The sequence below is a fragment of the Danaus plexippus genome, chromosome 19, assembly GCF_018135715.1.
Source record: "Danaus plexippus chromosome 19, MEX_DaPlex, whole genome shotgun sequence".
NCBI classification, from domain to species: Eukaryota; Metazoa; Arthropoda; class Insecta; order Lepidoptera; family Nymphalidae; genus Danaus; species Danaus plexippus.
Window position 1 is genome coordinate 1,964,325 of NC_083549.1, and position 137,912 is coordinate 2,102,236.

The 137,912-nt window shown below is 31.6% G+C and overlaps 9 protein-coding genes and 1 non-coding gene across 23 annotated transcripts; 3 read left to right on the forward strand and 7 right to left on the reverse strand.

Annotated features, from left to right (window-relative positions):
• Positions 1-9,003: 9,003 nt before the first annotated feature.
• LOC133319393 (serine protease snake-like) lies at positions 9,004-12,104 on the reverse strand. Its single transcript, XM_061523618.1, has 9 exons — positions 11,631-12,104; positions 11,243-11,295; positions 10,949-11,039; positions 10,712-10,774; positions 10,505-10,593; positions 10,186-10,362; positions 9,775-9,994; positions 9,525-9,685; positions 9,004-9,421 (listed from the first exon to the last, which is right to left on the reverse strand). Exons 1-9 carry the CDS (start codon positions 11,668-11,670, stop codon positions 9,230-9,232), a joined length of 1,086 nt encoding a protein of 361 aa, XP_061379602.1. The 5' UTR covers positions 11,671-12,104; the 3' UTR covers positions 9,004-9,229.
• A 1,294-nt stretch (positions 12,105-13,398) lies between these two features.
• LOC116768187 (serine protease snake-like) lies at positions 13,399-16,347 on the reverse strand. Of its 2 annotated transcripts, none has more exons than XM_061523616.1 (9): positions 15,937-16,347; positions 15,383-15,435; positions 15,093-15,183; positions 14,856-14,918; positions 14,658-14,758; positions 14,339-14,515; positions 13,928-14,147; positions 13,684-13,844; positions 13,399-13,606 (listed from the first exon to the last, which is right to left on the reverse strand). In XM_061523616.1, the coding sequence occupies exons 1-9, from the start codon at positions 15,974-15,976 to the stop codon at positions 13,415-13,417; spliced, it is 1,098 nt and encodes a 365-aa protein (XP_061379600.1). In that variant the 5' UTR covers positions 15,977-16,347; the 3' UTR covers positions 13,399-13,414. The 2 variants fall into 2 exon arrangements, with proteins under 2 accessions (XP_061379600.1, XP_061379601.1); XM_061523617.1 differs by lacking the exon at positions 15,937-16,347 and adding an exon at positions 15,664-15,728.
• Positions 16,348-17,395: 1,048 nt separating this feature from the next.
• On the reverse strand, positions 17,396-21,276 carry LOC116768160 (serine protease snake-like). Of its 3 annotated transcripts, XM_032658822.2 has the most exons (9): positions 21,119-21,276; positions 20,953-21,005; positions 20,800-20,884; positions 18,768-18,830; positions 18,603-18,691; positions 18,295-18,471; positions 18,018-18,225; positions 17,778-17,938; positions 17,396-17,656 (listed from the first exon to the last, which is right to left on the reverse strand). In XM_032658822.2, the coding sequence occupies exons 1-9, from the start codon at positions 21,153-21,155 to the stop codon at positions 17,447-17,449; spliced, it is 1,083 nt and encodes a 360-aa protein (XP_032514713.2). In that variant the 5' UTR covers positions 21,156-21,276; the 3' UTR covers positions 17,396-17,446. The 3 variants fall into 3 exon arrangements, with proteins under 3 accessions (XP_032514713.2, XP_061379524.1, XP_032514711.2); XM_061523540.1 differs by lacking the exon at positions 21,119-21,276 and having other exon boundaries at positions 18,018-18,241; positions 18,323-18,471; positions 20,953-21,110; XM_032658820.2 differs by lacking the exon at positions 21,119-21,276 and having other exon boundaries at positions 20,953-21,109.
• Positions 21,277-25,406: 4,130 nt separating this feature from the next.
• LOC116768175 (trypsin-7-like) lies at positions 25,407-29,768 on the forward strand. Of its 2 annotated transcripts, XM_032658839.2 has the most exons (11): positions 25,411-25,671; positions 26,576-26,794; positions 27,277-27,326; positions 27,526-27,570; positions 27,660-27,768; positions 27,845-27,898; positions 27,995-28,062; positions 28,152-28,328; positions 28,542-28,761; positions 28,871-29,034; positions 29,102-29,768. In XM_032658839.2, exons 2-11 carry the CDS (start codon positions 26,761-26,763, stop codon positions 29,288-29,290), a joined length of 1,110 nt encoding a protein of 369 aa, XP_032514730.2. In that variant the 5' UTR covers positions 25,411-25,671; positions 26,576-26,760; the 3' UTR covers positions 29,291-29,768. The 2 variants fall into 2 exon arrangements, with proteins under 2 accessions (XP_061379523.1, XP_032514730.2); XM_061523539.1 differs by lacking the exon at positions 29,102-29,768 and having other exon boundaries at positions 25,407-25,671; positions 28,900-29,035.
• An 11,360-nt stretch (positions 29,769-41,128) lies between these two features.
• Positions 41,129-44,696, reverse strand: LOC116767856 (serine protease snake-like). Its single transcript, XM_061523599.1, has 8 exons — positions 44,444-44,696; positions 44,259-44,370; positions 43,847-43,909; positions 43,621-43,739; positions 43,354-43,545; positions 42,703-42,922; positions 41,924-42,081; positions 41,129-41,697 (listed from the first exon to the last, which is right to left on the reverse strand). The coding sequence occupies exons 1-8, from the start codon at positions 44,549-44,551 to the stop codon at positions 41,491-41,493; spliced, it is 1,179 nt and encodes a 392-aa protein (XP_061379583.1). The 5' UTR covers positions 44,552-44,696; the 3' UTR covers positions 41,129-41,490.
• A 13,258-nt stretch (positions 44,697-57,954) lies between these two features.
• Positions 57,955-74,188, reverse strand: LOC116767855 (importin-11). 2 transcript variants are annotated; one of them, XM_061523488.1, is made up of 17 exons: positions 73,971-74,188; positions 72,957-73,096; positions 71,251-71,471; positions 69,941-70,100; positions 68,564-68,810; positions 67,618-67,899; positions 67,310-67,491; positions 66,345-66,530; positions 65,553-65,652; positions 64,630-64,838; positions 64,210-64,413; positions 62,577-62,769; positions 61,511-61,763; positions 60,834-61,060; positions 60,425-60,554; positions 59,865-60,060; positions 57,955-58,656 (listed from the first exon to the last, which is right to left on the reverse strand). In XM_061523488.1, exons 2-17 carry the CDS (start codon positions 73,089-73,091, stop codon positions 58,552-58,554), a joined length of 3,030 nt encoding a protein of 1,009 aa, XP_061379472.1. In that variant the 5' UTR covers positions 73,092-73,096; positions 73,971-74,188; the 3' UTR covers positions 57,955-58,551. The 2 variants fall into 2 exon arrangements, with proteins under 2 accessions (XP_061379472.1, XP_061379471.1); XM_061523487.1 differs by having other exon boundaries at positions 72,957-73,118; positions 73,967-74,188.
• Positions 74,189-74,586: 398 nt separating this feature from the next.
• On the reverse strand, positions 74,587-76,372 carry LOC116768075 (arrestin domain-containing protein 5-like). Of its 2 annotated transcripts, none has more exons than XM_061523544.1 (6): positions 76,201-76,372; positions 75,629-75,751; positions 75,346-75,539; positions 75,097-75,264; positions 74,843-75,025; positions 74,587-74,695 (listed from the first exon to the last, which is right to left on the reverse strand). In XM_061523544.1, the coding sequence occupies exons 1-6, from the start codon at positions 76,313-76,315 to the stop codon at positions 74,606-74,608; spliced, it is 873 nt and encodes a 290-aa protein (XP_061379528.1). In that variant the 5' UTR covers positions 76,316-76,372; the 3' UTR covers positions 74,587-74,605. The 2 variants fall into 2 exon arrangements, with proteins under 2 accessions (XP_061379528.1, XP_032514591.2); XM_032658700.2 differs by having other exon boundaries at positions 75,629-75,763.
• Positions 76,373-77,164: 792 nt separating this feature from the next.
• On the forward strand, positions 77,165-94,629 carry LOC116767936 (heterogeneous nuclear ribonucleoprotein 27C). Of its 8 annotated transcripts, XM_032658489.2 has the most exons (12): positions 77,165-77,301; positions 78,871-79,074; positions 81,538-81,728; positions 82,009-82,091; positions 82,344-82,561; positions 82,640-82,839; positions 83,090-83,179; positions 83,513-83,685; positions 87,012-87,084; positions 92,775-92,860; positions 92,963-93,044; positions 93,300-94,629. In XM_032658489.2, the coding sequence occupies exons 1-12, from the start codon at positions 77,264-77,266 to the stop codon at positions 93,419-93,421; spliced, it is 1,560 nt and encodes a 519-aa protein (XP_032514380.1). In that variant the 5' UTR covers positions 77,165-77,263; the 3' UTR covers positions 93,422-94,629. The 8 variants fall into 8 exon arrangements, 7 of the variants coding, with proteins under 7 accessions (XP_032514380.1, XP_061379525.1, XP_061379526.1 ...); XM_061523541.1 differs by lacking the exon at positions 83,090-83,179; XR_009753014.1 differs by lacking the exons at positions 87,012-87,084; positions 93,300-94,629 and having other exon boundaries at positions 92,963-93,034.
• A 261-nt stretch (positions 94,630-94,890) lies between these two features.
• On the reverse strand, positions 94,891-107,516 carry LOC116767937 (ankyrin repeat domain-containing protein 29-like). Its single transcript, XM_061523622.1, has 11 exons — positions 107,391-107,516; positions 106,994-107,092; positions 106,573-106,671; positions 105,661-105,858; positions 102,152-102,349; positions 101,814-101,912; positions 101,364-101,462; positions 98,417-98,545; positions 97,108-97,180; positions 96,641-96,748; positions 94,891-96,248 (listed from the first exon to the last, which is right to left on the reverse strand). The coding sequence occupies exons 1-10, from the start codon at positions 107,514-107,516 to the stop codon at positions 96,720-96,722; spliced, it is 1,149 nt and encodes a 382-aa protein (XP_061379606.1). The 3' UTR covers positions 94,891-96,248; positions 96,641-96,719.
• On the forward strand, positions 100,970-101,041 carry Trnac-gca (transfer RNA cysteine (anticodon GCA)). The gene has a single exon. It is a non-coding gene; the product is annotated as a tRNA-Cys (tRNA).
• Positions 107,517-137,912: the final 30,396 nt, after the last annotated feature.

A 137,912-nucleotide genomic window follows, 5' to 3' on the forward strand; every position in this document is an offset into this window, starting at 1 on the left:
AAATGGTTAAAAAGAATCGAATTTTATTAACAACAGAGTCCACCAGAAAGTGTAAAATATCCTTCCAATATCAATAATTTAGAATAACCATAATCATTCTACAAAGATATATAAAATAAAGAAAAAGGTTCAGTATTCATCGGACAAATATTTCTATCAATTCTGAATTCAAAATATGTTTGTTTGTCTACCGTTATGTTTGTCAAAATTGAAGCCAGTACTTAATTATGAATCTACATCGATTCATAATAAATATGGAATTATTTTAAATAGAATAGACAAATAACTTCGAGGTATAAAATAAAATTGTACGGAATTCTATTACAAAGTAAATTTTAACAAGATCTTAAATCCGCATCTTGCGAATCCAACCACGTACTGCAGATATTACTAATGGACATTACAACTGTTTGATGGTTGGAATATTCTCAAGTATAACGAAATTAACCTAACACTTAACTTTAATATCTTTATCTAAATTGTTTTAAAAGAATAAAGACTACTTATTACTAATATTAACAAATTTCAACTACAGACTATAATAATTATATGCATGTTTAAACACGTAACATAACATAAACAAATAATATCCTTACTTTCCTAATGTATACCTAGTCTTTAAAATGTATTTCTTCAAAGCAAGTTTCGACTTAGTTTTATTGTGGACATATAAATATCTCTAACAAGTTACATAAAGCATTATATGACAACGGCTGTCCTTCATTACACTTAATTGTATTTGACCGTTCAAGTTCAAAATATGTAGTAATTTTGATAATAACAGTTACTTTACAAGTTTGGAAGCATTTAAAACTATGTTGTAATCTGTCTTTTAATAAATAAATATTTATATTTCAATAATAAATAATATATATATATATATATATATATTCTTAGAAACTAGATAAGAACTGACTTTTTTAAAAATAACATTAGATACAATTCCACCGCTAATTTATTAAATTTACACAAAAATAAAAACAATTCTAAATGAATAACTTTCAACTATCTTGATTTAAACTAATCGTTAAATGAGATCTGAATATAATACAATCGAAACATTTAAATCCACTTCGAAAATCTACTAACGACTAAACTATCACACCAACGCGCGTTACGAACGAAAAAGAATCCTGATGTCCTCTGACAACTGCTTATATGTCGTTTGAGTCTCTCCTACCCTCTCATATTCCTATAATATATATATATATATATATATAATGGTATTATAAATAATTAATGGAACAAATGAATTTAGATATGAAAGTGCGAACTACAGTGGAAAAATAGGTAGGGCATATTTTTATTATAATATTGTAACATGCACGAAAACATCATATAATACAAATCTTATATATTTTTTTAATTATTAGAAGAATATAAAAAGCAAAAAGCTTATAATTATTTTTAATGTTTAAATCATATTTCTAAAGAGATAATTTATGACATCTACGATTTAAGCGAGTACACGTTTAAATGAAACTATGTTTTTCTCGTATACTTTTTTAAGTATAGACACTTTCATCTGATATGCCTGTGATCACGGTTGCTGTAAAGTGAGTGACACATCGGGAAAATTTAAAAAGATATAATACGCCCGCATAGTATATCCGAAAAACATTATATCATTTTAAAGAAATAATTGATTTGATTAGCAGAAATACTCAAAGCTTGTCAAAGTATACTAAAATGTATTAGTTTTCGGTGTGTGGTATTAGGACCGATTGGAACTTGACTTATCCGGTTTTAATAATTTGAATAATATTATTTTTCCTCATATAAAACGAGGAAAACGAAACTTTGTTACACGAGACTATATAGTAAAGTTATTTGTGCCATAAATTTGAAACTTCAACGTGGTTTGAACGAGAAGTTAAATAATTTAAAGCCGTTATATACAAAATGTTGTTATTAAGTTGGTTTTTGATTGTGACTTCAAATGTTTGTGGTATATGGAACGCATTTTATATCATTTGTATATCAATTTTATTGTATTCACAATCCTCTCAGGTAAATTCCGAATACATTTCTGATATAAATTTTCATTTTCATAAGATTAAGATCAAACTCATTTCAAGTTTTTTTTTTATCAAATAAAGGTAAATAGAACCATGTATAAAAATAGTTTCAATATTTTTTTTAAATTTTACCTCAAGACCCTTAGCCATTACTAAGCAATTTTTTGTTCAATTTTTTTTTTATAAGGAAGTAATACAAGTTTTAGGAAATAGCAAATCTTTTACATGTGTACAATTTCTGTGACGTATTTTTTTTTGTGTACACAAAAAACTTTTCAAAAATTGCGAACAAAATCGATATTTAGATAGTAAACTTATATTATATGGGGAACTTTTAAACGAATCTCAGTTAATTCTGCGAAATTTCTTAATTCTATAATCCAGTTATTTTTATTAACAGGTAATTATGTTTAATATGACATACTTATAGATGCTTGTAAAACGCAAAAAACAATCACAATTAAGCCTTAACGAAAGCCAAAACTATTAAATACAAACATAAAATGTATGAGATAAGAATGAAAATTCTGCACTTCTATATGTTTTAAATTTATAATTCGTTGAAACAAAACATTATATTTTAAGCTGAAGCCGCTCAAACGAGAACTTTCAAAAACATATTATTTTCAATCTGCATTCACATGGCACGTGTATTAAAGCTTTTGTTAAAGTATCTCACAAATAAACTCAGGTTATAACAAATTTTCATCTACAAGCGAAACCAGTAAGTTAATATTTATATATAAATAATTTTATACATAACACATTTTTCTATTTATTTTTGTCTATTTAATTTATTTTATTTTGTCCAAGTGAAACAGTTTTTCTAAAATGTACTCTTTATTGAATCCACCTACTAGTTTCTACGTCATTTATTCCTAATATTCATAATTGTGTTATAACAATCGTAATAGTAACCCTCAAAAACAATATCAGCATTACTGTATATTATTAAATAAAATAATATTATATTTCATAAAGAATATCGGCACTTACAGAAGCTGCGGTCGAAACTCGAAGGTAAGCTATTCCTTCCATATAACGGTTAGTTAGGACGTAAAGTATTGGGGAATAAACGATAAAGATCTTAGTTTGAATAAACTAAACTTATATATTACAATAAATAGAATTCACCAAGGTTTGTTAAAGTCCAAAGCGAGACCAATTTAAAACATCACAATGTATAGATTAGAGACATTAAAAACTTTGTGTGTCGAAATTGAAAAATAAAAATGCAGGAAATTAAAAAATATGTATTATTTAATTTAAATTAACAATAAAATACAGTAGAAAAGTACGAATGTTTCCAATGAAACTATTTCCTTGTTTTATTCTTTCATCATTGTCTTTAGCTTTTATTATTTTTTTAAATTTTCAAAAGCCCTCACCTTATGTGATAACAATTTTTAATAATGAAAGATAAATATAACGACCAGGTCATGGTATTTAAGAAAAGGTTTATTTAAATGAAACTAGTATTATTCGGATTTACTACGCGGATTTTATTATTTAAAAACTACATAATCCCGACGTTTCGGTTACTTTGCAGCAACCGTGATCACGGGCAGACGAGGTGTGAATGTCTGTCAGTTTGTCCTTGTTATTTATCATCTACCGCCATCGATTTCTTAATTTTCTGGCGTACCGCTCTGGAAGTTTTTAAATAATAAAATCCGCGTAGTAAATCCGAATAATACTAGTTTCATTTAAATGAATACTCGCGAAAATCTAAGATCTCATTAGGTTTATTTAAAATTTGTAATTTTATTAAAAAAAATTGTTCTCTTAAACTAAATAATAAAAGAAATTATAATTAAATTTAAATTGGCGTCTCATTGAAACACTCCAAAAATATGTCGCAGATGAGGATCAAAAGAATTTTTCCTTTACTGATTTATTTTTTATTATTATCTTATTTTATTATTTACAATTGTTGTTGTGAAATAACATTTATAATATTATAATCTAGTACTTCACAAAAACTACCATAAGATAATGTGAAAATATTTAAAATTTAATGCACTTCTCAGCACGAGATTCCAATTTAAAAGTTAATACCAGGTGTACCCGAAACAGTCACTCTTCATATTATGGCCCCGTTACAGAAAATTATATTTATTAGAGTCTTACAAAAATAGCATTTTCCCGTGATAGCGGTTTCAATCATTGCCATATCAACATCGAGAATATATCTCTATTTCAACTTCACAGCTTTGATTGTGTTCTATTCAAAGCAATGACAAACAAACGTCTCAGCAACAGCATCTTAAAATTTTATATTTATCTTAAAAGTTAATTAATGAGTCCACAATAAAGTTTCCAGCTGTAAGTACTTACATGTACAGTCTTTATCTCATTGCAATGCACCCAAGATATTCTTATACGTTTCCTTTTATTTTTTTTTTAAATTAAGTTTATTCAAACATAGAGCATATAATATGTCTGTGGTACATAATCTTTACTAAGTACTACTCATCTATTAGAAAACATTTTTATTGCAATATAAAAATATATATATATTATAAGTACTTCAGCATTGAAACAGCTCAACATAGAAAAATTCCAATTTTATAGTGTAAGGCAAGTTATTATGCCAAGCTTAGCGATTGAGCTTCAAAAATTTATAAGTTTGTCTTATTTTAAATGTTTCAAAAAAATTGCTGCATATTTAAATAAAATTTATAAAAAAAGTATATATTATTATAATCTATATTTTAAAGTCTAATTCCATTTATAACATATATCTATTTTTATAAATCAGTTGTTCGAGCATTTTTATTTCTAGTCGATAATCAAATAAAACAATTACAAGTCAGTGAGGGTTGGATCACCATCCATTACAGATTAAATAAGAGGTTTCAAGACCCACGTGTGTCACTAGACCCACGTCTAGCAACAAATTCAGGAGGTCCGCAGCCGCCGCTTAGCCAGTCTTGTCAATGCGCTTCAGTTACAGACAGTTGATACCGACACAAGGACTTATTATTATTATTTCAATTCATACCTCTGTCAGGGCAGAAGGGAAAACTCCGTCCTTTCACCCATCATGGACAACTATACAAATACGGTCTGAAAAACTCAAGATCCACGAAAATAAAGCAATTAATGCCCCACCTCTAAACCCATGTCCTTCGATCAAAAAGCACGGCTTCACTGGACTAAACATACAATATCACAGATCGTAGACTAACGGTGACCATTCAGGGTCTCCCAGTATATACCAGTAGTCCCCATTAAAGAGGACCTTAAGTCCCAGAATCCCCGTTTGTCGAAGTACACACGACATAGGGCAACGGCGCAACGACCATTTGATATAGTGCTAGTGCAAATAGTTCAGTCTCAGGCAGGGTAAAACGATTTGAGTTTAGTAATAGTTGACTGCTTATCCGGATTAAAAATAAAAACTACAAGAAATCACGGTGCAACCGGACAATTTTACGAAATCAACTAATTGAAACTATGATTTCCATATGTGCTACGTGACTGATTATGTTATTTAACAATTTACACGACGGTTAAGTTACTTAACAGCAACCGTAAGCACGGGCAGCCAATATGAAGGTATCCACCATTAAGTTTTATTATTTATCATCTACCGCAAACGATTTCATTTACAATCAGTACGTTCACACAATGTAAATTTCAGTGCACGTCTAAGTTCTTTACACCTTAAGTTAATAGAGAATGCTCTCACTACCTCCGATTACACTAAAATTGTAAGAGAAATGATAGACAACGAGACGAGAGGGGTGGTAGTAGAATAAGGAAAACCTTGAAGTTCTTCCTAAAATTAGAGATTCATTATGAAACAAAAACTCACTCTGCCATCCTGTACCTATATAAATGAAAACGGCCATAGAGATTCTGAATTTGATCATCATAGTAAAAGAAATTTTCAAAGAAAATCATTAATAAATCAAAACAAATACAAATATTCCTTTTATAAATTTCTCTACTTAATAACCGTTTTAACTGGACATACATCAATTATTAACCAGTGTACACATGTAAAAATGTGTTCAAAGTGCTCAAATTGAATGGCTATTAAATTCCCGACTAGTTTATGATGACATGATAATTTTCATTATTATGTACAAAAACATGTGATGAAATAGTGAAGTCATGAAACAGATTAATTTGGGCGGATGCTGCGTTTGACGCGTAGAATTGAATTTCATTCTAAGTTAAATTACGTCTCGCTTTACGTTGTAGCAGCGAATAATCCGCAATTCCCAACCGCTCGTAAAATACGGACGGCAGTTTTATTAATACACATTCAGGAATCTGTCCGATAATATCTGTTGCAAGGACTACGTTTGAGTTTCTGTTCTGGCAAGTGTCTTAACGTTCTTTATTTTTTCCAGCCATAGAAATATATTTACAGCGTACATTCAAAAGTATGGATCTTTTTATTCATCTCATAGAAATAAAATTGTTCTATATTAAATGTAAGTCAAGATTACTGTCTTTGTTTAGAAGTTTTAAAATTCTTCGGTCCGACTTCGCAAGAAATAGTTCAATTAATGAGCTTCATCTCTAATTATTCCTTGACTTTAAATGAAATGAAGTCTAGCAAGAATGCGGTTCAGAAGCTTTTTAATACAACAAAATGAGAACAATGCTTTTGCCAATGACATTAATATTATATTAAATAAGTGATTAAGAATATGGTTATAACAAGAGAATAGGGTCCGTCTTATATTAACTCTTTGCAAGATATTGTAGTCGTAGAAGTAAAGTTAAGCTAGTGGGACATTGTGGCATATAATACAAAAGGTTTGTTACACATAATATTCTGTTATGAATATAAAGGTTAGAGTTTTCACCGGTACTATACACATTTTTTATGATTTGTATAAGAAAAACCCAGTTCTTGCTTGTGTCGATATATGTCGATGTATCTGTTATATGTCTTTAAATGCTGTTGAATGTCTAGGTTGGTATACACATGTTATTCTGAACCAATCTTCACCCAAACTGAACTGTGCAACGTCCGCTGTATTACTTCAATTAAACATTAACTTTACAATTATTAGATCTCGATAATAATGAAGAATAATAATCAAAAGTATTATTGAAATGCTAGTGAATTGAAATATTATTTATTCTTTAGTTACAAATGATAAAAAATTAATGTTAAAAAAATACTGTTAAAAATGAACACAACAATATAAAGGGGTTTGAAAGTAAATTGGAAAGGATACGGATCGCAGCTAAGCGCTGTATATCTTTACAAAACAAATCACTTCCTTAAATGGAAAGATTACCGTGAAGTTGCAGTATGTTATAAAGGAGGAAAGGAAGGTGTCCTTTATTTATTTGTCAAACAAAACGTTGATATTTATGAAGAATGATATATAATTAAGGTTATTATTGCTTACTAATATATGTTGAGAACTACATAAAACAAGAAGAAAAATCAGTGTGTTTGTTTAACTATATTTTGTACTTAACACACTCTCATTATTCATTTAAAACAAGGTCAATTAAATTTACTCAGATAAATAAATATAAAGCTGTGAGAGTTGTAAATATTTTTTTATAAATTTCTTATAATTTTCTTCTCTTTTCTTTTATTTATACAAAAATAATATTAATATTACGGTAAGCATTTCCAAAACCGAAGGTATCGGCTTGTATGAAGTAGTTTTATCTTTAACGTCATATCTGACTGTTTTTGCAATAAGCGAGTAGGCCTCCAAGCGAATGTTGGGATCAAGCTGCTATCAAGCCTGTCTCATAGACAAATCACACTGTCGAATGGAAAAAATACTCTAAAACCTACAGTATTTTAATATATATTAGATGTTATGTTCTACTATTACACATAAAAATCAAAATTATAGGAATTAAGTACCTTTAAAAATTTGCAACATAAAATCAAAGCTAAACAAATTTTAATAAAATACGAATATATGACATTCGCAGTTTATATTTAAATAATATTTCTGACTAGGAATTCACTATTACTTGTTTTGTGACTAAAGCCTATGATTCTTTAGTCAGTAAAAAATATAATTTACGGTTCCTAAATAGATATTTTGAAACTTCATATTTGTAATTTTCAATAAATTTATTTGTCAAACCAGGACAGCAATGAGGATAAACGTTATCTATTCAACTATTGTAAGATAAACTTGAAATGTAGTTTTCGATAGGCATATAAGGTGATTCATAAAACAGTCCCCACTTTTTTTTAATAAATTTCTTTCAGTAACGCCTTGTTTTTAAATAAATAGTAGTCCTTTCTGATATTTAACTTTTAAGATATTACTAAAAATAATGACCTAATCTTTCCTAAATTAATAATAATTGCATTCATTCATTTGTTCAAACACATTATAAAAAACAAAATTTTATAAGACCTTCACCCAGTGATTTTTATCTAACTATTTCACTGGCACTAAATAAATCGTAGACCAAAAAATGTCGTACATCATTTCGAAAAAGTTGTAATACTCTTACACATCCCTACCGATATTAGCCAAACTTTGTTAAAAACCGCAACGAGGACATTTTGAAATGAAAAAAAACGCATTCGTCGATCAGAGGAGACAAGATTTATGTATTTGTGAATTTTAAAGCCCGTTGTGATAATAGAGCTAACGGTTCCTTGGGAAACCAACATCCTCAAAGACCATGCCATCAAGGTCAATAAATATTACGAGCTCACAAACGAACTCACTCGAAATAGGTCCGTCGTGGATTTGTACGCGGTAGAAGTGGGAGCGAGAGGTATAACGGCGGAATCTCTCTACAACCTACTCAAAAACCTAGGCCTATCCAGAACTAATATCAATGCATTCTTAAAACGTACCACGAAGGCAGCCCTAGTAGGTTCTTTTCAAATTTGGTTAGGTAGAGGGATGGGCTTGGACGGTGGAGGTGAGCGTTTAAGGCTCGTTCGATAGGGACCTCTACCTGCAACGCCATGGACCCGACACCCGCACGATGAATCCATTGAATGCTAAGAGGTTTCGTCTCATGTATTAAAATGTATATTATATAATGTAATTGAAACAAATAATTCGGTCAAACAAAAGTTATATTAGTAAAATTAAAATATAGAAAATGCCAACAAGAAACAAATCTAAATCGATTGCTTATAAACTAATTTGGATGGATTCTTTTCAAGTCACATTAAAACCCTTTGAGCATACAACAGATTCATACAAATGTAATAAATAATAAAACAGTTTAAATCAAGAGTATTACATTATTTCTTCAGGCCACACTATACTTTCAATCCAATCCACGAAGCTGGAAACTTTCGTGTAGACGCCGGGAAGATTTGGTCTAGCGCATCCGATTCCAAATGATGTTACTCCTATAACGTAATGCATTGAACCCTCACCAGATGGCGGTAGAGGTATTTTTACTTGTAAAGGTCCACCGGAATCACCCTAAAAGTAATTTAAAATCATATAAAATATTGTTCTCTATTACGAAACATAAAAGTATTATAATTATGAGATAATTTAGACTCAATATATATAATTTACTGACTTGACAAGCATCTACTCCTCCTTCTAGTTTTTCTGCACAGATCTGATCTCTGACTCCGCACCATCGTCTACTACAGGATCGTTGTAACAATTTGTTACAGAGCTCATCGTCAATTACATCTACGACTGCTGCTTGAAGAATTGGAGACGTCTTTCTTGTAGCTATCCAAAAATAACTTTAATGAGACCCTACCCTATCCTCAATATAATAATCCAGTAGAAATTCATTTTGTATAAAATCTCTTTCAAACCTGTGTCGATAACTCCCCAGCCAGTTAAAGTTGCTGTCGAACTTAGTATACTAGTATCAGAATGGCTCCAAAGGCAAGCTGGTTGTACGTTACTCATAAATGTAATGTCCTTGTATAATTTAACTAGTGCTATATCATTATACATCGAAGGTGACTTATATTGCGGGTGAACAGTTATAGTGACTATGTTAGCATCTATCGGAGGTAATCCATTGGCAAACTGAAAAATTTTTCATATATTGCAACAACTTGCAAAAACTTGTACAATAAGCTAGCTATATGGCTGCACTAATCATAAAATCTCAGATTGATTGGGTGGTCTCATAAGAAATCAAACGTTGCAGGAATTGGTTAGAACAAGAAATTGTTACAAATTGGTTAAAAGTTCTGAATATTCGTAATTGTCCTTACCACATCTATTATGTTTTTATCTCCAAATCTTACAATTTGAGGAATTTGGGAACTTGTTTTGGGGTCTGGAGGTGTCTTAGAGCAGTGAGCTGCCGTAAGCGTGAACTTTGGACTGATGAGAGTACCACCGCATTTGAATATCCAAGTACCCTCTACAGCTTTCCAACCTAATGCACCCTTTTGTAAAAAAAATTGATATTAACTCAAGCATTTTTTTAAATTCCTTCAACGTTCACATTGCTCTTTCATTTTAAAGTTATGTAATAAATATCAATAATGGAGAATTTGAAATACTTAAAAATTCTTTGATTCCTTTTACCATATGTGGGAATTCCCCTGGTAGCGCATCTCGGCCTCCAATCGCTTCAGTCTCCTCGGATCCTTCCTCTTCTCTCCGTTGCGCGAGACCTTTCAGTTAATACTTATATTGTTTAAAAAGAACCATGCAAAAAATCGTGTATTTTTTTCCTGTTAATTAGCAGTATTCGAAACAATATGTCGGGTAAAACTTTACTATAGCACTTACATCGGAACTCTCTGTTGGCTTTTTCCTCTCGATTTATCCTCTGCCAAACGTATTCATCGCATTCTGTAATATATCAATGTTGTTATTATTATCTTATCTTTTAATAAGATAAACTATAACAAAAAATACTCAATAATAGTTACTTTAAGTTATACACAACTGTATTTTAGTTACTTAATTTTATGATGTAATTAATTTTTCTTGGTAAATAAATATTTTAGCAAACGTTTTACTTACTGACTTCACTAATTCTTCGTCCGTATTTCTTGAAGTTTGGCAGAGTGGCATTGTATGGCACGCAAGGATCCGACTCTATTTCATCTGTATTCTGATACAAAGAAATTTTAAAAAAAGCTTATTTAAAAAGCCTCCACTCAAAAATATTTCTGACGAACAGAAAATGAATCCAAGAAGCATTCCTTTCAACAAACTTTTCAAAAAATATACTTTTTTGTGCACTCATAATAATTACTGCATATTGTATGTTTGTTAATGGATTTTAAAAGTAAGTATCCAAATCAATTTACTCACCGGCTTAACATATTTTTTGTTAACATATAAAGCCTCAGTTGAACTGAGCAAACCTGTATGAGATAAATCTATTAATATTGAATTAAAAAATATATTTCATTTTATGTGGAGTAAAAAACAAATAGCATTCAATGTAAGCCTTCTTAAAGGTTTAAAAAAATGAAACCTCTTAAAAAACAACTTGGAACATAAACTACTATTGTGATCTAAAAAAAAATCGTTTAATAATTGGATCTCTCCCCAAGAAATAAAGATTTCATTAACTTGTTTTCCTTCGTAAAAAATCATCAAATATAATGTACCTACTTGACTCATATTTGTCAAACCAGAGATTTGATGACATTGAAATCACTTAACACAGAGTATAAAATTTGCTTGTAATACTTACTTATAAGCAATATCAAATAGATTGAATACACACGAACCATTATTATTTACAATGGTTCTTTAAAATAAAAAGATTGACTAAACACTAATAAGCATTTACACTAATGACTCAACAGTTGAATTCCTCGTTAAAATATAAATTTCTTATGTTTAGTTAATTTTAAACAAATAATATAGAGAGTCTAAAAACAGGTCCAAAGTTAACCTTGAATACAAAAAAAAACTGGTAGTATTTAAACACCGTTATCTCACCTCTGACGAACTAAACAAGTAATATCTGTAAAAATACAACTATTACCATTTATCAATTTTTGTATCTTATTTATGTACTCTTCTTTAGTCTAAGGTTAACGCACACTAACTGGGAAATAGTCGACTACTGGCATTTTAAATGATGTTTTAAGAATACACTCTGGTGAGAAACCGTAAGGGAAGAACCGTCAAGGGGTTATACAAAAATCTTTATCTTGCTTTAATTTATGGCATATTGTACTTCATCAATTGTGAGTGTCATGTGATTTGAATTAATGCTCATGTGAGATGCATGATCAAAGTCAAATATGTACAAACTCACAGAGATTGTGTAACATATTATTTCCTCAAAAAATAAAATAAATCGAGTCAGATTTATTTTATTTTATATGAACATTCATGTTATATCTTATGAAACTAAAATAAAATAAAAAAAATATTTTTTAAATCTTCATACTAATTCATAACAGTGATATGCAATTCCTTTTAAATCTCTCTCTAACAAACGTAGTTTTCGTTGAAATATAAATGACATCAGAATCAATAGTGTTAAATAACTAGTATAAATATTTTGTAGGTAATTTGAGTAACACTATTTATGATGTAGTGTCCATAATATATGATCCATTGTTAGAAATTTTAGCTAAAACTAATCTATTCATCGATATAGTATATCTTATATCCATTTCATTTACATTCATATAAATTGTTTATGTATTTGTATATATGTGACCGTAGCAATATAAGTGTGATGTTATAAAGTACTTTTGTCTCCTTAGGCTACTTAGTTGTTCACTGTTTATGGGTTGTCTTTGAAGCAATGTTTTTAAATAAAAACTTTATTAATTTCATTCTCTGCGCAGGATTACATCTGCATACAAAATAGGTTTATGATAAATAGTTTTGCTGTTTTAATTTAATATGAATTAAAATTTGTTTTAGGTTAAGAAGACAGATGACCTAAGTTTTTGATAACTCCAAATAGACTGCCCTTTCTCCTGAGAATACTTCATTATTAAATTTTATTATATTTATAACGAGAAGAAGGTATTTTAATTATTAAAATAATATGCAACCTTTTATATGGCAACTCACAAAATCAGGATTAAGGTGCAAAATGTTATATATAGTGAACAATATTTGATTTTATTGTAGCAATATTTTGTTTGATATATACTTATTATTATATACTATCGTATATAGTTATTGTGAGAAATCCTTTATAATAATTCTTCAATTGAATGTCACAACGACAAACTCGTCTTTTTGAAAAAATCGCCATTTTCATATTACAAATTTCGGTAAACTGTAGTTACTAATTTAATATATAAAAATGTATATAATTTTACTGTATTTTTTAAATTCGATATTGGTACAATATAAATATAGAGCATGCCAACAATAACAAAGTCTAAATGGATTGCTTATAAATTATTCTAGATGGATACTATTCAAGTCACATTAAAATACTTCAAACATGCAACAAATTAAAACCAATGTTATAAATAATAAAACAGTTTAAATAAAAAAGTATCATATTTTTTCTTCAGGCCACACGATACTTTCAATCCAATCCACAAAGCTGGAAACCTTCGTGTAAACGCCGGGAAGATTTGGTCTAGCACATCCGATTCCAAACGATGTTACTCCTATAACGTAATGCATTGAACCCTCACCAGATGGCGGTAGAGGTATTTTTACTTGTAAAGGTCCACCGGAATCACCCTAAAAGTAATTTCGAGTCGTATAAAATATAATTCTCAAATACTAAGCTTTAGATTCAATACATTTAATTTACTGACTTGACAAGCATCTACTCCTCCTTCTAGTTTTCCTGCACAGATCTGATCTCTGACTCCGCACCATTGTCTACTGCACGATCGTTGTAACAATTTGTTGCAGAGCTCATCATCGATTACATCTACGACTGCTGCTTGAAGAATTGGAGATGTCTTTCTTGTAGCTATCCAAAAATAACTTTCATGAGATCTACCCTCTATATAATAATCCAGTAGAAATTCATTTTGTACAAAATCGCTTTCAAACCTGTTTCGATTACTCCCCAGCCAGTTAAAGTTGCTGTTGAACCAAGCATACTACTATCAGAACTGCTCCAAAGGCAGGCTGGTTGCACGTTACTCATAAATATAATATCTTTGTCTAGTTTAACTAATGCTATATCATTATATCTCGATGGTGACTTATATTGCGGGTGAACAGTTATAGTAACTATGTTAGCATCTATCGGAGGTAATCCATTGGCAAACTGAAAAATTTTTCATATATTGCAACAACTTGTAAAAACTTGTACAATAAGCTAGCTATATGGCTGCACTAATCATAAAATCTCAGATTGATTGGGTGGTCTCATAAGAAATCAAACGTTGCAGGAATTGGTTAGAACAAGGAATTGTTACAAATTGTTTAAAAGTTCTGAATATTCGTAATTGTCCTTACCACATCTATTATGTTTTTATCTCCAAATCTCACAATTTGAGGAATTTGGGAACTCGTTTTGGGGTCTGGAGGTGTCTTAGAGCAGTGAGCTGCCGTAAGAGTGAACTTTGGACTGATGAGAGTACTACCGCATTTGAATATCCAAGTACCCTCTACAGCTTTCCAACCTAATGCACCCTTTTGTAAAAAAAATTGATATTAGCTTAAGAATTTTTAAAAACCGGAAACTTTTCCATTGCACTTTCATTTTATAGTTATGTAATAAATATCAGTAATGTAGAATTTTAAGTACTTAATAATATTCTTTGATTCCTTTTACCATGTGTGGGAATTCCCCTGGCAGCGCATCTCGGCCTCCAATTGCTTCAGTCGAAACGAAAAGCCCGTCAGGTCCTTCCTTTTCTCTCCGTTGCGCGAGACCTTTCAGTTAATACATATATTTGTTAAGAAAGTCCACGCAAAAAAATCACCTACTTTTTTCCGATCAATTAACACTTTTCCAAACTATATCACTTACATCGGAACCATCTGTTGAGTTTTTCCTGTCTATTCATCCTCTGCCACACGTATTCATCGCATTCTGTAGTATATAAATCTTGTAATTATTATTATCTTATAATGAGACAAACGAAAGCAAAGATTACTCAAAAATATATACCATAACTTATACACAACCCTTTTTTATATATAATTAATTTTATAATGTGAACTATTTTTCTTGGTAAACAAATAGTTTATCAAACGTTTTACTTACTGACTTCACTAATTCTTCGTCCATTTTTCTTGAAGTTCGGCAGAGTGGCATTGTATGGCACGCAAGGATCCGACTCTATTTTATCTGTATTCTGATACAAGAAATCTTTAAAAGAGCTTTTTAAAAAGCCTCCACTTAAAAATATTTGTGATGAACAGAAAATTAATCCAAAAGGCATTAATTTAAATAAACATTATTAAAGAAAATTTTTTGTTCACTCATAATAATTAATGCATATTGTATGTTTTTTTATGAATTTTAAAAGTAAATATCCAAATTAATCTACTCACCCTTTTAACATATTTTCTTTTAAGATGTAAAGCCTCAGTTGAACTGAGCAAACCTGTATGAGATAAATCTATTAATATTGAATTAAAAAATATATTTGATTTCATGTGGAGTAAAAAACAAAAAGCATTCTTAAAGGTTTTAAAAACGAAACCTCTAAAAAACAACTTTGAACATTATGATCTAAAAAAAAATCGCTTAATAATTTGATCTCTTCCCAAGAAATGAAAATTTCATTAACATGTTTTCCTTCGTAAAAAATCATCAAATATAATGTACCTACTTGACTTATATTTGTCAAACCAGAGATTTGATATCATTGAAATCACTTAACACAGAGTATAAAAATGAAACTAGTGTTATTCGGATTTACTACGCGGATTTTATTATAGCAACCGTGATCACGGTTGCTGCAAAGTGACCGAAACGTCGGGATTATGTAGTTTTTAAATAATAAAATCCGCGTAGTAAATCCGAATAACACTAGTTTCATTTAAATGAATACTCGCGAAAATCTTAGATCTCACAGAGTATAAAATTTGCTTGTAATACTTACTTATAAGTAATATCAAATAGATTGAATACACACGAACCATTATTAATTAATCAATGTTGCTTTAGAATAAAAAGATTGACTTAACACTAATAATAACCTCTGACGAACTTAACAAACAATATCTATAAAAATATCACTATTAAAATTAATCAATTTTTGTATCTTGTTTATGTACTCTTCTTTAGTCTAGATAAACGCACACTAACCGGGAAATAGTCAACAACTGGCTTTTTAAATGATGTTTTAAGACCACACTGGTGAGAAACCGTAAGGGAAGAACCGGCAAAGGGTTATACAAAGATCCTTGATGCTTTAATTTATGGCATATGTTACTTCAATTGTGAGTCATGTGTCATTTGATTTGAATTAATGCTCATGTGAGATGCATGATCAAAGTCAAATATGTACAAACTCAGAGATTGTGTAACATATTATTTCCTCAAATGAATTAATTTATTTAAATTTTTTTGAATATTCATATTATCCCTTATGAAAATGAAATAAAACAAAAGTACGAAAGTATATAAACGTTTTTAAATTCCTTTAAAATATTTAAAATTTAATTTAATATTCGTTTATTACGTTAATATGCCTTTTTTTAATCTTTCTCTAGTACGCTTAGTTTTCGTTTAAAATAAAATTAAATCAGAATCAAAAGTGTTAAATAACGTGTATAAGTTTTGTAGGTAATTTGAGTAATACTCTTTCCACTATAATTATAAATCTTTACTAATATTTTTATTGACAGCGTACTTAGAATTTCTATTTCATTTATTTGTTTGTATATTATTGACTATAATACATATGTAATGTTAAAAAATAATTTCTGTCTCCTTTAGGCCATTACAATATTCACTGTTTATGTTTTGTTTTTGAAGCCATGTTTTTAAATAAAAACTTTATTAATTTCATTCTCTGCGCAGGATTACATCCGCATACAAAATAGGTTTATGATAAATAGTTTTGCTAATTATAATTTAATATGGATTAAAAAATTGTTTTACGTTAAGAAGACAGATGATCTAAGTGATCTAAGTTGTTAATAAGTCCACAGTGACTGCCCTTTCTCCTGCGGACACGTCATAATTTAATTTTATTAATTTTATAACAACCTGATAAGACGGTATTTTAATTTTTGAGAAAATGCGCCACCTTTTAAATGCCATGTAACAAAATCAAGAGGGAGAACCAAAATATTATAACTGTTGATTTAACCGGACTATATACACAACTTCTTGTAAGGTTTAGAAGATAATTAATAACTACAAAATATACCATCAAAATGATAGATCAGCTAAATTGGATGCAAATATATAACTTTTATCAGAGGTCATCGGTACAAGTATCGCTCAAGTTTATGTATTTTCAAATCTATTAAGAATATGATTAAATCACTATCTTTATTTACAAACATAAAAAAATATTATGTGACACGAAGGAATAAATAAAAATTCTAGAATTAGATTATGAAAATTAAGATTTATATTTTCGGAGCATAACTCACTTATTATCAATAAACATTTTTTTTATATTGATTTTCTTCAGGCCAAACAATATTTTCTATCCAGTCAACAAATGTGGAAACTCTAGTGTATATACCAGGCAGATTTGGTCTAGCGCAACCTATCCCAAATGACGTCACACCTATTACATAGTGCATTGAACCCTCATCAGATGGTGGTAGAGGTATTTTTATTTGTAAAGGTCCACCGGAATCACCCTAAAATGATTTCAAGTCATATAAAATATTTGCCTCAAATACGATACATAAAAATATTAACACGATACATAAAAATATTAATTATGAGATAATTTAGACTCAATATATTTAATTTACAGACTTGACAAGCATCTACTCCTCCTTCTAGTTTTCCTGCACAGATCTGATCTTTGACTCCGCACCATCGTCTACTGCACGATCGTTTCAACAATCTGTTACAGAGCTCATCGTCGATTACATTTACGCCTGCTGCTTGCAGAATTGGAGACGTCTTTCCTGTAGCTGAAATTTATATTCCAATGTAACTTTCCCTTTTATATTGTAATATTTCTTAGGTGTTTATAGCAAATTTTGTTCTCACCTGTGTCAATAACTCCCCACCCTGTTAAAGTAGCGCTTGAACCGAGTACACTAGTGTCAAAGTAGCTCCACAGACAAGCGGGCTGAATGTTTTTAGAGAACTTTAGCTCTGTATCAATTTCAATCAATGCGATATCGTTGTATTTTGAAGGAGATTTATATTGTGGGTGGACAAAAAATCTTACTATGTTCGCATCGACTGGATCTAACTGAAAATAAGTATATCTGATAAAGAACGTGTTTCTAAAAAAAATTGTTGTTATAAATGGCATCCTTACCACGTCAATAATGTTTTTTTCTCCGAACCTTATAATTTGTGGTACTTCAGAAACAGTTCTTGGGTCTGGCGGCGCTCTGGTACAGTGGGCTGCTGTAAGAGTGAACTTCGGGCTGATGAGTGTGCTGCCGCATTTAAATACCCAAGTACCCTGAACAGCTTTCCACCCTATAGCTCCCTTTACCAATATTATTATTTTAATACAAATCACTATTTTTTAATTTATAATTTTGGGTTTCAATATCACAATTAAATTAAAATTATTTTAATAAATATATTTAGCTTAAATCAATTATATATAAAATTTACCATATGTGGATATTCTCCTGACAATGCATCTCTTCCACCAATAGCACCATAAGGTCCGGGGATACCTTGATTTCTATTATATTCCAAACCTAAAAGTTATTTTTCTCGTTACTCAGTTGTTGGTAAAATGTTTAAATGTTTTCAATTTGTTAGCCAATAACGTACATTCCTGAAACCTTTTTGCAGCTTTGTCCCGATTTATTCTCTGCCAAACGTATTCATCACATTCTGTAATTTATAAATAGTATTAGAAATATTAAAATAATTTGAAAAGAAAATAATAACTTCGAAATATGTATTTATTATATGGAAAAAATATTTGCCCTAAACAATTAAAGAAACCGGAAATATAACAACATTATATAAAAAAAATACCTTTAAGTAAACAAACATGTTATATATATAATTTGAGACTTAAGTAAGTATCACAGCAGAGAATTAATTATATGCCAAAGCGTAGCCTAGTATTAAAAACAGAACACACGAGAGAGGTCCCATTTAAAATTAAACAATTTGTTAAGTGACAATAAAAAAAATCTTTTTAAGAGGTCACAAATATCAGTAATATTACGTAGCTGATATATGATGATGTAACAGTCAATAATATTAATCTTCTATGAATTGTAACGCTTCCAAAAGTACGAAAACTACCAAAGTGGCCCCTTCGAAAAATAATGTAGGTATCCTATTTTGTTCATGAAAACTATCGAAAATAATATTATTAATAAATATAAATAAAGGCAGTATCTTGAATATTAAAGCACTTTTCCTTGTGCAATTTTTACAAGAAAGCAGATTCCTTTGTAGATGCGAAGTGAGAAGGTAAGTTTTTTTGCACTTCAAAAACGAAAAGGGAGATGTGATGTAAGGGTTTAAGACATAATCAGTTTCAGCTGATTTAATCGTAGATTTTGACTCATTGACGAAGAATCTTCACATCATACATCAAGGGCTTGTAATTATTAGAAGTATTTGTATGTGTAGCACGGACTCCAATGGTAAAGCTTGTCTTATCAAATTTAATCTCCTTTCTTCTTCTTTTTTTGCATTTTTTTATACGTAGAAATATTTGTGAAAAAAATGACGATCTGAAGGATCACGAAACCCATTATCTATGACGTCGTCGGGTATACCGTGGCTGTAACTTGAAAGATGTTGAAGGACTCACTTAAACAGCCCTGCTTGAAATCAATACTGCAAGGCAAAGCATAAATACTTTCACAGGAATCTTTGTGAACATTTAGAAGTCTGAATGTTAGGCATAGTTTTTTAAGGACTAAAAACCGCTTAACAACAAAATATCATTTCTTACAAACAAAACATTCCAAGTTAACAAGATTTGTGTTCTCTATTTTTCTATTATTATTTTTTTCTCAAGCCCGCGACGAGATATAAGCGAAGTGTCAAATTTTAATAAAACCTCTTGATCCGGTAACCATGAACAGGGTTGACGAACCACAAAATATATTATATAAATGTATGTTTTGTTACTAAAGGTGGTATAAATATGGACCATGTCAACCAAAAGATTGTTTTTATAAATCTCTTATTTGTAAATTTGATATACAAATCTCAAGCTTGTGCTGTTAATAATAAAAGTGTTTGTTTGACGTATTCTGCTTAAGTAGTTTGACAAATAAATTTATAGTTATGGAAAATCCTTTAAATTTATTACCAAATAACTCGTTTCTACTTAAATCTATTCGCGTATACATATTTTATCTGCATAGAGTGACTGTTACGAGTGAACCATTTAATTGTTTTACTTCATCTTAGGGATATTGTTTCTTTTTTTTTCCTTGTGTATAACCATTATAAGAAAAGCTGCACATGTATTTTTTTAATTAATTAAAGCAAAATAAGTTCCGAATCGAATAAGACATACTGAATTATTAATGAAAGAAAATGCTATTATGGATGGAATATAAAAATCTCTCAAACAACTTCCTTTCTTATAAAAATTCAAATCACACGTATTCAACGTACGTATTCAAATATCACGTGGCTTAGTAACTTAATATCTTTTTGGATGATCTAATAAAATATCGTTTTGTGTCTTATAAAAGTTTTTAACTGTCACTTTATCAAAACTTAAGTTTGTCAAAAACACGTCGAAAAGCATACATTATTTTTATAGTAAAAACTCAATTGAAATAATTTTATTTTTAAATTAGTTTTAATATAATATATCACTTACTAACTTCGCAAATCCTTTTCCCAGGATACCTGAAGTCTGGCAGAACAGGATCGACGTAGTCACAGGGATCTTCAAAATATATGTTCTAAAAGGTAATTCCTATTTAATTTTTAAAACATAATATTTACTATAATAATGACTATAGGTACTAACCCTTTTCTTTCTTGTATGGTTAAAATTCAAAGACTCGATTGTTGTCGCTAGTGCTGCAGTAAAACTAATAATATAATTTTTGAAAACTCTCAAACAAAAACCAAACATGTGTACATATTAAATAAAAAAACACTTTTTAATGATTTTGACACATTCAGACACTCACTTACTGATAAAATGAAAAACATTATAAGAGCAGACATGTTTCAATCACGCGTGTAATTTCACCGTCACATTATAATTTTTTACACAATTCTAAATGTTTAGAATTGAATTTTTATCGCGACCTAATCGTCCGAAACTCGACAAGCAACTGATACCAAACAAGGCTATTTAATTTCAACATGTCATATCTTGTTTTGTGTAAAGAAGCTACCATTAAAAACACATTATATATGCATGTGCTTTTCGTTATCCACATTAAATCTTAGATCTAAGCAATCTTTAAAGATCATAAGCAGGCATGCAAGTGTTGATTGTAATCATAATATAAAAATAAGTAGTGTAATTTAAAAAAAAAAATACAAATCCGGTTTCTGTTTTTAGGCATGTTACGTACGCGCTACATATTATAAAATAAATGAACATCGCCGGGTTAACATCGTTGTATAGATAAAATATCATATAACGACTGACGCCGCTGACTCCGCGGAACGAACACCAAGCCGTGTGAACCAGAAGATTCCTGATACCACACGAGCTATGGAATGGCATTGCTATGCTAACATCGGAGCAATCATGTAGTCTTAGGTAAGGTTATAAGTCTTAATATGTAATTTTTATTATAATATACATATAAGTATGTTTCGTAGTTTTCCCGGAACCTCCGGTTGCCACCTTATATAATTGGCATCTTTAAATATTTTGTCATCAACATCAATTGTTAGTTAGGTGCAGTACTATTGAGGTTATTTATGTACATATTATTTTATCGTCAAGTTCACTACAAATACAAAGAGATATTTAAAAAGAGTATTAATGTATTTCACTACTACCATGCTCATAAAATGTTAATTTTGTCTGACTTATTACCCAACTGCGGCAAAACTTAAAATGGGATTATGTTTTTTGAATTACTAGACAAATACCTTTACATAATATACAAATAAAAAACCTTTGAATATTTATTTAATTCAAATATTAATTTATATTTTTTTTTTAACTTAACACATTTTTAATAATTTGATTTGATAATATAAAAAAAAATGCCTTTTTAGGATATTTTATAAAAAATAATTTATATAAGTTAATTTATAGCTTAGATTAGGTTAACAATTCGCAGACCACAGTGAAGAACGCGTTTGTTTCACACGGATATTGTTGCAATATTTAATGCCAAGAGTTTAAATCTAATCTTGACCTTCGACGTTGTGAACACTTCTTAATACGTATAACATAAATAACATAATATTGACTTCATCAATATGACTATAATATAAGTAGTTTGGCTCTTTTTTGTAGACATAAAATGTAATACTTTTTTGACCAACATTTTAAGACTTTTGCGTATTAAAATTTGCTTATGTATGTATATATGCTTCATTGAACAAAATCTCACAATTTAGTGATTGTTTATTCTTAGTGGAAACTTAATATATATGGAAAATATGTGAATTATATTTCAAATTGAATTCAATATATTCAAGCATACCTACAATATATAAGCCCAGGCTCCTTTAACGACATATAGTCATAGTTACTAAATTCAATGAGTCTATTCTCTACGAGTTGAACATCAGGACGAGACTCTCTCTGTGCACCTCTATCTGTGCACAATGGACTCTCACTTTCTTTTGGCATGTGGCCAGAAGTGGATCGGAGAGTCTAGAGAAACTAATACTAACTGGCGGCATGGATGAGAAAAGAAGTAGAGGACATATGCCCATGTAATGGACCGATGTATTGCGGAGTTCACAGGTTAGAAGATGCTGACCAATATCCACCTGGCTCAGAATCAACCAGCCTGGAGAGCTGTGGCAAAAACGACTCACCCTGATCACGTCCCTCAGCCGTGAGGACACGGCGAAAAACAGAGCGAGAAACAAATATATAAGCTTTAACATCTTAATGAATAATATTAAATTTTATTACTTTCGGATTGATTGGTTTTTCGACTTTAAAAGAAACCTCATTCAGTATAGTGACGATTTTTTCTAAGCCCGAATCTATAAATACAATATAGAAAGCATTCTGAAAAACAAATTGTACTTAAAGAACCTGACAGTTAACGACGAGTTGATTTTTAATCGGCTGCTCGAGGCTTAGTTGTTTTTTTAATACTATTGTTTTGAAACAGACTGACCTTTAAAAATAACTAGTACTTAATCGAAAACAAGATATTTATTGTTAATATAGTGAACGAGTTTTTTAGTTTCTGAAATTAAATAAATCGATTTACAATCGGTATGGTTTTAAAGGGATTTGAATTTTTATCGACGTGATTAAGACACTAATCCACAAACTAAAGACTTAGCCTCATATGATTTATGATCGTATTAATTTCTTAGAGTTTACATTATGACTTATATTTACTTATATAATTTTTGGGTCGCAGGAAATTTCTTTTTGGAACTATAAATAAAAACAATAACAGAATCAATTGAAAATATTAATATTTTTTTAAATTTATTCATCACAAATTGATTGTATTATGATATACTCGCACTAAACAAAATATTATATGTTGCGAGGACTTTTTATTAAGAATGTTCTAACACTAATATCTGTTCTTATGTAAAATTTATTTCTGTTTAGGATACAGAATGTCATTGATAATTATTTTACATAGTAGTTACTATAAATCTAATTCAATTTGCTTAATAAACATCTACTTTATAAGTTTAATTAATTCACTAAATTGATTAGTAGTTTGAATTAGCAACCATACATAAATTTTCAATAAATCAAGTTTTATAAAATACTGTAATTGATTTTTTAATTTTAGATTGCATCTTTTTTGGACCACATACAATTCACAACAATATTCTAATAAAGCCTTAGTCGATATAACAATCTTTCACATGTAAGAAAAAAATCCCCGAGGCGGCATTTTTCTGTGCAATAACGTCATATAATAACCATGTATTCCTAGTAAAATACTAGACAATTGAATCATACTGGATACGCAATATTTAGATCACTAACTAAATTTGTAAAGACATTTATAATTCTCATTTAATTATTCCTATATCTATTATCAAAAGACAATTTTACCATAACAATTCCTATACAGGAGTAACAATAGGGAAAAGTGAAAAGAAATAAGTTTAAATTGTGTTACATATGACAAGGAATAAAAACAACTTCATTCTTGAAATACAAAATAGTTTATTCTACAATATTATAGTGAGGCAAGTTAAATGTCAAAAAAATTATTATATAAATTAAAATTTCTTAAATTGTCCATGAAAGCTTGATAATATTTTTGGTTCCACGACTAATGTGACGACAGTTATTTAAAAAAATTTAATAATATCTCGAAGACATATGCGATCACTTTGATCCTTGCTATGGGAATATCAATAATAATACTATTTACTAATGAACGAATAAAATACTATTAATAATGAACATGTTCCTTAATGGATGGTCAAATGTAATTTATCAATTTAAATCTAGTTCAATGTTTAAAATTGAAATCGGTATCTTAAAATGGCATGAAAAAACTCTCTTAGTTAGCAATATACTCCAATAATATGTTTTATTATTATTATAAAAATAAATTACATACAGATATCTTTTATTATTGTTCCTATTTCTTTATAGTTTACTCCAACTCTCAATCAGTCCAACCAATATTTTCGATGCGGTGAACAGAACTGAATGTTTTCGTGTAAATGTTAGGAAGCTTACGTCTTTGGCATCCAATGATAAATGACTATTCACCAAAAACGTGTTGCATTAACTCCCAATTATGAGGCCAAAGAAAATTTTATTTATTGTACGTTAAAACCCTCCAGATATTATTGCATTCTTCAGCTAATATAGAATTAGCATTAGGTATATATTATCTTTTGTGTGAAAATTTATTAACTGCAAATACCATTATATTCAATAATTTTTTGAAAAAGTTTATTTATCAAGATAATTTATAACAATTCTTTTTTATTCTGAGTATTACATTTCATGATTATTTAAATTTTTCTTTTACAAGGGAACTTTTAATATTTTTGATATGAAATGTCATCAATATTTTGACTTTCTTCCTCTTCGAACTTTTAGTCTAATAAGTCATAGGTATTATCCCAGAAAAATCATCGGGACGGACAACATATAAATTATATATATGATTTGGTATTATGACAATACAATGGAGAGAACATAATTACATTGTAATCATACACACTAGACTAGTCAATTGTATTTGTTTATAGATAAGGAAAACGCAGCATTCATGGAGGAAAAGACGAATGAACGTATTTTAAATCATACAGACATTTATTACTTGAACAGCAGTCAAGACCACTTACGCTTTGTCACAAACAAATCAAATAAAAAATAATTTAAAATTCAGATTTAAACAGTTAATATATGAATGTCACTTTAAGCTATTAAATTAAACTTATTGTAATATTTTGAACATTGCCTTTAGATTATGTTATATAAATGAACTAATAATGAAGTTTCCTGACGGAGAAGATTTTTGTGATTTCAGTATTTTGTAAAGTTAAAATGAAAGTGGTGAATTGAAACATAAAATATGAATGTGCTTTGTTACGGGTAACTAACTGACAGCCAAATTATGCAAAAAAAACTCACGTTGTGTTGGTCTTTTTTATTGTTGAATTTACAAAAATCTACGCAGTAGTAACTGCCTAGTCTTTGTTATATTTTAGAGAAGTATGTCTCATAATTATTACAAAACGTCTTTCAAATAGTACGAGTGTATTATGTTGAAATATTTTGTTGGTCGTTCTGGAAAATATAATGAGTTGTTGTGTGAGGTCGCACTTTTTCCATATTAATTGTTACTTATACATAAATACAGAATATTATTAAAACTAGTTGAATATTTGGAAATCTCGTTTTCATCAGTCCCTTGACTGTGTAGCTCACTAAAACATTCTAAGAGATTTCATCCACGCCAATAGTACAAAACCTATATATATCTTTCTAAATTTCTTTGAAAAGATCACCACAGATTTAACTTACAAAATATATTAAATTTTACATTAATTACTAACATTCAAAATAAGATGTTACTTAAAATTAAATTAAGAATATAAAAATAGATAAATCAGATTTATAAAACGCAGTAATCTTCATAAACACTACGTTACAGTGTTAGATGTCCCAGATTACTTTAGACTTTTTTAAACATACCTATAAGATATCTTAAACTTATATAAACAAATCTCTTATAAATAAGAATCACTGTTTCTTATTCTTTATATTTAAAAAATACATTATATATGTATTTATCAACGTTTCTGGGTGTTTATTTCAAAAGATGAAACATCAAATAAGAAGAAGATAGAGAAAAATATACATTTTAATATAAAAAAAAAATTATATATATATATATCGACGTAATGAAAAATATCGTTACAAAAACATCTCTTTTCATTAAATCTCAAAAAATCTTTTTTATTTTTTGTTTTTTTTTTTTTTTTTTTTATTTCAGAGTACTTCTGATATACGACGTAGAAAAATAACTGTCTATAAATAAACAGAGCAAACCTGATATTCCATATTAAACCTTTCTGAGGCAAACTTATATAAAGTGGAGACATCGTCCATGGTTGTCGTGTATAGAGAATTACTGTTTGCAGAACAATACTAACGGTTTTTATTTTCACAAAGTCAAAAATGCATTTATGGGGATTCGCGACAATATTATTAGGTAATTATAAAATTGTTACATTATTTATTAAGCCTTTCAAATTGTAAGCAAAAATTAAAAAATAACTTCTATAAATTTTACATTACGAAGCACAAATGGATATTCAAGTAAATAATAAAAGCAAATTTATATAAATTATAAACACTGCATTAAAAAAAAAAATAGAAAAAAATATTATATGAAAGTAATTTAAAACAAGTTTTATATTGTGAGAAATTCACAGCCGGTTATTCGTCCCGTCTTAAAGAGAAGCCTTCTCAAGTATGACAACAGTAATTGACGTTATTACAGCTCTCGGCAGCTTAATAATAGTAGAACGTAAAATATCAGTGGATTTGATCAATCAAATCAAAACCTTATTACGATCGACATAAGATTTAACACAGTATCTCATTGTATACGAACCAGTTCCCCAACGTTTGAGAATAACGGAGGCAAGAATTTTTACTTTTGATACATCGCTGTGATTTTCCTTGTTTTAGCGACAACATATAAAGGAGAAACTATTGAAAGGAAACCATCTTTAAAAGTGGTATGTTTATTGATATTTTTATTTAAACACTTATAATATATGATTTAGGTCAAAAAGCAAAGTTTTATAAAAAGCAATGAAGGATGCAAAGAGAACGTCAAAATCAATGTTTTTCTAGTATTCACAACACCACTATTTTAAATTAGAAAAGTTTTTAATTTACACATTTGCTTTTAATGTCAATGGATTTTATTTTTAGGACAAACCGTGGATCTGGTCGGAGTATAGCACTCGTCCTGTCAAGGTAATTTCACAAGAAAACGTAGTTATATAAAACATAGTTTCACAAATGTAAATTCTAACTGTTTCAGTGAATCATATGTTTCATTTCAGAAAAACTTCACTCAAAACTATGTACAGCCGCAACAGTCACCATTGATAATTTTACCGGAAATACCGAAACCTAATTTCATAAAAGCCGGTCGAAGGATTAGTGAATCAAGTAATATTAACCCGGTTTTATTATATTACTTTTCTGTACTTCTTATAACAATGTTTTTTCTTTTTTTTTATTACAGAATGCCTAGAATACTTATGGGAACGTAGGAATCGTTTAGCATCTAAAGCTCCTGGTAAAGAAAAATATATATGAAAAAATATATATTTTTAAGTCCTATTCACTGGTAATGTAAAATTTAAAGATGATACACTTGAAATATTTGTTTTAGAACCAGGTTTCTTCCAAATAGCAGAAATTGGGGGAAGAGATGCTGAAGATGGCGAATTCCCCCATATGGTATATACCTTATGAAACTATTTCTTTTGGAAACTAACTTTTGTGGTATAATATACAAACCAGTATAATGTACAAAGTTATATTTATAGGGAGCTCTTGGTTGGAGGGCAGTTTTAGGTACCTGGATATTCAAATGTGGAAGTAGTCTAATAAGCTCGAAATTTACATTGACTGCTGCACACTGTTCCAAAATACCTTCAGATCCCACCATTGTAAATCAAGTTCCGGAGATAGTGAGACTGGGTGAAAAAAATATTATTGACATCGTAAGTATATTTTCTAGTAATAGAATAATTCTATTTCTATCACACGACGTAAAAATAGCGACTAAGTGCTTTAGATGAGGCCATAGAATTGTTAAAAGACAATTAATGCGTAGGAGTTTTTTCTAAGTAAATTTTTGTTATCACATAACGCTTCATTAGTCTCAAAAACAAAAGTATTCGTCTTTCGTGAATTGTAAATCATAATTGTTTCAGTTTGCCAATGGTGTTCAACCTACGGATGCAAAAATTCTAAGAATAATTATTCATCCGTTATATTCTCCACCAAAAAAATACTACGACATAGCTTTGGTAGAGCTTGCATCCGAGTTGGATTTTTCGAGTAACGTGCAACCCGTATGTCTGTGGAATAATTTCGACACCAGCAAACTCGGATCTAAAGTGTCGTCGACAGGTTGGGGTGTTGTTGATACAGGTATAAATGTTTTCACAAATTATACACATAATTTAAATCATTGACTTTTTTACCGCTTTTCATCGATTTCATCCTACTTACATTTTGAGGTTATTTTTATTTCAAACAGCAACTAAAAAGACGTCGCCAATACTTCAGGCTATTGAAATCGAAATGATAGACTCTGGTAGATGTAATCAACTGTTGAGACACGCTTGTAATAGAAGATGGTGTGGACTTCAAGACCATCAGTTCTGTGCAGGAAAACTGGAAGGAGGCGTTGACGCTTGCCAGGTAAAGTAAAGTACTGGTTTGTAGATATTTTTGGCGGAACATTTTCAATAACTTAATTTTTTTATAGGGCGATTCTGGAGGTCCATTGCAAGTAAAAATTAAATTACCTGATGCTGGTGAAGGGACCATGCATTATTTGATAGGCGTTACATCCTTTGGTATTGGATGTGCTCGTCCCAACCTTCCAGGTGTTTATACCAGGGTGTCATCATTTATTGACTGGATTGAAGACAACGTGTGGGGAAAACGTTTATAGTTCTGTGCTATTGTCTATTTCACACAAACATTTTAAAAGTCACATTACGACCTTCATTTATTGCTTTTTATATTTCATTTAAATATGCAATCCTAAAGTGTATAAAATATGTCGATCGATATATAAAATCTTAGTCCATTATAGAAAGCTTGATATACTCCCGAATATTCTTCAACTTGTGAAACTAAACCGACCAAACTGACACGTGCGGATCCAGTTTTTCCATTTCGTCGGCAAATTGCACCACTACGTGACCGTGGCGCGTGACGCCAGGATTAGCGGGTTTATTGTCTTCGACATTGTTTTAGTTTTTCCAAGCGATGAGTGTTCCTCCCAAAATATTTACCTAACCTGAATTTTTTTAGATACATGTCTATTTAATTTGTAATTACATTTAGTCATGATAAAACATAACCACGGAGAGTCTTTATTATAATATTTCTGAGATGTCACTTATTAAATGAACAATTAAAGTGTATTTTGTAAAGAGTTTTCAGTACCAAATAACCACTGCACTACATTCTTATGACAGTAATTAAATGCATTTCAAGATATATAGACATACATAGTAAATATTTAAAATTGTATTGGTATACAATTTTTTGACATATAACTATTTTTTTCTATTAACGATATAAGGTTCAACAAATTGTTATTCACATATGTAGTTAACCATGAGGGAGAACAGTATGAAGTCAGTTATAAAACTGGTCATGAGACCAGAAGCCATCTCTAGAGTTTAAAGTTTTTATGGTGACAATTTAACCTTAAAATTTAACAAAATAAAATGATGCGTCATAAATAAACTTAAAACGATGATATTTACACATATCTTAAAGTACGGTCGTACTTATTTTTATACCTATTGATAGTCTTGTTATTAGATTAAATCTTGTTATTAACACAAATTTGTCAATACACGTTGAAGAGGTCAAATCAGTGGGGCGAAGTATTGCAAAATCATACGAAGAGAAGATATAAAACTGATAAAAGATAAACTTATTATTCTCGTTGGAATTACTTACTTGGAAATAGAGTAAACAAGCACTTTTTGTTAATATTCTTTGGACACAAAACAGTTCCTCTCTGGAGTAAGTATGCTTGTATCTGATAATGCTTTATTATCAGATACTATCTTTTTATACCGCGACTGTGACAAACAGGGTTACAGCCCGCATGGCGCTCTGCGGTCACCGGGGCTTATGGACAGATGCAATACGGGGAGTATCGCTTGCACGTCACCGACTATTCGGATTCTGATGATATTCCTGCCGTTTAAAAAAAATCTTTGTTGCGTGAGGTGATAAGTTTGAAATTGTTGATTTGGAAATAGATCGAAAATTTTCTAATATTTATAAGCACATAAGTAAAAAATAATAATTAAATTTAAAATACGCTACAAAAAATAGCAATAAGACGATATAAATATTTATATTGATTTATTTATACAATATCATATCATATCTTTTCCTTTCCTGGTTTTACCCGTAAAACGGGGTTTTGGAGGTCAGACGGCAGTCGCTCCGTTAAAACCACTCCCGCCACTCTTATGGTTGCAAAAGTTTATGGACTGGGTACGGCTAGGGCGTCGCCGATAAACGACGCGCAGGCACATCGCCCTACACCTGCGATAAGTGGGCAAGGGCTACCGTGTCAAGTACGGGCACGGCTAAAGACGTTAGTACCCCGAAGGAAACTCCGCTTTGCAACGTGGAATATTGGCTCTCTAACCGGACGATGCAGAGAACTCGCAGATGTACTCATGAGACGTGGGGTCCAGTGTGCGTTCCTCCAGGAAACTCGCTGGAAGGGCAATAAGTCTCGGAACATCGGACAGGGTTACCGGCTGATATACACTGGGTCGCCTTCAGGTAAAGCTGGTGTATCGGTAGTGCTATCTGAAGAGCTTCGGAATGGTCTTCTTGAAGTTGATCGTAGCTGCGACCGCCTGATGCGGGTGCGGGTACTGATCGAGGGAGTGATTACTAACTTGATCAGTGCTTATACTCCTCAGGCTGGATGTAGCGGGTCCGAAAAAGAGTCATTCTCTGAGCAATTTGAAGAGGTTCTACGTGCTATACCAGCTGCTGAAGTAATCATAGTTGGGGGGGACTTAAATGGCCACGTAGGTAGGGCTGCGGAAACGTTTGACCGTGTACACGGTGGTTTTGGTTATGGTCGCCGCAATGCAGAGGGAGAAAATATTCTCAGAACCTGTATTGCGTCTGACTTAGCCGTCGTGAACACGTTCTTCCAAAAGACTCCACAGCACCTTATCACGTATAAGAGCGGGTCCCACTCAACCCAAATAGATTATCTGCTGACCAGACGGTGTCATATCGGCAAGGTGACTAACTGTAAAGTCATTCCTGGTGAAAGCCTGACGGCCCAACATCGACTTCTTGTCATGGACTATGTCGTTACCCCCAAAAAGAAAGTGGCCGAGAAACGTAAGCCTCGCATCAGGTGGTGGTTGCTGAATGGAACGATGCAGACCAGCTTTCGGGCAGAGGTTGAGAGTCATAATCTGTCGACTAATACCGAAACTGCTCAGGAAGTTTGGGATCGAGCCCAGTCAGCAATTATCACAGCAGGTAAACGAGTTCTAGGCCTTTCTAAGGGAGGACGGGTCATTGACAAGGAGACATGGTGGTGGAATGACGAAGTGCAGGAGGTGATTCGTGAAAAGAAGACTGCCTTTAAGAAGTGGCAGCAATCAAATTCTCCTGAAGACAGACTAGAGTACATAGCAGCGAAACGTGCCAGTAAAAGGGCTGTTGCCAGAGCCCGCAGTGATAGGTTATCACCATTATATGATACACTTGAAACTGCGGAGGGGCAGAAGCTCATTTACAAATTGGCACGAGCTCGGGATAAGGCGACGCAAGATATCGCAAAATGTCTTAGCGTCAAAGATTCCCAAGGCACGTTGCTGTGTAATCATGCCTCTGTGAAGGAGAGATGGAGATGCTACTTCAAGGAGTTGCTAAATACTCAGCACCCGTGCAGTCTTCCAACCGAAATACCTCCTAATCTTGGACTTATTGCCCCGATAACACCTGACGAAACTCGGAATTGTCTTCGACGCATGAAGAATCGGAAAGCGGTGGGACCTGACGATATTCCGATCGAAGCGTGGAAATCATTGGGCTCTCTTGGCGTGCTCATACTGACGGACCTTTTTAACCGCGTCTTGAACACTGGGACTATGCCACATCAGTGGCGTTATAGTTACATTACCCCTATATACAAAGGCAGGGGCAGTGTTCAAGATTGTGGTAGTTATAGGGGCGTTAAGATCATGAGTCACACCATGAAGCTCTTTGAGCGTATGATCGACCTCAGGCTCCGCCGAGAGTGTACTGTCTCGGAATGTCAATATGGATTTCAGCCAGGATCGGGCACCTTGGACGCCATCTTTGCCATCAGAACTCTGATGGAGGCATACAGGGAAAAAAGGAGAGCTCTGCATGTCGCATTCCTAGATCTGCAGAAGGCCTTTGACTGCGTGCCTCGTCAATGTATCTGGTGGGCATTGCGATTCAAAGGGATCCCTGAGGCCTATATTGACATCATCAGAGACATGTACCGCGATTCCGTTTCAATGGTTAGGACTGCTGTTGGCGATACAAAACCCTTTCCGATCTCAGTAGGGGTTCACCAAGGCTCGGCTCTTAGCCCCTTCTTGTTCAATATAGTGCTGGACACTGTCTCGGCTAACATCCAGGACCAGCCTCCATGGCTGATGATGTATGCCGATGACATAGCGCTCATTGATGAGAGCAGGTTGACGCTAGAGCGAAGAGTGAACCTCTGGAAGGGTACGCTTGAGAACGGTGGTCTTAAACTAAATGTGACGAAGACCGAGTACATGGCTTGCGGAAGCCCGGACTCTTGCACTATCCATATAGGTCCTGAACCAGCCGTTAAGTCGGAAAAGTTCAGGTACCTTGGATCTATTCTGCATGAGTCCGGAGGCATCGATCACGATGTCCAAGCCCGGATGAGCGCTGCTTGGGCGAAATGGCGTGAGGTCACAGGTGTGGTCTGCGATCGCAGAATACCTACCAAGCTCAAGGGAATAATATACAAGAGCATAATCCGACCGGTTCTCTTATATGTAAGCGAATGTTGGCCAACACTGTCCAGGCACACTCAGGAGCTTCACGTCACGGAGATGAAGATGCTGAGGTGGATGTGTGGCGTAACGCGGGCTGACCGTATACGTAACACATTTATCCGAGGTAGTCTTGGAGTTCGTGACGTAGCGGATAAGCTTCAAGAGAGTCGCCTGAGATGGTATGGCCACGTTGCACGCCGGCCTGAGAATTACGTCGGAAAAATCTGCCTTGACATGTCGGTCCCTGGAGCAAGACCCCCAGGACGCCCAAGAAAGCGATGGCTGGACACCGTGAAGCAGGATATGAGAGCCAATGGACTTACCACCGCGGATGCTAAAGACCGTGCAAAGTGGAGGAGTTTGAGCAGGAAGGCAGACCCTGGCTAATGCTGGGATAATTGCCAGGAAGAAGAAGAAGAATATCAATCCGTAACAAAGCTTTAATAATTACAGTTTGCTGTTTGTTGGAGAGGTACTTTAACAAATTGGATATTCAACTGTGGGAGTAGTTGCATCAGCTCCAACTTCGACTTCTGTTCACTCCTCTAAGAACCCTTTGTTCCTATTATTATTTGTCATATATAAGATAAAGGTAGATAGATAGTCAAGTGCAAGAATAGAATTTCGTCTGTAGTGAGTGTATAATTAACAAAATATTGTTTATACATGACCTTTATCTGAATATTATGATGACTTAATCATTATTTTTAAGACATTATCATTCAAATATGTTGAGCTTACGTACTTAAAACATTGGGTTTTGTCACTGCAAGCAAAATACTATCAAGTCAATAGTAAACTGTTTGTAGAAATGATAACAGAATTGTATGTATTTTAAATAACGCGTAAGGTCTATTATATAACCAGAACTATGGTTACAAGAGGTGTGGATGCTGTTCACACAATAGTAAATAATAAAATATTGTACAGATATCTCTTAAAAGACAGTAAAGTATCTTTTCTAACCTGTCATACTCATCATTTTGATTTTAATATATAGCTTAAAACATTAAATGACCAATACTGCTGGCAATTGAAGACATAACACAATCCAACATCTGCAATAAACTACTGCATCACGTTTTTAATCAAATATGGTGTGGATTCTAACTTCATAAGTTATATTTCATAAAACTGGAGGAAGACTTTTCTTGCCAAATAAAAATAATCATGCTTTGAAACCTGCATAGACTTTTACATTAATATTTTAGATAAATATTAAATTTACAATGAATTGTAAATTGTCTTGAACATTTTTATTATATATGTCTTCTGAATTACAATTTATTTTGGTAGTTTTTTCGAAATTCATTTTAGTTTCGAAGGCTAATTTGATCAGAATTATTTTCATTGAGCCTAGTGTTTTCTTAGCACAAGCGCATTAATCTTTCCTGACATATATTAGTACTGCACCTTCTTTCGTGTAATTCCTTATATTGCAAAATAAATTCACTATGGCCGCTTTACGTTTCATGATGTTTTTAAATCATTTTGTAAACACTATTTTTTTTATAACGCATTTTGTTCTCACTATTTATTTTTTATAACTCATTTTGTTCTCACTATTTTTTTTTTTTATAATTCATTTTGTTCTCACTATTTTTTTTATAACTCCTTTTGTTCGCTCAATCAAACATTATGAAGGTTTGTTGTACTTTGTTGTCGTTTAAATTTCATCTCTAAGTCCTTTACGTTTATATCTTATATTTTTTTTCGGATACATGTAAAAGATCTCAACCAGCTCAGCAAATTTTTTACCCATTGTTTACAATACAGCACTTTTTTTGTTTATATCACTCAACAATCCGGTTATTCAGAATATTTTGTCACAATTCCTAAAACGCCATGCACTTAATCATTTTATCGCGTAATGTAGAATCAAAAAGCATTTTTTAATGTAAAAAATGTATTACAAATTCTTTTTAATGACATATTTTAAAGAAATAAATTCACATAGATGGGGCAAGCATATTATAAATTTATATAATATCTTTTTGGAAAAAAATCTTTTGTTTTCAAGTCATCTTTTTTTGCAGGACTTTTCTTTGCAGGTTACGAAATATAACAAATAACGAATCATCAATATTAAATAGAATATAATTTCTTAAAATGCTTTATTCGTCAATCCAAAACTTAATAATTTAGGTGTCTTTATAAAAAGACACATAAATTATGATACGAAAATTCACACATTCCGTGGATTTACCGTGGGGGTTCCGGGTCCATCCATTTTTTAATATAATTTGTACTGAAAACAAAATGATCATTTCCGTATTTATTTTATTTATATCATCGATACTTCAGCTGTATATTATTAGGAGCTTTAAGTGGTTTAATCCTTAAACATTTAAGTAATGTATCTCTTGTTTAGTAACATTGTACAAGGATACAACTTAAGATGCTATCATCTAACATTCACAGTCACAACCGAACGTCGTGTCTGCGCATTTATTAGCGCCTTAGGAATCGCAGTAAATATTAACCTTTGATAAACTTTAATAAACTAAGCACGGGGATGTTGTCTGACTAATGACATACAAGCACAGAATACAAACAACATTATAATAATTCGGTGTTCCAATAGAAATATACATTTGTATACAAAATTAAACTTTTCATGTCAATATATATTTATTTAGACTAAATAATACCGAGCTTTTATTCATTAATTAAAAAATAGTAGCCAAAGTCTTATAAAAATAACATTAGTATTTATCAATGTAAGATAGGATAGCTAAGGATCTTGGAATAAGATCTTGAATGTAGCAGTCAATATAAAAATGTACAATATAATCTTTCTATTTAAAATCTTGTTAAGCACATTCTAAGAATAACATTTTAAATAGACACAATAGCATTAGAGTTTTATTTGGCCTAAAGGATACAACAGAACAAAATGCACTCAGCTCAGGAGCACTGCTGAATAGATTTACGCTTGAAGAAATAGGATTTCAATTGAGGACTTTATTACAATTTGAATGCCAATGTAAGCCTTAACAGCGTGAAGGGAATTTAAAATTAGAAAGCACTATACGATGAATCAAAGGTCCCTATTTGTTAATAATAACATATTTACAATCTTCAACATTTTACATTAGTAAGAAAAGACAACGTTGACTTAAAATATAACCTGAACGCAAAAATATAACCTGAACTACAAGGATAATAAGATTATGTAGGGTTTATTCATAATATAAATCGAATTATTCGTCTAATGATCACTAGATCAAATAAGTCTATTTTTCTTTAATACCCATGGTGCACCAATGAAGGTGGAGCTGACGACCTTGGACCTAAGGAGTTACTTAGTGTTCCTTGCATCCCTGTGTACATTATCGTTATATTAATAACCTTACAAAATATACAAATCATCGAAAATCCTTAAAGTTCATATACCATAATACTTCCATATGTCTATAAATAAACGATTAATGTGTAAAATACTTTTTAAATTTTTTCCTTTAATTTTCCCGTCATTTTAAATAATTCTGTCCGTGGATTATAATTAAATATCGTTTTATATGAAAATCATGTGACGAACTGTCCAATCAGATGAATCTCTGTGAAAAATGACTGCAAGCATTAATAATACGTCTCTATTGATAAATGATCTCAGGGTCTCGCTGGAAGATTGCGTATTTTTACGTATACGTACATATATGGAATAACGTAATTAAAAAGTAATGGATTAGATAAGAAATATTGTTGTTGCTTTGTTGTTCCTGCTTTTTTTTCATCTAAAGCTTTCATTATTATTGATAATATTTTCAACATTTGGGTATTAAGTACTTCTGTTAATTTTATGTAATATATTCAAAAGTGCATAAATAATTCAATAAGAAAAATTATCATTATATATATATATATATATATATATATATATATATATATATATATATATATAAAATAAAAATAACATCTGATAACAAGACTAATTCATTCAAAAAAACATATCATATTATAACAATACTCTCAAAGTATGTGAAAGTAATCGTGAGAACCTGTTATAACTCCACTCTCGAGTCCTTGCGGGCCTAACAAGAAAACTTAGCGATCAAAACGAGGTCCGCCGAACTTGTAACCAAGGTACCATACAAAGTTTTCATTATTCTTCATAATCTATTTTGGATTAGAAGCTAAAGTGAATGTACAATTTTCTAAGCTCTTTCTATGAGTTCCACTCACGAAGAAGTAGGTATTATATATAAAGTTTGATATTTAAAGGTGTATAAATATGAAAAGGTTTCTAAAAATAATTCGAAATTTTAAGTGATTAATAAAATAGTGAAGTATAATGAAAAACGTTCCTATTTACTTTAATTTTAATTATACATCATCTACATCAATATATATTATAAAACAAAGTCCCTCGCCGCGTCTGTATGTCTGTCTGTTCGCGATAAACGGAAAAACTACTGCACCGATTATCAAACAGGAACGATAGCGTGATTCTCGAGCAAGGTTTTAGTATGTAATTTGTAATTGTATTAGAATATTATTTGTATTTACTTGAGTGTCCATTAACGATATTTATTGAAGATATAGGGAAAATATGAGCAGTCTGAGAGCTTTAAACGAAAACGCTGCCTAAAGTCTTTGAGATATAACAAAATAATATATGGTGGAATTGTGTATCTTATTTAGGTCCACAGAAAAGTCCGCGGTGGCATATGTCTATACCTTAAGGATAACATACTGTATCCAATTTACAACTTTTAAAAATTGTCATTCCTAAACCGTTTATTGGAAAGCTATTTACATAAATATGTTATTAAGTCTTATCAGAATAAATTACTTCATTTAATTTAGTAAGTTACGTTTAGTAAGTCTATATCAGTATCTGTACATTACTTTTTAAATAATTTAAATTTGGCGTACCATTTGAAAGTTATCATAATATAAGTTTAATAATTCTGAATATTAAATATGCTATTTTATATTTTTTGTAAAGAGCCCGTGCGTAGCCAGGGCTGGTACCTATTTTAAATAATACATTTAAAACGATTAGAAAAAACACTTTTGTTTTTGTGACTAAGAACTAATTTTTGTTTTTTTTTTCTATTTATTTGTACAAACTATAATACGATTTTATAAAATAATATAAAATATGTAAAGATATCTGACGAATAGTAGAACATTATGAGTTAAAATATCAATAAAAAATATTTATTTTTTTATTTACCTTTCCCTCTTTTTGTACCAATCTATACCTACGAACACTTTAATAATAAAAAGCCTCTATGTAAACAGAAGTATACATTTTTAAACATAACAGGCCTGTAGATTATATTGTCATTTTGTACAGCAACGGCATGGCGGTGTGATAGCATTATATGACGATAAAATAACATGGACATTTCCATTCAATCTAAATAGCGTTTATTACAATGTTACAAAAAATATCATATATATATAGAATATATTAATATAGACATACATAATATAAATTTATTATAACCGCAGTTAGTAAGGCCCTTAAGTATTATACCTTTTATATTAAAGACAAAATCGTTCAAGCATACGATCTATAAACGTTGTGTGCCCCGAAATTCCAGGCGTTCTCAAAATTCAGTTCTTGTTCATCAAAGACGAAGTCTGGAAACTAATTTCAAGTAAAACGTTTTACGGAAGATTTTAGACATTTCCATTAGAATGTTATATAAACAAATAATTTATTGTCTCATAATGCATATATGGAAAAGGATTATTAGGATACATATAATTTAATTGATATTAATGCTAGTTATTACGAACATCTGTAAGTAACAGGAATTTTAAATTGTAGAATAATCATGCAATACTTATTGGTATAAATTTATAATAATAACTACTGAAAAGGGATTTCAGTCTTCGATTATATTATCTATTACATATTATAAAATCATATAATTCACGGGGTTAATTCTGTACATTGAAAATAAATAAGAATAAATCCCTATAGGGGTATTCCTAGAAGAAACAGATGCCAAAAATATGATTTCTGAAATTTTTGTCCGTCCATCTGTCTGTCTGTCTGTTGTACACTTATAACTTAAAAACTACTGGATGAATTTCAATAAAATTTTATATGGGGGTTGCTGATCACCTGATGCAGCATTTAGGATTCCTTTTACCTCGGGAAAACGCCTCATTCCAATGGGATTATTTTTAAACTACTTTGAACCAAAATTATGTAAAGTTACTTGCATTGAACAGTTAATGGGTTTAATAATGACATGTTGTAATGTACTAATTTCATGAGAGACAAACCAAGAGTTGTGTCGGTGTAGATCTGCGTTCCCCCTGTTTTTCTCACGGACAGTTATATGTAGCTTTATCTCGAGTAAGCAATGCAAGAAGCCTGTTTATACTCACTGAAACTGCTAATACGACTTCTAACATTGTTTATGAAGAAATTTTGTAGTAAGGTACTTTTTCTACGCGAACAAAGTCACGGGCACAGCTAGTTCTACATATATTTGTTTCTATCAATTGAATTGATTTTTTTTTATTGAATTACTTAACAACTTGAACAAATCAAAAAAGCAGAAGTGTAAATATTTTTTATGGGTCATATTATAATGTTGATAACTTGTTATTATGATTTTTACCCCTTTCAATACACAGAAACAACATAATGCGAAAGAAAAGAGATGAAACAAAAAGAAAACAGCGAAGTAACGAAAACAATATTTAGATTTACATTACATATTAAAAACGAGAACTATTCCTCTCGAGTTTCCGACGAGACGCAAGTGTGGTATCGGAAAAAGAAAACTTCACCCAACAAATTCGAACATATGGTAATTCAATGTAACACGGGAACCTATTTCTTCTACATTCTTATAAGAAATCATATTTTGTATTGATTTTATATATGAAAAATGATACATTATATGCACTAGTTAAAAATTAATTGTGCATCTCGGGATGCTCGACACAAGTGATAAATTAAACTACTTTATATAGAGTTTGTTTGGCTTATAAAAAGTCAAAGTTATTACTTAAATTTTATATACATTAAGTCGATAATCTGTTTGTGAATAAATTGAAAATTACTCGAAACACTTTTGCCGCTTGCGTGTAATACCGATGCCGTATGCGTGAGAGAAACGGACACCAGACTCAGTTGCGCCGTTACGCGTTACGTTACGAAGCGGTGTTACGTTACGAAGCGGTTTACCCTCCAATAAGCTATCGCTTCAAAAAAACAAATTTATTTTTTTTGTTAATTACCAAGTCATAATATGAGGTTGAAACAAATACAAATATATACTCTATGTGATCATTTTATTAATCACTATATGAAAAATAGTTGTCAGGTTTCTTTATTGGTTTGACCGAGACTTTATTCTCGCCAGTCATGTGAAAAAATGTTACTAATTTTGAAAATGTATGAAAATACGTTTGCGATTTCTAATTATTCATTAAACATTATCAAGTGGATTTTTATCATATTTCACACCTCAGAATATAAAATTCTTATTTGCCTTTTTAAATAAATTTATAGAGGTCAAAGCCACAGTAGGCACTTAGAGAGTATCTTAATATCGGTATATGTTTAGCAAAGGAATAAAAATGAATAATCTAATCAAGTTTTCATTTTTCTTGTAAGGTGGTGATCCTTTTACTTATTTCCTGAACCTACCTTAACCAAATTTTTTAAGAATTAATTCTTTGACATTCGCAAAGGAATAATAAATGCAATGGCAAAAGGTAATTTCAAAATACACTAACAATTGTGTTTATATTGTTTAATTAAGATGCTATATCTTTTTATTTTTTAACTAGGTATTATAACAATTTCGTACAACTATATTCAGTAGTAAAAGATACAATCGAAAAGGGGAAAAGAGAAATAAGGCTAAGAATAATCGACAACCGTTTCAAGATCTATAGTTTACTGGTTTAACTGAAACAGCGTTCTGTTTGTCACTATTTTGTTGTTGGTTTTCGTAAACATTCAAATAAAATAGTCTTTAAGGACATGTACATAATATATGAAATTAATGCTTAATCTGTTATAATGTGCCACTAGAAGTGGTAAATTAGTAAATCTATACGATTTTCCGACACTTTCCATATGTATAAAAAAGAGTTACTACGTTTTAAACAGCAGCTGGGGTATTTTTTTCTGTTGCCAAACATTTTCTTCAATCCAATCTATGAAACTTGATACACGGGTGTACACTCCAGGACGGTTTTTGCGTCCGCATTTGATTCCGAAAGACGTAACGCCAAGGATCCAGTGCATGTTACCGTTGGTATCAAGAGGCATCTTTATTTGGATGGGGCCTCCAGAATCACCCTGCCGAGAAAAAAAATGCATTAAATGATATATAACACTTTTGATTTGCAAACTACAATATTAAATCTCCTTATTAAGATAAACTAAAGTGAAAAATCTATTTGATTTGTTTCGCAAACTTGAACGTTATGCAACGGATGGAATGCTTTTCCTAGTAAAAGAAAGAATTTTCTAATGTTAGCTGTAAAGCATTTTTGTTAATCCCAAAATATTAGTATATTCAAACCTGGCAAGTGTCAACGCCTCCGGTTAAATTACCAGCACAAATCTGATGGTTTGTGAGCCCATTCCAGTTACGATTTCGATGCTGTACAAGAAGTGGTTCGCATTGCTTAGTGTCTATCACAGGTATCGTGGCTGTTCGGAGAACTTCAGATTGATGGCCTTAAGGATACAATTTCAATGATTTTACCTTGATAACGATAACCATTTGCGTTAAGCAAGCTTCTACTTAATGTCAATTATCAAAAATTTGCTAACCCATCCATATAAACTCATTTATTCATGTACTTTTCACCTAAATATGAACTATTCAGTTTCCAAAAAGGCTCAGACTGAGCCAAAATCTTCTGAAATACTGGAATAACAGTGGGCGTGAAATATGACTCTAATTCTCTGCTAAAGCTAGCAGAACGATCTCTTTTTATATTTTTTGATAAATATGGGCTGATTCTGTTTCCACTATCCACCAGACCAGATAAATAATTATAAACGATAAGTTTTAAAATCCACTTTAATACTTTTTGAGTAAAGAGTTGACCGTTTTAAAGTAATTTAAATTAATAATTGGTTGCTCATAACAAGCGCATATGATATTTTTATTAAGTCTAACTAGATTATCAATTCCTCAATCTCATTTCTCGTGGTCTATAGATGTACACAATTTATCTTCATTCAGTAAAAACTATCAAAAGGCCTAGTGATATAAGGTCATTGGTAACAGCATTCTGTTTTACCTAATATGTTTTTATTTTGGCTTTAAAATTTTTATACAAAACTTGTTACCGTTCTCAGTGTACCCCCAGCCGGTCACAGAAGCTGTATTTCCGAGTTCACTAAAATCGTTATTTATCCAGAGACAGGCTGGTTGCAGATTGCCAATAAATTTCACTTCCTGTTCCAGTTCTATGAGCGCGATGTCATAATATTTTTTTGGTGAAGCATACTTCGGGTGAACAATGATGTGTTTTATTTTTACATCTGTAATTTGTCCGTTGACTTCGAACTAAAATTAATTAATACTGTAGTTTTTTCAAATATTATATACTAGCTGTTGCCCGCGGCTCCGCCCGCGTGTTGGTCGCTTTTCGCATAACCATACATACATATATCAAACTTAAAATTGACCATAACTTCTTTTTCCCTTAACCGATTTTGACGAAACATAGTTTTGACAATGCTCCTAATTATATGTCATCCAACTGTGAAAACCGCGTTCAAATCCGTTGAGTAGTTTTGAAGTTATAACGTTCCAGACAGACAGACAAAAATTCCAAAAAATATTTTTTTGGTTTCTATGACTGTTCTTTAATTGCCTCGTATCAGTTTTTTGGAAAAATATTTAATGTACAACCATTCGATTTTTACTGTCTTATTATATGTATATTGATTATATTTATTATTTATTAGATAATATAGATACATTTTATATATTACCTCATCACTTGTAATATCGTTAACACCGAGTCTTACTATTTCCGGCTGCCTGTTAACAATATCTGAAACTCTCCTCAACGATAATTTTGAACAGTGTGCTGCTGTTAGCACGAAGTTTTCACTAATAAGTGCACCGCCGCATTTAAATACCCACTTCTTGGACGAATCTTTAGATCTCCATCCAATAGCTCCCTTAAAAATTTATGAAATTAATAGGTTTTACTCGCAACTGTCTCCAGCGATTTAACTTTAAGAATTATGGTTTACCATGTGCGGGAATTCACCATTAATAGCAGGCCGACCGCCGAATATAACCGGACTATTTATAACAAAAATAATTTCATCGAAAACTCCCTTCCTTATTTGGGAAAGAAGATACAGACGACCTACAAGTTAATTCGTTCTACTTAACAAAATAATAAAAAATATAATATAATAATTTTACTTCTGTTGAAAACGAGAAGCTTTTAGTTAAATATCAAATAAAACAAACATCGCTCAGCCCATTTCTCTTCTTTTTCCCGGTTTTTCATCTGTTCAACATATTCGTAACACTCTGAAATAGGAAAAATATTAACATAGTATTATACATTTTAACAACACTACTATTATATTAAGATTTTATTTACAGTGAACTAGAGAGTATTTGGATAACTATTTATATAACATATAACAGCCTTAACCACAAGAATTATACATTTAATTTGTGGTATACATACAATCAATAACCACTGACAACTATGCACGTACCACGAGTTGCAGCTTTAAACTAAATACAGACGGTTTTTAGTATTTCAATAACATATAATAATTTAATATTCCAAAGATACATGTGTAGTTGTTTTGTTTGACGACGTGAACTCATGATGAGAGTATTGTTAATCATATACGAGTTCTGTACTAACTCTGTTCGCTTATTCTCCGTCCAGGTACAGGGGTACTCTCAGACGCTGGTTGAAGTGGTATACATGGCTTTTCTTCAGAATCACCGAAATCGATATCAATAGTCTTATTATCCTGCAGAACATAAAATCAGAGAAAAAGTATTGAATCATAACAACGTTTAATTCAATTCTAGTTTAAGCCTTACTTTGATGGCCTCTAATAGAAATTTCTCTAAAATTTCACCCGTATCCTGAAAGGTCTCAGAGTAGGCTCCTCTAAACGAACTCAAAACTAACAAAACAACGGTCAACATATTAAAATCGCCTCACAAATCACACGAACAGCAGAATTTATCAAGATTTTCAATTAATCTATCACTAATACACACGTCCGTAACATAACAGAAGCGATTTGAACAATGAATGAAAACCGCATCAACATTCCTAATAAACCTGTTCCTATGAGAAATCCTAACATATTAAGACATACACGTCATTTATAATAAGTATACATTTGGATTGTTGTATAACCTTTATGTAATATTGTAATAATTAAAACTAAACATTTTCCCTCTTTGAAAAGATAAAAACTTTAAGACCTATTATAATTTCAATAAATTAAATCTACGTAACATTAAATATAACGATAAATATGAAACGAAATATGTAATATATACAAAGTCTATAATTCATGTTGGTATAAGTCATATAAATATACGCGCCATCTTAAGCAACGCCTTACAATCAGTTGTACACTGCACAAGTTTAACAAGATCAATTTAAAATAATAATATTTGATTTCTATCTCATTCCCACCCATTAATATATGTTAGACAATATTACTTTGCATATAACTTGTAACAAAAATATCCAAAAGGAAATCTATACATCAAATAGTATATTATATTATTATTCCGTAAAAATATATCCATTCATGCTTTTGTATAACATTAAAAAATGTTCAATTAAGTCCTGCAACTAGTTTCAACGTCAAACATATATGGATCGTATAAACATATTATAAAAAGAATATATTTATATCATATAATTAAATAACACAGACACATAAATATTAAAATTTTGTCCAAAAAAATAAACGTATTCACTCAGTCTAACAAGTCAAAAAAACTTTAATTCTTAATCATTTTTATTCTAGCGAACTCGTTAGCTTTTGTTTTTTGTCTGAAGTGTTTCGACAAGTTCAGAAAATATTTGTTTCCTTATACGTATATAGTTATGTAAGTTATGAAAAAAAATTGAGTCATCTCTTAATAAATAACTCTTATGTTATTATATCCCAGTACATATAATAATTACAATTCAAAAATAAAGCATCTATGTTTTTCTACTTCATAAATAATTTCATCTTTTATCACTAAGATATTTTTGATTTTTAAATATACGAAATCCTTAAATTGAAGGCATCTTTACATTATCAGATATAGAAATAAAATTAACATACACAAACACAAGTAAGAACAAATTATGTCCTTACGTTTTTTTTTATATACGTCTAAAAATATATAAGTATGTGTCACCTAGAATATACACATTATATACATACAAGGAAACCTCGTCGTTTAACTCGTCATATTAGAATAACAAAAACACATCACGGTAAATAATGACATATAATATCCTTATAGTCACATTTATATAATTAATACTACATATGTATTAGTAAATTAAGCAAACAAATGAAATATTTGTCTTATATACAATATACCTATATAGAGATCACATTAGTAACTCACTTATCATTTTGCTTGTAGGTAATATGCACGGACGGGAAAAAATGTTTCACATGATATGATAACCATGACGTCATCACTTAATTTATCGTTTTAATTCTTGTATTAGCAAGAGTTAAAACAATGATACAGTAAATACGTAATAAATAACCCTACGTCTAGAATCATATATTTTTTACTTATAATAATTTATCTTGACTTAATAGATTGGGCATATTCTATGATCACTTTATGGCACACCGTTTAACAAATTTAGGTAAAGAATAAAATTATGTGCTATTCTCGCACCATAGCCACATATTTTATTTCATTTAAATCCCTTACAAATAAGAGCAAATATAATACAATCATCAATCATCAATAATAATTTAGTGTCAATTATCACAGATTATAAAATATTATTTTCCCTCAAAATCAATTATTTTCTTAAATTCAGGAAATAATTAAACTTCTTTGTCGAATCAAATAGCTAATAGACTTTAAAGCTTCTTCTAATCTCCACTATATGAACATTTTCCTCAGTAACCTATTTCCTGTAATAATCTTTCGTCTCTAACTAGTCTAAAATTTTTATTTTTAAAGTCCTTTATTAACTTTTGTTGCTAACTAAATTAATTTGTGTTTACAACCTCTTTACAAAATATAAACTATATTGATACTACAGTGTATTTTTAAGACCTTTGGATGAATTCAAATAAAATTATTACAATCAGTCCCAAAACAGAAAATAAAGTCGCAATTCAGAGCTTCTATTTAAATATTTAGACAAATACAGAAACCGCAACGTTTCCGTCGCCAATGAACAATGTCACATGTATAGGAAATAAAACACAATTAATTGTTTTGTTTCATAGCAAGATAAAATGTACAGAGTTGAAAGTTTCTGCTGATTAAAGTTTATATAAAATAAAAAAATAAAAAACAGATTTTCAATTAGTGAAAAGGCTAAAGCTATACATCGGAGGTTCGAGTTCGCAAAGGCTTTTAAAAAGGTTAAAAAACTGAAGCATTTACAGAACGGGATGACTCTCTGTTTGAATTCCGTTAAATTGTAGATTCCATTAAATCTATATTTTTCACAGGAGCATGTTTTTATTCTGCTTACCAAGTAGGCAATAGTTTTCATAATTAAGGCAAATACAGTTGATATTAATGTTTCAGTATTTCATTAATACTATATTTTATATATTTAGAAAAAAATATACAAGTGTTTTTAATTTTTAATGTAATTCAAGCCATGTGTCTTTGTGACGTGAAGTGAAGTGACAAGCAAAAAAAAATACGTAACTTAGTAAAACCAATGTTCACGGAGCTATAGAATTAAAAAAAAACTGTTTTCTTTGCCCTAAACAATAAAATTAATTGGAATTATTCTTCCTATTTTTGGGAAAATCATGCCGATTTTGTGAAGTATTTTTTTTTTTGCTTTTCTCTATATTTAAAAAGATATATATTTACATTATATTATAATAAAGTTCGAAGGTTTTATTATAATTGCGATTAAGTATAATACGCCACATACATCCAGAAGAGCCAGGTTATCTTGAAACTATATCGGGTGATTGTTGCTGAAAGAGCAAATTTTACTTGAATTTAAAATAATTTTCAGTGTCCTTAAATGCCTCTAAGGATATTTAAGTAATATGTCTATAATGATGTTCAAACTTCAAGAGTTGTTGAAGTCCCCGTAATTAATCCTATAAGCTCGTTTGTTGACCCTCAAACTAATATAGGCTAAAGTTAGTAAACTAACTTACAGGCATTTCCAATCTGATTTTGCTAACAGATTACAAGACCTTAATTAAATTTATTAAATTTAAAAATATATATTCCACGCACATATATAATTTATTTAATAATTTAACTTGTGTCTTAATATAATTAAAATCTTTTATTATGATTCACATAATCACAATTAGGGTAATTAATATGTGGGTGTACTTCATAGAGTGAAATGACTTAAGGTAATGAGTTTGACGAGTTTTCACTGTTGCACTCATGGTGCATAATATTCTCTCCGAACTCTAACTGTCACACACAGCAGCGTGCTGGGAAAGGCTTTTAGTAAAACGTTTACACATGGTCCATGAAAACGCCAAACTACAAAAAAGTAATTATATTAATAAATTCGTGTAAACAGTATTTTCGAGAGATATTTTTTGTTCACTTGATTAAATTTCTTTAAGTGTGTTGGGAACCCAAGAAAAATATCTATGATTATAATACGGACAATAAATGTATGTATGTAATTAAGTCAAATGAAACTATATAAAGTAATAGGAACAAGCAAAGAAATTAATTTTATAATTAATAGAATTTGACCAAAACAACATCCAGTGTGTATTTATTTTGATAATAGCTAAGTTTCGTATGCAACAAAAAACTTTCCAACTTTTTTATTAACTATTCTGCATAAACATATAATAAGACATCCGTATCTTGGTGCCTTATAATAAAACAGTATGGCATGATCTTTTTAAAATTGTTCTTATTAGAAACTTCTCAACTACAAACTGTATAGTACTTATCGATAATTCCACCTGGTGTGGATGAAAAGGATTCCAATAATGGCATATGCACTAACTTCGCGGCAGTTCATTTAATCAAGAATTGAAAGTATCCAAATTGTAGATGAAAGAAAGCACAGAGGCAGGAAAAGTGGTCCAATCAATTTCTGTCCACATGAGGAAAAGAAAGCGTATGGCTCCGTCTGGATGAGAGGATAGTCTGAAACAAAAGGTTGGACACCTACCCTGCGTCTGGTTTTTGATAGTAAAATATAATGAGTTATTAAATTGTGTAATTCCTACAATTTCTCCAAGTAGTATAAATACTAATAGACTGGCCACTTCATACCTGAACCTCACACCTTTTACACTTCGTTCCACCAAGTAATCTATGGATTAACGTTTGGTAACACCAGCCCAAATGTGACATCAATATTCATAAAATAGTTATCAAATAATGACCGCTACCTTTAAATTATTGCTACAAGATAAATAATAAACGAGAGAATATAGATTAATCGTGATAATGAATACGCCAATAGTACTATTCATTCTGATTTAAAAGCATATTTCTCATACTGTAAATGAAGATAGCGAAGCAGAGACGGTTGTCTTTCTGAATTCTTGTTCACGTGTAACTTTAAACTGGGAATATTGTAAATATTTACGATACCATAACATTCTATGGAGCTCACACAAAGGATTTTATGTAAATTTCAAGCGCGGAATGCGGACACGTCCTCCATGACACTTAAGCAATTAAGCTTCCAAAATGGCGCCGCGGGATTCGCGAGACAATTATTTAGCTCGGTGACTTGCTAGAACAAAGTTTTTGAGTATATCAGACTATTTCTGTGCATATTCATTAAAAACACCTCAAATGTGTGACATTATTTAAATTTCAAAAATTTTGTTGAATCATATTAAAAAGATAGGTTTATATAAAAAAAAAAAATAACCTTCCAAGAGTTTCAAATTGTTTAAAAAATATCAAAAATTATTATCTCGAGATCTAAGATTTTCGCGAGTTTTATACATTTAAATTATTATCTTATTTTAAATCTACGATCGACTGAATAGTGATACATTTTTAAATTATACATAGCTTATCTTTGTATATCTCGACACATTTCAATCCATTTAAAACACACCTTCTAAAGTTGAAAGCTATTGACGCAGATCGCAGAGAATACAAATTGAATCTGCATTATCTTAATTGAAATGAAAGTTTCGATATTGGAATACAAACTGATGAATACTCTTATGAGAATGATAAACACTTAGAGTGTCGTATCAAATATATCTTATATTTGTGTTAAAAATTAACATCAAATCTCTTTGCTAATTCAATTAGGAATTAATATGAATATCATTGTAATACATAAGACAACTATTGAAAAATATCTTACCCAGTACATAAGTTGTCATAGCGAAACGATAAACGGAGAATTTTCAGAATTTTATACATAAAGCGACGTTAATTAATGTGCTATTAACAATATTATTTTAAAACGACCGATTACAAGAGCAACAATCAAGCCAAAACCTCACATGAACTTAGTACCGAGAATTAAGTTTTTCATATGAGTTGGGATAATAAAAACCAAATTGAATACTTCAAGTTGAAATAAAACTAAATAAAATTTCCAGATTTCAAGTCATATTAAATGTCTAACATTTTAAATCACTAAATCGTTATAAAAAATAGAACATAAATATAAAAATTTACGTGTAACAGATATCTAAGTTTTTATTTTTATACATATCTTCTGACGAAACTTGTCTATGATATATAACTAACTTCTCTATGGTCACCCCAACTTGACATTGTCACGCCACATGCGGAGCGTTAATAGTTTTTCATCCCTAATCTTTGTACATTATAGTAATGGAAAAGGCAAACGCTTCGTATGAAGTGACGACATAACTTGTGCTAAATAAACCGTCACATTTATCTCAACAGTATTATATAAAAATAACTTTAAATTTACCGAAAATCAGTAAAGTGGTTTAAAAAAATTTCCATATCTATATTTTTATAATAGTTGTAAGTTGTTAAAACAGCTTATCTATGTTAGTTGTTCACTTGATTCATTGATCCATTCGACGCAATCAATCAAATGCTCACGAGTTTTTATAAGTATGTGTATGTTATAATAGATAAAGGTAGGTAAAAGTATTTTTTAAGCAAAACTATAGAGACAGCTAGGCCCGTCTCCCGAGGGGGCTAAGTATAATTTCATCAGTGCGAACACGACACGCTGATAATAATCTCGATATTAAGTAACTTTCTGACAATGAGATATAAAACGCTAAACTCTGAGATGTATTAAATGCGCTTAAAGGTGAATTAAAATTATATACAAGTCATATGATATAAGGAGCAATTAAAGCAATGTATGTACAATCTTAAGATGACGAGATTAATAAATTATCTCATTATGCTCTTCACGACATACGTGATGATGAAAAATATTCTGTTCAGGCTTCTAAGATTTTAAACTCGACAAATAATATACTTACCATCTATGCTAATGAAATATTGTAACATAAACATAAGATTTATATGTGTTTTTTTCTTGCGTTACTTTCGTTAGCATTCACTACGGCCGAAGGTTCTAAGACAACACACGATGCGTGATCCGAAACATTACGAAACTCTACATCATCACAACAATGGTATATTCCGTATTTATTCCATACCAGAATATCCGATCGTCATTTATTTGCCAGCTATAAAGGAACAACTTTATTTGGTTTGCTATTTTTTCTAACAATATCATATCTGGGGGAAAGTAAATTAGGCAACATAATAAATATGTTTCGTGAAAGTATGGTTCATTCGCTCGTAGCTTTATGCAGTTACGATGTTCACTGAAGAGAATGAGATGTAAAATTTTATTTTTATTAAAGGAGTTAAATTTAAATAATAATAAAGGAATATAAAAGTATTTATTGAGGCCAAAGTAATTTATGCTAACTTTCGTTATATATAATGGCAAAGTTTATTTTAACGGTCATTACGCTTTGATACTCTGACAAGTCCGAGCGAGCGAGCTTATTTTCATGTCACAAATTACCAAAAGGGATATTATCGCAGTGACTTGGACTAAATAATAAATGTTTGGAGTCCGCACCTAACTTGAGTCGTTAGGACGACCCGTTCGTTCGTAGCATTTGATAAATTATTTTGGTCACATACTACAGAGCAATTCATTTAGAGCGACAATTGTACACGACCCCGCACTCACACTCAATTAGAGAACCATAAAGGATTTAACGATAAACTTTACAATAAAAACAATGCAATCAAGTTTGTTCGACATTCTAAAGCAAGCCATAATAGATAGTTTTGTTTATTTTGAAAACACGTTTTTAACACATAACTAAAATTACTCAATATTATAAATTTTTAAGGTAATAAACGGATAAAAAGAAAATCACGAAACTTATTAATAGCATAATTATTTTTATAATAGTGTCTTCGTCACCGACCACTGAAACCGTTTCTCCATGGAACCATGACAGATTACAGACAGACAGACTACAGACTACCAATTCCTCTATTTACAGTAAAAGAAACACACTGAATGCTCCAATAGAGTGCGGACCTTCCGCAAATGCATGCTTCTTTAATTTCTTCAAGATTTTGATAATAACCCTTGATATATTAAAAGTACTTGGTCTGTTATAAGAAGCAAATGTGTGCTTTTTTCTGCTTCCCTATCTGATCAGTGACCGTCTGATCTCGAAGACGATCTCTAATGAAAGGGCGCATTGTCCTCTTTTAGACCCTTTTGATAAGTGTCATCAAGGAGGTAAAATACAACACTGACGTTCGGTCACTGCTGTCTTCTCAAATGTCAGTTTTGGGCCGATCACGTTCTTAAATTATATGATCATAGCTGGCACTGTCAAAATATTCCTTTTAGTATTTAAATGACAAAAGTTGACAAAGTTTCTACATTTCCTATTATCTTTAATCATCATCACATTTCTGTTTATATGAAATAGAAAGAAAGTGCTTTTAACTTACTAATATTACAAAGGTGATGTAATTTTACCAGTTCTATGTAATATAAATTTAATATCACAATTATGCAGTTTAAGTAACATTTCAAAACCACGAGCAACTCACGAAAACGTTTACTTTGATTTAACCTTATTTAACTTTGAAGGCAACCGAAGCCATTATTTATGTTTTCTAACTAGATTGGCATTCAGAGTTGGCATCGCGTCAAAGTATCTTGAGGCTTTTCTACTAGATAATTAGCGGGGTCGCCGCTTTAGCTATTTAAATTCATTAATTGTTAATTTCACATACATAACTTTATTATTGTTATAATCAGATCTAAGACTTTCTCGAGTTTTATTCGTTTAAATGAAACTAATATATTTTCGGATATACTACGCGGATTTTATTATTTTTAAACTACACAATCCCGAAGTTTCTGTTACTTTTCAGCCACCATGATCGCGGTTGGTAATAAAATCCGCGTAGTATATCCGAAAATATATTAGTTTTATTTAAATTTATTATTGTTATTTGTTTGTTAAGTAATGGATCTATTGCAATTCTTACCAACAGCCACATATTTTCTAATCATTTTACATTTGTGAAAAGTTAAACACGGAAGAAGGGATAAGTTTTAATTAAATAATAGACACATAAAATCCTAATTTCTTTAGCTTTATTGAAAAACCTTTGTCACTTTGTCATATTTGACTTTGCTTATAAAACAATTTTAACCATCCGTAACTTATTTATATTGTGAAACTTAAGTATTTCTGTTTTCATGAATAATTTCTAAGATTTTAAATACACGTGAACAACAGAAAAATTGGAAAATAAAAAGCCTTTTCAATAATAATATTGTTTATCTATATAACATCGATCCTTCCCAACTGGCGTTAAACAAATGAGATAAATTTAATAGGGTATGATTAAAATAAATTTTCAAAGCACGTAGATGCAGCGGATCCTTCAGTTCATTAACTAATTCTTGAAACACCCAGTTACCCGGAGTTAGCTACATGAAACAAAACTAATGGCGTCGCAACCCGAGAACTTTACGACGGTACAATTTACAAGCTATAGCGTTTGTGACAAAAAGCTAACACGATAGACATGTATGTCAATATACTAAAAGGAATTAGAGATTACAAAAACTTCACAATCATTTGTAATATATATATGAAATAAATATTTTATACCTATAATATTTAAACCGCTTAAAGCTCATCACATGCTGTCCTAGATAATTTATGGTCGGAAGCTAGGACGAAGACACGCAATTAGCCATCTTAACGAACGCTTGAAATAAATATCATTTCTTGATTAATGCAAGCCCATGATAAATATGTTGATATTATTTAAAGCGGAATTTTGTGGTCAGATAGCTAAAGTACTAGCGAGCAAGCTAAAGCAAGAAATATTATGAAGATTACATAAAATAGGAGCTTCTACTATCGTCTACACAAAACCTTACATACATTTTGCTGTAATTTGAGATTTGAAATATATTATACGTGCCTACACTAACAATAAGTAAATTGACAGTCATGCATGTCTGGTGTTATAAAGCACTTTATATAGGTATAAAGAATTAGAATAATATTTATGTGACTTTAAAGACAATGTGATACGTTTAATTTTTTACATTGAAGTTAATCATTACATTTCTAAGTTTTTTTTTTTATAAAACCAACACGCTCCTGTCGTGTTTCATGTCGCAAAGATTGACCTGCTCTCTTGGATTTTTGCCAAGATTGTTGGAATATAAATTCTAAAAAGCAGTCTTATTAGGCTTTCGTCCCCTCGAGGTACCTGCTTCAAAGCCAGAATGTATTTAACCATACCAAAATAAACTTGAAGATATCGTCCGTCACAACGAATAATTGATGTGTGATACAAGTAATACTTACCTCCAAAAGAATTTGGCTAAAATATTAGTTTGAAATTTAAACAATCCTCGAATTACTTTCACCGCACAAGTTAAGGTTAAGTTAAGTTAAATTAAATTATGTGTCACGATTACTTATAGACACAGAAACATGTTCGAAATATTCTTTTCATTGTCACTGTAAAATCTTCCTACAATAACGGTTTTTTTTTGCGGTAACTAAATTCTTGAATCAAATTTCTAAATATATCTACTAATCATAAATTGATTATAGAAAACTGCAGCTACAAAAAATCTTTCCTTTAACATTTAAAATTTTCTTTGGTATTTAAAAGTTATTAAAATTTATAATTAAAGAGATGTACCTGAATACAAGGGAAATTTTACAATAAGGGGAGCTGAAGGCACGGCCGCTCATCCAAATACTCAGTCAATATTCGGTAACTAACAATTGAAACCTCTGCAGCAGGAGATTGCGGTGTTCTAAAGCCTCAAGAAACCCAATCATAGGGTTCTAAAATTCCTTGAAGTCCTAAAACTTCCCGATATCAAAAACACGTTCTACAGGCTTGCTCTTAAACCTTGGCTACACAATAAAAACAGACAATACCAACATGTATATCTCCGTAATACACCTCCGTCTTACACAGATCTCGTTTCATACACGCTCCAGCGTTCTGCCGTTGGAAGACATCATGTTGGGATATCCCCCGATGCAACCTCCCTTTAACAACGACATACGCTGAAGTTTAGCTCACCCTGTGGCGCTGTTAAACCCAATATATCATTAGACATATTAAAAAAAAATTGTCTTGATAATATTATAGGCAATGTGGGTAATGGTTCTAACGAGGTAGCACTCAAAGATTTAGCACATTTTGAAGAGCAATGCGACCAATAACGGAACTTCACATCTCGACTGTTTTGTTATTGTTAAGATTTTCTCTAAAGTAAGGTTCGAATTCTGCTTTCATCAATGATTTTTTTATTTTACAATATCAATTTTAATTATAATTCCGTTAAAAAATATTCTCTCATGGAAGAATATAATTTAATTTATTTAACAAAGTGAGGTGTAAAGACTTCACCTATTAGTCTTTAAGACATACCGAGGAGGTGAAATTATTATAATAATAACTGATTTCACATTCATTAATGTCGGTGAGACGCGTGACGTTAATCTTAGTTTTATACTTTAACTCCCTAATTAGTGTTGCAAATATGCAAGAACAAGACGAGACTTGGCCAGTCTTGGTCTTGATGTGGCATCAATACACCCGGTCTTGGTTTTGGCATCGCACTCCCAATTTTGGTATTGGTCTTGCGACAAGAGTCTCGCAAGTCTTGCTATTACCTATTAGCCTGTTGCTATTTAGTAAACGTTTCTTAGATATGTGAATAACGCAACAGAGTAGATACATTTTGAGCTCGAATTAACACAGCGATGGTGAAGAACAACCAAATTAATAAATGTCATAACCTTTCATGAGAAATTTAAAATACAACTAACAGCCGATGCTCTAACTGATCACCTGTGTCCCGCGGAAGTCAGTCTGTTGTCTAATAAACGTTTACCTTTAATAATCTTTAATGTACTAAAACATGGTTTAAACATATAGAAAACAAATTAATGACCTTACCTTAGCTGTATTTTAAATAACAAGGCTTGTGATAGTGAGCGGTGCCTTGTCAAAACTAGGGATGCACTCTTTTTCTTTTAATGGATATTTTCATTCGCTATGTACGTTTGTTTATGGTACCTAGTGTTCGTAATTCGCGTAAGTCCAATTTTCAAAAAAAATTATATATTTTTTGAGTCTCATAGAGTCCCTGAGCGCATACCCCGAACTGCTGTACTTACTCCCTGAAACGACACTCAGTCCTAACTGGAAGACGGAAGAGTCTGGCAGGTTTAGTCTTGTTCTTGCTTAAATCTTGCACAGAGTCTTGGTCTTGGTTTTGCTAAAATGCAAGACCAATACTGCAAGACCGATTTTGAGCAATACTATTCCTAATCATATGATAATTGTGTTTTTTACTCATTCATGGACAAAATACTGGAGCGATTTTGATGAATTTTTCGAACAAAATAGTTCATTCATCAGAATTACGGATAGGCTATAATTTATTACAATATTTTGGGGGTACACAACATAACGGTTGTATTATATGCCTTCATGTCACCGTATAGAGGGCGCTGTCAATGCAAGTTTGTTTTTTGACCCAATTACTAAATCCACACTTAGGAAGTTCTAGTGTGGTAGTCACACTTAGGAAGGGGTAGTGTTACTTCTAAATAAGGTAACATTGACTATTCGCTTTTTTATTAAGTAAATAAGTAAATATAATAATAACCAGATCCATGGACGGGTCAAGTAATTAAGATGTCATCCGTGCTCTCTTATCTCTACCGTTTAAACATTTGTATGTTAATCAATTATAGGTTTTGTTTGTTTGTTTAGTAAATCAAGTGATTAACGCTCAGCTAAGTAACAAACAGATTTATTTCGAACTAGGGACCAGCCCTGGCTACGCATGGGCTCTTAACAGAAAATATGAAATAGCCTATTTAATTTTGATAATTATTAAACTTATGTTATGATAACTTTCAAATGGTACGCCCGATTTAAATTATTTAAAAAGTAATTGACAGATACTGATGTAGACTAACTAAATTAAACGAAGTAATTTAGTCTGATAAAATTTAATACCGTATTTATGTAAATAGCTTTCCAATAAACGCTTTAGGAATGCCAATCTTTAAAAGATGTAAAATGGATATAGTATGTTAAGGATAACATACTATATCCATTTTACATCTTTTCGTTTAGTTTAGTTTAGTCCGCGGTGGCATATGTCTATACCTTAAGGATAAGGTATAGACATATGCCACCGCGGACTTTTCTGTAGACCTATATAAGATACACAATTCCACCATATATTATTTTGTTATATCTCAAAGACTTTAGGACTTTAGACAGCGTTTTCGTTAAAAGCTCTCAGACGGCTCGTGTTTTCCATCATCTTCATCTTCAACAAATATCGTTAATGTACACACAAGTAAATACAGAAACTTAACAAATTATATACTAGAACCTTCCTAGAGAATCACGCTATAGAGTGGTGATAACTGTTTGATAATCGGTGCAGTAGTTTTTCCGTTTATCGCGAACAGACAGACAGACAGACGCGGCGAGGGACTTTGTTTTATTATATGTATTGATTATATACTCTAAGATACTTTGAAGATGAATTTGTGGGATGCATAGAAGATTGGAGTTTGCTTTATGAGCTGTCATTACATACAAGTGGAAATTGTGACATAGTGTAATCTTTGAATTAAATAATATTTTAATTGAATGAAAACATTAATATATAAAATACGTATAGGTGTTATATAAGAACTATCACTAGACTACATACAAAGAAAAGTCGAACTGAAGACCTCCTTTTTATGAGTTACAAAATATATTATATCCTGAACAAGCATTCAATATATAGGACACTCACAGAATAGAACCCAAAGGACATTTCAGCAGACGAATAAAACATGGCGTCGTTTCAGATAACCGTTTAATGCCATATACAGAATTAGTCGTATTTAATTTTAAAGCTATTATATAGGAAATTTAATTTTATCACATTCGACTTTCGAGTAGTTTGTGGCTGGAAACTAGGACTAAGTGATCTTTGTTTATGAAGGCTTAAATACAGCGGTAGTTATATTCCATAGCACTCTGTTATACATTAAAAAAAAGTTTCACTCTCAATACAGACCAAAATTAAGTATCCCAATGAGATGTTTCCGAGAACACGAGAAGATTTTATACATATATATTAGTAATGATGGCTGCAGATTAAATTTATATATATATATATATATATATATATATATATAGGCAAATGTATAATAACATGAAGAAAATCCTTCCATCGATGACGAACGTGCGTTTGATTGGAAAAAAAAATCGATGCTATCAAAAAGTTGCAATGAATGTAGAATTATACAAAAACACAGAAATTCACAACAACAAAAAAAAATACACTAGTGATAACTAGAATTTACATTATAGACCAAAGCTCAGCTAGTGAAGCTAGTCGCTGCAGTTTGAAACGGAATCCCAGCAGGAAGAAATGCATCTTGTGTCATTATCTACAGCGGTATGTATTCTCTTAATTGTTTTATAGTGTCCTTGTCCGTTGATTGCAGCAGGCGCTCGAACGTCTCCGGGCCCACTTGAGTCTTAAGCGTCTCCAACTGAAACATGTGTGTCGGCGGTGAGTGACGGCCTGGACATGTATGCTCTGTTTGATTAACATTTGTTGAAGCAGACCTCATAAAACGACAAATTATTTAATAGCTTTTGAGGTACTTTGGTTGAGCTCGTCCCTTTAACTCGGACTGTTTATGCAACTTAATCTTACTTGTACTTTTTGAGTTCGTTGATTAATTTATTTAAAATAAAAAAGCAATTCATTGTTTCGTTCGTTTCGTTTCGTTTCTGTAACTGTCTTAAATCTATTCTGTCTCAAATATTATAAAGAAAAATATATATTAGATCTCAACATATAAGAAATTAAACAGAATCCTGTTTCGTGTCCCTGCCTGTGTGCACGATGATGCTAACCACAATACGTATATGAACCACGTTCATAGAAAAACCTAACGTAACGTAACGTAACGTTTTATGTAACGCCTAGTCTAGTTAGTGAACAATGAATTTCAGTATCGTATATATGAGCTAGCTGACTGTGAATGTGCGACATCAGACGCGTGTCAGTTCACAGTAGTCGTTGTGGATTCCAACCCCTTGCTCTATTTGCGCGGTCTTAACACAGCAATATGATTTGAGTTGTGTGTAACGCGTGTCGCCCGTCGTTAGTGCTGACCGCACTGGCCTACAGGTACAAGTTCACAGTCAAATCAAACAAGAGTAGATTATCAAGAATTCTTAACTTTCTGTTCGTATTATTTGCTGATGATTTCAAAATAGTGTTTGGATTTGTGATTATAATAAAATAAATTTAAAGATTTTTAAATATTGAGGAAATGTTTTTTTTATTATTTGTGTTTCAAAATACGTACTTATGTAGTTATGCCTACAAGATTAACAAAATTACTGTGTCACGTGACACCTTTCCCGCTTCATCCACAGGGGAGGCTGTAGTTAGTAATGTCCTATTTTGATCTATGTTCGTTTGAAAATGAATAACATTTTTATTGCATCCACAGAATCAATTTGATCGTCTCAAAATACTCTACTAACATAGACATTGTATATTATAAGCGAATTCGTAAAATTTTATGTAAGCGTCAGTATTTTTTTTTCCACTCCAAATCATCCATCTCACTCTCACTCGTGGTCAGTTCAAACGTCCATTTCACTCTAACTTGCATCATCCATCTCACTCTTACACGCGGCCCATCGAGTCATCCGTCTCCCTCCCAGTCACATATCCAGTCACCTGGTGGTGTGTGACAGCTCGCAGGTCCAGCGCCCTCGCGGGATGGGCCGCCGCGAACCTCCTCCTTCGTATCTCGTGTGCTGTGAGCTGTTGTTCCGCTGGCGCGGCGCAGTCGTCGGCCGCCTCCCAGCGAGCGGCGCCGCCACGGCCCTCGAGAGGAGACGCGGGCCGCGAGCCGGGAGGTGAGAGTAAAGCGCTGGGAGAAGATACATAGCTACAGCATTATATACATTTATATATTAGATTTAAAAGTATACTCATTTTTTTGCCATTTTTATTTTTATATGATGGCAACACACGAAATTATGAAACACTGTAAATGTACATCATACAGATTATCTATTTGCTAACCATACCAGAACATAGGAACGTAATAATGTGTAAATTCTAGGAGAATAGCTGTGACCGCGGATAATATTGCTTCTTTTAAGAAAAAAAAGATATGTCAAAAAATAATAGATACGCAGTTTTATAACCCTTCAAGATATAGTATATTAGTACATAGCCTTATGATTCTTTACGTGTGTCTTGTCCCTTGCAATTTATTTCTATACACTCACTCAACGTAATTCCCGGATTCTTCCATCTTCATGACGTCATTGAGAACTTCTGTGAGATTCAACAACACTGCTGGAAAACGTTCCAGAACAGCAGCATTGTGAGTCGTCAGTAGAGCGGCTAGACCTAGACCTGAAGGTTTACACGGGGTCTGTAGAAGTTATACTTAAGTAACGATTCAAATTAACAATAATTCTTCATACAAACAAATTGAAAGCTGTAAGATTTATGACTTAAATAACTTTGACGGAGCGATTAGTAAAATAGCGACATTTTTTACAAGGATATTTTATATATTTTCAAAAATTTAAACTATTTTACGATAAAGAATCGATATCCCAAAAAAATGTTGTTTTAAAACAAACAACGTCCCATAAATCTCAATAAAATCCATAACAAACAAAACCTCACCAACAACCTTCCACCTCTCCACCTGCGTAACTAGATTCATCTTCTCCGTCCAGACGTGTAACAGTCTAGTCAACACCTTCACCGGGTCCGACGAGTACTCGACCAGTCCGGCGGCAGCCTCCTGGACCACTTTGTAGAACAGATCCGACGAGATGAGAATCACTCGCGATAACAGACACAGCTGCACCGATAACACCATCGGCAGATCATCGCCTTCTAAAAGACAGCTGTGAAAAACAATTTTATTATATAAAAAAAATTGTATACATATATATATATATGTGTGTGTATGTGGGTGTGTATGTGTGTGTGAATATGTGTGTGTTTGTGTGTATTTTCATTACATTATCATATTTTTTCTTAATTATTACATACCCGATAGCACTTGAATATCATCCCAATTTTATAATAAGTAGAATGTAGCCGTAGAAGTAGACAGCTAACACTAATAGTCTCCACTTCCGACTTAACAAGATAACGTTACATAGCATAAATTAAGGATACTTTTTTTTAATTCACCTTGTGAGTTTTTTTTTTTCAGACCATAGACAATCAAAGTAAGTTTTGACTTCATACAAAATAATGTCACCTTTGGATTCAAATCAATTCTATAGACGATGGAATGAGGGTACGCTTATAAACAATTATTAACTCATATACCAATATAATATACGCACTGTATCACCCGTATTAGAGTCGGCCAGATAACTTTGACCCCCAGAAAGGCGTTCCTCTCGGGGAAGGTCACACTGATGCATATTTCAGCCATCTTCAGCACAGTGATGACCCCCTCAGTCCTCATATCACTCAACATATCGTCTAACAGCGACATACATTTAGCGCCGGCGCCCGTGAAGAATTCTTCAGGACACAGGAGAGCGTACGCTTGCATTATATAGACAACTATTCGTAAGTGCTCCGTAGATTGTTCTGGAATTTTTAAATTATTAATATAAATGACGTCATCTACAACATAACACGAGTTAATAATTCTCTAAAATACTTAAGAACTGCGTTAATGTGAATTTTGTTAAGAGAATATTTTTAATTGTTATCGTTTACAAAAATATCAACCGTAATATTTATGAAAATACATTCACCGCACACATCGAAGATCACGAGAACTATTCACGACAATAATTAACATTTTGTTCAGTATAAGGAGGTTGATTGACCCTTTTAATTAATCTGCCAGTAGCTAGTAATGTACATCCAAAAATAAAACAACTCGTTCCCCAGGATATATGCCTTATCCTTCCAAATATATACAGATAAATAAAAATGGAGTATCTGTATGCATTATTAAAATGTTATCTTTTACTAAATAAAGGTGGATGATGTACACACGGTATATTTAACAAAATAATAGTTTATAATTTTTTGTTTGTCTGTTTCTTCCGGCTAATCTCCTAAACAGCTGGACTAATTTTGATTGATTTTTCACTGGCATATAGTTGATGTTATAAGGAGTAAGTTAAAAGTCAGTTTATTTATTTCTATTAATATAAACCGGTAGTATTCAATAAAACTACAATAAATTCGTCCTGTATGTATTTTGCTAAGTAGCGAGACGGAAAGACAGAAACTAATAAAGTAGTCTACCTACAATACACTTGACTTCATATTATTATTTAATAATACCGAGAAAGTATAACAAAAAAAATAATAATCGGACGGAAGAAGTCGCGGGCACGTCTAGTATTGATTAAATTAAACATTACTAACAGTTGGTAATATACTGACCGAGTATGGGGTAAAGATTGTGAGCCAGCTGAAGCAGAGGTTGGTCGGCAGCTGGTGAGGTCTCCAGCACCGCCAGCCAAAGCTCCAGGGCATCTTCCAGCAGGTACACGTGAGCCGGCTCAGATAGCTTCGTTGACTCGTTGATGACGTTCAACACCCAGGGACGGACGCTCGGATCACACTCGCCCAACGCCTGGAAATATATATATGTACGTATTATTAAGCAAATTAATTAATATAGTCCATAGCTAACATTAATAGAGAAACTATATTTAGACAGTTTATCCTCTTGGAAACAAGCTGTACCTAAATATTGAGATTACAAACAAACCCACGTATGAGTACCGACAGAAAAATAAATGGCAATAAAAAACAACTGATATAATTTTATGAAAGGATGTAGGTGCTAGTAATATCTTTACCTAAAATAATTTTATTATCAAAACATGTACTTACTTACTAACTCACGCAGGTCTACATTTATATGACTGACTCATGAAAAATATTTCCCTTGTTTTGTTGACCTTATTGTTGGAGTTAGGTTACCTAAACTCTAAGCTATACAAAGTTTTCTGAAATTTTCTTTGTGATATTTTGCAAGCTTTTAAAATTTGACTATGCGAAAATTCCCCAAACTTATTCTTAATAGTTTATTTATGATTATATCCCAACGACCTTCATAATTGTAGAGCGTACTTGATTTATAAGAGTTTGCCAAAGTAATCTGTTTGTTTACTAATATGTTCATTGAAAGTCAAAGGGGCGTGGCTAGGGATAGTCTTTTTTTTGCATGAGGAGACTTTTTGAGACATTTGTTAAATTATTGTACTGAAACCATTCATCTAACAAAAAAAAATATTGAGCATTTCTTATTGGATCTTATATATATAATGCTCCTATCATTAGCATATAATGCTGGTTACATAAGCTCTAGATGAGTCGCCATTATTATATTTAAACATAACAAATAACAACGGTCTTAAAACTAGGCCCAGTAAAATTCCACGTGACATATATTGACTTGGCTTTGTAATTAAAAATTTATTCTATTACAGTGCTATTATTAAGATAATATTCAAGTATCACATATCGGAAACTATTCTCAGCAACGATGTGAGTTTGTGTGACACAGCATTAGAGGCTATTTAGAACAATGAAAACTCCTTAAAGGCTATATTAATTTTCTTATCGATTCCTTTTTACTATTTGTCACTAAATCAACTATCAGAGTGTTAGATTTAAGATAAAACCTTCATTTAGATAAAATTTGTGTGTCACCTAAAAATGCTATAATTGGCTGTGGAGACGTTCACAATATGTATATATATATAAAATTTTGGATCCGTCCGTCAGTACTGGTTGGTCTATAAGTCAGACTTGCTTACGCTGGAGAGCTACTTAGTTCAATTGGGTATTTGCTTGTAAATGATTTTGCAAATAAACATCAGTTAGTAGATTCTCTGACACACATAGAATACCTTAGTGAGATTAAAATTTTATTTTTACAAATAGGTTTGAAATAAATAATAAACAAAAGTGATATGGGCGTGTTTATAAAAACATTCTGTGAGAGGATTGGCGCGAACTAATTTTAATGGAATAAGCACAAAGACTACTGTCATGTTCTACCGACCTTAACGAGGTGTACCAGTGCAGCGAGGGCGGCGGCTCGCAGCATGTGATGGTGCGCCGCGTGAAGGCACAGCGCGGGTAGGACGGCGAACAGAGCCCCGGCGCCTCCGCCCCCGCCCCGCGCCACCACCCACCCGCACCGCTCCGTCACGTACGACACAACGTGAAGTACGTGCATCTTAGTCTCGCATTCCGTACACTCCACCTGATGACAGAAGTAATGTATAGCTTCAGTAGAATATCTCTTTATATCGACTGAACAGCATTTGACTTTCGCTTATTAGTAATTGAGTATGAAGCTATCGATTGTGGGCGCACTGTCCCAGTAACAGCATATTCACTTCTGTACTAAAGATATCCAAAGGGTTCGTCTTGGTACACTACTAGACATATGTATATAGAGAAAGCACAAAATGTTTACCAATAGATCATACAGCGCAGAGAGCGCGTGCGGCGCAAACGGCGCGAACTGTTCAACGTCAAAGTTGAAGTCGTCTATAGTGCTGCGCAGCGCTTCAGCGGCTGCAAGCTTCACAGCAGGATCCTCGCCCTTGCGAGTGAGCGGTTCCAGCAGAGCCGTGTACATCGCCGGCCGGAGCGACTGAGACGCTCGCACTCCACACCAATGACCTTCAATATATACTTAGCTTTAGATCACGTTACCTTAAATCGTTTCAACCATCTTGTCTCGCTTGTCGCATTACAGCCGGCCGCAGATTGGGGATAAAGCGAAAAGCGCTCTACAAACCAGGCAATGGAATATGTGGCACTAAGGACTTGCGTTAACTGACCGAATATTATTATATTATTATTATACTCCGTGCTCTGTGATACATATTGGAATTTAAAATTATAATTGTTAATCTAGCCTAGTATTCTTTCTCCGTTATAAGTTCCGTTTAAGAGTTGTTAAGATTATAAACATCATTAATGAAGCCTAAACCTAACTTTTGTTTAATTTTCATTTAATGCCTACGATCCGATGCTGGGTTCTGTACACACGTGTTGTCAACGAAACTGTAAAAAATTTTAGTTACAGATTTTTGTTTCCGATTTATGAAGTAGCAAATACACAATGATGCTATTTATTTCTGTACTCTTTTTTTGTAAAATTTCCATGAAAACTAAGTAACTTTAGTCGTAGAATGAAAGTATGTCTTCCTGTTTATCTGCGAGCGGAAGAACTTTCATATCAAACTAGTTATTCCTGATATGTCGGCATTCAGGCAAACAGAACCAAATAAATAATTTATATAAACATATGCAGGTTATTTATATATTTCCATTGTTTTCATGGCTGATTTTATACACATATAATGCATTTACTTCACTGTCAATACTCACTTATTAACTGACAAACTCTCCTCCGTATTATTCTGTAATTGTTGTCTTCTATCTTTAATTCCTTGCTCAGCACGTTCGTGAACCACTCGTCAAAGTCGACCTGAAATTTCAAACCCATACATGAAAACAAAAACTTAAAATCAGCCGAGCGACGTTTCAATGATTATATTGCTGGTCCCCTTGCGACGGTTCCAGGTTGGATTCCCGCACACATGGCAATGTAAATGATAAATATTTATTTAATTTCATGTTGGGTAAAAAAATTACCATACCCAGACTAAATATTTATCATACCCAAAATAATAAAAACTTCACTAAGATCACGAAATTAACCGTACGTAATACCGTAGGCAATACGTGAGTAGCATATCGTGAAGGACGGCAATATATAACCTTAGCAAATCAAGCGGACATACGTGGTCAGGTTAGCTCTAAAACCAATATTGTTAAAAATGATTACTGAAATTTGAATCACAGATTATAAAGTTAACTTGGCGTGACAAAGAAGGTCATTATTCATAAATGGGGATCCACGAAAATTATTCTGATTTAATATTGAATGAATTTAACTTGGAAAAATGGTCCTGAGTTTATAGTCCCGAAAAGAGAAAATATTTTAAGAAGCTTAGCGAGGGTTACTTGCAAAAATTTACCTTTACCTTATACATTACGAACCATAGATAATACAACATTTTTTTGACTATATTTCAAATACTAGACAAGTGTTCTGAGGTAAAACTAGTTTGGATACATCTGCGTTTAATCTAGACAATGAATGATGAATATTCTAACATCATCGTATAAGTCGAAAGCTGCCAGTCCGACAGCGTTATAAATGGCGTCCTTTTTCAATATGGCGGGCAGGTCGTCCGGGGAGACTTGTGTTTCTTGCAGGGACGCCAACATTCTGACCAGCTCGGGCGCCAGCACCGACCGGTACTCGTGGAACAGTTCCAGGAACACCGCCTCGGTGCACGGCTGGTAAGGAAACGTTACATATAACACGCATTATTGTAATGAGCTCTAAGACTCGCGAGTGTTCATTCAGTTGAAACTAATATTATTGGATTCCTACGCGTTCATAACTATTTTTAACTACCTACTCGCTACGTGTCGGTTACTTTGCAGCAGCCGGGGTCACGGGCGGACGAGATGTTGTTTTTAAGATAATACAATACGCGGAGGGATCCGATGATAATGGTTTCGTATTATTGTGTTCTCAACATTAATGTTCAGATTATATATGAACATGATAAATCAACATTTGAATTGATTTCCATCCTGCCCGTGTCTATGACTTTTCCATTCTATATTGTCTATTTGAAGTTAATTTCTTTTGTTTGATATAGCACATTGTTTTATTACAGATGAATCTTTTACCTCGACTGAGTGTCAAGAAAGTATTTCACAGTAAAAGCTGCATACATATTTCACTAACATGACATTTTTTTTTTATGTTTTTTTTTGACTTACGAGACAGGGACTGGTCAACGTGAAAGTAGTCTTAGATAGAGACGCAGTAAAAAACAAATATGATTCAGTCTACTTTAGAGTCCTTCAAATTGTATGTGAAAGGATACAGACTGTTTCCATCCTCTGCTGGGCGAACGAGGAAGGAGGATTAATATGTTGATAAAATATAGTGACATGATCTGACACAAAAACTTTTTTCCAGTTTAACCTTGGTGAAGGTCGAAGGTCCAACTACTAAGGTCCAGTACATACATTAGGTACTGTAAATACAAATTCAATCCCACCTTAAGGCTATACTTCCACGATTCGCCGGCCTCGTCGGTTGCGAAGCTCTCGGGCTCCGCGTCCCAAAGCGCGAGGTCGTCAGCCGTGAGTAGGAAATAGTGTGTGACTAGGTGTCGGCACATGTGGCACACTGTCCGCTGATCCAACACCTGCCACTTGAGCTGGTGGGCTTGAGCTCGGACTGGAATGATAAATGTACAGTGTTTACTTTAAATAGAAATTATATTGGCTACGCACATAATATGTATACACTGTAATATTATACAAGATTTATATCTTAGAAAACTTTTGAACATTAAACACTCACTTGGCTCTTTAACCGGTTCGTTCCCTTTAGGTAGTTTGTACTCGACGCACTGCAGGATGCCTTTCAGTATATTCAAACACTGTATAGTGAACCTTTCGTATGTCAAAGACATTCCGACTTCAGTGAAACAATAGTATAGAGTGAATTCCAGCGACGGTCTGATCAGAGGCATGTATGAGAACGGGTGACAGGACAGCACCCCCAGCGCCACTTTGGTGAGGTGAATGATAAATTTCTCACATAGCTCCAATGGATATATGCCCCGACCTTTCAACAACTTCCCTGAAACCAAGTAAATTTAATGACTTTATAGTATCTGAGATCTGAGACCTTCGCGAGTGTTCATTTAAATGAAACTAATATTTTCGGATTAGTATGCGATATTTTATTATTTTAAACTACACATTCCCTTTTCGGTTACTTCGCAGCACCGTGATCACGGACAGACGAGATGAGAATGTCTGTCAGTTGGTCTTGTTATAGTATTTTATGACAAAAAAAAACAATTACAAAAAATATAGTCTCCTAACTAAACTCCGTATAGCGAATTTCTATTTAACGATAAACTTTAAAACGGGATTTGCTAAGCTTTGTTCGATTCATATTGTGGTCCCGGCAACGAAACACGCTTTGGACGGAAAACCATGGAAATAGCCACCAACGACATTATTATTGTATAACATTGTTATGTATTTTATTGACTTAATTATTATTATTTTTTACTTTCCATACAACGAAAACTATTAACATAAAAAAAATACCCGGTGCTCCTTCTGTATCGCTGTATAGAGTTTACAAAGTACATATATGCAAAAAAAATTTTTCACAATAAATTATGCTTAATAAAAAAAAAAAATTTTTCTGGAAAATGATTTAGTGTTTAAGCATGACATCATAATTACTATGAAATATTGATTTATAATTTTTAATTATTATATGGACTCACTGCACTCCAGGCTCGTCTTAGCTCTGTCGAACACAACATTAAGGAATGCCACAGCGTCTTGACTCTCGTGTGGCTTCTTGAAGCCGAACACCGTCAGCTTCCTCAATATTCTCAGACACAGCAAGGCCTTTTCGAGGTGTTCTGTTATCAGCTCAGTAGAGGCGCCCTCCTGTATATGTCTCAGAAAACATTCTGTGTTCTCATGCCACAGGTTCAGGATGAAAGCGTATACTGAGTTTGTTAGTTCCTGTAATGTAAAATATAAAGTCATGATGCAGGAAGACTAAATCAAAGACTGTTTAAAAGGAGAACAGAACTATGTTTGGATTTTGGTATAAATAAGACGTTTGGACGCGCGACGGTGGAGTTCAGTGAGAGCGAGCGTTGGAGAATGTGACTATGAAGAACCTTCGAGAACTACCAGGACATTTAGAAGAAGTTGAAGTTTCATTTTAAAATATCATGGAACGTACTGGAAGAAGAGACGTTAGTGAGGCTGACGTGTCTCTTTGAAGACAACGAATTTGTATTAAATCCGATATTTGTTTTATATTTTATATACTTGTATATTTAGTTTCATGGCATATATTCAATGTAAAGTACTCGAGACTTAGATGGAAGCATAATAAGGTACACTAGTGCCTTTAGATTTACTAGTAAGTACCTTAATTTGAGCACCAAATAATTTATATTTTCGTCTCCAATAACAGCTTCAATTTCTTGTTATACATATTGCTGAGCATGACTAAGCTATTGATTTATTTCCTTACAGAGATATATAAAGATGAAAAAATATGAATACAAAGATGAATTCAAACACATCAAACACAGCCAGTAATACGAAAAAGTACATTTTCAATTTGACTATATATTTACAGCCAAAAAGAAAGGTTATGTCTAAAGAGCTTGCTTATGAATTATGAATCTAAATGCAACATCCTAACCTAAACAAGGTGTAACTTGTTCTGCCCAGTATACATGTCTAGATATCCCTTCATTTATGTCACTTGGTACATTTTTTATATAAAACTTTTAAATTACAAGAATTTAGTAAACACACCGCAAACGGATAAGCTCTTATTCTTATATCATCTACACAAAATATAAAATTTAATAATATTATTTATTAAATTTGTTGACAAATAGGTCCCATGTAGTTCATTCACTAAGACCTCCTTGTTGTAACATATCTTGAATAAAAAACTACTCAACAGTTATGAGTATGATGGACATTATATGAATTAAAAAATATATTTGACTGATTTTAAATCCTTATGTGCTATATTTTATAACATTTATATGTTTAAATGCAGGGTAATAATGATCACATCACACAGAAAAACTGCTCATTCCGAAGAAAGATACATCTATGGTCACCTGAAATGTCCGTTTGTCTTCTATAAGCCGTTTGGAAGCCAATGCCTTCACCACATGGTGGAAGATAAGCAGCGATCTGTGTTGTAGCAGCGATTGTGGAGCTTTCATGGCACTCGTTAGATCCGGTAGTAGTGTTGGCCAGTTTGTTGGACAGTCAAATCTATATGACAACAGACAAACATGACATAGAAATATCAAAGATTAAAAATTATAGTAAATTTAAAAAATAAAAACCTATGTTTTTCTTTGATAAAACAGCTAGCAGACAATGAAAGTCCCATTAAAATCAGTCTAGCCGTTCCCGAGATTAGACAGAACAAACAGACAATCAGACATATTTAAAAAAATGTTCTTATATTATTAATGCTGTTTACATGCTACTGTCCTTCATCTGAGGAACAATTATATTGCAACCAGACATTCAAATTTCATTTGTTTTTCATATTTTTATTATACATAGAAAATTTATTTTCAATATCCAGCTATATTCTATACCGTGGCAAATGATTTTCTTTATAAGAAAACAATTAACTCACTCTGCATTTGTATTATTACTGACAATGACTACAATCAACAGTTGATTATTCCATCAACAATATGTCTGTGTTATAGTTTTTTTATTATTAAGTAACTAGCTATTGCCCGCGGCTCCGCCCGCGTTTTGGTCGCTTTTCGCATAACCATATATATATCAAACTTAAAATCGACCATTACTTCTTTTTCCCTTAACCGATTTTGATGAAACAAAGTTTTGACAATGCTCCTAATTATATGTAATCCATCTATGAAAACTGCGTTCAAATCCGTTGAGTAGTTTTGAAGTTATAACGTACCAGACACAGACAGACAGACAGACAAAAAATCTAAAAAATGTTTTTTTGGTTTCTATGACTCTTCTTTAATTGCCTCGTATCAGTTTTTTAGAAAGGTATTTAATGTACAGACATTAGATGTTTACTGTCTTATTATATGTATATTGATGATATAAAGTAAAGATGTATGGTTGGATAGATGTTTGTAGCTCTTTCACGCGGAAATTGATAAACTAATTTTGATGAAACTTAATAGTGATGTTGGTTGTAGTTCAGAATAAGACATGGGCTATAATTTAACCTGAAATTTAAATTAATAATAGTTGTTTATTATAACTCGTGACATACAATATATATTACGCCACAGCGCGTTGGTTACCATACCGATAGTTAAAACACATTTTAGATTTTTCTTTCTGGTCCCAACACAAAGTCGCGAGCAAATACTAGTCTATAATACTATCTTATTATGTTATATGTATAACATTAATAATATACCTTGCTATTTTAGATATAAGAACAGCCTGTTGTGTAGCAATCTGCGCGATTGGTTCACTGAGTATTGGTGACGTCAGCAGACCCTGTCTGAGCTTCTGCTTCTCTTCATCCGTGATAGCATTGGGTGCGTTTCGTCTCCAATAGCGATCCACACCGTTCTTGAAACACATCACAGCCAGCCACCTCACGTTGATGTCGATAGAATGATTCGACAGGACATTCTGGTCAATAAAACAAACGTATATATATACATACGTCTAATCATACATGTGTATAGACATACTTTACTTTCCTTCTTGTTAAATCGTTCAGTAGCTTTGTACCAATTGAATTTTTCATTAATCAAGGCTTTAAAATATTTCTTTAGTTCTATATTCTATATTACAGTTGAAGGTTTTTGAATAAAATTATTGGACAAATTGAAATAATCGATTGATAAGCAAAAATTTATTTCGCTTTCTATATCTATCTGAAAACAAACTTGTTATGAGCATAGAAGTTTGATTAAATCGGCCTAGTTTATGTTCTTGTGGAAATTTTTCATGATAAAAACATACTTTTTCCCATAGCGAAGTAATTTCAAATGGATCCAATAGTTAAACGTGAGATGTGACAGTTGAAATTAAAAAATATATCTTAGAAGTTTTTCATTCCCATCAAAATGACTAAGTAAAAGTTCCGGTTGGTAAAATTAAGAGGGTAACTCATACATATCTAACTAACAATATTAGATTTTTAAGGTTATATATATATGTATATAAATAAATATTAATAACAATCAAAGTATTTAAATCCACAAGCATTCAGCACAGATACAAATTTCAGCTATATGTCAACTGAAAAATTTAAATACAACTGCATAGCCTCATAATTATATCATTCGGGTGTGTACTACCCTGGTTTATTTTACAGATACTATTAATATATTATGAGGGCGCGGGTTCGAAACCCGGCAAGTACCAATGTGATTTTTCCGAGTCATATGTACTGTCTAAGAGTATTTGGACATCACTGACAGACGGTGAACAAAAACATCGTGAGGAAACCTGGACTTATAATTTCAAATTATAAATTTGAAATCGCCAGTCAGCCATGAGCAAGCGTGGTGATTAATTCTCTAACCTTCTCCATGTGTGCAGAGGATTTTGCTCAGCAGTGAGCTCCTATAGGCTGACGATGATGATGATGATGATGATTAATATATTACTATTTACTTTGTTTTAACATATATCTGTTTACACAGCATACTTGAAATTAAATTCTATCGAACAAATTTACCTTATATTTTATTCCTATTTACAAATATAACATGGTTTGCGTTCATCAAAAGAGAACACAAAGCTGTTAGAAAATGATAAAGGAGTTTTTAAAAATTGTAGTAAATTTAACCATCAAAATTTTAAAAACATTTTTTTTATAATGTTAGTTTAATGTCAACATTCGGGAATACAAATCATTATTGTGTCTCTTTTATGTAATATCACACTAATCAAATAGTTTAATTCTACCGTACTGCCTGTATTAAAATCCTTTGAAATTCTTCATTTGCATATTTACATTAAATTAAACCATATACATGTAACCCGATTAATCATATCTGTAATTTTTGAAATAAACACTTCATATGTTTTACATAAAAATCTTAATCATCGAGTTAATTTCATTATTATGAAGAAATTGATATTATTTTGTCAAGTAATACTCACCAATAGCACTGAATAAAAGCCGGGCTCTACTTCCCATTCTTGGAGTTTCTTCTCAGCTGGCTTCAAGACTTCTGCGTCTTGGCTGGTCGCTCTGTTTAGTGTGTCAAGCACTAGAGCATAAATGTTTGGATCCATTTTATCTGCAAGGTATTCCCCACTCAGTTACGTATTTGACATAAAAAATATAAGAAATATTTATAGATTCCATTTTTTTTTTTTTAGTTTAATTGTTGGCAAAAAGATCTTAAAATTGCAAACTTTTTAGATTGAGGCAAATTTGTTATTAATGCCAGATAATTTTTACTTTATCAAACAGCAAGAAGATGATAATGTAATTATTTTGCTAAATATAATTACTAAATATAATTATATTTGTAATATTTAAGCAATGTTTATGCAAATACTATGTTTGCTTTATTCTAGTCATTACTTCTATTGTATTGTATTAAACTCTATTCTATTCTTTGAGTTATTAGCGTAAGTTATTACTTAACATATAACTTATGCATTGCCAACCTTCCAAGATCTTCTAAGACATTGTCTGAGGAAATCAACTTTGGTGTCACCATCACTCATGTTACCTTACCTTTATATTATCTTTATTTGTAAAAAGTATTACGAGCCAACTTATACTACTACACTATGCAAAGGTCTAAACTATTACACAACTTTATATTTTATTTATCAGAAAAAAAAATGCTTTGCATTTAACAAACATAGGAAACTTCTATCAGAATCCGATGTAATGTGATAAATTTATTGAGCTATGAGATAAAGCCTTAAGTTTATCAGGTAATGGTATATTTTTGTAGACAAGTCATGTATCATAAATATAAAAAGAAGCAAAATGCAAGATATTGCCGGATTAGATGTAACTGTTGCAAGACCATATAATTTAGAATAACAAGCCAAAGAAATAATACAGTTATATCACTAAAAATTATAAAAAAAAGTAGATCGGCTTTAACATAATACATAATTTTTAAAAAAGGAACAACTGCAAAATATACTTACCTTTTCTTAAGGAATAACACGGGATAAGACATAACCTACAGTTATTTACTTATAATAACCACGTAATGCTTAAACTAATATCTTTTATCTATCATTAAGATGTAGAAAAATATAGCTTTTAGTTGAAAATAAAAAACAGAACGAAGTAGATGTCCATATCTACGAATTAACGTAAGACGTAAAAACAGCAGAATTTCGAATAAATTTTAATAATTCTATGACAGCTAAAATTATTTGACACTGACTTAGAGTTATGTATGACATTGAGTGCAAAAAGTCCTTGTCAACAAACTAAAAAAATTCTATTATGTAACAAGATTTTTGAACATTTAACCCAAGTTGCTTTAATTTGTTTACAAAAAATCAATATCTTTTTATAAAATATTTCTGTCTATATATTATACTTTATAATCTTATAAATATTAAAAAAAAAATAGAAAGTAATCGATTGAATTTTATTTGTATAGATATTTTCAATCTTGTAGTGTTTTAAATACTTATTGTAATTTATGGGGTTGTAACAAAGCAGTCTGGTTTATATTAATAGTTAAACTAAATGTAAAAAATTTAAATAAAAATCCTTTAGTTATTATTTAATTTATTATAATTAAGTATAAAGTTTATAATATATTGAACTAAAACATTTCATGTTCTACTGGAATGGAAGTTACAACAACAGGTATATCAGAATATAACGGAAAATGAAACCGAAAACTTATTTTAACCTGAAAAAGAAAAATATATAATATTGATTTTACAATAATGAAATAAAAAGTGCACAACATGGTATTAGTCTAAGCTGTAGGGTTAGTTAATTATATTTTATGTTATTGATGAGAGGCTTAAGAAATTGAACATACACATTTACTTACCCGTAACAAATATGAACTTTTTACCATATGATTGTAGTCATTCAGTGCTGAAGGAATTACTTTAGGAACATTCATACCAAAAGTGCATGTTTGTCTGGCAACATTTTTAATATCAAGGTGCTCGCTCTTACAAACAGTTTTTTCTGCATTATAAAACCCTGAGGAGACGTTATACTCCAATTTCTAGACACATAAAAATTACGTATATAAAGCAAAGGCACACAAAGATATTCATTAAAATCGGATTTACTTACTTGAATAAGTTTAACTACAATTTTAGTTATGGTTACATTCTTTTCATTAGATATTATCGCCTCGAAAGGTACGAATTGCTGAGGAGCAAAAGATTTATATGTTCTCAAAAAAACCACTACCTCCTCAGAGAAACGACAGACCTTTGTCATGTCATAAATGGTTGGCACCTGAAAAAAAATAATAAAAAAATATATATCTCTGCAGATTACATTGAATTTCATTAAAATCATAGCCAATTTATTAGGTACCTTGTATTCTTGAAGATGGTTTAAGTTCACGTAACTTATTACCGTTATAGGAATTTTAATTATCTGTTGTTCCTTTTCCTTTAATATAATGTGGTAATATATTTTAGCGACAGAATCTTCATAGGTTGATGGAAGATCCGGTGGTAGAATAAAATGAAATTGAGAGCTGATTGAACCCGGTTTTACTTTATGACCTTAAAAGTGTATCGGAATTAATAGTTAACTTTTACAGTTCTCTTTTTTTATTTAATTGATTCAATCACCTTTTAAGTCAAAAATGTACCTTTTAATTCCTTAAAAATATCGATTTGAAGCTCAAAAACTTTTTCTTTCCCAGTGTATACTCTAATGTAAGGCATAGTTGGTGCTGATCTTGACCACGCGGCTTTACTGGTTCCTTTGACGACTAAATAAATATCTAAAACGGTTAGTCGTTTCATTACACCAATCATTATTATATATTTTTTTAATAGTTATACGTTGGTTTTAAATAAAATATTAGATGGTGATATTAGATTATTGTCTATTAGACAAAAATCACAACATTAAATTACTACTAAAGAAAAAAAAAAACACACGTACATATAAATAAACGGCTGAAACTCGGGGTGCATATAATACATTTATATTAATAAATAAGAATAAAATGCATATACGCGGGAGATCCAACGATTTTCTTAGTAAAAAAATTGTTTAAACAATAATAAACTCCAGAACTACTATTTATTGCTGTTTACGTATAAGATTTTGTCATCATTGATTTAGTCGTTTGTACTTAGTAACAATCAAACACACATACATATTTAAGTAAGTTTAATATCGTAATATATTATAATATTAAAAAGAAGATAATACCTTTTAGCTTGCGTTTACTCTTTGATTCTAAAGTAACAGTTCCTGAGACAATATTATTAGTATAAAAATACGATTCTGGACTATTGAGCACTATATTGCATTTATTCCAACCCATTGTATGAGATCTAAGGTGTTTTCATGGTCAGCAGTATTAAGTTCAGGTAAAAATATGTAGTAAATATTAATAGATAGATAATTTTTGATAAAAATAATGAATAACAGACGTTAAAGATAAGATTAAGAACCAGAAATATTCATAATAAAATCTTACAATAGAGGAACATTGTTACGACAAAGGGGTATATCATTATTAAATACTTTTATAATAATGTGTTTCATGTTTTATTGATATGATCGAATACAAAAAATTTAATCAAATTTCACATATAATTTATTGTAAAAAAATATCGGATGTCCCCATAAAGTTTGTATAATATTATGAAAATAATTTGAAAAACTGAGATTGTAATATATATTTTTCTTGCATTTGTTTTTATGTTAATATAAATGATACTTTTTTATCATCGTTACTATTTTAATAATTTGATTTATCTGACTAATGTGATTTACCTTTCCTTTTATAACTTTTCCGTGAGGTGTTTATAATACGATACGAACAACGTCATAGCTATTTAAAATTATAATTTATATAACATTTATTAGAAAAAATAATAAGGATCAATACTTATAATTTTTGTTATTTGTGGGACAGTAATAAGAAATATTTCACATGGCAATAATGTTTGTCCACCATCTTGTGCAAGAAAGTACATTTTAGCAATGTTTTAAATTTTATTAACCATAAATAAAAATATACGCAATAACTATATAATATTAAACCATATTATTACTTATTATATTTAATTTAAAAGTACTTTTTTTTACTGTGAGGATATAGAAATACTTGTAATTTTTAGTTCGTCAACTGATCACTTCCTCCTTCCATGACTTATTTGAGAAAGCGGATGTGGTTGGTCCGCCATAATCATTCGTGTGGGTCTGTGCTTGTGTGGTTAGGGTGTCTTACCGGTGCCAATCATTTATTTTTAATTAGTAATAAGTTATGCGTATGAATCCAGACATGGACGATGATGAGAAGGGGTAAGCGTATATTTATATGATTTTGTAAATCACAAAAATTGTTTTGGGTGTTTTAACTATAATAGGTCAAACTGCATGTTCGCTTGGTGTGTCGCATTTCACGGTTAGCCAGCGAGGCTCATTGGGCATCGTTTTTTTTATCTTTTATCAATATGTTACTTTATGAAATTTTAGGTTGATTTATGAATGCATTTAGATAATAATGAATGACATAGTTACAGTTCACGTACGCCTAATTAGCCTTTTACCGGCGAGCGGCCACCGACCCCAAGCCTTGCCGTGCGACTTGCGTGTACGGATCATGGCAGCTTTACTTTCCCATTATAACCAGTGCCATATTTAACAATATGCTTATAATCTGAGAATTATTCCTTTCATGTTTATATAATCGTGCTTCAGTATCAAGGTATGCGGAAACGTCGCAATATGTAATATTAACCTTTCTGTGACCAATTGCGGATTTCTCTTATCAATTTACAATTTCATGGCACTTTCGGTGCTAACTCAAAAAACCGTATAATGACGAAAATTCAGATTTTTGGACTGGTAATGAGGTTAATAGAACGCCGTTGGAATTGCCGCGTAGCTGAATCTCGTTAGCGAATGTCTGCTAAAACATGCTGATTCATTTGCATACGGTTATTTGTCAGATGCCACTTCGGCGTTTCACAAAATCTGCATAGCCAGCATCTTGTTTACATTGTTTACTTGGCTAGGACTCGTATATGTAGCATGTTTTATCACTAGTGACGCGTCAGTGCCCTAGAATATTATAACACTTTATTGACGTAATCTTAAAGTTAAAGGAGCCATCAATTCAGTATCAAGATTACCTGAAATGCCATAACCTTAAATGTCATGTGGGGATTTTAGCCTATAAAAATGTGTTATAAGTACATTTACATATCATATTCCAATCACTGTACTTTCACTCCACTCACTCGCTCATTTTAATAATAGATGCTATAATTTTATCAGTGAAAGCATTTTATGCATCTCAACTCCCCTTTTACAAGCCATATGTCCTTTATGTGCTAAAGACATTACTTATCATGTTGTATATTATGTGAAGATAAAGACTTCTGTCTCAGTATTTAGGTTACTTTAATAAAATTTGACAACCAATTGAACATATTGCCTCATTATACTGTTAAAATATTTATTTTAGTATTAGAAATTGAGATTAGAATGTGTGTGGATATATAGAGTTAGCTTGTAACTTTCCAAGTTTATAGAATAACTGAATTTGAAGTATTAAGCCTGAAGGCTAATTTAATGTAAAGAATATTAGTATTGTTGTAAATATGTCAAATTATTTTAAATGTTATCATAACCTCACTTTTTTTTATTGATTTTTGAACTAAACTGTTAAGTTGAAAGACAAAAAAAGTCATTTGTGACTGTTTTACACATAAAAATAACTTGAATTATCAAATCAAGCATTGTCTCTCATTATAGTTGCTATATATAGTCGTATCTACATATATGGCAGTCTTTTTTAATTATTTTACTCTTTATTTATTATGTATCCTAAAGTGGTATAAATTAATTACTACTAATTCTGTACAGAAAACTGTTTGTTGGCGGTCTATCATGGGAGACATCGCAGGAGAATCTGCAGCGTTACTTCTCCCGCTACGGCGACGTGATTGATTGTGTAGTTATGAAGAACAGCGAGTCTGGCCGTTCAAGAGGTTTCGGTTTTGTTACCTTTGCCGAACCCTCACTGGTCAATGTCGTGCTTCAGAATGGTCCCCATCAACTCGATGGCAGGTATGTTGTATCACAATATTGTTACATATAAATATATAACTATTTAAAATTTATATATAATAACATATAAATAGATTTAAACAGAATAGTTCACTAAACTTCAGCTTGTGGATCAATGAAATATTCATGACACAAACCGGATATGTTAAATGGTTGCAAATGGCAACGGCTACATTAAATTCTTTGGAATATGAAATCTGTTTTTTTTTTTTAGTTATTTCATTGAGGTTATATAAAACTTGTGTATATAACACACTGATACGTTGAACCCCGTCTGTACATAGATTTCAGTTATGTAAATGGCAAAGCAACAAGTAACATTGAGAATACTTATATAAATGAAGCAGGTAAATGGTGTAGGTGTTTTTATCTGGTAATCAGACTAGTTACACCACCGGACTTAATCTTCTGTATTGAATATAATTATTACCATTACCGCTATCATTTTTGTTGGATCAGTTCAATATTTTCTTTTAAATGGACATTTTCAGTGATACCACACTTTTTTTATTTACCAATGTCACAGACTGTCATTCATTTTTGAATTGTTTGCACATGTGTAAATATGTTCTATAAAATTATAGTATCTTTGTCTAAATTAATTTACCTCAAATGTCTATTTTTATGACATTAAATATTCAAGAGCAATATTTTTTGTTATTCTTTGTTCTGTTAAAAGAATGATAGGTTTTGTGTCTCGCAGAATTTGAAACAGGATTCTGGAAATATGATTTAAATGTTATAATTATTCATCACGGTGCAATTCTAAGCAATTTTTATGTGAATAATATTTCCAAACAATGAATAGGCTCGAAACAGCAAATTATAACTAATTAACATTAAAAATCCTATACCAATCATATCAAGTGGGAGATGTGTTCCGTTGAATGTAATACGAGACGATTTTAACTGCAGCATATTGGGTTGCTCATTGTGACCATCACAAAGTGGAAACCAGATAACTCATGGTGTTTAAGCCTATGCTCCAAAATTCACCACCACGTCAGCCGATCTAGTCTAAGCGTGATAAATCGCTATTAAATCTATATCAATCGATAGTTGAGTCAGTTATGTTTGATACAAACGTATTTGCAACACTAACGTTTCGTGTAAATTAGCAAAGTAATCTTCCCGATAAAGGACTGTACCTCGATTTCACTTTGAATTATCGATAATTTGTTACAATTTAGTAACAGAACTGTCGGAGCGTTGTAATCGTATCACTATTTCGTAATGACCTTCGTTATTAACAATATGAGTTTTTACATGCGCGGTAAGATTTCTACTATAATTCATTGTATACCTCGAACTCTTAAAAAGGCAGCCCTTTACTCCTAGCAGTGTCGAACGAGCCTACTTTGTCCCCTTTGCTACCAGGCCCCGCCCTACCCTACTCTTAAACCCCTTTTGACTTTGCTCTCCTTAACGAGTACAGCTAATGCGAGTAACAACGCTTCATGGAGAAAAATGTTTAATTACTTTATTTCATATCATTAAATTTCACATTTTAAATATCAGATAGAGATATGTTGACTATGTACCACATCCAGGCAGTGCCATTAATCATTATATTATTGGTACGTTCAGATGTTTGTGGCAAATTACTAGCAAACCGCATATACTTCTTGTTTAATAGCAATGGAGTCTACAAAGTTTGCTACAATATTATATACTATTATACATTTTTACTAAAAATATATATTTTTTTGTAAGTTATTTAAAAGACGTGGTTTGTATACCACCTCCTTAATGATTTTAATAGCTAAAGATAAAGCCAGTGAAAGTTCTATAAGAAAAGAGATTCTGTGATAATAACAGATACAAGAATACACCGTAAAATAAAATATGAGAATAAATTGATATTGTTCGTTAATTGCTTCACTAATTACTTATTGTAATGACGATATTCCTCTCGAAATAAGTTTATTTCTGCTAAATATCATGTCCCTTACTATAACTGTTTATTAAGATGCATAAGATTAATTTAATTTTCTATAATAAAATCGTCGTTATATCAACATTAAATAAAATAAACTTTATGCTATTACAAAATTCTGGTCAATATTTTTGATAATTCTTAATGTAATTGACAACCCTAGGGAAACACATAAATAATGTTGCTAAAGAATGAAATATCTAGCTAGCTTCCCTTTAATAACTTGAAAAGCCAATATTCATGTTATGAATATAAAAGTACTTAAATTGTATACATTTTTAATAAGTCATTTTTATTATTTATGTTACTTGTTACCTCTCGAAAATCTTATCTTTACTTACCTCTTTATTCAAATAAATCTTTAATCATACAGAAACTACTATTATATTTATCTCGTTAAGTGACGCACACGATGTTCATATATTTCCAAGGGGGCATAAATTTTGTTCACCTTCGAAGGTTAATAATAGCCTATCGATAGTTGGTTGTTTTCTTGGACGTGTTATTGAATGGTGATCTCTTTATAGGACAATCGACCCGAAACCGTGCAATCCAAGGACTCTTCAGAAGCCCAAGCGCGGCGGCGGCTATCCGAAGGTGTTCCTCGGAGGTCTGCCATCCAACATCACCGAGACTGACCTGCGCGTGTTCTTCGGACGGTACGGCAAGGTCATGGAGGTCGTCATCATGTATGACCAGGAGAAAAAGAAGTCTAGAGGTACGACTTGAGCTAGGGATAGTAATGAAAATATTTAAGAGGTACTCATTGAGGTTTTACATATAAAATACATATCGCAACTGCCACATCCAGGCAGTGCCATCAGCGTATTGTTGTTGGTACGTTCAGATGTTTGTGGGAAATTGATTGCGATGAATATACTTCTTGCTTTTGTGAGTCAGAAGATATTGATATTGCGACAGTAACATAGCTCGGATGCCAATATGTTATTTTATATGGGGCATGGAGGCATCGTTATGTAATGTCTTGTAATTTTCAGGCTTCGGATTTCTGTCATTTGAAGATGAAATCTCTGTTGAGAGAGTCACCCAGGAGCATTTCATCAACCTGAACGGCAAACAGGTATTTATAGTATTAAAAGTAGTTTGCTCGATATTTGTGTACCACATCCAGGCAGAGCCCCATGTCTCATAGTGGAGGTTCGTTCACAAGTTTGTGGTAGATAAACAAACAGATAAGCATATACTCGCTTGATATTCATAGCAAGTGAGTCTATAACATTTGTTACAAGTTAAATTAATAATCTTATTAGAAGAAATCATATATCATCTATTAATTAATTATTGAGTGGATGTAAATAAAATACCTGTGAAGGTCGAGATCAAGCGCGCGGAGCCTCGCGATGGTTCCGGCAAATTGGGCTCCGGAGGAGGCATGGGCGGGGGCATGGGGGGAGCGCCCGGAGATGCGCCCGCCGCGGGACAGTGGGGACCACCGCAAGCCGCGCCCATGAATATCATACAGGGCCACAACGGACAGATGGGCGGCCCACCGATCAACATGCCCATGGCCGGACCTAACATAATGCAGGGGTGAGTGAGATCGACATAGAAAATGGTACATTGGAAGGACTATTGAAGAAACGGGACTCAATGGTGATGTCACAACAGATACCAGGGCTGGGGAACGTCAGCCGGGCAGACTTCGTACGCCGGATACGGTGCGGCGGGCGGCGGCGCGGGTCCTGGCAACTACCAGGGCTGGGGAGCTCCGCCGGCGCCTCAGGCCCCGCCGCACGCGCCCGCCTGGCCCGCCACCAACAACTACACTCAACACGCTCAGCCGCCCGCCCAGGGATACGGCAGCTACGGTACGTATGCTACACCTCGGCCTTCCACTACCGTTTTTGGTTTTCGATACCATTAGCTACATTCAGAAAATCTCATTTCAAATCCGAAGAAGATCGAAGGGGCGATTCGCTTAAACGTGACGAGAGTTCGGAATTCATTCGCATCGACGTACCGACGCGCTAATCCTTCAGATTTGTATCTCAAATTGCTTACGAAGACGCGAACGCGCGTGCGAACGAACAGAGGACTAATAAAGAATTGTCGGTACAGCGAACTACAGCTCGGCGCCGGCGGGCGCCTCGGCCGGTGGCAGCTGGACTAATTGGAGCATGCCGCAGAACTCCAACTCTACCGGCTCCGGTGAGTCACACGTACAGCCTCGCTGAACCTGGAGACGAACAGGGCGTCCGCTGAAACGATGACACGGTCAAATGAGATTTTATGTTATGTAGCCAATGGCAAATGATTATTACTCATTAATTTGAACGGTACTACAAATCTGCTACTTTCGAGAGACGGTCACGAAAGAAGCAGGTTCGAGTCCTGCTCGTGTTATATGCTATATTAAGTTGTGTTATTATAGTGTAAGTTAACATGTGTAGCATGAGTCACATATAAGGAGACTACCGTCAGCCACAGTTCCGTCGGAACTGGTCCAGATGTCCGTCGATAACACGGGTTCGGTAATTCCAGGATCGTACGTTCCGTTGTCGGAGGGTGGTGAGATGTACGGTCGCGGTGGTGGCGGTGGCACGGGCGCGGCGCCGGCTCTGGCCGGGGCGCTGTCCTCCGCCGCCCTCTCCAAGTCCTCCTCCGCCGACTACTCTACCTACCAGCAGTACCCGCCCGCCTACCAGCAGGATCAGGTACACTCGCACGCACACATCGACACACACACGTACACACTACACACACACGCGATGACGTAATACAGTACTAAGGGAACGGGTGGACTTTAACTTATATTAATGGAACCTTTAAAAAACTGTATTACGTCACCGATGTCTTTATGGTTTGAAATTTATTAATATATTAGTATTTTTGTCATTATTCACAATTTAATATTTAATGTAATAAATTTCAAATCTCCTACAGTACAGAAACACCTAATGTACAATCTTTATACGGAGAACTGCTTACATTTGCTTGATTTGATTCTCGCAAGAAAAATATTCAATCATTTATATGTTTCAATGTGAAAAATGTATGTATTGTAATCCGCTAACATATCACTGAATATATTCTTGGCGGTGTCAGGAGAGCACTTTAAGCCACAGTAAGCGACGAAATGTGTAATCGAGCTTGTCATGTCCTCTATATAACTTGGTATGATTAATCCATAAATTGTTTACTTCATGCCAAATTACATAGATTATTACTGTCGTCTAAATCACTAACGCCGGGTGTGGTCTCGTCTGGTTCCGGTTTCATCTAGAGTACATGTTTAGCTAACATCATCACGCTTCTCATTGAGTCTAGTGCGTTTCCAACTGTATGAGTCATGATTTAAACAGCCGGTCGTCATTGTTTCGTTGTATTGAGTAAATCCTCTCTAACAACGCCCGTAGTACAGTTGGGAATAGAGTGCTTCATCATTAGTCGCAGGTCATTCATATATTATAAGCCTGACTACACAGCTGAATGGGTTGCGGTTTGTTTCATTATCATAGAAGTGCTTGATACAAAGATTTTTTTTCATTGAATTCTGTGTGCGTGATTGTCTTTATGGTACTGGAGCGAAACTTTATTATCAATTTACTTTTACAATTTTTTTTTTTTTTTTTTTAAGTAAATATTATTATGCTTTGTTTTATTTTTTGTTTCTAAAGTTTCATTTCCGTATTAGTAAGTCGCAAACAAACATCACCATATATATCTCTGGGATATTTCTATAGAAACATAGCTCATTCGATTCGACATTAACATTTCAGTGAGTAGAACAGATGTGTACGAATATCCCGGTTATAAATGGTCCACTTTGCTGCAATAGATACAAATTACAAAGTACAGCCAAGTTGATGTTATAATTAGATTTTTTTTTTTGTGTTTATGATTTTTTTTCTTTGCTAATCCTCGGGGCTTGCTTTCCACATTCCCGAACAAACTTCCCGCTTTATCTTGATTTATTTCCTGCATCCAACCTCCCACATTTGTTTGAAGTGGTTTCCGTATGTTGTGGTGATCGCATGACTGGACTCGGCGCCGGCCTGGTCTCGGCCTACCCGCCAGGCTCGCGGCCGGTTGTATGAATGCTAAGTAGTGATGGTCAATTTGGTTGTACTATTGAGTTTGTTTGCGATCGGTGTGTGGATGTACTGACTGCGTGACGTGCCAACGGTGAGCGAGCGAAATTCAGCGAAAACGATGTTCCTATGGTTAATGTTGATCGCAAAAAGTAATGAAGTTATGAGACTGTGGGTGATTGCAGCATGATTTATATACATTTATTAGTTGGGAGTGTGCTGTGTGAGTGTACGTCCGTGTCGCCGCATGTCCGGGCGACGAGTGCGATGTCTTTTCGATCCGATGGGCACGAGGCTCGCACCGCATCCATAGTGAAAAATCAAGGAGATTACGTCTAACGTGACTAGTTTCGCTGAAGGTCTCTCATCACCCTTCCCCTCCCTCCCCCGGCCACCACACGTGTCCCCTCCCCCCGGTAGCCCTTGCCGCCTCCACCACCCCTCACTTCATCCCTCTGGGACGACTCACGCTTTGCCCGTCCATCTTCACGCTCTGCGCTACTTACACATCTGCTAGACGCGAGGGATTGTGGCGAGTGGGACTTTATGTCTGTAATTCTTCTTTTCCAGTTGGTCGATCAGGGCCCACAAGAGTGGCTCCTCCAGAAAGACAATTAGAGTAAGGGTGGGGTTCGGATGAGGGTATGTCGCGAAACTGGGGATTTCTCACTATGGACGGTTCGATCGTGCGACGATAAAGCGGCCTCACCTTAAAGGCATCGCACCGCACTAGATTATAAGCTTACATTTAGTTCCATTTTAATGTTCATATTGCATTTTTTTAGACTTGCGAGATGATAAATAGCTTTGTTTCATCTCAACACATGTAAATTGGCATTTAAAGTACAAATTAGTAAAATTTGGATTTTTCATATTGTTACAGGTTCATTAAATAGATAATATATAATCATAAAATAATATTAAGAGCTGTACTTTAAGTGTTCAGAGATGAAATTCCCACTATTCTGTTAAATGTAACCATGAGCATACGTGCAGCTGTGCGTGCCCTATTATTGAGGTGGACGTTAACTGTGCCCCCCCCCCCCCCCATCACCCCCAATAAAATACATTTTTCATTTTTCAAATTTCAAAACATTCAAAACAAAGCAACGGTCACACTTAGCGTCCTACAAGGCACGCGACACATGGACGCCGAAGCCAGAATGTTAAGTTCGTTTGATAAAATTTATATTTTTATACTAATTTCAATACAATAAACAGGATGAAGTGATCGACGGAGCAGTTGGCTATGTACCGGTGTGATGATGACGTGGCTTCGGCTCTGTGTGTCCACAAGCATTGTATCGATTTCAATGGTTCCTCGTTAGATTTATCGTCTGATGTTTTCGGACATTCCGAAATCTTAATCGGTTTAAACTGACTGGGTTTTGTTTGTTTTTGCTACACGCGGACGGACAGTCAAACGAGGAACCGCTGATATCACATTGTGAACGCAAGTGGCCCAATTCCATAGATTGTAATCCAGTCAAATGAGATAGAATAATATTTTATATTTAATTGAATCTTTACTATGTAGTGTTTGCTGATAAAAAAATGATTATACCGAGGCCACTTAGCGTTTCCTTACAACCGAATAGGCCCCTTTGCGCTCACGGTCCGATATAATAATATATAGGATCGTCATAGACCGACCCTGAATGTACTTCGTCTAGTAGCGAAGTATTAAATTTAAGCTACGTTCCATGAGGGCCTACGACTTGTATGAGTAAAAAAAACAACAGCCAGGCTGGGTCTCGCGAGAGTTGATACTGTGGATTGCCAACACTCGACGACTAGATAACTAACTGAGAACTAACCAATACTCACGTTCATAAACGGTGTGAGACAAACAAACATGCAAATGTAAAAGGGTTGGCAATCCGGTCGTTACTAGACGGGGTAGGACACAGGGCAGTAGGGCGGCCGGCTAACGTGTCGCCACCGGGCAGGGCTCCTCGTACGGCGGCGGAGGGTCGCGCTACGCTGCCGGCGAGTACCACTCGGCCGCCGCTCAGCCGCCAGGTGTGCACCCTCACCCGCACCACGCGCCCAAACACTTCAACAACGAGTTTAACAAGGAGTGGCCAGCCGCCTAGTGCCCCCCGCCACCCCCGCGACCCCACGCACACGCACCAGCCGCCCGTCCACCGCCTCGCCCGCCGCGACCCCGCCATCTCTTACCCCAGTTAGGCGCGGCCGCGCGAAGTACTGCCCTGTACCAAGGCACTGCTCTGAACGGTTACACGTGCTGGCGTTATAGCGAAACTATCGTTTACGGATCGCGGTTCCGACGTTACTGAACGTCACTATGGACATTCGATGTTCGCGGACTTCGCGCGGCTCGACGTGGCAGTGTCCGCGGATCATTACTACGCCCGTTAGATGCGACTCCCTCGCGTGTGTAATGCGTGTGCAATGCGTGTGCGCGTGCGCTAGACGGGTCGGCGTATATATATAACAATTCGACTCTCAACACAAGCGACACTCAGATCATGGACCGACAGCTCTACATTTCTTGTAGTTTTTATATGACATATTATAACGTATTCTGTTTATAGACATATGCACCTTTTGACAATTTGTTTATAACATAAACGTAGCAGATAATGAATATTCGCAAAGTTGATAGGTCAAGTTGATACAGTTATTTCTAGCATAGAAATATGAGAAGCTGAAATTTTTTACAACAATGCAATATATTACGAAGTAAACTTATTACTAAACTAGTGTAAAAGGAACGTATGCAAGCGGAAGATACCGCGCCAACTGCATTGACACAAACCCACACGCGTACTTTAATAATTTTTTTTTTGTAGTCTTTTAAAATTAATGAAAAAATTCGTAATTTTAAAATTAAATTTAGATAGCAATGGTCGTTGAGGTGTTTACAAGATGCAACTAGATTTAGCAAACCCCCTAGTATCGCGGCGCCCGTCTCTGTACACGGAAAAAAGTTTTTATTTTTCATTATCTCTTTTTTTTTTAATATTATTCTTATATTTTGGATGTGGGCTCCTTTTTAACGTTTTTCTCTTTATTTTTTTTCCTATAATATATCTCTTTGATCTTTCATTATATAAAACCTCTTTTTTTGTCGCGTTTTAAATAATTAAAAAAAAATGATTTCTTTTAATAGCAATGTGTATTGTATGGTATAGGGATCTCGCTATTGGTGTAGTGGTTCACGGTAGCCTGTGCACACGACGCCCGACACACGTCCGACGGACATAAAACAAGGCCAATTTAGGGTGATGACCTAAACAAAACTTAACTTAAGCTAATGACTTGTATAAATATTTGGTATATATATGTATGTTTAATATTAGAATTTTGGTTGTTTACCGCCCCACTAGACTTAGGAAAAACGGTAGAGTTGTAATGAAATAATTATGTGTTTAATTAATTAACAAAACAAAGTATGACTGAACGTGATTTTTTTTTTTAAATAATTTTAATTTCCCGTCGGTTTTTTTTTCGTTTTGTAAAAAAAAGAAGGGAGCAATTCTGTATAAATATAATTCGTAATAATTATGATAATATTTTATTTTTTCTTATACGGATTTTAGTTTTTTATCGCAATCTTAAGTTTTTATATAGTAATGTATACTTTATACTTTAATGGGAATTTTTTACCTGCCAAATTATGGAAACGAGCAAACTATAATGTATTTTAAGAGAAGCTCAAGCATTTAGGATAGTGCCAGCCCTCCGCACTCGCCGCGCGGACTTTATCCTGTACATATATATACTTACTTGTGTGTAAAGAAAAAATAAATAAATAAACATAATTTTAATAACTTTACATTCGTCACATAGTATTAAAGGATACCTTTTTAATTTACGTGATCGCCAAATATATTAAAGCTCTGTATAGATAACTCGCTAGGCGATCCGCGCCACCGCCCGCACCCGTTGTACGTGAGTTATTAATTTTTTAAAATAAACATTCTCTAGATTAAATTTAATATTAGTCATTTACTGTTTACAAATCGCTCAATCACTTGATCGATCGACTGATTAAAATTTTAGTGCTAAGCTATAAGTAATATAACTGCGGTGTGGGTCGGAGCGCGGTTGGTTATTTATATGTTATGATAATTTAATAGGATGTGAGAGGCGTATGGGGATATATAAAGTAATATTATTGTCGATACATTGAACGCATAATTTGATCGTTATAGCATAGGGTTATTTAAGATCGCACCGTAAGTAAAGTATAATTTTTATCTGATTATAAGTGAACATGTCCGGCGAGAGGTGCGGAGCTATTGTTATACGCTAAAGAATAGATGAAGAAAATAGTTGAGAGAAATAAATAAATTAAAAAATATACGCCTTACATTGTGTGATGTTTCATAGTTAACGCTCATATTGGTAACATTTCCTTATAGCTATATTTATTGATACACACGACTGAAACACATCAGTATATAGGAATGTTGGAACTCGTACCTTAACAATATTATAATTAATAATATATACATTAATACGTCTGTGCCTAAACGCTCAGTTGCTAGGTTACGTGTAGCGCCAGTCTCTTACCCTTCCCCATATATAAATCTTATCAGAATGTTCCTATGTAAGTTAGTTTATAATTTGTCTCGATTCATTCCTCGTTGATTTTGTTTATCTTACGCGTCTTACTATACTATCGCTCTAAGTACGTCTTTAAGTTGACTTCCCAAGCACGTTCAAGTCGCTCCTAATGTTAATGTTATAGTGTTTGTTTGTTTGTTTGTTTGTATTCTCTATCTCGTCATCCTCAGCCGCTGCGCCCCGTCTTCGTTCGCGTCCCGCGGACGGTCGTTCCCCTTACTCAGGTTTCTTATTTACGACTTACTGTAGGTTTAGCGTACATCCACCGATGAAGCGACGTTCGACTTCACGTATGTTTTTTAATATAAGGAAACGATGCCTTACAAAAGTTAAGTGAATAGAGATGTTTTTATATTATGTTATTTTCAGTGATATTAAATTAGCACTAAGGTGTTTTTTAGATATGGGCCCAGTTGCCGGGAACGCGAAAAACCATCGGAACAATTTTTTGTAAGAAGTTAGTTTGTAATGTAAACATCGCGGCAATCTTCTAAGTAACATAAAGAGAATAATTTATTTAATAAATAAAAAAAAAGTATATGTATTAGAAATTTTAGATTTACTGAAACATTAAACTTAGTGCAAATTATTGTGAGAAAAATCAATTGAGACTATTTATATGGGTTTTTAATTATTATTATATAGGGAAGAGAGCATTAAAATATTTGATGAATTTATTAATTAAAATAGTTAGCAAAATACAATACGGTAAGATTCGTTTAGAGGCTCGTCCGTCGGCTGCCGTGTCGGCGCCCGTGTTGCACAGCGTCTCATGATACACACGTGTTATAACTTGATAACATACAATTAAATGTATCTTAATTATAATAATAATAATAATAATGTTTTATTGATAAATATGATCATGGCTTAACTGTAGTGATGTTGTGTAGTTAACGTTTTTTGGTCACCTGTTTGTATTACTTTATATGTGTATCTCTATTGGTAGTAGCGACATGTTTGTGTAAAAGTGTAATATTTTTTTTTTTGGTATAATATCGATATAGAGGGCGTGCGGTCCGAAATGTTCCGCCGGCCCGCGCATAAATAAATTAATACTATGATCGTAATTGACTAATTATATTATAAAGATGAAAGGAGATAACTAGTGTTAAAGTTAGTGTAGACGATTTCTGTTCTCTTTGTTTGTTTAATATATTTTTTTTTTAAGTTCAATCTTATTACGTCTGAATATTATTGCATTTAGTCGGTAAAAGTTTTCGACATCAAGCAGTCGATTGTAAACTATAGTCGGGTTCGGATGTTATTTTTAAAAAAACAATGCAGGTATTAATGGTATATGAGAAAAAAAAAATTAATAAATAAATAATAATATCCTCGTATTTATACTAGATTATTATATAATTATAAATGTAATTATTGAACACAATTTTTTATCTTAAATCGCACGGGCTTTACAGTTAATGTAACATTAATTATTATAAAAACTTAGGGCAAGTTGTTATTTATTTCTGTTTTTTAATTAAAAAAAAAATTGATGTTGATTATTTTTTAAACTATATTTTTACATTGTAGTAGATAAAGTACACTATTCTCGATCGATTAGATTACAAGAAAAAAATAAAATTATTAGGTGAACTATCGACTGATGTACAATATTTAAAGTAATATTTACTTACGGGCAATATAAGTTTTACTTTAACTCCGCCCCTGTACGGGGGCGCTGTATTTATACTGTATTAATTTTCGTATATTTAAAGGAATAAATAAAATTTAAAGGAAATATGTAATTAATTGGAAGCGGCTACCGAGCCACGTAGCATGTTACGAATGTAAGACTATTATTATCTAGATGTGTTGTGCCGCGGGCGAGGGAGGCGCGTGTGACGTCACGCGACCCCCGCGTCCCCCGCCTCCCCCGCGCCCACTGAAACTTTAAATTATATAAAAACGGAAAATTATGATAGACTTACACGTGCGTCCTTGTTGTTTCATTTACTTTATATATATATATATACAAACATATATATATATCTATATATATATATATATATTACAATTATTATTATTTTTTTAATTAACGATACCTTAATGATAATTAGTTAATTACGGTTAATATAACCGAAGCACTAAAATATGAAGACGAGAAGCTTGTACGCTATTAAAGTATTCGATGTAATTCAAGTGCTATCACATTGAAGTAACACTTAAGGTTTTTTCGAAGTAGAAATTATGCATTAATCATATTAGGTATTTTGGGTATATATTAGAGTTAGTTTTAACTGGTAATATACATATAAGTATGTAGTTTGTAATGTAATGGAAAATAAAAAAACAGTTTGTCGTAGTATCCTAATTATTAAGCTTCTTCTATCTTAATGGTTTAAGTAATACTACTGGTTGAATAATTAAAAAAAATATTAATATTACCACTGCAAATATTTGATATATCTTATGATGAAATATATATCTACTTTAAGGACATTATAAAACGTAGATAATTAAAAGAAATCAAAAAAATTCAAAATAAATCTGGCATTTTTAATGGTTCGAACCCCCTGTATCCTATAGAATAGTGACACGTCTAAACCGTGCGGTCCACTCTAACAAAGTTATCATAATTTTTGTTTTTATATAGCCAGCGTTCTCAATGTGTTTAACACTAGATTCTTGTTAGTTTCATAATAGTCTTACACTACTAATGAAATGAACACATGGAAAGTGACAACGGTTCGTTTCCGTTAATTATGTTAACGTCTCGTACACACTACACACACACACACAACCATCACGACTCGTGCACGGACTAACACAAACACGAGCGCGGTAAAGTATATGCTACATTATCATTATTAACTTTTCTAAATTATGTAACGGTAAGTTTTGAAAGAACAAAAAGAAATTAATTTTTTTTTGTCCTCATAAAAAAACTCATGTAACAATCATTAATTAACTAATATCACATTTTTGTGTCCATAGCTTATAAATATAAAAATTTATCTAATCCTCGTACTTACAGAATCTGTATTCATATCTTTCTATTTGATGTTTATATTGTTCTCATACTTTAACAATTGTATCATTGAAAGTAGCGAAAGTAGATTGGAGAGTTAGATTAGTATAGAGATGATAGTAAAATGAAGCGTCGTCAACAGAGGGCGACGGTGTAGGCAGTACGGCGGGGAGTCCCAAGTTTGCTACCATGCCTTCATTGAGCGACAATATAGGAACGCCCCCACAGGTCCTGATAGCATTTTATGTCTAGGATATATCCAAATAGAGTTCTATTAAAATAGAAACGTTTGATTTATTATAGTATCATATAATGACAATCACATCTCAGGTGCCAATGATATACTGCCCCGGCATGGTCTCCCCACAGCCGTCGTTCTGTAACGTATCGGATATATCCGCAGCGGCTTCAGGTTCACTAAATTTATTATTAAATAAATGGCACATAGATGAAGTAGATCCCATCTATATACATTGATAGGTTCACTCACAACATAGATAGTTTTCATGGAACTTATATAAGAATATATTAATTTAACGGTGGTTGGAGTGAGGTGCGTGGTGCGGTAAGTATATTATTCACTACCAGTAATGTAGACGAGGCTTGTATATCTTTGCTTTGTAGTGTTTATATAGCTGGCGTAGTATTAATAGTATCGTTCAACTAGGTGAGGATTACGAGTACACGGGCGGATCGGGCGACGGTTACCAGAAGTCGTCTAAACGGAGTTACCACGGGACATCCGGCGGCGCTAATTCATCATCCTCGTACCATCCCTATCGGCGTTAACGAGTGAAGCCGCGACACTAGCGTGCCTCCTGTACTGACATGAGATCCTGGTACTTCATCACCGAGTGCACTCCGCGGCGTTCACCTACATCTATCACATCCCTCGCCTTCGTCTCCATGCCCCAGACTTGATCGCCGTTAGTCACGTCCCTATAACTTATAGTACCCTAGTACTTTGAACGGCCGTTTGTTTTACATTCCTGCTTAGTCATACATATATCAGGTTTAAAATATTCTAAAGTTTACAGGTTTTTTCATATAACATTTTACAGAAATAGTTATTTATGTATTTAATGAATTATTTTTGGACATGTACACTTATCTAGTGTCTATTTATTGTCTAAGCAGATGATATGACTGTATATAATTTCTAAGCAGTTTCCTGACTTTAAACGTCCACATAGAGCCGCTAAGAATCGCCTATTTTATTATACTTGTAAAATATATTTTCTATGAACGCAATCATTGAATTTGTAAATGATTTTTTTCTATCGATGTGAGTATATAAGAAACATTTTTGGTGTTATCAAAATACCTAATCTATTATTTTTTTTTTTGGCATAAATTACCTCCGACGTCTTCTTATAGACTCACGATCGTATAATTAAGTTCTTAGAATAGATTTTCTTTTAGATATACTCGTTTATGTGGAATGGTTTCAATGGACTTGGAACTTTAAAATTTCATAATTTAAAAAAAATACACCACCGACACCAGCAAGTAACGAATAAAGCTATGGATTATATTCTCAATGACAGAATTCATTGTATTACCAAATTAGTCCAACACATTTCTCGTGCTCGTTTTGAGTGAACGTTTCCCAACCATTCCGATGGTTGCAACTATTGTGTGACTGTATAGATGTAACAGGTTGTATACATAATCACTAGATTAAGGCATCGCCACGGGTGGTAAATTTACAAATAAGCTCTTCAAAGACAAATCCTTTGACGTCCATGATGCATTTTTAAAGGTAAATCTGCCCAACGATTAGGTTCACGCGGTCTGACTGTTTTTTTTTTTATTATATACAATCAAATAGGACTCGGTTTTCAGACAAGTGTCTCAAAGTACGGTTTTGATGTGTTTTTTTTTTTTAAATGTAAAATCTCGTAAAGTTAACTTTGAAAATTCCAGATTGAGATGTCTGTTTCTATTTGACATGTGTATTTCTTATTTACTTCAAATAAAAATAATAGTAATATTAAGTTTTATTTAAATTTACGTTCAAGACTGGTTCGATTCCTCTATAGACAATATTTATTTGCTTAACCACTATAATATCGATGGATATATATTTTTATAAGATTTTATTTTTTTAATAAAGCTTTTAGAGTAAATTTTTTATTAGGTCCTATTATTATTTAAATGATAATGAAATTATGTTCATAAAATTAATGACATCGGGTAAGTGAAATGAGAGAAATAGATCGATGTTATAAATTATATTAATAATAAAAGCACTGTGTTATAAAATACGTTAAAGTATCGGATTAAAGACTATTTAAAAATGGCGAAAAGTATGACACTAGAATCGATGTTAGATATAAAATTAAGACATCTACGACATTTCAGCAAGCCGTTACTGTAAGTTACCGTCTGGACCACAGCTATTACATTTTCTATAATAAATAGCTTTAATTACTATTATATTTTTTACAAAACATTGTTTTCAGATTAGTCTTAGTACATAAAAATTATCATGTAGTAATTTTTCAATAAATTGTGTAAAGATATGTCCATTATTTATTTATTAGTTATAATAACACTAATTATACACATAAATGGACAGAAATCGAATTTGACATGCGGTCGTGAGTTGTACATTAAGGTCATATACACTAAATATGAGCTGATGAGTAGATAAGTCTTAGGGAACTTTATAAAGGGTCATAAAACATTAACTTACAAGCTACACTGCGACAGGGACCCAGGAGTTCATTTAAGGCACTAGCAGAGACAAACGAAGTACATTGTAAGGAGCGAAATTTAAAATAAACGCCTTAAATGACAAATTTCTGCTTTGAGTACCTAATGCTAGGACTATAATAAGTAGACCGAATGTCTGAGGCCATTCAATCAATAAATCTCAACAGTCAATATGCTGGCGATAGAAAGCTTTGAAAAAACATTTTAACACTATTTGAACAGAAACAAATGTTTATTCAAGACAGGACAGGACAGGACTTTGGTTATATATGTTTATATTGTTGCGTAGTGAGTGCTCCTAAATTGACAGGATAAAGCAATTTTCTCAGAAAAGATATGTGATTGGTTTCATAGACATCAAGTACGTACTAAATTGTTATAAAAACACCAATAAGGAGTGCGGTAAAAATTAAATTTATCTTTTAATTTAATTTTTCGATCGGTTCTTACGCAAATATATCACTATTTTTTTTTAATTTAATACTAAGGAAATGCGTTCAATTACTAAATCTTCATATAAGATCATGTTGCATACTTCAATGTACCAATCCGATTTTTAAGTTGAAAAAACAGATTTGTACTGACATCACCTTACATTTATATACCATCGTTGAAGCAATACACATACGTAATACCAAAACATCAAAAAGAATAGTGAATAAATCGTCAAGCCTCCATAAAATGTATTCATAAGATCAGTTCGTGGAATCTTTATGAGACCTACGACGAACAGAAACAGACGCCGTGGGTACAGGGCGTGTTCCGTCTGAACGTCAGGCGTCTGAGTTGGAGTCTCTTCTAGCGGAGCAGTTGACACAGTCGCAGGGCCGAGGCGGCGACTCCGCTGGGAGGTGCGCCTGCGCAGCACGATAACACAATTCCCTATATCGTGCACATCCTGGAATATTTTGTATAGGCACTCGATTATTTAATTATGTCATGCTTAGAATATTGCTTGTTTTGATATAACTAATGTTCCTTTTTCTCATCTAATGTGAGTATAGAATTTAGGTAATTCGTTTTATTGTTGATTGTTGCTTATCGACTCGAGAGTTGATTCTGATCACGCAAATGTTAAAGTTCGTTTGTTGCTACATTGTAATAAGCACTTAATTATTAATAAATCATCAGTCACATTAAATTATTTCAAGTACAAATGAATTGAGCGATGTCCACTTAAATGTACATAAATCGCTTTTGAGCTCTAATATCAAAGCTGTAAAGTCACTAACAAAATGTTTGTCACAACAAGTTTGAATACAAACAAACATAAAATATTAAGCTGTGTACCGGTTGGCGGTAAAGCAAGTCGTGTGTCTGCAGCAAACCCGCGCTGTGCCAGTCTGTCCAGCAGCGTGGTCGCCGACCATCACCGCTCGCCGTCCCCGTCACCCTCGCCTGACGGAACAGTATTACTATTATCAGTGATATACAATGAAGCAAGGTCAAATTCGAATTTCATTACACAAGTTTTCCGTAATCACACTGTCGTCTTCCAATAAGAACTTAAAAATAAACCACCAAAAATATTTTTCAGATTAACAAGACCAATCAAAAAAATATGCGCTTTTTGTTTATAAAAGTTTTCAAGTTTATTTCAAAGTTAATTTTCAAACACAAAGAAGTATTTCATAAACAAAGTGCCTGTGTCAGATGAATAGCTAAAACTACGTTTCGCATTTATTAACCACGTTAAAAAACAGGCGCTATGGTTGAGTTAACAATGTTTATATTTAATTAAACTTCATTACATTGACCTTCATTAGGAGAAGGTGAGACGCCACCAGATTTATCCTCCGCTCGAGGTGATGGTGATCCGTCAGATGGTTCCTGGGATAAAACAAAAAGAATTTAGTACAAGGGAAAAAAGTAAATCTTTACATAAATTACTAATTAAATTCAAATAACGAATTAAGATATAACAGCGTTTATTCAGACTGTAGTTCAGCAACTAATAAATTGTTAATTGAGGATTAAATATAGCACATTAAGTCAATTATAACTTTAAATAATAATAAAGTTTAAAGTTAAAACACTGGTCCGCATATAAATGTTGCCGATGAAACCTGTAAGCTTCTATCATATTGAAGCACTTTACTTTAAACGAATCACAGCTAGAGCGCTCCCTTTTGACTCTGATATCATTAAATTACAAATGCCTCAAGGTTGGAGACTAACAGTGAACTAACAAATGCAATAAAGCAAACAAAGTTTCTCTCAAGCTGATACAGGAAATTGTTATAACTGACGGGAAATTTAATGATTAAACTTTGAAACCACCTAATAGTATTATTATTGTATATTTAATATTCTTAAATTGTCAGCATTAGATTGTTAGCAAACTTGTCATGTACCTCTGCAAATTAAACATTTATCCAACTTGTTTACAAAAAAGTAAAACTATATACGTATATAAACATTGTACATACCTATACCCACTTAATTACGCTAACAGCTAAACTAATACGTAGCCCTGACAAACAATTAGGCTTATTACAATCGATCCAACTACACAGATTAGAGCAATCTCGGACACAAACACTATTAACTTGTCACTTATTATTTACCCGACCACTCCCAACTAGTTTGAAATACTATGACATAATTGGTATCGAAATACGAGAGACAAGGCTCTCCGCAAGCTGTTCTCACTAATGAAATTTTTATACGATGACATTTATTAGGTACCGTTAGGGTTTTTTAAAGCCCTGAAAATCTAGACCGGCCTAAGTTAGTTTTTGTTTGATACAGTAAAAATGTAAGTCCTGAATTCGAGGTCAGTTATAGATACATACCGTATCAAGCAAATTTTCTGTGAGTTGATTTTATTTTGTTGAGACAATCCGTTTTTTTTTTATCACAACTTTTAGATTCTGATATCGAGCAATTTGGGATTAAATTTTGATGAAATTTAATTTTTTGGATAAAACATATGTCCTACAAAGTGGTTCAACAAAGGTCCCTCTTTCCTAATTTTTTTTTTTCATTTTAAAGTCAAAAAACCAAATATTTTGCTCTAAAATGATTTTGTTTTAATAAAATGGGTGATGGAACTGTGGGAGTTACCTGTACCAGGTTCGCAGTAGCCGTGAGGAGGTCAAGGATGGCGGAGAACGAGCCCCGGGCGGCGCGACGGAAACCCTCCGGCATTGACTCAGCCGCGCTACCGGCGACGCTCAGAGGAGATTGAGACCACTTGTTTGTTAAATAAAATAAACAAGATGAAGTCTTCAATTGATACCTACTATAATTTTACAGTTTTGGCTAATACAATAAAACGACTTAACATGTCTTTTAAGTAATTAGAGCACACGCCAATTGTATTTAAATAACAGTAATTCAAAACATTTTTGCCGTTTTAAATAAAAACATATCAGGGATATCAAATTACCTATATTTTTAGATAAATTTTTTTTTACCGTACTGATCAAGTAAAAAGTGTAGCTGTAGTAATGTGAAAAACAAATAATATAAAAAAAATACATCCGTAAACTATGAAAAAGATTGATTTTTTCACAATGACATTTTAAAGTACTTAGCGAGTTAGGTCACTTTTCAGAACAATATTAATAATACCAATAGGCAGTAATGAATTTTAAATACAAATAACAGATGTTTTTTCATAAAAAATAAATTGTATGCTTAAATTTTACATGTCTGTAATTAATATAAGAAAGATATAGGAAGGATTTACAAATTTTTTTCCGGTTCCCAATTCAAAGTTACTCTCGTTTGTATTATGCAAGAGGTGTAGAGGTATCAGGCTCGCAGAACGCCGCTGGAGGTCTCAATAATTCAACATTCAAACCCGTGAGGCCGCGCTTCGAATGTTTTCGCGAGTTCATTGCTTCTCTGATACGATGTTATTCTTTCATTCTTATTACTTTTATGTACATAAATAATTTATGCTAACATACATGTCGTTTTATAAAATGTTCATTTCTTCGTTAATTGTATAAGTTATAGCTCAGTCAGAAATTAGGTACATCAGGTATGAGTAATTTTGAACATAACATAATTTTCTCTAGCAATGAAATTATATTTCAACCTCACAGAAACTTCACTAAAAGCTTGTCATTTTATGTAACTGAGTTTAGAGATTTGATTTGTTTGAAATATTGGCACAATATACCTACAACTTTGAGTTACATAGTCTCAGAGAAGCGTCTTTTAGAAGGTATATGAAATTTTTTTTTAGAAAATCGAAACGCATATTATATGAAATGTTACATTTAATGTTCTGTTTTATTTAATAACTCTAAGCGAATGATAATCAAATAACGGCTTTTATTTAAAACTATTAATCTCATTTTATTTTCTAAGAATTTTAATTGACTGCATTTGAATGGTTTTCTACATGTTTACTTACATATCAGAGTTCAAACTACAGACGGTGCGTTAATAGTTTTTTATTCATAAATATTGTCACATTATGGCATAAACTTAAGTTACTGAATGAGAAACAGGAAAAAAAATATACAAAAATTTTTTTTCATTCCTAGAAAAGTGTTTTGCTTATTGAGAAATATCTATTTATGTAATTAAGTGACTACATTAAACACTATAAAGCTTTCTGATAAACATAAAAATATGCTTTAAATAGCAAACCTACCATACGTATTTCCTGTATATGTGGCTCGGTTTTTGTCACATAACAAAACCTAGTGTGGAGCCGTCGCACCGTTAAGACTAATTGAAAATCGATAGATGCCTGATTTATTAAAGAGGCCTCACTAGCTTTCAGCACTACTAAAAAAACTTTTAAATATTCACGTATGTAATGTTTTTAAGACGAAAATGATAAATACAAATGACAATGAATGTTAGTATGTGGCGCATTAATACGTTTTTAATTTATACCAATAGTAAATAAAATAGCGTTGCAACTAGAATAACTATAAAAAAGTAATGTTTAGGTTTAATATAAAGAATAAGTATGTATACGCGGACTTAGTAAAATTTAAGTCGTCAATCCATTGGGTAAGTTATTCAGTAACCTATTACAAAATTTAATGCTGTTATGTTTAGCAGAAGTTTGTTTTCATACTAAATAATAAATACGTAGAGTTTATACGTAAATACTGTTATTTGAGATGACACACGACTGAAATGCTTTGAACGCTCCGTATGCACCGTGACGATAACAAGAAAAGCCACGGGAGCAAGCCATGTTAAGGCTATTTATAATAATTATTATTTCATTTATTATATGAGATTAGCTTTTGTTTACGATTTCCATTATAAACTTTATTTTGCTTTCCATCACAATTATTAAAATAATTAAATTTAACAGTTTACTAACAGAATAAATGTTAACGTAGTGTCACGTACATTATTCAGGAAGGTGATAGAAAAAACATTGATAAGTATGAGAAATTGTAGGCTTTAAATAACAATTTAGAAGGTAAATATTGAAAAAGTATAGAATCAAAATGGGTTAATATGGTTATTGTTTTGTAGTTTCGACGGTTGTTGAATTAAAATCAAATCATACGTATGATTTGATTTTGCTCCATAAATAGACTTCCATTATCTCGTTTGTTTGATATGCTTGGTAAGTGGGCGTAAATTATGAGTTTTTGTAATTACTAGTGACTTGTTTCACCTTCTTCAACAAGTGGGGATATAGCTCAGTGGTAGAGCATTCGACTGCAGATCGAGAGGTCCCCGGTTCAAACCCGGGTGTCCCCTACGGTTTTTTAAGTTTTCATAAATGTGTTTTTTTTTTTATAGTTTGATTTCTTCATTACTTGTATTACAAAAACACTTATAATTTTATTTATAACCATCTTTATTTTGTGAATATTTTAATAGTACTTTTAAAATAAGTTGTGTACAAAAAAATGGTTTTATTTGTATAAAATAATATGTTGACATTTTATTTTTTTAAATATATTAATATTGCTAAAATTATCATAGTTGATTATGATTGTAATTTAGAAATTATTATATAGAATACATTTTAGGATTAATTGCTAAGTAAGAATATTAAAAGAAACTGTGAGGCATTTACCTGATCTGTCATAGCTGGATCAGCTCCGTGTGCCAGGAGCAGTTCCACGATATCAGTAGCATCTGCGGCACATGCTGCATGTAATGCTGAGGAACCAACCTTTAACAAAACCCCTACATGAAGTGAAATAATAATTTAGAAATACATGAAAAAAATGACATGTAACAAAAAGGTTGAATATATATATATTTTTTTTAATAAATACTTATTAGTCGTCAGCGACAGTTCGGAAGAAAGATTAAAAATAACAACAATGATTCCAGTAAAGTGACCCCAATTCATTTTGTATTCTGATTCCTTCGGAAGTACTACATTACAGTATTTAAATCAAAATCTTTATCTATATAATTATATACTAAAAGGTTTTTAGCACTTTATATTGATAACTAATATTCAGATAAAACGTTTATCATCAATTCAAAATGTACTGTAATGTATTTTCGTACATACATTATTCTGTAAGTGTACATCGGCTCCATACTCCAGTAAGTGTTCGACGATCCCTCGACATCCTTGAGCACACGCCATTTGTAAAGCCGTTACACCATTCTGGACAAAAAAAAACGTTTACATATAACTACACAGCCGGAAACAAACGTTAGTATCCTAGTGATGGGTACCATAATTTATCTATAATATTTGTATATAAATAAAAAAACCGTAAATAAATTCTTAATTACTTGGGCTCAGGACATCACGGGATAAATGTCAAGTGTACCAGGCGCGCATATACGAGAGGCGTTTCTTAGTAAACCGGCATACGAATGTACCAGGCCGGCATGACTCACATTATCCGTGGCATCGACATTGCAGCCGGTGTCGAGGAGCGTCCTTACGAGTTCGGTGTGCCTGTGGACGGCGGCCTGGTGGAGGGGGGTGCGCCCCGAGTTGTCTCTCGCCTCCCGGGCCGCGCCGCGCGCTACCAGGAGACCAGCGACGCCGCAGTGGCCGCCCTCGCACGCCACATGCAGGGCTGTACGACCTACCTGATATTACAATCTATCTTAATCTTTTGTCTCTTTTTAGCACATGTTATCCGCCCCACTCGCTCACGTAGGGTAAAATTCGATTCCATGTTTGAAACTATCTCGATACGTAACCCTTTTTAGAAGATATTTTTTTTATTTTTGTTCATGTTTAGAAATAGGGTCTGTTAGCTCGTTCAATACGTACATTGATAGTTTTAACAGTATTCGATTTAATTTTAAAATAAATATTATTCTTATATAGTAATTTATGATAAGTAACTCAATCGAAAATTTTATTAATATAATATACAAAAAATGTTTTTATCTAGTTTAGAAGATATGTAAGCAGATGTTTATAAAAAACAGTAATCCATGTCATAATATGTTTAAATTTTCTGACTAAATATGAGTCACTTCCATAGACTTGGCTTTTATCGGAGGCTAGCTACATTCGATTTGCAAGTAACTCCAACGTCGTCATGCCTCCCTGGTACAAATAGTTTTTGTTTTCTAGTGAAAGCTTCCAACCAAACTAAAAGCTCGGCTTGACAATTCCATTCGTTAGTAAGTAAAGTAGTTTTGCCTAGAAGAAAATAAGGCTTACAAACGTTGCGAGGTATTAGGGGTATTTCTATCCGAGATTATATCAATATTCTAGAACTTTTAGTTTGATTACTGATTTTTTTTATATTTGGAATTACCTTAATTATTCTAATGACAGTAAAAACAAAATTAAGTGAAACACACACACACACACACAAATATATATAAGTATAAAAAATGAAATAAACTAAAATATTAGTTAATAAAAATACAAACAAAAGATTTAGACGGAAAAGAATCATTACCATTAGTTATCGAATGACTTTTACATACATAAATATAAAAAGATTAATTTAACGAAGCTGACTGCTTTAATTATTATTGAAGTTCAAAAAAAAAAGTAACTACATAATTATAGACAACCTCTTTCTTAACATAGCAACAAAAAAGGTCAATTAAAAAAACTCGTCGCCTTTGAGTGGTATTTAAAAATATATATGTCGTTTTGCTTTCATCTGAAAGCGACACTATGTAGGCTACGTACACACAGACACATCAATATATAATTAAGGTTCTTTTGTATGTGTGTACTTAAATTTGCTTTTGTATTGAGCGTGCCGTGACCTACATTTTTAAGCTTTTTCACATTTTATCGTCAGGCAGAGTGTTTCAAACACCAAGTATATTTTGTGTATTTGACATTATAGACCTATAATAATTTATGTATTAGACACATTTTTATTACGACCTTACATAAATATGTGTACCTAAGCTTAAGTTTATGAGGTTAACCTATTTTATTACAAATATCTAGTACATTTTTTGACAGTTAAGAATAAATAAAAATAAAAATTAATTATTTAAAATTTATTAGTAATATCAAAAGCACTCAAAGGGCACAAGTTTGAGAGATACAGCCTCGGGCGTAGCGTAAATCTTAATGAGGTAGAGCTTATTATGTTCCACAGATTGTAGTCAGCGAATCTTATATTCATTAAAGGAATTTGCTTTGGTTGATCAAAATATTATTAGTAATATTTATATTTATATAAAGTTATAGCTTGGCGTCATCATATCTCTGAAGACTTATAAAAAATATATCGTTATTACTTTAATCTATCTTGAGAGTATTAACTGGTTTGTTACATTATATAGAAGTCAACGTAATTGAAATGTTTTGACTAAAACAATTTCTTAATATGTATATACTATAAAATATAGTAACTGATATTATTAAAATCAAATCTGTTTGTTCATTTCGTACTTTCAATGTTGGCAGTAAGGCTTAAGGATTATAGAGGAATATTTACATCTACGTGAATAAAAAAAAAAAAAAAAAACCGTATGGAAGAAAAAGCTAAAACTGGTTCAAACGTTATTGGAAACAGCTTCGTGGAAGCGACGGTTTGATTATTCGCGATTTTTTTAGTTAACTGGGTCGTGTCAACGAAACATCGCACACCGTTTGAAATACATTTGAATTTTATATCAAAAGCTGGAAATAAATATAAATAAAATGTATACAGGATTGACGTTTGTTTTTTTTTTTTTTTTTTTAAAAAAAGGTCCGTATTCGGCTGTATAGTGTACATCCTTATCAACTTTTAAATTAAAAGGTTTTTTTTTACAAACAAGTTGATGTTATTGTTATATAGTATTATTATATTCATTTATTTATTTAATATGACTGCTCAAAACTCATAGTGACGGCTATAAGAATAAGATACATATTTGAATAGCAGGTACTGGTTGGCTATAACACTAAAAATGATCCGTAACGGGCGACCGACTCAATAAAATATATGACATGAGATTTTGGCGCAATAATAAAAAGATAGGAAGAAAGAAAGAAAAGATAAGATAGAAAGAAAAGATAAGTATAATTGGACATAATGACATCTCTATTAAATTATGGTTTTGTGATCGAAGATTCTCAAATGGAAGGGAATACGAACATAACTTAAGCTCTCCTTTAAATATTAGGGCGTGTAAAAAATGTATTCACGTCTGACTATACACCAGTTGTGTTGATTTTAAGTTGTAAGCCATTATGAATATCAAAGATGCTGCGTTATGTGAATTCTCTTAATCCGAAAATGATTCGTACTTTACAATCAATCAATCAATCAATCAATCATTCAATCAATCAATCAATCAATCAATCATTCAATTTAACTATATATAATCTCGATCAATTTATCAGTCAAGGAATTGCGATTGATTTTTTAATTAATACAAGAATTGTATTACGCTCTCTATACTACTAGTAGTTATTGTGATGGTGGGGACATTAGTGACTTAGAAGGTGCATGATGCCGTGGACTGGAGGTCGTATTTGTGGATTGACAATCGCTTAAACTTTATGACGAAAGAGAGGGAAGGGAGATAGTAATAATTTGGATGTTGATATAAACAGCTCTACTGGTAACTATCAGTATTAATGAATTTTAATAGTTTTTATTAATGTGAGATTTGACAAAATCTGTAAATTTTCAAATGACATATTTTGGAGAAGAGAATTTTTAGGGTAGTCATACATTGCCATTACCTAAATAAATGACTGTTTTTCTGCATGTAAATAAACTATAATATGTGTTTATGAAACAGTTCTATAATTTCGGATGAGTATTTCATAATTTACATTTTTATTAACAAAATACCTTATATTTGTTAAGGTAATCACTAGAGGACGGAACTCAGATCTTTAAGGGAGTAAATACATGAACATATACATATAATAATATATATTGAACAATATTATATTGTAAATTAACAAGTCATCCAACCTTATTAAAAGCGTCAACACTGGCGCCGCTGTCTAGTAATAGTTCAACAACCGCGCCGTGTCCAGCCCTCGACGCCAGCGCCAGCGGCGAGTCGCCGGCCGAGTCGCAGGACGCCACGCGCGCGCCGAGGGATAGCGCGTACGCGGCCACGTCCTTAGCGCCCCTCGCACAAGCGCATTGGAGGATATCGTTCTGTTTCTGTTCAAAAATATATACTATTTGATATCTGTGTCTAGAGTGTATAAATAGTAATGTTTAATAATTAAAAATGTGAAATTTATATTATGAGATCCAAGATTTTCGCGAGTTTTATACATTTAAATGAAACTAGTATTTTTCGGGTAAACTACGCGTGATTTATTTTTGTAAAAAACTATTTATTTTTGTAAAAAAAAAAAAACGGGCAGACGAGATGCCCGTGATCACGGTTGCTGAAAAGTAACCGAAACGTCGGGAGTATGTAGTTTTTTACAAAAATAAATCACGCGTAGTTCATCCGAAAAATACTAGTTTCATTTAAATGAAATTTATATAATATAATGTATGAAAAAATGCAGTTGTTTGTTATTCTATTACCTAGGATTAATACTGGATAGTCAATGCGATTGGTGATTACATATACGAGTTGAATCGTTATGATCTCGTATAGTATATATACCCTATACTGTATCATGCGATATTGTATAGAAGATTGTAAGAACAATATATTTAAAAAATATTTAGTACAAAGTTACTCATCCTGTTCTTTTAAGTAATTAGAGTAAAAAGTTTGAAGGCTCCTCTTAGGTGGACTCTAATAATATTTTTTAATGAAATATATTTTCTTTGGCGTTTCAAAAACTTCAAATACCAAAATATATAATGAAAAATTCAATACATTTAGTTAATTGTTATAGTTTAAACAATGAATACTTTGTTCGTGGCCGCTATGCACGCCCCTGCTTGTACAAACGTCTTCACAGCCGGTAAGTGACCGTGCCAGGCCGCCATTAACAGCGGTCGCATCCCAAACTGAAATAAAATTAACGAGATTAGTATAAAATATTATATAATTACCTTCTATCTTCTAGATTGCTCTCGTCTAAGTTCTATTCTCTTACCATAAGTCTACTAGTTCAAAGTGAATATAGTTTCCAATTTAATTATTCACAAAGTGTTTTCATAATGTACACTGCTGGTAAGGTTATTGTTAAATGAAACTCAAACTAATATCAAAACTCTGCCATCAATGCGTTATGTTTATTAACAGCTACATTTATTCTATACAATAATTCAATATATTTTGATAAAAATCTCAGTAGGAAATCATTAAATATGTTTTAGTGTGCACGACCTTGTCTATCGCCTCTATGTCGCATTTGGCTTCTATCAGTAAATTTATGATTTCGACGTTGCCTCTGCTAGCCGCCCAATGGATAGGAGCGCGGCCATACTGGAACAAGTAATCATTAATGATACATAATAATAAAATATATAATAGATTAATATGAAAAATATTTCACTCATTACATAGTATAGACACGACAGCTTAGTTTTTGTACTGACGGTAAAGCGATACTCCAGACGTCTTAGATTCGAATCATGATTGTATTTATTAATTATTTATTTTATTTTATTTTATAAAGTAATAATATGTATGATTAAATACTTATATATATTTTCTTTTATATAAAAAAGAGCTGAATAAAAATCTCTTTAATTCAATTTGGTAGCTGTGTATAAGTGTTTACGTTGTTCCTGCAATTGACATCAGTTGGACGCCTGAGAGCCTCCCTTACAGCTTCTGGTTCATTTTTGATGACAGCCTCGTGGAGGAGAAGGTCGTTTTGTTGAACACGAGGACGTACCTCTGACATCTGGGTGAATATGAAATGCGATGAAATTAGATGATATATAATCCTCTGCGAGATCCGAACCGACATAAATAAAAATATTATTTATAATGTCCTTTGTATTGTTTTGTATTTACAATATTTATTTTGTGAAAAAATTAATACTTCTTTCAAAAATTTAAACTTCGTACACAGAAATATGATAACATAATGATAACAATCTTTATAAGTTCGCCACCTTTAATGATACCCTTGAACCGTTATCATGAGAGGGTCTGTAACCAAATTTTAACCTCACTTTAGCTTAAGTCTGGCTCCGAAAATAAAAAGTTTAAGTGTTTGATCTTGGGTTCAATATTGGGATTATAATATTTATTAATAAATTTTAACTTATGTTTAACCTAAAATTAAAAATTTCAGTAACTTTAATCTCAGTATATTCATATATTAAACTTCTTTTTATTCCAACACGGAATACGTAATTTTAAACTTATTTTTTTTAAGTCTACCGTACACTACACAGAGTATAGTTGTTTTATACATAAAATTTTGTTTTCGTTTTATGCAATCGGAGAGATTCTTACGGATATAATTATTTCACTAGTAATATAAATTCACAAACCGTTTGTTTAATTAAATATTTCATGAAAGTTATAACATAACTTTGAGCTTAGAGTGATTTTTTTTTTGATAAATATTTCAACTTCTCTGTCAGTATTTTAACAATATTAGTGATGATTTAATTAAATTATTGATTTTAATGTATGGGAATATTATATGAGTAGTTAGGGTAAGTATAATTTGTATATATTTAGTGAGACAACATCAAAGAAGAACACGAGGAGTCCTGATTTGTAACAAAATATTTACGTATCACAAAGTAGTATATTACTCCAATAAATATGTGAAAAAAATATTGAATATTTTTAATTATTTTACCAGTCAGTTTGTTTTCATAAAATATACATGTTATTAGTATATATTATATTTAGGTTTCTAACAAAATTATTAAAAAGATAAAGTTGTCTTATAAAGCCAGTACTTTTAACTAGTACAAACTCATTATTATCTTAAATCAAAACACCTTAAATAAGTTAAATTCAATTTACAAAGACACAAGTCACGTCGACAAAATACTTTCCCGCGTAAAAGTGAGCAAACCAGATGTTATCGCTTTAACGTCACTTCGGGTGCGTTCGGGAATTTTAAGGTTCGGTTCAAATTAAATGTGTGTTCCCTAAATCTATATATAACAAGGCAGACCCTGACTAAAACCGAGATAAGAAGACGAGTATATATAACAAGTACTTACGTTGAAGATTGTTTCCTATATTAACTTCAAAACAGACCAAATTGTAGAAAGAAATGATCTCTTGAAACATCATGTATAAGTTACTTTATAATTGATTATTGTTTTTAATTCAGATATTTATGTTTTGATACAACATAGATTTTAAGTTTTTTTTTTTTTTATAATAAAATCTTTATATTGAAGATAAGGTAAATAGTTTTATACTAAAAGGACATTACCCAGTAAATGATGTAATGTGTAAAATTCTTATACATTAGAATATCACACACAAAATATTTTTAATGCTTTGAAGTCACAAAGGTTGGATGAGGATTACCGATTCAAGGTTTCCCGCGGAACGAGGGTTCAATAAGGAAAATAAAAATCATATCGTACGCCTTATCTGGATACCACTGTGGATATCAGTTGATATTTTATGTTTTTTGTTAACTAAGCATATCAAAAATAGCTAAGCACAAAAGAAAAAATTGAAACTAATCGAGGCATATCAAATTTACGTCCGTAATAAAATTAATAATTATTTAGTAATGTGAAAAAAAAAACATTTCTTTCTTATCCGCCTTGAACAAGGTCAAAATCGACAATTAATAGCCATAAACTGAATAACTCGGTAATAAAACAGGTATGGTATTCTTAAAGGAAAAAAAAAAAGTAAAATCTCTGACCTTAAATAACCTTTTAACGTTTCGAACGTTTGACACACGTTTGGAATGTTAATAGCTTTTATTGAGCGATTATCGTCATAACAAAGACTGTATTCAAAATTCATATTAATCTTCATATATTTTTTTTAAATTTCATACACAGACAGCACAAGCTGAAGGTTTAATAATATACGGATACTCATAACAACAGTCAAAAGTTTAAATGATCGAAGTTATAAGAGTTTTTATCTGGTCCTAAATAAATATTACGTAATAATCTACATTTTTGTTTATTGTATGCTTAGTAAAAATTATTCTATATAAATATACTTTTTCAAACAATAGATTTATTAATTGTAGATTATTTAATCACAGTTTTATTTATTACATATATAATTACAGCAGTGTAAAATATCTTAAAATATGTATCGTTTTGAAACAATCAGCATAGTCTGGAACATTCCACAAGAAGCCGTTATGATTGATATACTGACATATCATCTATTTTCGTAAAAAAAAATAATTACTATTTTATAATTGAAATTACAAATGTCCTTCAAAATCTCATATAACTTATAACTTGCTACCACATATTGATGTCAGAATGATATATTTTTATATATATATGAAATTAAAAATCAATCAATCCTTTACTCAAAGTTAATATTGAAAAAAATTATTGAGATCATTCTACTGAGGTATAAATTATCTCATAGAATAATGAGTCCAAAATTTATTAATAGGATAATTTGATTATAAGATATTGGATTTATTTAATTAATAATATTAAATGAAAGAGAATCCTTTAAATACAAGGATAATAGTTGTAAAAACCACCAGGAGAACATAAATGTAAAGGAACTTAAAGCAAATATTTCTACGTTCGGACGCTAGTGCTGCCAGTGTGAACGGTGTCACTAGAAATCTTGATTTTAAACCACTTCTAGAAATTTCTTTATAATATTGCTTTTGACGTATGAATGGAACTTTTTTAAATCAAAAAATATTTTAAAATATTTTAATAAGAATATAATAAATTTACGTAAAGATGTAATAAAGATTATACATATATAATTATTGAAATATTTTTTTTTAAATTTTGACTTTGAACAATGAGTGTAAGCGGTTAAGGCAAAAGCATCTGTTATTGTAATAAAAAGATACTTGTTTTGTGATTTCAGAACCTTATTATGTTAGTGGCGTCAGTGTTCCCAGTTGATATAAAGACTTTGTTAAAAGATATATTACATTAAATAATAATGAAAACTTAATTTACAATATCCTACAATGTAAACGAGATGGATTGTATGGAGGAATGTGTGAGTGTCTGTTTGTTACTTTCATGTAGAGAAATCTTGTTTTGATTTTATTGTAAAGGCGATATTTTCATTCATATGTAAAATATATCTGTGTTATATATGAATATACTATTAAATTACTTACTGTCCTTGGGTGTAGATGGTGCTGAAGGTGTGTTAAAATAGATATATGTTTATGTATATATTGAACACGTCGTTTGATTGTGTCTACCCAATTACGAAGTGCATTCAAATGAATTCAGAAAAAATATTAGTTAATTATAAGATTATATCTTTTTTTAGATTGAACAAAATTTTCTCGATATCAAAAAGAAGTTTAATTTCCGAGTGGATGGTCATATTCGAGCTGTAATTTTTGCTAAATTTTATGTCCCTCTAACACAGATTGCCATTAAACTGTTATTCAGACATCATAAAAGTGTTCAGATCTAAAAATTATATGTATTTAATGTATAAAATAATATATAGTGGAATATGTGATTTTATACGTAAACTAGTATTTGCCCTCGATAGTGCCGGAGAGAACTACGCAAATGTGTTCAGAGAGAAATTAATAAAATATGCTCATTAGACAGGTCTTAAAAGCAATCGACAACGGAATTTCGCTATAAGTACTAGTATTATTCTAAGACCTTACCGTCGTTCCGAAAAGTTGAATTATAATTTGTTCAGTAATTTTTAAATGACCAAACGTCCCATACAAACAAAATACCGCATTTATAATATTAGTGAGACCTACTAGGGATGTTATTTTGTGACATTTTTATTAAGAGCTGACGCTCGTTCCGTTAAGGCGTTTTCTCTTATGTCCTCAACAATTTATGAAGGCCAATATCGGGCTCTTAGCTTCCATATAGAATTTAACGTACGTAATAACAATAATTCGACGTGACCGAACGAGGTCACGTTCTCTGCTATGGCTTTTTGGGTCTGAGAAGGGTTTAAGGTCATTAGGTTTAGAGGAATTTGATATATTGTCATCAAAAATCCGGCTAATTCATATATTGTGTAGAACGCTGCTCCAGTGCCATACGAACCCAGAAAGGAGTGGAAGTTTTGGTAATACTTTTTACTAACTCCGGCTAGCCATAATAAGGGTTATGTCTTTAACATGTTTATTGAAAAACATTTTACCAGCTTATATCAATGGACTTGGAATAAATCAAAAATTAAAATGTTCCTTGTTTTAATAGCTATACTGAGAGTTTAAGATTTTATCCTGTAAACTGGTCACGATACACATTAAAATAAGGATTGCAGAGATCCGCTAGAATAATAAATAGTTACAATAAACTAGAATATAAGTCTCTTAAACTCTTAAAAGGAAAAAAATAACTCGTTAAATCAGCGAATCGAATAATTTCAAAGCTGTTATTGAATTAGAAGTCGTTGCCATTCTGTTATTTTTTTTTTTCTGCACGAACCTACAACTCCGACCTTAATTGTCTTTGATCATATCTCTAATCTTTGTTTATTTATATATAACTAGTTTTTGCCCGCGACGTCATTCACTTTTATACCGAAACTAGTTGCAGAGAGAAATGTCAAAAGTATTTTAAACAATATATATAAACGTATATATCGGCGCAAGCAGCTTCAATGACGGATGCAACATGAAAATAACTCAAGGCTGGCATCAATTATTATAACAACTTATTGGTCGTCGTTACTATTGTTAAAAGTAAAACGAAATCAAAGAGAATAGAACTATGTTTGAATTTTGGTATAAATATGACGTCTGGACGCACGACAGCGGACTGCAGAGTTCAGCGAGTGCGGATCATAAAGAATGTGATTATGAAGAACCTTCGAGAAATACAAGAACATTTAGAAGAATTGAAGTTTCATTTTAAAATATCTGGAACGTACTGAAACAAGTGACATTAGTGACGTCAGCGAGGCTGGCGTCCTGTCTTTAAAATAATGAATTTGTAATTAAATCCGATATATATGATAACCAACTGCAGTAGAAGTGTATTTGGAGTGGAGTTGCGCACTACACCATACAAATATAATGCTTTGGACGATAGCTATACTGGATTTCCTGATACATTATTAGCTGTATCTTATTCTGATATCTAATTGGTATTAGTGTAAAGTTTTATGAAAATCAGTAAAGTAGAGCATGCTTAGATTCAGTATGCTTAGTCCAAGTTTCCATCGTCACGCAAAATACGTAACATTTACAGTTTCTGATTAATTATCTACTTAAATACAATAATATGCGATGGTTTATGAATTCTAAACTGATTAACGTTCGGTATGTTATGTGACGATGCCAACTTATACTAGGCACGAAAGTTTAAAAGTTATATATTTTTTTATAAAATTTATTATTAAAGGTTTAGAATTTCCAAAATTTCTTCAACATGTGTTTAAAAATATATTATTTAGTAATAGCAAATCAAATAAAAAAATATTTTATGTAAAGAATTTAGTTATTTAAAACAACATTATAACAACATCGTAGCTTTTTTGTAAATTAATATAAATTGTCTCTGTTAGTTTTGGGCTGACTTCTAAAATGTGAATGAAAATAGATATTTTTAATACAAATAATGTACATAAAAATGAGTAGTAAGCGAAATATTTATATTTTGTTTGTATTTGTGACGTGATATTTTTTGGTAATTTGATACAACATTAAGTTTATTTATTTTAAACAATTTCGTTATAATTCGCATTTACAAAATTAGGAATATGATGATGCAAGGAGTTCGTTCTCTGATCACAACGGATCAGGAATTTATAAATATTTAAATCGGTCAACAACAAGAATCACTCGCTCGGGAAAGACACATTATAAGTTATGAATTTTTCCATAACTTTATTTTCCGTAGCATAGTTATAAATACGAAGAAGGAAAGACAAAACCACATACAAACGTAGAAGGGATAGCCACGTGTATCAATAAAATGTAAATATTTGCTGTACCTATGTATGTCTTTTCAATATTTCGTACATTTTAATTTTAGGTAAATGGAAAATCAATTAAAATTTTCACCTCTCGTACAGAGATGACATGAAAGCTGTCATTGAGTTTTTGGGTCAGTCTGTGGGCGGCCCTTGGGCTTGGGATAGCGGAATATTTATATATATATAGGTGTATTATGAAGGTATATAAGGTAAATAAATAATACGAACTTTGAGAGTTTGATATGAGCAACAAACATATTGATGACTTAAACAGATTTTATTTCAGACAGAGATTACTCATACTTTAAAATCTTGACAGATATAATGTTTTATATTGCAGTCAAATAAACATAATTTAAACTTAATGAGATCTAAGATTTTCGTGAGTTTTATTCATTTAAAAAAACCGTGATCACGGTTGCTGAAAAGTAACCGAAACGTCGGGAGTACGTAGTTTTTTACAAAAATAAATTACGCGTAGTTTATCCGGAAAATACTAGTTTCATTTAAATAATTTAAACTTAATTATTAAACAATATGTCTTCCAGTGAAGCCATAGCATAAAAGAAAACAGTATACCTTAATACAACTTCAAAGTTTTTTAATGACTTAAATATGAGGGAACAATTATATTGAATTATTAAAACGTAAACCCATCTTTAAAACCAGTGTTAAAGCTTGCATAGCTTTGGTAGTTGAATGATTTGTTCCTTTGACAGCGTCATTGTGAATGTTCTAGAAATAATTCCATGTTTAAAAAATCGTATCAAGAATCGGTATACGAAGTGTTCCGGTTTTTAAACAAGTTCTGCTACAACTGTAATTTTTATTCAAGCCATAACTTACTATTAAATTTCTAGTATGCTATTAGCTTTTAAAATAAAATATATTTTTTTTTAGATATCACTATTGAGATTAACTTTGACCGATGTTGTTTGTTGTTGTTGTTATCGACAGAATAATATTATTATATATAATAAAATTGATAACTTAATGCGTTTTAAATTAAGCTGAAAGCGTTTTCTCTTCGTTTATTAATTTTAACCATAAGTTAAATAAATATGTAATTTCAGATAGTTTTCAAACAATACCTAAACGGTATAACACCGAAGAATTAAAATAATTTAAGGCTTAGTATGACTATTAATCGATTAAGATGCGCTTAATTTAGTAGTTTTAGTTTTTTTGTTATTTTCCTCCAATATTTTGCCAGGAACTATCTCTGAGATACGCGTTGTTGTACTCGATAATTTTCAATGAAAAGGAATAAAAAGCTTGTACAGATATTATTTGTGATTATTGTAATAGAGTAAAATAAAAGAAAACATACCTACTCTTTATGCTAAAGCTAATTTATAATAAATGTATATAGGATATGTATACATAATAATTTTGAGCGGGAACGCTCAAGGGAGAATGTTAAATCTTATTTGATATTAACAAAGGCCTTGTCCTAGTTTTCTCCAAACATGATTGTTTATTCAGAATAGATGAAATATTACTGGAATTATTGATGTAAAATTATTATAATCATATTGTCTTCTACGAAATGCTTTTTTCAATAAAGGTCACAAAATAGCTGTATAAAATAGGTATCCTTTAAAACCTTTTCTACTTTAGAACAGGAAATTTAATATAGATAGAAATTACCTTACACATCTCGTGTGTAAGGTTAATAGTTAAGGTACCAGGGCTACATAATAATGGAAGAGCATGCTTTCACATTGTTTATTTTCATACCAGCGTCTTGTGTCTGATAAGTAACATGTAAAGATAATATCATATAGTTTACAAAAAAAAAATATAAACAAATTGTTAGTGCATTCCTTAAATTTTATGCAGTGTGGTCTAAAATAATAGCATATGATTACATTTCATATCTCTCCTCTCAATATCAAGCACCCGACGCTCTTTATTCTGAATTAAATTATTCTGTTAATGACTTAAATCTTATTATATGTCATTTTATTTTGAGGTTATTTACTACTAAAGATTTTTTTGACCTTCTTCTACTGTAATATAATTTCTATGTGATCGAAAATTATTTTCTATTTTATAGTTCCGTTAGCTATAAAAGCGTGCTTTTTAGATTTCTTAAACTATTATTTAACTGCAGACATTCGCAGACCGCGCAGTAGCTCTATCTCTCTCACTCCATTATAAAAGAATTCATTAATCCTGGCGGTCCTGATAAAGACAATGGAAAACCGTTATCAATTTATTGTATTGTCATCGGTCCTTGATATGTTTGCAAAGTTTCAAATTATTCAGACTTCTAGAAACCGCTAAAAATTAAGCTCAAAGATTCCGTCACACACATACGTACACACATACAACCCAAGCTAATAAAAGCGTTTTAATTAAATACTTTTTTTATGCTACGGCTTCACTAAATACTTTTTACACATGTACCGAAAACACACCAAAATAGATATGTCAAATACATGACAAGTGACAGTTAATTTAATATGAGGAAACGTCTGAAAGTCGGCATAGTCCCCTATCTTTGAACGTAATATTTGAACTATGACATCACTCATATCCGGTAGAAAATGTATTTCAACAAATACTGTTATCTACTTCGTTTAAAATCTTGTGACTATTCGAAAACAAAATGCACACAGTTTTAAAATAAAATCTTTTTAAACAACGCTTCTTGAAACTGGATGTCGAAGTTTTCGACATATTATTAAAAAAATATGTAAAGAAAATCTATTGGTTTAAACTTTAAATCCACTTTTTAATTGTATTCACGAATCTATAATTGGAAGTGAAGAATTAACGGATATCAAACAATTTTATCATAGGTAGATATATTTAGGCGTTCTTTCGTAAAATTAACAATTAGATCTCATCCAAAGAGTACAGACATACCAAAGCATAACAAAACATATAAACATTTTTCTTCTGTTTGACCTACTCTTAAGAGATACAAACGCATACTTGTCTCAGTTTAAATATGTTTTTATTTTTATTTATTTCTTCTTTTTATGCTAAGGGGAGCAACCGAACAGACGGCCTACCTGATGGAAGTAGTACCGTCACCCATGGACATCCGCAACATAGTTTTGCGGATGTGTTGCCACCTTTGATTAGGGAAGAGAGGGAGGCAAAACTGGGAAAGGGAGGGAAAAGGGAAGAGGTAGGAAACGGTGTTAAAATTGAAAGGGCAACCGGCTCTCTCACTCATCGGAAGAAACGCAGCTAATAAAAACTACTTCACACTGATCTTCTGTGAGAGGATGGTACTTCCCAAGTCCTGGCAGCCCATGTTCGAGCTGCAAAAAGTTGGCCACAGCTAGGTTCTGCCACCTCGGAAATAAAACTTAAAGACAAAGAATAATACTTCCTCTTTTTTTTGTCTAACGATTGAAATTCACGCTAAGTATTTATACCATTCCCCTACAAGAAACCGGAATGAAATAATTCCAAAAGTAATTTAAAATTTAAATTTTGTATTCGAATAATCTTGAAAATATACACGAAATAATGGACAGATCACATTTTTTTTTAAATACACTCAAATAATATGAACTATTAAATGAAATGTATAAAATATTAAAAGAAACAAATGAATTTCATTTGTATGTTCGAAGAAAACAAATAAATAATTAAATTCATTCAATCTTTTCATAATAAATACAGTTTAATAAAGGAAGGTAAAATATCGTGAGGAAACCTGGTGTTATAATTTCAAATTATAAGATTGAAATCGCCAACCCGTCTTGAGCGAGCGTTGTGATTAATGCTCTAACCTTCTCCATGTGAGAAGAGGCCTTTGCTCAGCAGTGGGCTCCGATACGCTGATGATGATGATGACAATTTAATAGGACTTATCTTCAACGTTATGCTACATACTATGAATTATTCAGTTATTTAAACAATTCATAAATCATCGCAATGTACTATGTAGTTTTAACTTAAGTTTGAATTTAATGAGAAAAAGTAGTGTAGTGTAGTGACGATGTTAACTTGGACTAAGCATATTGAAAGCTTCCACTTAAAACATCAATCTTATTTAGAACAACTATTTAAGATATTTCAATTTTAACGCCAGATCTCAAAACTCTCCGTCATTTATTCAATGAACCCTTAATCTTAGACGTAATATCTTGTACACTCCTGACAGTGAATACAATTAAATAAATATATAAAAATGACATCTTTATATGATGAAAAAAAATCTTCATTTATTTTACTGCTTTGAGAATTTTGACTATTTTCGCTTTTCAATTAATAATGTTCTTGTAATATTTCAGCTATTAAACTATAAAGTACAATTTATATTTAAAAAAATATGGCCTTGTACATATATATGATTTGTATGTGTAGTTTTACTTACTGGGATTAATTTTAATTATAGAGTGAAGCTCCGTTTTTTTTTTTTTTTTTTAAATATAAATTTATATAAACTGTAGAGCCAGAATCCACTGCAACATCTTTGTATAAAGAATAAACAGTGAAAGAATTAAGGAAAAAATCGTCGGCATGTAACAAAGGTTTCATTGTTCATAATATATGAATTGTCAAAATCTCACTTAATATTAAATTAATTTTATATTGAAAATATGTTTCAAATAAATTAATATTGATGAAGGATTACAAACTTGTTTGCAATGCTCGGAATGTTCTGAGCAATGTTACTACGACAATATTTGTTCACGACTCCCAACTCCATTATAACACAAGAGGCACTGTTCCCACAAGCTTTGAGTAAATAATATGATGCCTTCTTGATCACAAATTAACCTCACAAAATTAATTAAACTCTCCACCCACTCCTAACCATGCTCCGAGAGATTGAATAAACCTATTTTTGAACTTGCCCTGTGTTGATCGTGTACGATTTACCGATTTAGTTGTCATGTTTAGTAATATAATGGGATCTAAGATTTTCGCGAGTATTCATTTAAATGTTTAGTAATAATTTATCAAATATTTTTACACTATTATTTACTTTTACACTAAGTAATTAGATATTATTAAAAACGATAATTTGAATTTATACAGAAAAATGTACATTTTCTTGGTTTATAACAAAAAAACGACATGAAGATGAATGTTATATTTTTAGTATTATTTAGTATTTCTCGGAAATAAGATGTAAAATACTTTATCCGTCCGTCTAAATATGGGGGATTTCTTATAATTTTAATTAAAATTTTAAGAGGATATTCAACCTTATGAGCCGGAATTATGTAATGTACACGTGTCACGTTCAGTTTTGACGACAAAGTTTAATGAGATCTAAGACATTCTCGAGTAATCATTTAAATAGAACTAATGTTTTCGGATTGCTACGGGTTATTTTAAAAAACAAAATGCTCCCGACATGTCGGTTACTTTGCGGCAACCAACATCACGGCTTTTTAAATAGTAAAATAGCGCGTAGCAATCTGAAAACATTAGTTTTATTAAGACAAGACTTAAGTTTGTGACGTCACTTTTATTTCAACATTGCTGCAAAATCTAGATCTCGAACTAGTTATTTTTAACGTTCTCCTAAAATAATGAAAACACGATAATGGTTGATGAGAATAACTTGAATATCGTTTTAGGTATTGTCATTGAGGGACTAGATTGTACCAAATTAAGCGGGAAAATTTTACAAATATACTAATATAATGACTTCAGATGAAACAAACTAAGAAAACTGTTCTACGATACTAAAAGCTGAAAAATATAATAAAGATAAATATATAATTTTAAAAACAAATGTTTTTTTTCAATGCTGTAAAAGTAATAAACATTTTTTACTATACTTTTTATAACATGACATAAATCATAAGTTTAACATGAAAGCTTTTGAAATTGCGTAACAAATAAGTTGCGTAACAAATGAGAAAACATTTTCAATAACTCGATACGACTGATTTTAACGATTAAAAGTTTCCAAGGTAGCAAATATACGAACTTAAGTCTAGCTGAAATCTTCTTTTTTAATGATATATATTTTTTAATATTCCTGTACTAGAATTTTTTTATTATTCTTACTGGATACTACTTGACAGTCATTCCACAGTGTGGTAGATGAGATCAAGACGTAGGATGTGGAAGCACTATACGTAACAGTCTATTCACACTAGCCTTGGATATACTAAAATTATAATTAGAAAGAATCACAGAGGCTGGCGAATTGTTCCATTTCTGTGTTCCTATTTATACATGCTCAAATTGAATTTCGTTGGTTATTATAGTACAGTACGAAATATATAAGTGAGAATGGTTCTGCATTTCTGAATGAATATCTATCAAAGAATCGTGAATATTTCAAAGTAAATGGAAAATGGCATGCGACGCAGGTTTGAAATGTTCGAATTTGTTCCTAATGTTCAAAATGGTCTTGTAATTCGTATGCAATGTTTATTAAGTTTGTACATCATCTCTACGTATATTAAAAATTATAGCAGCAAAGTCAAGCCTTATCCGTCAAGTCGAAGATTTTATTATAACTACAGACCTGGCTATTATGTGTTCTTGATCACTATGGATTTCTATGATAAAGTTCTTGTTCCAAGCCAACTAATTTATAAAAGTAATTTAACGTTACTTTAGAATAAGGTATGTAAACAATGTTTAAATTGAAAGGTCCATCTGAAAAACTGACAGACAACTGACAGTTATTTCAAATGCAAGAACATTAAAAAATTACATTTTCTCTATGTAAAAGGTGGCAAACGAGCAGATGGACTACTGGATGGGAGCTAGTTACCGTCGCTCATCGATATCTGCAACTTAAGGGATGTGAGGAAGTGTCCCCCACCTTGATTGGAGTAGAGGGAGAGGAAAGGGTGGGAATAGGGAAAGGGCAACCGGCACACTCACTCATCGGACGAAACGCTGTCATTAAAGATTACTTCACGCCGATCTTCTGTGAGAGCTTTCCTCGGTCGAGCCAACCCATGTTCGAGCTATAGTAAATTGACAACAGTTAGGCTCTACCACCATCTAAATTTTCAAACTCTTTGGGCAATTTTCTTGAATTTCTTAACTCATAACCTTTTATGCATTATTTGAAATTATAAATTGTTGAATGGAATCGATCAAGCCATTATCGACTTTTAGCACCAAGGAACACGGATAAGTATTCTTTTTATCATAAAACACAATATTTTAAACTAACTTTATACTAAAATATACATATTACTACTACTTCCTAGTACTACTATTAGGATAGTGAAATATTTAAATCATTGACTCCAGTTAAGGCTCGATGGCTCAGTTATTAAAATGCCTGGAAAACGACATCTCTAACACCGCATGTTCGAACCAGGTAGTCTATATATTTAATATCAGTATTATTTAAATTTTAAAGTTGTTTTTATATTTGGTAATGACCAAAAAGGAGGTTTTCAACGTAATTATAATGTTTATATCCCCAAGGAAAAGCCTATAGTTCATATTCATATATTTTTTACGAGTCTCCTAAGAAAATAAAAGTCGTTCAATATAAACTTCACAAGCTCTGTGATTTACATTTCTTCTCCTTAAATTCTTATTAATAAATATTCCTGCGTATGTTTACGTGAAGTATATATAAAATGGATGCTATAAAGAATTCATCAAATAATTGGATGTTAAGGTCTATGTACATTTATCGCAATTTTAATTCACTCTTATTGCTAAAACTTTATTAAAATTCGGGTAACATTTACACGGAGTTTCACACTTTGACAAAGATTTTTACGATTAAAATTCGTTCTGAAGCAGACGATGTTTTATATTTACATGTAAAAAATAAATCAAAAAAATATTACTTAATTATATTCAGTATCATGCTCGAAGTGCTTTAAAATCAACAAGCAGGTGTTAAAATCCAATTCATAATTGTTATGTAATAATTTAGTTTAGACGATTTTTAAGAAATGGTAGGATATGGAATTGTAGTTAATCTAGCGAGTTAAATAAAATATTTAAAGCACAACATTAAGTAATAAATATGCCTAGTTTAAAATCATTATCACTCCATACACGATGACTGAAAACTTTTGCTTACACACTTCGGTATTTTTTGCATGTAAAATTTTGAAACGATATCCTAATATATATCAAGTTTATGAGCATAAATACAAAACAATAAGGAGTCTTAAACAAATTTATAGGTTGTATTCAACAAGAAATTTAATGATGTTTTTGAAATGTCTATTTCTTAAAACATAATATTTCAATGCGAAACGAAAGTCCCCCAGTAGGGCGCGAGATTTGACCATTTCTATGACTTTGTTTTGACATAACCGGAAAATAGTTGTCCGAGTGATGCTAATGTTCTTATTGATAAATTAAATCAAACCATAAGAATAACCGTAGGCGAATTTGTCCATAAGAAATGTTTATTGTTTGAAATTACTCATAAAACATCATTTTAGACAAAATATCCGCCATATTATTTTGTGACTGATTTTTTCTTTATTTCGTTTTTTATATAAAGTAAGCTGATGAAATAAAAACATTTTAAAAAGATTAATAAATTCCAATTCCTCTGTCCTTTTACAAATTTATTTGTCTCTTAGTTAAAACTTCTATGAAATTAAAATACATTTTTAAAAATAAACAAATTGAGAGCTTCTGAAGCGTATCAAATTCTCCCATTAAGTATATAAAAAAAAACCTTTTACCCGCAGGTCGCTATTTTGATTTTATTTCTATAATTGTCTTAAAACTTTAATAGATCGATGATTAACGTATTTTTTCAAATTTATAAATTATTGGGATTTTTTTTATATTTATATGTTTTTTTGTCAATTAATATTTTTTTTTATTTTCTACTACTTTTGCTAAGAAAGAGAGAAATAAATTCTGTATATTAGGAAATTGAGTCTTAATTAATTTTTTTTTAATACGAATGATTACCCTCTTAATATTATTTCTAATTAATATCCTCATATACTTGGATCTTCCCTATTTTTATTAAACTCATTTTAATTTCTTCAAGATGTTTTCCTATTAAACCCTTTAGATCAAACTGCTCACGTAATACTTATCGTATTATGTCTCTGAAATCCTCAACAACAAAGGCTTCTACATCTTTGCTTTTGGTTTTACGTGAAATAAGAAAAGATAAGATACGACCATAATACAACGATAACTATCGTAGCTGGTAAGACGCTTACCTTAAACTGAAATTGATATGTTCTTTATATTTATATCTCGAGAATATATTATAAGAAATTACAGTCGGCTGAATGAAACCTTCGCTTACAATAGTTTTTTTTTTTTTTAGTAATGTACTGTAAGAATATGTTTTCTTTAAGAATGTCAGATTTGACAGCAGTTGGGTATGCGATACTAGTTTCTAATGAAGACGAAATCAACATTTTATACTACCAAAATATTAAATATTCAACAGATACAAACAAATATACAGCACGTTTCATTCATTCAATACGCCTAGAAGCCATGTTGACAACAGTTTCATTTCAATGAACCCTTAACAAGTGGACCCTCTTAACTCCTACGACACTATGTTCTCCTGGTTCATTGCGTCTATTGTCCCAAATTCAAAGGACGAATAGAATATATTTCACTGTCTGTAAAATACCACACACATCAAACAAAATATAAATTAATGTTCATAACATTTTATGTTGTAAATATTTATTAATATATTGTTTAAATGGAATTCAAAGAAATGACAAAGAATGATAGTCATCGTTAATGACAGACGACAGACGGATTTGCGGAGGATATGACGTACGCTTCCTGTGAAGTCAATCATCTATTTGTCTCCCATCGTGTTTCCCAATTTGGCAGATTCGAACAAGAAATAAATCAATCATATTTTGTCAGTCTGTTTCTTGATTTCCTATACTTTACCTTTTTAATGTTGTCTTGCTTACTTTTGTTATAATTGATAAATTATCATCCACTTTCCCTTTCAGTGTCTAATGAAAAGTTTATCTATATAGAATAAATTGCATAATCATTTGTCTTCGATACTTCTGTGATCAAATAGAACCGAAATATGTTCGTCAAAGATGAATTATATACAATATATAACCACATATATTGTCCAATTAAATAAGATAATGTATTACCCTTCCATTTAAATATTCCACATTTGCTATGAAACAAACATAACTCATGAAGATTAGCGAAAAGGACAAAGCAATTCTCAACATAAAAACATCAATCCATCAGACTTAACAATAGTGACGTAGGTAAAGACTGCTTTTGAAACATTTTAAAGGACGCTCGAAAAATTTATTTAAATAATAATAGATTAATTAAAGATAAGCAAGCATTTTTATTGTTCTAACAAGTAATTATAACTGGAAAGAAAAGTAATTTGTAAATGAGTACTGACTTTAATTTTATTCCGAAGAATTTTTTAAGCATTGTCTTGAACTTATAATATGTTTTATATTTATATATACATATATGTATGTCTGTACGTGTACACGTTCACATATTAATGTTCTGTAAGTGAATAAGGAATAGTTCACGTATTTGGCAGTCTATGTTCAATGATTTATGTATGTTTGAGAACAAGGATCATTCATATAACTCCAATTGTCTTGAGGGTTCAGTACACACAGAGAAACGCTCAGTCTCAATAGATTATATTTGGCAACTATTTGCATATATATTAAACTATAAACGTATGCGGTGTTGTTGAAGAGATTTAATACCGTTTACAATACACATATAATATAATACTCGGAGACAAAATGATTTTTAATAGCTAGTGAGGAAATAAATTGATATTCATTTGTCTTTGCTTATATGATTCAAAAGATTGAAAATCTTTTTCTTAGCTTAATTTTTAAATACATTTTTTTTTTAATAAATCAAAAACTCTAATTCAAGAAGGTAGAGATGAACTGCTCTATTGAAAATATATTAATAAGTATTATATAATTAATTGACAAAACAGTTACTTCATCTTTTTAGTTTGAATTATAATAAAAAAAATATAAAATTTTTAGTTTAGCTTTCATAGCAAAAACGAAACATTGAATTTATTAAAATACTACTACTGATGCCAAAGAGAAATTTCTATCTCTTGTTATTGAGTTCAAAGAAACGCGTCAGTTGTTCCAAGTTACGAGATTTATGTTCCAAAGAGCATCCAACGAAGCCAAAGCAAGTGCAGGAGACCATTTTAATTCGATAAGTCGTTTCCGAGTTACCATTGGCTTTGACACACATGTAGCTCAACTATTTACAGACCTGATAAAGATTTGTTCTAGAATATTATTTTCGTTATCTAAATGCAAAGGCTATGTTAAAATTATATCATTTTTGTCAAAAAAAACCTTGTTGTTCAAAAAACCTTTCATTATCTTCGATTACGAACTAAAATATAAAAATATTTATAAGGAACAAAATAATAAAATTTTCACCGTCGAAGCATTCGAGTTAAGAAACAAATGCAAATTTTGCTTCAGCAAAGGGAACTGTTTTCATACGGCTTCAATAATATTTGTCTTTACAGATCTGACGCTGTATAAATAATATATAATTTATAACAGATAGCGTTGTTATTATAATTTATAGAAAAAATATTTTTGTATGAGAGTTATAAATTTATTATCACGAGAATTGTATTTTTAATTGGAACTGTAATTGAACATGGTTTTATATAATGTTTTATTTTATGAACGTTTTACGATTTTCAAATTTTCATTACTTTATCAATGCATGCTTAAAATCTTTCTCCTTAATAATGTCAGTATCATAAATATAGCAATAAAGTTCATATATATATGTTTTCAATCTAGCGTTGTATACTATTGGTGGGCAACTAAGTTATTGCGGATTTTTTTTAGAAAATCAAAACCAATTTTTTCATGGAACTAAATAACTTTATTCTGTAATGTAATGTATTTTGATCAATGACCTTTTGCCATCTTTCAGGCAGTATCACAATCCCACGGTCATAAAACTTCTGGTTTTTATTAGCAAGAAACTGATTCAAGTACGATTTTACATCATCATCATTATTGAATTTTTTTACCATTCAAGGAGTTTTGTAAAGATCGAAACAAAAAGTAATCAGATGGTGCAAGGTCAGGACTGTATGGTGAATGTGGCAAAACTTCCCAATCAAGCTCCAATAATTTTTGGCGAGTGGCCAATAATGTGTGTGGCCTTGCATTGTCATGATGGAGACAACATTTTTCGATTTGTCAAATCGGGCCACTTTTCTTTAACTGCATTGTTTAATTTCGTTAGTTGTTCAATGTAGACATCAGACTTGATCGTGAGGTTGGGTGGTAAGAGTTCAAAGTAGACAATTTCTTTGTAATCCCACCAAACGGATAACAGAACCTTCTTTTGATGAATATCAGCTTTTGATGTGGTTTGACTTAGTTCACCTAGCCTGCTCCACGATCTTTTCCGCTTGATATTGTTAGTAACAACCCATTTTCATCGCCAGTTATCAGTCGTTTCAAAGATGGGTCATTTTAATGCGTTAATTAAATGCGTTTCTTTCAGTTCGTGAGGAACCCATGTATCGAGTTTTTGAACATAGCCAAGTTGTTTTAAGTGATTTTCAATACATCTTTGTGATACATGAAACTTTTCTGCAATCTCACGTGTAGTACTGTGACGATCCGAATCGATTATTGCTTTGATTAGGGCGTCATCAACTACAACTGGACGACCAGAGCGTTTTTCATTTTTGAATGAAAAATCACCAGAACGAAATTATGCAAACCAGTTTAGAAACTACCGTTCTTTTAAGGCTTCGTTACCATGAATAGCACATAACTTTTTATTAGCTTGTGACGCGTTTTTCCCTTTGCGGGTATAAAAAAACAAAATATGACGAAAATGTTCCTTTTGATTTTCCATTTTTCAACGAAGGCCAAACGAAAACTACGCAACCGATCAAAAAAACTTTTTTCATTGATTGACATCTGAATTGCCAACTATCAAATTAACTAATGTGTTTTACATTTGTTCTACGTCTGCAAAACTAATTTAACTAAAGCATCCTATGAGTGAAATCCGCAATTACTTAGTTGCCAACCATTATAGACGCTACAGAACTTTGTGTCCAGCTCCACAAGATGTTAGTGACATATTGGAAGCCACACAGGATGTGGCTTTGTTTTGGTTTCAGTGAATATTGATTTTGACATATTGTTTACGTTTCATTCTACTTTGTTTCAAACAGACAAGGTCCGTAACATACTAGAAAACACAGTTTACCTACGTGACAGTTCGATATATTTTATTCCTAATTTAAATTCTAATAAAAAAAATATTTTATTATAATGACTTAGCATTTTATATATTTCGGTTTAAATAATATAATTATTATATATAATAATTATTATATAACAAAAGTGGATTTTTTTTGAAACAGCATTAAAACTTTACTCTAGTTTCAAGCAAATTTTTTTCTGTATCACTTAAAACCTGAAATATTTATGACGATAATCATTAAAAAAACCTTTTTCTATATAAGTAAATATGTAGACACAAATACATAGTTTTTAGATTTTTAAACTATCTGAATTCAAACAATTATTTCAACTATTTAAAAATAAAATTTAAATGAAACTAGTATTATTCGGATTTACTACGCGGATTTTATTATTTAAAAACTACATAATGCCGACGTTTCGGTTACTTTGCAGCAACCGTGATCACGGACACCTCGTCTGCCCGCGAAATGAATACTCGCGAAAATCTTTGATCTCATTATAAAAATAAAATTTTAATTTCAATATCGCATACCGAACTCGTTCCTAGAATATTTGAAAAAAGAACAAATTCTTTTTTTTTTGGTTACATATTCGATTTCTATGATTTTATCTACTATATATGTATATATTACCAGGCGTACATAATAACGTAGCACATTGGCTGAAGGTTAAGCGTTTATTCCCACGTGTTGCGAAGGGTCGCGCTCGGTGAATCGCAACTGTTTTTTTCATTAGACCCTCATTTGACTTATTGACAAAGTGACCCGGGATCATGGTTGTTCATGCATACTAATGACTCGTTAAATATTAAACATTTAACTTAAGATATTTCTTACATAAAAAACACTCCTGATTCATAATCAAACGTTTTCTATGGACTCGATAAAAAAACTTACTATCTTTTGTAATGAATTCGAACTCTTAATAATAAAGATTGTCTAAAGGAGGTATATAAATACAGAGATTACGTTTTTTTTCTCATCTGATGACCTTTATATATCTATATTTAGATGGTTAAAAGGTTAAATGAAAAGAGTGAATGTAAAGCAAGTACACATCAAAAGCTTCCAGTTGTGTACAACCCACATGGCTATTGTTAAACTTGTCAAACGAACTGATATCAAACATTTTTCCCCATAACATCCAACCCATTGTTATCATTGAAATGAAAAACATCGGAGCGTTCGTGAAAGGATAGGAAAGATTTATTTAAGGAAACAGCTTGATACTGTGTGTAGACTAATGTTTGGTAATATATTGTAATGTAACGGTTATTTAAACAATCTATTCTATTTATTTTCATCGGCAGAATGTTGAGAGTATATTTGTAAACAACGTATTAAACATTCATTTATAAATGAACTATAAATCGTCCTCTTCAGAGCAATAAACCCTGGGTTATAAATGACCTCCTACCCCACTGTGTAACCTGTCTGTGTTGTAACTTTTCTTAGTTTACTTGTAAATATTTTTATAAAATTATATTAATGTTATCTCGTTTTATTACTATTATTATTAGCACGTGAGTTTACTTCAACTTCTCAGGTAAAGTAATTTGTTTACAAAACTATCTATGAACATTTTATGTGTTTACAACATGAAGTTATTTAATTATTCACTATATTTCTTTACATGTCTCTCCTGGTGTGCTTACTTATTGGATTCTTAAAGAAGTTTTGTTCCAAATAACAAAAAGAAACCTTTATTATAACTTGTGTGAAGATTATAGGTTTTGTCAAGAAAAGTTTTTAACGTTAATTGTCTAAAAAGCATTAAAAGCAGACGAGGTCGGGAGGCACTGTTGATATTTTAATGACCTATGTACTTAGTATAACATGCGTCACGGTAAACTAATTATTACAAATGTTCAGTTAAATTCGACTTCTAAAAGTCAAGATAAAATTAAATCCCATTTATCCGACGTTATCCATTTTATCCGATAAATCCGATACTAATATAATTTTGTTTTATTATATTTGGCTTAATCTGAATAATAAATTGTATCTGATATACGTGATACGTAATGGGTTGCTTGAGATTTTTTCCTGAATGTCTTGTTCAATGTTACTGCTCAATCTCAAGGAAGTAGATAATGTTCCGATTTATCTCTTCCGTTCTTTATAAGACAAATTTACGATATTTAATTTGTAATGAGTACGCTTAGTTTTGCTTAAAAACTTAAAACATTAGCACTAATACAACGATTCTGATATATCATTAATATGTGAGTTACGTATTAATAGAAACAGTTCTCGATTGTGAAGTTAGCAAGAAAATAACTTCAATTAAGTTATAATACATTAAAAATGTGGATCTTATTTTTAACAGACTCTTTGTTTTCGTGATATAATATACGTATATTTTCTTATTTGCCACATATTAGAAAATATTATTTAATACAATGAAATCATTATCATTATTAATATCAGTAATACTGTTACATGTAAAGTATGAATTCGTCAAAATATTCGAGAAATTTCTATTTCTAATACAAACATTGTTGAAACAGCAACGTTTCGGAGTCAAGAGATTCTACGTATTGTAATTAAACTGTGGATAAGAGGTCCGAACCCACATGATATCTGAACAGATGCACTCTGCCATCGCTTCGATAGTTATCAATTGAGGTATATTTAACATCGAGTATACATACAGAATACATGATAAAATAAACTATTTTACATATAAATCGTACGATAATTATAAAGCTATTGCTGGAGTTAACTAGAATAAGTTGTTCTATAAAAATTTCATATAAGAATAATGAATATACGCGTGGAATAATTCTGTTTTTTTTTAAATACATTTTATCCATAGATAGGTTTTACTTAAATCGTCATCCATTTGATATTAAAAAAGTATTAAATGAAAAATACATCGAGTGTAAAAATTCATCGCTATGAGTTCCGGGAGATCGTGTCGGAAGGTCACTTAATTACGTTTTTAATTTAAGTAATGGCGAACGAAATTGATGATACTATTTCATCTCGTGTCGATGAAATTTTCCCTTTTATTACTTATTTGTAATTTACATTCGAGATTGAACCCTATTTAATAAGATTAACGTTTCATAATCATTTTTTAGTCATTTATTTATTTCTTTTAAATTTATTTAATGGGAAATACATAGCTTATATTACATTGTGTTTTTTATATTGTAAAATTTTTCAATACGCCCGGACTGTTTCCATTGTTGTTTTGATCGGAATAAAATATAAATTACAATAAATATAAAAAAAAATATCCATGATATATAATATTTATTGTGCACAAGCACAGTATGAGAGCAGTTAATTTTAAGGTCCCTTACGACAAACAGACGATCCCATCAATCATAGGTTAGCAAATTGTTCATTTTTATACAACAAAGGCTTAATATACTTCAAATATAATTTACTCCTATATATATATATATATATATATATATTTGGATAGGATTTTTGTATGTACACATTACAATACACATACTAACTATGTATTCAAACACATTAATATTTTAATTCTAATTTATTATCACTTGAATTATCTCTCAAATCCCATTAGGTCTTGATAAACTCGTTAAATATTGGGCTTTGATTCCTGAACAGTTATTAAAATTTTATTTGAATATGAATTAGATGATAGATGAATCTAGTTGTTATTCATAATAATATTAACAAGATTACTCACGAAAAACAGGAATTAGCTGTGGTACGCATCCGTATATGTCACATCCCTAGTTAAGTCTTTATTAAGCTTTAGTAAAAAATTCTATTCTTTTATTCCTAAACTCTGATAATAAATATATTTTTGGTTTAACATTTTTCACTGATGTCAAACAAATAATCTGTTCGTAGTATCAGCAAATTGAATTTAAATTCCTTTTACACGGACACATATGGTTCGTCGTCAAAAAATATTTAAAATACAAAAAAAAAATCACCCTTTTTCCATTCAAGTGGGTATAAAAACGAAACTTTGCAATACTTAAACAGAAACTAGATTCAAATCAATTCAAAATAATGATTGTTTATTGAAACGGAAAAAAATTAAGCAATCTGTGTGAAATGGAAATCGTGCACTTTAGCCTTCAACATCGAGTATAAAAAAATTAAAGGATAAAAAGACTGTATTCAAATAGAAAATATTTATTGTAATTACTTTAATGGCATTTCAACGAATTCAAAACGTTCTCTGACAGTTCTCATTAAGTGTTGTTGCCTAAAATAATAGTTATGAAATTTCTATTTATTAAAACGACGAATCAAAATCGAAAAAGGTTTTATATATTTAAAAAAAAAATTACAGTGAATTCTGTGAATAGTATATACCTGAATAGGTAATGTTTATTCACGTCTTAAGTAATATGAGATAAGCTCTGATAAGCTCTGATTTAATATGAATTTGATATATTAATTTTTTGTAGACGAATAAAAAAGATGGCATGAAAGAGTTCAGTACCGAAAAATTAATTAAGTTGTGACAATTTACAGCAAGTCTCTGTAATAATTATTATCTTGCTAATTAAAATAGAATCCATATTTACTAAATATTTAAAAAAGAAATATGTAATTTTAAAATGTACTACATTTTCAATAAAACTGCAAAATTTATCGTCATTACAATCGAAGAATCTGATGTTATATTTATAACATAAATCCTTTTTAAATATAATCATATTAAAAATTTTTACTAACAGACAGAACCAATTAAAACTGTCTGGAAAATTACGGTTCTATATTTGAAAAAAAATCCAATGTAACCTGATACTTATTTGGATCTTGAACTAATATTATATATACATATATGAAATATTTAATAAAATTTAAAAATATAAAACTTTGAGGTAAAAAAGGTTTGTTTTTTTTTGTTCTTGCACATTTTGAAGCTATAATATCTGTTATTTGATTACATTTAGAACATGGAAAATACCTCTTGTGTGGTTACGGGTTTGACTTCTTGTTTAAAAACCTCAAGTCTCTAACCTACACATTAAACTTTAGAAAAATAAAAAGAGAGAGAGAGGGAAAGAAAAAAATGTGGGTAGTTTAACTCTTCTTCTTCGAGAGTTCTTCTGGTTATATATATTGTAATGCGTATTAAAGATCTTGGTTCCAAAATATACGAGCAAAACCTTCAAATACTCTATTAAAAGTTTTATGATGTGCTTATAAGTATAAGAATAAGTTTTTATTCTTTGTTATATATTAAAATAAATAAATAATATTATAACTTATGTTATACATATAACTTATTTTATAAATATATTTTTTCACATATTCTATTAAACATCCTTTCTTATTAATAAACCAAAAGTATAAATATTATAAATCCTCACATATATCTTAATTTTTTTTGCACACTTTCGTCTGTCCTTTTAAAGTCCTTTCGTCTGTCCTTGTAAAATTTTTACTTCCAAGCATGCTGAGATGTTAACATATAAAAAAAGTATTTTTGAGAAAGTTCCGTACAAAGTATTACATGGAAATTTTACGACATAATCATATATATATATATATATATATATATATATATATATATATATATATTATTTAATATGTATTTATGTATACATATAATTTTAGGCGTCTGTCTCTTAAATCCGATTATATCCGGGCGAATGTCTTAAATGCGACAAACGGCTCAATGTTATTATATATTCAAACATAAGTAAATACTGTCTGAGATAGTTTATTAACATAAAATGGCTGTTTTGCGATAATAATGTTAGTAGAAATGAATGTTTACAACCATGACGCTAATTCCTATATGAATAACATATAGAGTATATAAAAATGAACTTACCTTTAATAATATTTCGTGTCAATTTTGATTAACAGCATAAAAATATAAGATATATTTTTCTCACTTAAAATAAGTTTATTATCAGTCGAAGTGTAGAGGTGATTGTTCGTAGCACACGCGCGCTACGCCGTAGCTGACGGGGAACTGGAGAGGAACCTGTAGATCCGCTACGGATGGTAATTTACCGTTTAAGGACTATTACACACGAATGAAAAATGTCTCTGTAATACAATTTCGTTTAACATCGTATTTGCATATAAGGCTTTATGCATATACGAGATTGCGACTGCATGATAATGTTCGTCTCTTTAATATAAAGCTTATAAAATATTTTATTATCACTTACTTTTTACTTTTCTAAATAAGAGGAAATACCGAAGATATATTGTTAGTACCCAAATCCAAGTCTATTACGAATTGTAACAAAGAAAAATAAGGCATTATTTTAATTTGATATCTTAAATACTTGCAAGTCTTTTATCAATTAATTTTATATTTTAACTTATAATTATTACTCTTATATAATATTCACCGTTCGCCATTTTGTTACACGACCCAGATTCAGGAATGTATTAAATATACACTATGTTTTGTAATAGTCAAAGTAAGGACTAACAATATTTGCGGTGACTGAAACAAGCTTTGATCGCGTACAGTCGGCAACTGTTATAGTGACAGGATGCTAGAATCACTCGACCCAAAGACTTCATGTAGGTTAATTAGTGACACTTCTTTCATATTAAACAGTCCTAACATTGTTATCGTATTTTTTTTTTGTAAACAAACAATAAATAATTTTTAAAATTATCATATAAATATTTTTTTTACAAAAACAATTATCAAAAAACCAAATGGTTTTTGACAAAAAAAAATAATGTAACACAAAAACAAAGTACAATTATTATTTTTTTATTTCAGACCAGTGATATTGGTACACAATTAACAAAATCTTCAAAAAAAAAAATAATATTTAAATATCCAAACGTTTTTGATATTATAATTTAGCGTAAAGGTATTTTCACTTACTATATGTTTTTTTTTTATTTATGTCACGGTTTCATCGACACTCAATATAAAATATTCCATTATGACATTATTATTATTATTCTATTCAAGATGAAATACACAACCATTCCTGAAATTTTTTTAATACAATTTTATACGGAACTTTCATTAACAGACCAATTTAATCTTCCTAAAATTAACTAGACGATTCATTTTAATACCGACTCGTTTTAACATCAAAGCTGTATTTCAAACTGTTATTGACAAACTCATTAGCAAGATAAAATTAGCTCAGTTTCATGTTAAAGCGAATAGTTCGGAGAATAACTATGATTATTATTTTTTTTATATAAGGAATAGAATTTTCTTATTACTGGCCAGTCCGCCACATTAAATTTCAAATAACGTTATTTAATCTGTGAACATCATTTAAAGCAAGTGTCAAATTCTCAAATGTCATAAATAGTTATGAAGACTTAAAACGTAAAACCAGGATGCGGTACATGTCACTGGCGAACTCTATAAGGAAACGCCACTAACGAAAAAGAAGATGAAGCAGGATGTTACATAATCAAACATAAATATAAACAAATACAGCAAGTTTATTAAAATCATCTAAAAATATCAAGATTAACTAGTATTCTACCAAGTAACATTAATATCTCTATAGTATAACAAAGAGAAAGCACTCCTCAAGGTTTCTGATTTTTTTTTCTTAACTGTGTGGGGTGTGAATTTTTTTTAATTTTTACGAGCCAGGATGTTAACTAGCAAATAAAATTGATTTGAGTTCCCAAAAGTTCTGCAAATAATTATTTTAAAATATTAACCGCAAACAATAACCAACTAAACAAGCTACGCAGAATTTAAAACATAATGAATCTTAAAATTAAAAAAAGGTATCAAAGTATCATCAAAATGAGAGGATAATCAAATAAATTAAAAATAAATAACGCTAATATCACCTAAACGGAGAAAATATATAAAAAACTCTAAGATAATATTTAATAACATTTTATTTTTGTCGATACAACAATTTAAATAACGTCCACGGGTCAGGAGGCTCTATCATACAAACTCTTTTGATTAGACACAAACAAGCATGGCAAGTTATTTATCTGTGAAAATAAAAAGTAAGAACCACTTAAATAACTTGTAACAAGCACTCATCCGCGTTAATTAAGTCCTCCTTTGACGTGCGGAATACTAGAAAATATACGTTTTGATATCTTTATGTTTGTATAAAATGCTTTTAAAATATTATGAAAAAACAAAGCTTTGAGACGAGAGTTTTATAAATCCAATTATCTTTCTAAAATAGAATTCTATTAGAGTCATATTTTTAGTATTTTATTTGCGTGGGAAGCTCTTCTTTATTTTTAACATTTGAGTCTAATAACTCGAGTTATTATAGGACATGAATGTTGTGGTAACTTTACCTATAGACAATAAAAGGAACTGTTTTTTTTTTGCTTGACAGGAGTTGTTACAGAGAACCTTAACAAAGGAGTTCTAATAGATTTAGCCACGATTATTATTCACAAAACAAATTTTTCATGAACATAATTTAAATGTACAAAATTATTAATTAAATCAGTTTGCTTTGTTCCTTAACAACAGACGTACTACTGTATTTGTAATTGTATTCAATTATAAATACGCACATAGAGGAAACAAACAGAAGCTTATGTCTTAATGTCTTTATTATAAGATAATATTATACTTTATCTTTTAAAATTATCTATGTATACAAATACACGTTCTATTATAGAGGATTATACATTTGTGTTTATTTATACACAAAAGAACTCTCAGAAGCCTTATCGCTAAGAAGAGAATAACTTATTATAGCAACATTAGCGAGAGAGGACTGAAAAGTTTCAAAGGCAAGTGAAATTATATCTGTATCTATGAGAAATTTATTATAGAGTAAATTTGTATTCGATATTTTCCTTATTACCTACTTTCTTAAAATGCTTTTTTTATAATATTACTTAGTTTTAAAGTAAATAAATTCTATATAAATATACAAATTATATAGATATCAAACGTCAGGTCTTACCTATATGTTAAATTGGCTTTGAGAAACTTACAACTTTCACGCCAATGTGGATTTTGGTTAGGAAATTCAAAATTAAGGCTTCATCATCATCATCATCATCATCAGCCTATGAGAGCCCACTGCTGAGAACAGGCCTCTTCTCGCATGGAGAAGGTTAGAGCATTAATCACCACGCTCGCTCAAGACGGGTTGGCGATTTCAATCTTATAATTTGTAATTATAAGTCCAGGTTTGAAATTAAGGCTTATATAGGTATGAACGTTTAAAATTTTATAGTAATTTTATATGCTTTTGATAAAAAATAATTATCTATAATATTACTGTGAACGAAAGCACTTAGCATTAATGCTTTGAAAACTATTTTTGTGAATACTTTGTAATGTATAAACCGTGATAAGTCGAGAATGACTAATGAATAAAGCTGGCCTTGGTGACATTTTTCCTTTAGAGATAAGTGATCTTATGGCGTCGATATATTATGTTTAAAATTAAACAAACGCTTGTAAAACAATTCTATTGTTAACAATAACTGGGCATGATGGAAAAGGTGTTCGCTAAACAACTGAGACAAGTTTATAGGGAAATGCTATTAAAATGTCTCTTAGCAACTTACTTGCTTCAATTATTATCGACATTGGGACAATTTTGATTAGAGGAAGACATTTTATTCTAATTAATCAATACACATGGCTACCAACATATTATTAAATGTCACTTTTTTTTCAGTGAATATGGTTTCTTCAAAATGGCGGATACATATTTTTTTTAATATGATAATGCCATGTCAATCTAACATTCAATCTAATATAACTGAAATTCAATTAAGACCAACAGTCCATTTCAACACTATTTCAAGAATACTTTGATTCAAAAGCAAAAGAGTGCACTTTGAGATATTGCGTTAGCTTCCTTTGACAAAGTTTTCTTTGAGAAAAGACTTAGGCATTTTGTAAAACATATAGTGTAAGGTGTCAAAGTAAAAATAAACTTTATGTCTATGGTCAATATCTAGTTGTTTGAGATTCAAAAATCTGACTAAATACTTAAAGACTAAAGTTATTCAAAATCTACTAGCAGAAGTTTACCAATTTGAGAGGATTTTTGTGCAAAATTGTGTTATTTATGGAGGTATTCTAACGAGTAAGAATTTAAGGTAACTTATAAATAAATACATAAATTTGTTAATAGCCAAACTCTTGATTCATAGGTCATATTCCAAAACACTAATCACTGACAACTCGGGTTGAGTATATTATTCTGTATCAGACCGAAGTACATTAGATCGACCGCCATTTTATTAACATATGTAATATGTATACGTATATGTCATATTATGTGTCAAATAACTTTATAAGGAAAATTATATTTAATACATGAGTTTTAGTTAAATATCTAATAAATTGAAAGCTTATATTAAATTTAAATCGTCTTTTAATAAGTACTCCAAGAACAAAAATGTAGTCTTGATAAAAAAAATATTAAAAATCAGACCGTCCTCAACGTAGTATAGTGTATGTAAAAAAAATATTTTTAACAAAGTAAAATAAAAGAAGAGTCTCAATGTATGGAGCCATTTTAACGGTAATAAAATTGCCAATGTAAGAGACATACGTGGAAAAAAATAAAAATGTTTTTGTTCATTTAACATTTCCTCACAAAACGTTTAGATATCGCAAATGAGACATTTTAAAGCAAAGTGAAGCAAAATGTGAGAACAATATCCCAAGGGAAGTGACTCACGACGTATTGTTTCCGATATGAATTCAGTAGTCACAGCTTGCTATAAAAAACTATGACTTTTATGCTTAGTGTGAGACATCAGACAACAAATAGAAAAGTATGTTAAATGTAAAGAAGGAATTTTTGCTATATATTCTATACAATTCGATTTAAACCTATAAGAAATTAAAGAAATAATAAAGAACTTAATTATAAGTATATTTATTATTTATTTTATATCAATGCCATAAATGTAAATTATTCATTATAAAATCAATGCAATCGATTTCAACTATACTGTCACTAACTTTTTTTAAATACAAAAAAAAATGTGAAATGTCATACTTCCATTATAAAAGAACATTTATTTTTAAACCCATTCATTTATTTAATTTGTGTAGTGTTACTATCGCAATTGTTTTAAGACGAAAAGACGCTTACCTTCCACGTATATGTTCCCAGCGCCATCTAGTTCAATTATAAGTAAAATCTAATTAGGTAT

Bases quoted from the DNA above. Each gene is read 5' to 3' on its own strand.
- LOC133319393 (XM_061523618.1), bottom strand. From the start codon at position 11,670: ATGGTTCGTGTGTATTCAATCTATTTGATATTGCTTATAA. The intron at 11,040-11,242 runs GTGAGTAAATTG...TCTTTGTATCAG, and splicing joins ACAAAAAATATGTTAAGCCG to AATACAGATGAAATAGAGTC. The intron at 10,775-10,948 runs GTAAGTAAAACG...GATATATTACAG, and splicing joins ACGAAGAATTAGTGAAGTCA to AATGCGATGAATACGTTTGG.
- LOC116768187 (XM_061523616.1), bottom strand. From the start codon at position 15,976: ATGGTTCGTGTGTATTCAATCTATTTGATATTACTTATAA. The intron at 14,759-14,855 runs GTAAGTGATATA...ATTAACTGAAAG, and splicing joins ACTCAACAGATGGTTCCGAT to GTCTCGCGCAACGGAGAGAA. The intron at 13,845-13,927 runs GTTTGAAAGCGA...ATTTTTGGATAG, and splicing joins CTGGGGAGTAATCGAAACAG to CTACAAGAAAGACATCTCCA.
- LOC116768160 (XM_032658820.2), bottom strand. From the start codon at position 21,060: ATGTTTGGTTTTTGTTTGAGAGTTTTCAAAAATTATATTATTAGTTTT. The intron at 20,885-20,952 runs GTTAGTACCTAT...ATTACCTTTTAG, and splicing joins ACCATACAAGAAAGAAAAGG to AACATATATTTTGAAGATCC. The intron at 17,939-18,017 runs GTGAGAACAAAA...TATAAATTTCAG, and splicing joins GTGGGGAGTTATTGACACAG to CTACAGGAAAGACGTCTCCA.
- LOC116768175 (XM_032658839.2), top strand. From the start codon at position 26,761: ATGCATTTATGGGGATTCGCGACAATATTATTAG. The intron at 27,327-27,525 runs GTATGTTTATTG...TTTTATTTTTAG, and splicing joins GGAAACCATCTTTAAAAGTG to GACAAACCGTGGATCTGGTC. The intron at 27,571-27,659 runs GTAATTTCACAA...GTTTCATTTCAG, and splicing joins ATAGCACTCGTCCTGTCAAG to AAAAACTTCACTCAAAACTA.
- LOC116767856 (XM_061523599.1), bottom strand. From the start codon at position 44,551: ATGTTGACCGTTGTTTTGTTAGTTTTGAGTTCGTTTAGAGGAGCCTAC. The intron at 44,371-44,443 runs GTAAGGCTTAAA...TATGTTCTGCAG, and splicing joins TTCTATTAGAGGCCATCAAA to GATAATAAGACTATTGATAT. The intron at 43,740-43,846 runs GTTTGTTTTATT...ATTAACTTGTAG, and splicing joins AGAGAAATGGGCTGAGCGAT to GTCGTCTGTATCTTCTTTCC.
- LOC116767855 (XM_061523488.1), bottom strand. From the start codon at position 73,091: ATGGATCCAAACATTTATGCTCTAGTGCTTGACACACTAAACAGAGCG. The intron at 67,900-68,563 runs GTGAGTCCATAT...ACTTGGTTTCAG, and splicing joins TAAGACGAGCCTGGAGTGCA to GGAAGTTGTTGAAAGGTCGG. The intron at 67,492-67,617 runs GTGAGTGTTTAA...TTATCATTCCAG, and splicing joins CGAACCGGTTAAAGAGCCAA to TCCGAGCTCAAGCCCACCAG.
- LOC116768075 (XM_032658700.2), bottom strand. From the start codon at position 76,315: ATGGGTTGGAATAAATGCAATATAGTGCTCAATAGTCCAGAATCGTAT. The intron at 75,764-76,200 runs GTATTATCTTCT...TAACCGTTTTAG, and splicing joins GAGTAAACGCAAGCTAAAAG to ATATTTATTTAGTCGTCAAA. The intron at 75,265-75,345 runs GTACCTAATAAA...ATTTTTTTTCAG, and splicing joins ACCATCTTCAAGAATACAAG to GTGCCAACCATTTATGACAT.
- LOC116767936 (XM_032658489.2), top strand. From the start codon at position 77,264: ATGCGTATGAATCCAGACATGGACGATGATGAGAAGGG. The intron at 82,562-82,639 runs GTGAGTGAGATC...ATGTCACAACAG, and splicing joins GGACCTAACATAATGCAGGG to ATACCAGGGCTGGGGAACGT. The intron at 83,180-83,512 runs GTGAGTCACACG...CGGTAATTCCAG, and splicing joins CTCCAACTCTACCGGCTCCG to GATCGTACGTTCCGTTGTCG.
- LOC116767937 (XM_061523622.1), bottom strand. From the start codon at position 107,516: ATGTCAGAGGTACGTCCTCGTGTTCAACAAAACGACCTTCTCCTCCAC. The intron at 105,859-106,572 runs GTATTCATTGTT...ATTTTTGAACAG, and splicing joins GCATAGCGGCCACGAACAAA to AAACAGAACGATATCCTCCA. The intron at 101,463-101,813 runs GTATGTACGAAA...GTTTTGTTAAAG, and splicing joins ATGTACACTTACAGAATAAT to GTTGGTTCCTCAGCATTACA.